We start from the raw sequence: 144,179 nt of genomic DNA on the forward strand, positions 1-144,179 counted from the left end.
GTTTACAGCAGCACTGTTTACAATAGCTAAGCTTTGGAAACAACCCAAATGCCCAAAAATAGATGACTGGATCAAGAAGATGTGGTACATATATACCATGGAATATTACTCAGCATTCAAAAAAGATAAACACATGATGATATACCCTTAATGAAAATCCTTTGCTTACCCTATACAAAATAGCTCATAAGAATTAGAATAAGTAGAAAAAAAAAACAAGTCTCAATCTCTATTTCTTCATCTGAATATCTTACTAGAATAACCCAAGTTTAAGATCTGAACTACCTTAATTCTTAGTTTGGGATATATTTAGTTTTTGAGGAGTAAGAGGCTGAGAAGATCTATAAGGGACATAACAATAACATGGAATGACACAAGGAAATACTTGAGTAAAATGTTATAGTCAGGATTGGATTTTTCAACATCAACATCAACACTATTGACATATTGAACCAAATAATTCTGTGTGTGTGTGTGGTGGGAGAGGGATAACCTATGCATTGTATGAGGTTTAGCAGCACTCTTGGCTTTACCCACTAAATGCCAGTAATACCAGCTTCCACAGTTTTCACAACCAAAAATGTCTTCACGCATAGCTAAATATGCACCAGTTGATAACCATTAATAGGTGTATTGTTTTACCAGAGCACAATGATCTGGAAAACCATACTAAAGAATTATCAACTAATGGGATTATTTTAAAATCCTTCAGTCCATATGCCTTACCTATTGTTATAATGGGAAAAATAATTGGAAAAAGTTGAATGGACATACAATTATTCTGATCACATACAAGATTATAATATGTTTTACTAAGGAGCCAGTATATCCCTATATATATTGAATATGAATCATAAAATCCCAATAAGAATATACAAGGACTATTAAATTGTTTCCATAAATTGACTGTTGTAAATAGTGCTGTAATGAACAAGTAGTACATATGTCCCTTCAAATTTGCTCACTTCAAAAATGTCAAGATCTCATTGTTTTATAGATGAATAGTATTCCATTGTGTTTATACCACATCTTAATCCACTCATGTCATTGGCAAGGGTGTGGTGAAAAAGGAACCCTCATACACTCTTGGTGGGAATATAGACTGATCCATCCCCTATGGAAAATAGTATGGAGGCTTCTCAAAATATCAGAAATAGATTTACCATACGACCCAGCAATTCCATTCTTAGGTATCTACTCAAAGAAAGCAAAAGCACTAATTTAAAGGGCTACATGTACATCTATGTTAATCACAGTACTATTTATAATAGCCAAGTTATGGACACAGTTTAATTATCTTAGTATATTTAAAAAATATTTTATTGAGGTAGCATTGGTTTACATTATTATACATGATTTAAAGGTATAATGTCATATTCTACAGGTGTAAGTTACCACATCACATCCACCACCTTGAAATCGAAAGTTCAGATTGTGTCACATTTATGTAAAATATAGAGGATCAAAACGAAAGTGTCACATAAAAACACACCAATACAGACTATAGAATTATGACTACAAAACTGAGGCTGCCAAAGGGGGAGGGGGACAGGGCAGAACACGTGTGAATGTACACATTGGGTTATGGTAGAAGACTTTCCTTGTATATTTTCAGTGAATTAATCAACATAAAATATTCAGAATTTTTCTGAGTTGAAGTCCTACAATTGTAAAATTAAAATATTTCAATGACTTCCCAGTGTATTCAGGGTATTACCCAAAATCCTTAATGGCCCTAGAAAACCCCATATGGTTTGGTCTGCCTCTTTGTGCACTGACTGTGGCCAGTGTTTCAGGATCATTGTACATACTGTACCCAAGTATGATACATTACTGAAATTGTTTTGCCCTCTCATTAGAAAATATTTCAATTTTAACAATAAGTACATAAAACAATAGTTGATAAGAATACTCACAAATTCTCCTGCACTGCTGGTGAGAGTGCAAACTGGTCCAACCACTATGGAAATCTGTGTGGATATTCTTCAACCTGCTAAAGATGGAGCTTCTATATGATCCAGCATTTCCACTCCTAGGTATTTAACCAGAGAACACAGAATCATTAATTCAAAAGGGCACCTGCATCCCTATGTTTATAGCAGCACTATTTACAATAGCTAAGCTATGGAAACAACCCAAATGGCCAAAAATAGATGAATGGATCAAGAAGATGTGGTACATATACACCATGGACTATTGCTCAGCAATCAAAAAAGATAAACTCATATAATTTGCAGCAACATGGATGGAGCTGGAAGGGAACATGCTCAGCGAAATAAGCCAGAAAGAAAAAGAAAAATACCGGATGGGCTCACTCATAGCAGGAATTTAGAAACCTAAATAAGAGACCAGGAAAAAGACTAATTATAAAAAAGTAAAAATCAAAATCAACAAGCAACTATAAACCAGAAACACACTACGGGGGAGGGGGAGGGGTGGAGGGTATAGGATCAAAACAAGGGGGGTGGGAATTGTATGGGGACTATAACCAAGATGGAAATGCATACATTGTGCAAAAATGAAAAATTATGTAAAAATATATAAAATTAAAAATAAAAACAATTAAAAAATAAAATAAAAAAATGTAGAGGAAAAGCAAATAGATGATGGATAATCAAAACACTAAATGTTGCCTATACATGTTTACCTACAGTAAAATGAAGCAACCTGTGGCTTCAATGTACAGCAGCTGGCCCCTAACCAACTGTAATTTCAATATCAAATTCCCGCTGTTTGGAAATCAGTGGAAGATCCAAGGGCTGTTCCAGGAACTGTGGCCAAATGTAGCTACTCCACAACTCCTCAAGAAAAGCATCCTAATACTGAGCCTCCCTGGTGGCACAAGGGGTTAAGCACAGCACTGTGAAACTTTCTACAGCCTTTGCAGCATGAGTTCAATCCCCAGGTAGCCAGGGACCTACCCACATGGTGTAGGAGACCTTTCCTGTCTCACCCGCTGCTCCCCTCTGCAGTGTATTTCAGTCAGTCTGCTTGTTCTGTTCCCCACTCTGTCTCTGATGAATCCTCTCACCTCCCACTGGCCCCCTGCACCTCTGGCTTGTATCCCACTTCATGTATGCATAAATAAATAAATCTTTTTTTAAAAAAGAATAAAAGAAAAAGAAAAGCATCCTGAAACTCCAGTATCTGTTGCCTCCGTGTACTCAGATATTCAACTATTAATGTAATTGTCAGAAAAATCCTGCTGTCAGCACAGAATTCTGAACTGATGACTACATTTGTCAGTAAACCAGCATTTGGTACTACCAAATTTATATGTTAATGTGTTTAATTTTTTATAACTAGTAAGACCCAGGAGTACCTACAATTATTACATGTGCATCTTGGTACTTTGAAACACAGATTAGAATAAACAGTGAAACAGATGTGGAGGGGGTACTTATTTTATTTTGATTTGAATTTTTGAACTAGCATTAGACTATGGGGAAGACTGACAATGTACTTTAAACTTCCTTTCCTGAGCCAAGAAAACTTAACCTTGGTACGTGAATTTTTTTTCTGAGCACCCACTCATATCTCAAAGTCAATGGCTCAAAAAGTGTTCAGAATAACTAGCCTAAGAGCACCATTTTGTCCGTCTCACCGGGAAGGTCACGGACATGATGCCGACATGCAAGAGCTATAGAGACAGCTCTGTTCTGTCCCCCATTTGTCTCATTGGACACTTAGGGATAAAATACTTCAAAGGATTGTATAAAGTATTAAGATAATTCATGTCAAATATTAAAATGAGTACCTGATATGTAGTGTTGATTATGTTATTAATGTTATGACTGTATATACTTGGTTTTCATGCTCTCTGAGTTATGAACTCTATAATATAATCCACAGCTCAATATGCAATATGCTAGTAACCCACCATGTATATTTACCTTGTGAGGACATATGTACCTCAAATTTGGGATTAAGAAATAAAAAGTAAAACAAAATCTTAATAAAAAGAATGCTCACAAATTATTATTTGAAAAATTATAGAATAATGCAATGAAGTCTAGATTTATCAAAACCAAATTGCATTTTATGAATCCCATGTCTTGATAAAATTACATATATTGTGCAAAACAATGAATAAATGTCATCTGTTTGTTTAAATCCTATTTCTGGCTACAAAAATTAGCTTTAAAGAGCGACACTGCACTCTGCTGGTTCTCTTCAGTCTTAAGAGACTAAAACCAAACAGGATATGTGGACCTTATTTGGATACTGATGAGAGAAAAAAATAAATGGCTGTAAAAAAACTTTAAGATGATGGGTAAAAATTAATACAGATTGAGCATTGTATGCTATTAAGGAATTACTGTTAATTTTGTTAAGCATGGTAGTTGTATGGTAAAATAAGTACTATCATTGAGAGGTGCATACTAAAGTATTTAGAGTGACCAGAAATGATGCCTGGAATAAGCTCTAAATTATTGCAGAAAAAAGTAAAGAATAAGGGCAGAGATTGTTATAATGTATACTTAACACCCAGAATAAATTCCAAATCAAAAAATAATTATAGACTTTTACTTTTTTTATTTATGCATACAAGAACTGGGGGGTTGAGAGGATTCACCAGAGACAAAGTATGGAGCAGAACAGGCGGATCAACTGAGATACACTGCTGAAGGGAGAAGCGGGCAAGGCAAGAGAGGTCAGCTGCACCATGTGGGTAGCTCCCTGGGCCGGGGATTGAACTCATGCTGCAGTGGCCGCAGATAGCTTGATAGTGCTGACTTTAACCCCTGTGCCACCAGGAAGGCCCCAAATGCTGTTTTTTTTTTTTTTATTTAAGAAGACACAAAAGAGGAAGAAAAAATGAGTCAATGCTTTTTCATAGTCAATAGGTAGGAAAGGCATTTTAAACTATAGCTCAAAGTTCAAGATCAGTTTTTTTAAAAGATTTATTTATTTATGCATACAAGAGCTGGGGTACAGGCCAGAGATGTGGGGGGTAAGAGCATTCACCAGAGATGGTGGGGAACAGAACAGACAGATTGACCGAAGCACACTGCTGAGGGGAACAGCGGGTGAGTCAGGAGAGGTCTGCTGTGCCATGTGGGTAGCTCCTTGGCTGGCGAGGGATCAAACTCATGCTGCAGAGGCTGCGGGTTGCTTCATAGTGTGGTGCTCAACCCCCTGCACCACCAGGAAGGCCCTCAAGACCAGTTGTTTTAAAGACTGATAATGTCAACTATTTAAAAATACATTTCTTTTTTTTTTTAAATAATAAATTTTATTTTTATATTCCCCCATACAATTGCAAACGCCCCATTCTGACCCCAATCCTTCCCCTCCCGCCCCCCACCCCCCAAAAAGTGTCTCTGGTTCATAGTTTTTTGTTGATTTTGATTTTCACTTTCTTATATTCATTTTCCTGGTCCCTTATTTAAGTTTTCTAGATTCCTGCTATGAGTGAGACCATCTAAAAATACATTTCTGAATGACAACGATTTAGAAAAATTTGAAAAAAATGAAAATTTAGAAAAATATTTGCAATTATATCACAGATGAGAACTAACCTTCCTGGTTTATGAAGAGGTGCTAGAAGTTGATATAACAAAGTCAAGCAATCAAATAGAAAAATGGGGAAAAGAAATGAATGCATAGTTAGAGAAAAAAGAGCGTAAGTTCCCTATACATATAAAAATGCTCTATTTGGGCCTCCAGACCTCTCCTGCCGCGCCTGCTGCTCCCCTCAGCAGTGTACTTCATCAGTCTGCCTGTTCTGCTCCCTGGTCTGGCTCTGGTGAATTATCTTACCCTCCCACACTTCTGACTGTACCCAATGCTTGTGTAAATAAATAAATAAATCTTTTTTAAAAATGCTCTATTTTAGGGCCTTCCCTGTTTGTGCTGCGGTTGAGCGCTTGGCTGCGAAACTGCCCCCAGCCTCTACAGCATCAATCAGTTCGATCCCTGGCTGCCAGGTGAGGGTCCCGCATGGCGTGCAGGCCTCTCCTGCTGCGCCAGCTGCTCCCCTCAGCAGTGTACTTCATCAGTCTGCCTGTTCTGCTCCCTGCTCTGGCTCTGGTGAATTCTCTCACCCTCCCACGCTTCTGACTGTACCCAGTGCTTGTATAAACAAACAAACAAACAAACAAACAAATAAATAAATAAACAAATAAATAAATCTTTTTAAAAAAGCTCTATTTTACTCATAATAAGAGAAATATGCATTAAACTACAATGAGAGAGAATTTCCACCAATCATCCCCCAGGAAATTTTCATATGTTTTGTAAGAACAATACCTATGAAGGATTATTTGTTAATATGCATCAAAAATACAAATTTATACTATGACTTAGCAATATTGGTAACAATTAATGTTTATAGATATACTTGCATATGTATCCAAAACCATTTATTGATATATTCTTTGTAATAATAAATGATTGGGAAAAAAACAAAAGTCCATCACTAGAGAACTTGCTAAATAAATTATGATACAGCCACATAATACAGTACTATCCATTTGTTTAAAAATCAGTGGAGGCCCTTTCCAAATATACTGATATGGGAAGATCTCCAGGATATGCAGTTAAATGAAAAGGAAAGCAAGAAATGGGAGCATATGTACAAAATATGCATAGGATATATGATAGTGACATATATCTTTATTTTCTTGTATTTACATAGAGATACACTGTAGGTATCCCCAAGAGTATTAAAAGAATAATAAAACCATTACCTGTAAGGTGTAGGGGAGTATGGTATAGATGAAGAGGTGTTATAAATGGAACTTCTCAATATAAAACTTTACTTACTGCTTTAGTTTTTCAACCACATGAGTATATTATATATTAAAAATAATACACATAAACAATAATTCATATAATAATATACATAAACAGCATGTTTACACCATCTCATCTGAAGAAGATTAACAGTTCAAAGAAAGCAAGAGTATATATATATTGGAGAAAGGAGAGTCTCTTCAACAAATGGTGTTGGGAAAACTGGACAACCACATGCAAATGAAGGAAACTAGATCCCAGTCTCACACCTTACACAAAAATTGACTCAAAATAGATTAGAGACATGAGTGTAAAGCCTGAAGCCATAAACTACATTGAAGAAAACTTAGGCAAAACTCTCCATGACATTAGCTTTAGTGATGTCTTTTGGACTTGTCTCCACAACAACAGAAAAAAAAGTAAATATAAACAAATGGGACTACATTGAACTAAAAAGCTTTTGCATAGCAAAAAAAAAAAAAAAGTTCAAACTGAAAGACAAAAGACATCCTACTGAATGGGAGAAGATAATTACATATAATACATCTGACAAGGGACTTATATCCAAAATATATAAAGAGCTCATACAGAGCCCACGAAAAAGAAAATGTAACCCAATCAAAAAAATGGGCAGTAAAGCTGAACAGACACTTCTCCAAAGATGATAAACTGATGGCCAAAGGGCACATGAAAAAATGTTCATCATTACTTATTATTAGGGATATGCAAATAAAAATCACAATGAGGGCCTACCCTGGTGGCTCAGGCGTTTGAGCCCCGCGCTGTGAAGCTGTCCGCAGCCTCTGCAGAGCCGGTTTGATCCTGGCCAGCCGGCGAGGGTCCCACATGGCGCCACAGACCTCTCCTGTCATGCCCACTGCTTCCCTCAGCAGTGTATTTCATCAGTCTGTCTGTTCTGTTCCCTGCTCTGTCTCTGGTGAATCATCTCAACCTCCCTCGCATCTGGCCTGTACCCCCGTCCTTGTATAAATAAATAAATCTTAAAAAAAAAATCACAATGATGCCCTTTGGAATGACTGTTTCTGAGTCATTTGGGTAAATACCTGGGAGTGGAATTGCTGGATCATATGGAAGCTCTATGTTTAACAGGTCAAGAAATCTCCACACGCACGCCTATGTTCATAGCAGCACTGTTCACAATAGCTAAGCTATGGAAACAACCCAAATGCTCAAAAATAGATGATTGGATCAAGAAGATATGGTACATATACACAATGGAATATTACTCAGCAATCAAAAAAGATAAACACATGCAGTTTGCAGCAACATGGATGGAGCTGGAAGGGAACATGCTCAGTGAAATAAGTCAGAATGAAAAAGAAAAATATCGGATGGTCTCACTCATAGCAGGAATTTAGAAAACCTAAATAAGAGACCAGGAAAAAGACTAATCAATACAAAGTAATAAATCAAAATCAACAAGCAGCTATAAACCAGAGACACACTACAAGGGGCGGGAGGAGGGTGGGGTTGGGAGCGGAAGAACTAGAGTCAAAATAAGGGGGGGTGCAATTGTATGGCAAATATAACCAAAATGATAATGCATACATTGTGCAAAGATGAAAAATGATGTAAAATTATATAAAATAAAATATTAAAAAAATAAATAAATCTCAAATCATCCTAAAGGAAAAACAAAAATCACAATGAGATACAACCTCACACCTGTGGGAATGGACCCTATCAAAAAGACCAGAAACAACAAGGATATGAAGTAAAAGCAACCCTAGTACATTGTTAGTGGGAATGTAGCCCAGTCCAGTTGCTATTGAAAACAGTATGTTGTTTCAAAATATTAAAAATAGATCTACCACATGATCTAGCAATTCCACTAATAGATGTCTGCCTGAAGAATACAAAATCACTAATTTGAAGAATTATATACACTCTTATGTACATTGCAACACTATTTTCAGTAGCCAACTTAAGGAAACAACCTGTGTGACCAAGGACAGTGGAGTGGATTAAAAATTGGTACTACGGTGGTGATATCTGAGGGGGAATCCTGTACCCACAAAATGCCAACAACAATGTAAGTCAAAATTATGTCAATGAAAATAATAAATTTTTAAAAAGACATGGTATACAATAGAATACAACTCAGCTATAAAAAAATATGAACTCTTTTGATTTGCAGCAACATGTATGAAACTGGATGGGTTAATCCTAAATCAGTAGGAGAAGAAAAAATGATTTCATTTACATGTGGAATAGAGAGAAACAAAACAAAGGGTCAGACAAAACCAAACCAATAACAAACCCTAGAAACTTGACTGTGGAATTGAGACTACAAGATGGGGATGATAAAGGGCAAAACTAAGTGCAGAGGGGATACAACGGACTATGGTAGGGGAGTCTGGACTTTTGGTGGTGGATGTGGTGTGGTGACATGTTATCTGACGTATGATCCTATGCCTCTGAATCATATACAATATTGTAAACCAATGCTACTACAGAAAAAAAAAAGGGAAGACTTAATCTTTCTATATACTGTGCTCCAACACAATTTTACATACAGTTTTTAATAATAATCCTCTATTAATACTATAATGTTTTGTTCTGCTAGTCATTACCACAAAGCTATAAACTTATTATGTGCAATAATCTTATGTAACTTAATTGTTGTCTCTTTTATAATGAGAACAGTGCTTGGAATTCCAGAGTCACCTAGTAAACTCTTGAATTAATCTATCCTTTTCTGGCTCACCTTGACTTATTGAATCATTTACTTAGCTTATTCCTTTATTTTTGTGTTGCATTTATCACTATTCATATTAAAATTATTTACTTGGATGTGTTTGTCTTTATGAGATTTGTTATTAAATTAGGATCTATTAAATCAGGGTGGTGAACTGTGAGCCCTGAAAAATTAGAAAAATTTTTCTATAATTTCTTGTAAGTTAACAAATTATGACAATATTTAGATGTAATAGTATCTAAGATGACCACTCTCTAGTAAAATAATGGAAAGAAAATAAGAAATAAACCTTAAAAAAAACTTTATTCATTACACTGATATATTTATCCATGGAGGCCTCACACATCCTACAATCCTTTTTTCAACAGTATGCAGAAGTCTGTTAAGCGGTTCTAAATATATTTTGATTTATTTATTAAATCCAGAATTTCAGGGATTAATTCAGAAAGGCATCAATATTATTTATATAGACTTCTACTGACTAGTAGGGGTGGAACAGCATTAATAAATAGGAATTTAACTTCCAAGACTGATATTTTCTTAGAGCATATAATTTTTAAATGGCTAAAGTTCCTTGATCTGGTTGAATTGTATTAATTTATGCAAATATTTTTTAAAGATTTTTCTGAATTTTTTTTAAGATTTATTTATTTATACAAGCACTGGGTACAGTCAGAAGCACGGGAGGGTGAGAGAATTCACCAGAGCCAGAGCGGGGAGCAGAGCAGGCAGAAGGACCGAAGTACACTGCTAAGGGGAGCAGCGGGCAGCAGGAGAGGTCTGCGCGCCATGTGGGACCCTCCTCCAGTGGCCTGGGAGCAGCTGGGGATCGAACCGGCGCTGCAGAGGCCGCGGGCAGTTTCTCAACCCAGCGCTCAACCGCTGCACCACCGGGGAGGCCCTGCAAATATTTTTTAAAGATTTATTTTTTATTTATACAATAGCTGGGGTTCAGGCCAGAGGCGCAGGAAGGTGAGAGGATTCACCAGAGACAGAGTGGGGAGAACAGGCAGACAGACCGAAAACACTGCTGAGGGGAGCAGCAGGTGAGACAGGAGAGATCTGCCACACCATGTGGGAATCTCCCTGGCCAGACAGGAATGGAACATCTCCCTGGCCAGCCCGGGAATCAAGTCCACTCTGGAGAGGCTGGCCGGGAATAGAAACTGCACTGCAGAGGCTGCAGACAGCTTCACAGGGAGTTGCTCAACCTGCTGCGCCACTGGGGAGGCCCCTATGCAAATATTTTTAAAACAACTACTCTGGTGAACAATTTGAAATATTAAGATATAAATAAAATATGGTCTTTGTCCTCAGGGAGGCAGTATAGCACAGTGGTTAAGAATCAAAAATAAACTCATACCATTTATAGCAACATGGATGAATTGGAGTGAAGACACATATTTAAGTTGACAGCAAACATTTCCATCATAAGTTAATTTTTAATTATTAAAAAACTTGAACCTCAAATGCACAAAATTGGCTTTCTTATAAATATTTTCTATGACATTTTGTCTTCATTGGTCTCATACATGGACTACTTTTAATTATTTATTTAATAAATCAATTTTTGTAGTGTAATAAACGTGTAAATCCAACACAAAAAATGAGAATTATGCCTTGAAAGTAATTTGACATTTAACCACTTATTTTCTTCCTGCTCTTCCTCTCTCTTGGATTAGATATCCTGAATCCCATGTTCATTGCTCCATGGTTTCTGTTTTATTACACTTTATTGTTTTTATTTTTTATATAAAATTTTTATCGAAGTACCAACAGTTTACATTGTTGTCACTATTTTGCAAGTAAAAAAATCTCTCCCTTCAGGTGTAGTCAAACCGGGTTAGTTAAATGCTGCATTTCTACTGTTATTAACATTAGGAAACAGAAGACTATTCCATCTAGTTCACACTGGAGGTTTAGTTACTGCAACACTGACTTCTGGTTGGCTGAGTGGATCCAATAAGATTCACCACCTTCCTCTGGCAGAATTTGCTCCTGGATTCTATGGTTCATTCTTTGGCAACTTTTTAGTTACTGCTATATTTCATTTACAATCATTAATGTTTTAGCTGGTGTCTCCATGAATAATAAACTGTTGTCATTTGCATAAGACTGTGGTTCTTGAAATTCGATAGCACTTTTATTTGCAGGGTCAGCCTTGTTTCCTGATAAAGATTTTACAATATTAGGACTTGTCCGCCTCTGAAGTTCTTTAACCCAGATTTTGGTTTTGGCAAAATACTCCTTATTTGTGATTTCTTTATGATGGCAAGCTTGAATTCTATAATGGCTGCTTGTGCTCTTCTGTAGCACATTAGTGTTAGATTATAAAATTTTCTTGACCAGCTATATATATCCCATATTACAAACTTTATTGTTGTGTTACCTAGACTCACAGTTTGGGTAAGAAAAGCAGCGTTTATGGTACTCATGAAATTGGCCTTTCACAAAACAAAGCACTAGGCTTGATTTTCTGACAGCAGACTCACCCAGAAGTGCTAGTTTGAACTGGTATGTTTTATATCTGGTATTTGGCCCATTGGGTCTTGTTATTTCTTGATTAGCTATGTCCACATTTGAAGGAAATCCCTAACTTTAGTTTCTTAAGTGAATCTCCACGATGTGAGGGGTCAATTTTTCTCTTTTTGAAGGTAAAGAGACTTGAGACCACAGCATGCAGAACGTGGGGCAACATGCTCCAGGACAAGGCTGTGGCTCTGGTGGCAGTGGTGTCTGCTCTTCATGCTGCTCCCCTCAAATTGGGTGGCGCTGGGCTAGTCCCATGAGGCCACCCCTGTCAGGCTTCAGCCTCCAATCCATTTATTTTTATTCATTTATTTTTTAGAGCTTTTTTTTTAAAGATTTATTTTTTTATTTATACAAAAGCTGGGGTACAGGCCAGATGCATGGGAGGGTGAGAGGATTCACCAGAGACAGAGCGGGGAACAGAACAGGCAGACTGATGAAACACACTGCTGAGGGGAGAAGCGGGCGAGACAGGAGAGGTCTGCCGTGCCCAATCCATTTATTTTTGAATGATTATTGATATGAGAAAGTCGTTGCTAACATTTTTGTCCTTCCCTTGTGTGGCTTGATCTATTTTCTTATTTGATTCTTTGTGTATGTTCTCTTCATTTTATTTTTTTTAAGATTTATTTATTTATGCATACAAGAGCTGGGGTACAGGCCAGAGATGCGGGGTCGGGGGTGAGAGGATTCACCAGAGACAGAGTGGGGAACAGAACAGGCAGACTGACTGAAATACACTGCTGAGGGGAGCAGCAGGCGAGTCAGGAGAGGTCTGCTGCACCATGTGGGTTGCTCCCTGGCAGGCCAGGGATTGAACTTTTGCTGCAGAGGCTGCGGATTGCTTCATGGTGTGGTTCTTAACCCCTTGCACCACCAGGGAGGCCCCTGTTCTCTTCGTTTTAGATGTGTAAGCTCTCTTTAGTAATTCTTGTAGGGGTGATCTAGTGTTTGCAAACTCTAAGTTTCTGTTTGTCTGAGAAGATCTTTATTATATCGTCCTCATATCTGAAAGCACAGTCTTGCAGCAAAAAGTATTCTTGGCTGATATTTCTCTATCTTTACTTATTTTGAACACATCATTCCATTCTCTTCTTGCCTGTAGTGTTTCTTCAGAAAACTCTGATGTTTAGCTGATTGGGGTGCTTTTATAGGTTATCTGCTTGTTCTTTCTTGTCAGTTCCAATATCCTTTCTTTGTCTTGAAATTTTGGGTTTGACTACTATATATCGTGGCATAGGCCTCATTTTGTTTATGTACCCTAGGCTTCTTTTTTGTTTTCTTGATTTGCTTTTGTATTCTCTTATCCAAGTTCAGGAAATTTCCTCCATTATTACTTTAAATATGTTTTATGTTCCTTTCTCCCTCTTGCTCCCTTCTCCCCCATGGGTATTGTGGTATTTCCTGTGGTATTTTTATGTTGCCTTTCTTCATGGAGTTGCATAATTTTTGGAGTGTTTCTTCATTATGATTTTACTTTATCTCTTTCTTCCCTTTTCTACCCTGACTCTTTGTTCATTCACATCTTCAATTACACTGATTCATTCTTTCATTTGGTCTATATACTTCCATAATTTTTTAGTGAATTTTTCATCTCCTCTATTTCTCTTTTTATATCCTGAATCTCCATTGTTTTCTTATTTCAAGCTTAGAATTTTCTATCTTCAGTTCATTGATTTTGTTTCTCAGGACCTCCATTTACTTTTCTGAATTTTCTTGTTTATCTTTGTTCCACTTTTCTGTGTCTTCTTCAAATTCCTTTAACATTACAAGTTTGAATGTCATATATGATAGGGGAAAAAATCTTCCATGTCTTTGTAATGATTGGGTTCTGGATATTTGTTTTCTTTCTGTAGTGTGGTATTTCCTTGAGGACTCATGTGGACATTTTTTTTTCATATCCCCATTGTTTATTTTCAGAGCCATACTGCTGTTGGTTGGGCATCCAGTGGGCACATTTCTATCCCTTGCATTGAGCCTGGGTCCTTACAGGTAGGACTGAGGGTTGCTTTTACTTGGCATAATCTTGGGGTCTTGCCTGGTGTCCTTAACAGTGAGGCTGAGGGACAATTATCCAGCAGGGACTTAAGGCCATAGCTGGGGTCTTATGTCAGCTCCCATATGCTGGCCCAGATTACTTTACACTTCATTGCTATTGAAAGTTCTCTGAAAAAAGATAAATGCATTGGTGGATGGATAGATAAAAACATGATAGATAGACAGATGTTAAATATAGGGTTTTTAACTGTTGGTTTTTAATTTTTAAAGTTTTTTTTTTAATTTGAGGTGTTTTAACTTTATAAAAAGACTTCATGCATTATATAGCCACTGGAACTTAATATTATCACTTGGTGTGGTAAGACTCATCCAAAATTATGTATGGATCTGTATTTTATCATTTAAAAAGAAGAAATTTTATTGAATTATATAGTATGTACTATATATATGTACCTAAAACATGTACTATGCATAGATAGAATTTGATTAATTGAAATAAACACACCTGTGTAACTAAAATTTACATCAAAAATAGATTTATATCTCCTAGAATTGCCCTCAATCCTGGTGCCAGGTACTAGCACCTCGCAAGTCAGTGTATGACCCAGTCCAAACTGTGAAAGGCCTCATCCAACATCAAAATCCCAGTCTGAGCCATTTCAGACCTTACCCAATATCTTCAAACCTCATGTACATCCAGAAATCAGTTCTGAAGCTGAGCCCACCCCTAGTGCTTCAGGAACCTGCACACATCCCACTTTGGGCTGCGTAGGGCCTCATCTGACAGTAGCAACCCTCAATTCTACTGTGAGAAGTGCCCCCAACTCCGGCCATACCCACCAACACCTTGGCAAGAGGGCCTTTCCCAATCCAGGCCATGCAGGGACACCCTCCCATCATCGATGATACTAACCCATCCTCCAGGCAATGACATAATTCAAGACCTACATACTAGCATCTTGGGAATCTGTGCAAGCCCCAGTCCAGGTTACACAGGGCCCTGATTGAGAACAGCACCCCCCCATTGACCCTCTGATGAGGGCTCCAGCCCCATTTGGGAGTTTAGGAAACATGCCCAGCAGAGACCAAACCCAGAGCAGTGAGGTCCTGAAAAAAGTGGTGAGATGGAATAACACAATGAATGACTGCAGACGTCTGAAAGGGAATATAACTCCACAGATGGAGAACATATATCTAGAAGCCAATCACAAAAATATGAAAGATCTGTTTAAAAAAATACAGAAAGATGCAGAAAAGCTGATTAAGACATGCAAGAAAATTCAGAAAAAAGAATGTTCTTAGAAAATTAATGAACAGAAGATTGAAAATGACACTCTAAAGAAGGAAAAAAAGGAGTTGTAAAATGAAAAATGATAGAGGAGATGAAAAATATTATAGAAAGCTATAGAAGTAAAATAAACCAAATGGAAGAGTAAATCAGTGAAACTGAAGGTACAAATTTATAAATAAGCAAGATGGAAGAAGAAAAAGAAGTAAAGTAATAAACAATTGAGGAAACACTTCATGAACCATGCCCCACTATGAGGAAAGGCAGTATAAAAATAATGGGTGACCCAGAAAGGGAACAGAGACAAAAAAGCTTCCTAAACCCGGAAAAGGAAATAAATACAGTAATCCAGGAGACAAAAGAACACCAGGGTACTTAAACAAAATGAGACCAACACCAAGACATACTGTGGTGAAATTTCCAAGGATTCAAGAATTGAAGTTGTGTATGGGGAAGAAACAAATGAACTACAAAGAAACCCAAATCAGGCTAACATTGGCCTTCTCAGAAGCAGCACTGCAGGCAAAGAGAGAATGGAATAATGTGATAAAAAAACTTAAAGAAAAACACCTGCCAACCAAGAATACTTTATCCTACAAAGCTTTCCTTTAGGTATAAGAGAGAATAAAAGGCTTTCTCAGATATAGGAAAACTGAAGGAGTTTTCTTTTTTTTTTAAGTTTTATTTATTTATTTAAACAAGCACTGGGTACAGTCAGAAGTGCAGGAGGGTTAAAGAATTCACCAGAGCCGGAGCGAGGAGCAGAACAGGCAGACTGACGAAGTACACTGCTGAGGGGAGCAGCAGGAACAGCAGGAGAGTTCTGCACGCCATGTGGGACCCTCACCAGCAGCTGGGGATTGAACCAGTGCTGCAGAGGCTGCAGGCAGCTTCGCAGCCCAGTGCTCAACCACTGTGCCACTGTGGAGGCCCTGAAGGAGTTTTCAAACACAAGACTCCCTTCACATAAATATTGAAAAAAATTTTAATATCTAAGCCAAGTAGAGGGACAAACAAAACTAACTGAAAAAAGAGTAGATACAACTACAAAACTAGAGACAAAATGGCAACAACAGGCTTTCAGATATCAACAATCACTCTAAATATTAGTGGACTAAACTCACCAATAAAAAGACACAGAATGTCTGGATGAATTAGGAAACATAGTCCAACCTTCTATCTCTAGGAGACACACCTGAGCTTCAAAGATAAACATAGGCTCAAGTGAAAGGTTGGAAAACAATCCTAGAAGTGAATAGGACACAAAAGAACTGCAAGGACAGCAACACTTATATCAGAAAAAACATATTTCCAGTTCAAAAAGTTAACAAGAGAGAGGAATGAACACTGCATACTGATTAAGGGGGCAATGCATCAGGTGAACGTAGCACTCATCAACATGTACTCACCAAATTAAGGAACAGCCAAATACATTATGTAAGTACTATCAACACAGAAAACAAATATTAGAAAACATACATTTTTGGTAGGATATTTCAACACCCCACTCTCACTAGTGGAGAAATCAATAAGACAAAATGAATAGGTATATAATAGTTTAAAACAATGGATTAGAACACATGGGCATAATGGATATTTTTAGAGTACTGCATCTTCCCAAGCCAGAATACACATTTTTTTCTCAAGTGCAAATGGTTCACTCTCCAGGATTGACCACATATTGGTCGACAAGACAAATAAAAAAAATTATGAAGGTTGAAATCATACCAAATAACTTCTCAGGACATAAAGATATCAAAATAGCAATCAATTACAAAAAGAAAGCAGAGAAAACCACTAGTATGAGGAGACGGAACAACACACTATTGAAAGACCACTGGATCAATGAGTAAATCAAAGAATAAATCAAAAAATACCTTGAAACAAATGACAATGAGGATACAAGCTTCCAGAATGTATAGCATAAAGCAAAAGCAGTACTAAGAGGGAAATATATAGTAATAGAGACCCACATCAAGACACAATAAAGAGCCCAAATAAACAACCTTGCCTCTCATCTTGAAAACTAGAAAAAGAACAAAGAAGAAAAAAAATCCAAAAGTGAGTAACAGGAAAAAAAAAATAATAAAAAAATTAGAGCATGAATAAATGAAGTAGAAATAAAAAAAAAATAGTCCAAAAGATAAATTAAAGCTTGGTCTTCAAAAAATAAACAAAGCAGACAAATTCTAGCTAAGCTCACTAAGAAAAAAATGGGAGAAAACTCACATAAATAGGATCAAAAACTAAAGAGAAGTTACAACAGACACTGTAGAAATTCAGAGGATAAGAGATTATTACGAACATTTATATGCAAATATATACAATAACATAGATAAGATGGACAAAGTCTTAGAATTTTACAATCATTCAAGACTGAATAGGGAAGAAATAGAAAACCCAAACAAACAAATCACAAGGAAGAAAATTGAAACAGTAATCAAAACTCTCTCAAGAAACTAAAGTCCAGAACCAGATGGTTTCATAAGCAAATTCTACCAAACTTTCAAAGACAAACTAATACACATCTTGAACAAATTCTTTCAAGAAATTGAGAAAGGAGTATTTCCAAATACATTTTATCAAGTCAATTCTATGCTAGTATCAATACCAAACACAGTATAAAAAAGAAATTTACAGACTAATCTATCTAATGAATACAAAGGCACAAACCTCAGTAAAATCTTAGCAAGTTGAATGCAAGAATACATTAAAAAGATTTTATATCATGACTCGGTGGGAATTTTACCAAGAACGCAAGGATAGTTCCACAACTGAAAATCAACCAATGTAATTCACCACATCAATAATCAGGAAAATAAAAACCATATAATCATATTAATAGATGCCAAGAAAGCATTTAATGAGATTCACCATGTATTTATGATGAAAACCATTGGAAAATGGGATAATACATGGGAAATATTTTATCATATTAAAAGCTACATATGACAAATGCACAAATAGTAACAATTCAAAGACAATACACACAAAAAATCTACAGACCAATTTCTCCAATGAACACAAATGCAAAATTCCTCAATAAAATCATAGCAAACCATATTCAACAATGCATTAAATTAATTATAAACTACATCTAAGTGGGATTTATTCCAGTATCACAAGGATGGTTCAATATCTGAAAATCAATGTGATTACCACATCAATTAAAAAAAAAACATTAGGGCGGAGCAACATGGCAGAGAGGAGACGCTGCGAGTAAGATCTCCCATTAAAAAAAGTTAATAGGGAGGAAAAGCGGCAGGTCCCAGTGAGAACTGGGACACGGAAGATAAACGGGTGACTCCAGCAAACTACCAGAAGAAGAAAGTTGCCATAAAAGAGGACTAGAAGGGAGGAAAGCGCAGAACCCTGCTCCCCTCCCCCACCCACAGAGTCAGCACTCTCCGACCAGCAGAGAGGAGGAAAAAAACAAATTAAAACGACCAACAAGAACAAACTACGCAGCAAGCGGGACCGTGAGTGGAAAGGAACTATTTCAGCCACCACACCCCGTGAATGGGAGCTGCGGAGACCCTGCAGGATTTGCCGCGGAGGTGAGCTCCGGGCGCCATTAAACAGAGACCCCGCCCTCCAGGAGGAGGCCAGGACCAGCACACAGCCCCGGGCCACGGGCCACACTGAAAAGCGGTGCCTGGAAAAGCAAATGCAGATCGGGATCGCACAGAAAAGCAGCGTGCTGGAAAAGCAAACGCGGATCGGGATCAGGATCGAGCGGAAAAGCAGCGCGGTTGAAAAGCAAACGCGGATTGGGATCGCGGCTGCCCAGGTCCCCGCGCCTGCGACCTAGGCTTGCAGGGAGACGCTCGCGAAGACCCTCACTGAGGTGAAAGTCCCTCACTGAGTATCCAGGAACCAGGCACCCAGGCACGGGAGCGGGGTGCAAAAGACGCCATTCTGTGGACACTAAACTGGGCTACAGCCCGCGTCCTGGACCTGAGGGCTTTGAAACTGAGATCCGGAGCACAAAATTCGGGGCGTGGGTTCTCCACGATAGTGGGGCACAAGGCAGACACAGCACCCCAAAGCCGTTGAGGCTTACCCTACCATTCCCGCTCTGTTTCCTGTCCCACGGGGTGAAAAAAAAAAAAAAAACAGCTCCCCAAGGGATCTAGGAGAGATCTCTAGCGCCACCTAGCGACTTGAAACCAGAAGAGGCTCCTGGAGAAGCCAGTGGCCAGCTGGGAAGTTAGCCCATGCCGGGCCCCTGCCGACCAGTAGTCTGAGCCCACAGGGGGAGCCAGTACCCAAGCCGGGGCAGACCAGGCGTGCAGAGGAGTGTGCCTGAGACTTGACATGCAGGGAGTGTGTCCCGCATCGCCATTTTAGAACAGGGACATTTCTTCAGTAAAGACTGCCTGCAGAAGGCTCCCTCAGGAGCCAGGGGTGAGCCGGGGAAGTTCGCACACACCAGAACAACTCTGGCCTGCATCCAACCCAGTGGGGGAGAGGGAACCCACCGCCGGGGCAGACCAGGAGCACAGGGGAGTGTGTCAGCACATCGGCATTTTAGAACAGGGACCTTTCTTCAGTAAAGACTGCTTGAAACTGAAAGATGGCTCCCGGAGGAGCCAGAGGGGAGCAGAGAAGCTCACCCAAGATGCCGGCCAGTCCCAGCAACACAGTGTCCCAATGCATACGGCAAATTAGAAAACAGACAGTAGGGAGTAGAAGAACCACACACAACATAGCAACTCCTCAGGGAAGAAGCACACCACAAAAAGAAAACCAGACCCCAGATTGCAACGACAGTAACTTGGAAGAACTTCTGAGCCTTCCAGAAATAGAATTTAAAATTGCCATGATTAAAAAAATGACAGAACTCATAAAGGAAAGCAATGATAAGGGAAAAATAATCAACGATCAGAAGAATGAAATTGAGTCCCTAAAGAGGGAAGTAAAAGAAATGCAGGAGATCAAAGAATTAATGGAAGGACTAAAGAATTCTGGAAAAAGCAATGAAAGCAGAATAGATAAAATGGAAGAACAAATAAGTTCTCTTGAAGACACAGAAATAAAAAGAACCAAAACAGAAAAGGAAAGAGAAGTACGAAGGAAAAAGAACGAAGAAAGACTTCGGGAACTATCGGACACCATGAGGAAAGGAAATATAAGAGTTATAGGAATACCAGAAGGAGAGGAGAGAGATGTAGGAACTGAGAAAATATTCCAGGAGATAATTGAAGAGAACTTCCCAAATGTGAAGAAGGAGCTGAAAATTGATATACAAGAAGCAAGAAGAACACCAAACTTCCACGACAAAAGGAAAAATACAGCAAGACACATAATAGTAAAGCTCCCAAGAATCCAGGACAAGGAAAAAATAATGAAGCTGACAAGAGGGAAGAAACAAATAACATTCAAAGGAAAACCAATCAGGCTGACATCAGACTTCTCTGAAGAAACACTACGGGCAAGGAGAGAGTGGAAGGACATAGTCAACAGACTCCAAGAAAACAGATGTCAACCAAGAATACTCTATCCCGCAAAGTTTTCCTTCCTCTATGAAGAAAGAATAAGGATCTTCCCAGACAAACAGAAACTATGGAACTTCATTACCAATAAACCGCCACTCCAAAAAATACTACAAGGAAACCTAAAGCCAGAACCTCAGAGGGACGAATAACAACGAAAGAAGGCAAGGAAAAAAAAAGATATTAAAAGAATAAATAAAATCGAAGGAAAGACAAACACAATGGCAAATACAGATGCTAACATATCAATATTAACCCTAAATGTAAATGGACTAAACTCTACAATAAAAAGACACAGAGTTGCAGCCTGGATTAAGAAACAAAACCCAACCTTTTGCTGTCTCCAGGAAACACATTTAGCTGGAAAAGATAAAAATAGACTCAAAGTTAAAGGATGGAAAACAATCCTACAAGCAAACGGACCAAAAGAGAAGGCAGGAACAGCTATACTTATATCAGATAAAACAGATTTCAAACTCAAAAAAATAAAAAGGGATCCCAACGGTCACTACATTATGATCAAAGGGACAATACTTCAAGAAGAAATAACACTCATTAACATATACTCACCAAAGGAAGGAGCACCAAAATATATCAGACAACTGTTGTCATCTCTGAAAACAGACATCAGAGAAAACACATACGTAGTGGGAGACTTCAACACACCACTATCAACAATGGATAGATCAACAAGACAAAAAATAAGTAAAGAAACTAAAGCTCTAAATAAGGACCTAGAGCATTTGTGCATAACAGACATCTATAGAACACTAAACCCCCCAAAAACGGAGTACACATTTTTCTCAAGCGCACACGGATCATTCTCCAGGATCGATCACATACTGGTGCACAAGACAAACATCAACAGATACACCAAGATTGAAATCATCTCAACCATCTTTTCTGACCATGAAGGCATCAAGCTAGAAATAAACCATAAAAAGAAGGCAAGGAACTTTCCTACCTCATGGAGACTAAAAACCACACTACTGGAAGACCACTGGACTAATGAGGAGATCAAAGAGGAAATTAAAAATTCTTTGAATTGAATGACAAGGAGGATACCAATATCCTAAATGTATGGGACGCAGCAAAAGCAGTAATAAGAGGAAAATATATAGCAATAGAAGCTCACATCAAGAAACAAGGAAGAACTCAAAGAAAAAACCTAATCTCGAAGCTCAAAGATCTAGAAAAAGAACAACAAAAAAACCCCAAAACCAGTAGAAGAAAAGAAATAATAAAAACCAAAGCAGAAATAAATGAAATTGAAACTAAAAAAACAATCCAAAAGATTAATGAAACCAAGAGCTGGTTCTTCGAAAAAATCAATAAAATAGACAAACCCCTAGCCAGGCTCACAAAGGAAAAAAGGGAGAAAGCACAAATAAACAGGATCATAAATGAAAGAGGAGAAATCACAACGGACACAGCAGAAATAAAAAGAATAATCAGTAACTACTATGAAGAGTTGTATGGAAACAAGTTCAACAATCTACAGGAGATGGACAAATTCCTACAACTCTACAATCACCCAAAGCTAGATAAAGAAGAAATAGAACACCTAAACAGACCTATTACAAGCAGCAAAATTGAAATGGTAATCAAAAACCTCCCATTAAACAAAAGCCCAGGACCTGATGGATTTACAAACGAATTCTACCAAACATTCAGAGATGAATTGGTGCCTATCCTTCACAAACTCTTCCAAAAAATTGAGAAGGAAGAGACAATACCAAACACGTTCTATGAAGCCAAAATCACACTAATACCAAAACCAAATAAGGACAACACAAAAAAGGAAAACTACAGGCCAATCTCCCTAATGAACACTGATGCAAAAATCCTCAACAAAATTTTAGCTATCAGAATCCAACAATGTATCCATAAGATAATTCACCACGACCAAGTAGGATTCATTCCAGGGACACAAGGATGGTTTAACATCCGAAAATCAATCAACGTTATCCAACACATCAACAAAAAGAAATATAAAAACCATATGATAATATCAATAGGTGCTGAGAAAGCTTTCGACAAAGTGCAACACCCATTCATGATAAAAGCCCTTGAAATTCTTGGGATACAAGGAACATAACTCAACATCATAAAGGCCATCTATGAGAAGCCAACAGCCAGTATCATTCTCAATGGTGAAAAGCTGAAAGCAATTCCATTAAGATCTGGAACAAGACAAGGATGCCCACTCTCACCACTGCTTTTAAATATAATACTGGAAGTCCTAGCCAGAGCAATAAGACAAGAGAAAGACATCCAAGGAATCCAAATAGGAAAAGAAGAAGTCAAACTATCACTATTTGCAGATGATATGATAATATACATAGAGAACCTCAAAAACTCCACAGAAAAACTAATTCAACTCATCAATCAGTTCAGTAAAGTGGCAGGATACAAAATCAACACACACAAGTCAGTAGCCTTCCTATACACAAACAATAAATCTGAAGAAGAAGAAATCAAAAAAACCATCCCTTTAATTATTGAAACAAAAAAAATCAAATATTTGGGAATAAATCTAACAAAAGAGGTAAAGGACCTATACAAATAAAACTATAAAACACTGTTAAAAGAAATAGAAGAAGACACAAAGAAATGGAAAGACATCCCCTGCTCATGGATTGGAAGAATAAACATTATTAAAATGGCCATCCTACCAAAAGCAATATACAGATTCAATGCTATTCCAATCAAAATTTCAATGTCATTCTTCAAAGAAATAGAACAATTATTGATGAAATTCATATGGAATCACAAAAAACCCCGAATTGCCAAAGCTCTCCTGAAAAAGAAAGAAGGGAATGGAGGCATCACACTCCCAGACTTCAAACAATACTACAAGCCATAATCATCAAAACTGCATGGTATTGGAACAAGAACAGACATACAGACCAATGGAATTGAATAGAAAATCCAGAAATAAACCCACAGATTTATGGTCAACTAATCTTTGACAAAGGAGCAAAGACTATGCATTGGAGCAAAGAAAGTTTGTTCAATAAATGGTGCTGGGAAATCTGGGTTGCTACATGCAAAAGAATGAAGCTTGACCACTACCTCACACCATACACAAAAATCAACTCAAAATGGATTAAAGAACTAGACATAAGACCTGAAACCTTAAAATATATAGAAGGAAATAAGGTGAAACACTACGTGATTTGCACATCAAAGACATCTTTACAGATACATCACCCAAAGCAGTGATAGTGAAGGCAAAGATAAACAGATAAACAGGCAAAGATAATTTGACTACATCAAATTAAAGAGCTTCTGCACAGCAAAAGAGACAATAACAAAAACAAAGAGAATCCCCACTGACTGGGAGAACATTTTTGCACCCAACACTAATGATAAAGGACTGATCACAAAAATCTGCAAAGAGCTGATGAGACTCAACAACAACAAAGAAAATAACCCAGTCAAAAAAATGGGCAGAAGAGCTAAAAAGAAACTTCTCTGAAGAGGAAATGCAAATGGCCAACAGGCATATGAAAAAATGTTCAACATCACTTGTCATCAGGGAAATGCAAATCAAAACTACCATAAGATACCATCTTACACCAGTGAGAATGGCACATATTAAAAAAACTAGCAACAAGAAATGTTGGCGAGGGTGTGGAGAAAAAGGAAGTCTCCTGCACTGTTGGTGGGAGTCCAAACTGGTCCAACCACTATGGAGAGCTGTGTGGAGATTTCTTGACCTACTAAACATAGAGCTTCCATATGATCCAGCAATTCCACTCCTAGGTATTTACCCAATGGACACAGAAACATCCATTCCAAGGAGCACCTGCACACCTATGTTTATAGCAGCACTGTTTACAATAGCTAAGCTTTGGAAACAGCCCAAATGCCCAAAAATAGATGACTGGATCAAGAAGATGTGGTACATATATACCATGGAATATTACTCAGCATTCAAAAAAGATAAACACATGCAATTTGCAGCAACATGGATGGCGCTGGAAGGGATCATGCTCAGTGAAATAAGCCAAAATGAAAAAGAAAAATACCGGATGGTCTCACTCATAGCAGGAATCTAGAAAACTTAAATAAGGGACCAGGAAAATGAATAACTATAGTGAAAATCAAAATCAACAAAAAACTATGAACCAGAGACACTTTTTGGGGGGTGGGGGGCGGGAGGGGAGGGATTGGTGTCAGAATGGGGGGGTTGCAATTGTATGGGGAATATAAAAATAAAATTTATTATAAAAAAAACATTACAATCATATCAATAGATTCTGAGAAAATATTTGATACGATATAATATCCATTTATGATGAAAGACCTTGAAAAACTTCGAGTAAAAAGAACGTATCTTAACATAATAAAAGCCATATATGAAAATCTCACAAAGAGCATCATTTCTAATGGTGAAAATCTGAAAGAAAGCATTTTCACTAAGATCCGGTATGAGAAATGGATGTCCACTCACACCACGGCTACTCAATATCATATTGGAAATTCTAGCTAGAGCAATTTGAAAACAGAAGGATATAAAAGGAATCCAAATTGGAAAAGAAGAAATATAATTATCATTCTTCATAGACAACATGATAATATACATAAAAAACCTTAAGGACTACGCTGAAAAAATTAATTGAAACAGCAAATCAGTATTGTAAAATGGCAGGTATAATATCAAAATGCACAAATCAATTTCATTAATGCAAACAAAAAGATTGAAGAGGAAGAAATTTAAAATATCATCCAGTCACAATTACACCCCTGAAAATTAAATACCTATGTGTAAACCTAACGAAAGAGGTGAAGAACATATACAAAGAAAACTATAAGACACTTTAAAAATAGAAGACAAAAAAATGGAAAATTATTTCCTGCTCATGGATTAGCAGCATCAACATTGTCAAAATGGTAGTCTTACCCAACACAATATACAGATTCAATGTAGTCCCTACCAAAATTCCAATGACACTCCTCAAAGAAATGGAACAAACACAACTAAAATTTGTATGGAACTACAAAAGATGCCAAATAGGGCCTCCCCTGGTGGCACAACGATTGAGCTTTGGGCTGCAAAGTTGCCGGTTTGATCACTGACCTCCCCGCCCCCGCCCCTCAAGGGTCCCATATGGCGCGACAGAACTCTCCTGCTGCTCCTGCTGCTCTCCTCAGCAGTGCATTTCATCACTATGCCTGTTCTGTTCCCCGCTCTGGCTCTGGTGAATTCTCTCACCCTCCTGCACTTCTGACTGTACCCAGTGCTTGTGTAAATAAATAAATAAATCTTTAAAAAAATGCCTAATAGCCAATGAAATCCTTACAAAATAGTGGGAGAACTGTGGAATCACAAATCCAGATCTCAAGCAAAATTATAAGGCCGTGATAATTAAAACAGCATTTACTGAGTGGCGGGGTAGGGTGGGGGGAATCACACACACAGTAGATGGAAAAGAATAGAGAACACATATATTAATCCACACCTATATGAACATTTAATCTACAACAAAACAGCCAACAGGAGCCAGAGGAGCCAACAGGAGCAAGGAAAACCTCTTCAATAAGTGGTGCTGGGAAAACTGGCCAGCCACATGCAAAAGAATGAAATTAGATCACTATCTCACCCCATAGAACAAAAATTAAATCAAAATTAAATCAAAATAGATAAAAGATTTGGACATAGAACTCGAAGCCATAAAATACAAGGAAGAAAATGTAAGTCTCAGGTCCTATGTTTCAGGAATATTGGTGCCGATTTGTCTCCTTCAGCAAAGATAACAAAGAAGAACATAAAAAAAAAAAAAGGACTATATCAAACTAAAAACTTCTGCATATCAAAGCAAGCTATATTCAGGACCAAAAGACACCCCACTTAATGGGGAAAGTATTTGCACACCATATATCTGGCAAGGGGCTCATATCACAGGTCTACAAGGAACTCATATAACTCAACCACGGGAAAATAAATAACAAAATAAAAGAGGGCAGAAGAGCTAAATAGCCCCTTGTCTACAGAAGACATAAATACGGCTAACAGCCACAAGAAAAAAACAAATGCTCATTATCATTTATCATCAGGAAAATGAAATCAAAACCGCAATGAGATTCTGTCTCATGCCTCTGGTTATAAAAAGAAGCAACAGTGTGATCAAGGGTGTGGAGAAAAGTAACCTTCATACATTGTTGCTGGGAATGTACACTGGTCAGCATGGAAGTTTCTCAGAATATTAAAAATGGGGGCCTCCCCGGTGGCGCAGCAGTTGAGCGCTGGGTTGCGAAGCTGCCTGCGGCCTCTGCAGCGCCGGTTCGATCCCCGGCTGCTCCCCGGCCTCCGGAGGAGGGTCCCACATGGCGCGCAGACCTCTCCTGCCGCCCGCTGCTCCCCTCAGCAGTGTACTTCGGTCCTTCTGCCTGCTCTGCTCCCTGCTCTGGCTCTGGTGAATTCTCTCACCCTCCCGCGCTTCTGACTGTACCCAGTGCTTGTATAAATAAATAAATAAATCTTAAAAAAAAAAGAATATTAAAAATGGATCTACCATATGTCTTAGCAATTCTACTCCCAGATATCTACTCAAAGAATACAAAAGCACTTATTCTAAGAATTATATGCATTCCTATATTCATTTCAGCACTATTTACTATAGCCATACTGTGGAAAAAACTTAAGTGCTCAAGGACAGATGAGTGGATTTAGAAGATATGGTGTGTATACATACACAATAGAATACTTCTTAGCTATAAAAAAAGATAATCTCTTGGCATTTCTGGCAACATGAATGGAGTTGGATGGGATTACGCTAAGTGAAATAAGTCATAAAGAGAAAGACAAATAATTAATTGTGTTACTTATGTGTGAAATATAGAGAAACAAACAAACCAACAATAAATCCTGGAAATCTGACTGCACAATGGGGGTTTCCAGAGAAGGAAGGGGAGAAAAAAATGGCAAGGGTACACGATGGATTATGGTGGAGTACTATATTTGTTTTGGTGTTATGTATGGTGTGGTAACAACTTGTGAACGGGGATCCTATAAGTCTAAATCATGTACAGCATTGAAAACCAATGCTACTTAAAAAAAAGATTTATCGTTTTATAGCAGAGTTGTATTCCATTGTGCATAGGCACTACTTCTTCCCAACCTACGCATTTGTCATTGGACACTAACATTGTTTATTTTTTTTTCTTTTCTAAGTTAAAAGAAAATATTTACAAAATATTATGTATCTTGTGATAAATTTGAAAGATAAATCTTACATATTTCTCTTTTTCTTTCAATTCCCCTCTGCCACTTCTCACAACCCTTCATACCTACCCTCACCTAGCCATCTCTGACTGAGCTTTGAAGGAAATAATTACATCTACACATTTAACAGTGGCTATTTTTAGATACTGGTTGTTTTGGTGATTTCATTTTCAATATTTGCTAAATTTCTATACATAGCATGCATTTAGTTTAAACTTTTTGAAAAATAATAACATTTGGTTAATAAATAGGTCTCCTACAGCAATAGGCCAAAAATACTGTTTCAAAACACACTGATTCATCTTACTCTAATCAGGCCTTAACTTACCCTTAACTTTTAGGCCATAACCTTTAGACCTTAACCTTTACAGTCAAACTGCATCAACAAATTGTTGTGGGGACAGCTCTATGAGGAATTAAAATGAAGGCAATCACTATTCTGGAATATGCATTCTGGGGATGGTTAAATGCAGTAAATAGCAAGTCTAATATAATATATAATGTCACTTTCTAGGATAAAAATAGTGGTACATTTCCTCTCCCACATGTGTCTCAAGAGCTGTTAATAAGACCCAATATATTTTGATTATATATCAATTTATTAGGGGAAATTTTCATCTATATTAATACTTAATCAACTTCACATAGTTAAAAGTTCCAGATAAAGCCCACCAGACTCATTGCTATTCCTACCATTTCTCTGGAGAATTTAGTTTTGTCATACAGGTACATAGAATGAATAGAAGTTTTTCTTTTTTTCCCTTTAATTCTTCATTTGTTTCAAAATAAAATATAGGTCCAAATAAAATACATGTTGCCAAGTCATAACCTGAAGGAAGATTTTCCTGTCCTGCTGGGAAGCACAGTATGAGGCCCTGATATTCACAATGATGAGGGCAGCCAGCCTTACTTTTGTTTGACCACTTTTTTTAAAAAGATTTATATATTTTTATTCAAGAGCTGGGGTACAGGCCAGAGGCACAGGAGGGTGAGAGGATTCACCAGAGACAGAGCGGGGAGCAGAACAGGCAGACTGACAGGGTACACTGCTGAGGGGAGCAGCCGGTGCAACAGGAGAAGTCTGCATCACCATGTGGGAATCTCCCTGGCCGTCTAGGATCGAACCCTTGTTGCAGAGGCTGCGGACAGCCTCACAGCGCTGCACTCAACCCGCTGCACCAGCAGGGAGGCCCTGTTTGATCACTTTTATAAATATTTTGAGTTGTGTTTAGGAACATTAAGAGTTGAACAGATGGATGAAGAAAAAAGGGTTATAAGGTTATGGGGAAAAGGTGAAAATACAAACAAACAGGAAGAGCAAAGACATGAAAATGGGAACAAGTATGGTGATTGCAGTGGGGAGTCAACAATAATTATGCAAGGGATGTTAGTTCCGGGGAGCAATAGGTAAGTCTATAAGGATAGTGTAGGGATGGATTATGATGGGAGCGCCTTAGAAACATAACTTTGATTTGGTTTGATAGTCAGTGCAGAGCCATCTTAAGTATTTCAACCTACATTGTCTTTAGTGACTTATGAAATGATGTTTTAGGAAGAAACAGAACAATTATTGTGTACATTCTTGGTTCCAGGCAGTATGTTACAAGGATAGTTAGATGGTAAGAAGTTGGTCTTCTGAAGTTTGTTGGATTTGAGGTCTAATTCTGACTCTGGGAAAATTGCTTATTTTTTGAGCCTGTTTGTCTTTATTTTTTTTAGTTAGGGACAATTTATATTTGAAAAAATATTCAAAAATTTACCACATAACTTCTGAATCAGGGACTGATAGCTGATATATTTGAATCATCTGCTTATACTGATATAGTGAATTGGATATTTGGCACATATCCACTCTATTTCTACTGTGCAGGACAAAGAATGAACTATCGCTTCATATAAACTCAGGGTGAGTGGATATGTAAACTACTCGACATATGTATGCAAATTGCATTAGTGAATGACAGCTGGAAAAAGGAAAATAAGCAGAACGATGATTTTGGAGCAACAACATTTTTCATGCCTTTGAGAACTATTCATTTGTGCCATTTTCAGAATTGTTAACATGGAATTCATATTTCTGGCTATTTTCCCTTCGTTAGAAAAGAACTTATAAAATCTTCTCACAGAGTCTCAGTTTCTTCATCTGTTAAGTTGATGTAGTAACACCCACTTCTTCAGGTTGTTGTATGGATCACATGTAATCTTGGAATTGATGTTTAGGATAGATTGGAGAAGAGAGAACTTGTGAACAGGGAATAGTGAGGAAGTTATGACAATTATTGGATCTCAACAAAGGTGATACCTCATTAGAATGGAAAGGGAAGACAAACTACAAAGGAAAAGTAAAGAAATAGCACAGGTGACTGATACATCTTGCAAGTTCCTTATTTCTGTTCTTTTGACATAACCAGGGGATTTAAAATTATACCCTGAAGTATATGGTCACTCTCTGGACATTAACAATTGTTTGCTCATTTCCCTAGAGTTGCAAATAACTATTTGTGCTCTCTGCTCACCATTTAAACATCTGCAACATAATTGCTCCACACTGCCTTTTCTCAAACAGTTTAAAAGCAAACAAAAGTCATTCAATTTCTTACACTATATTTAATTTTTTTTTATTTATTAGAACTTACTTTAAGTTATTTTGCAATTTCTTCCTCCATTCTTGAGTTTGCCAATCAGTCTTCCTGTGAAACAGCACAGGAGTAGGGTTCCGTATATTTACAAAAAGTAAAACTCAAAAAGAAAATCAATCTTGCCATTTTTGGCCTTAGAGAAACCTGAAACTTTTCTTAAACCTTCAGTGTCATTGTTCAAAAGCTCAGTTTCTCCTACCAGCTAACATCAGAACAATCACTACATAATAGGAGTCTTATTGTGCTCAAGGCTTTGAAGGCATAGATTTTCTTACTAATGTCTAAACTGAACATAGAGCTTCCTCCTTCAAAGAACTGCCTTCATATTTGCATGCACTTCTAAGCAGGAAGTTTTATGCACAACTTTTACTCTCCGCGGGGGAGGGGTGAATCTAATTCGAATCTAATTCAATACTTCTTCTTAATTTTTCTTTCTCCTCTCCCTCTTCTCGGGAGGGAATGGTCAAAAATAAATGTTTCAACAGATCTCGCGGTGCTATTCGAGATTCCCCATTTAAAAAAAAAAAATAGAAATGTTGCAAAGGAGTCTTAGCCTTCCGGGGTTTGGGGCTGGGACTGCAGCGCTGGGAGCCCAGAGAAAGCCGCCAAGCGAGGGGGCGGGGCTCTGGCGAGTTCCCCTTCCACCTTCCCCCACTCTTCTCTTCCAACCTCTGTTTGGCCCTAGTTGGATTCCAGCCTTCGCTGCAGCTGCTCCCCAGCGATTTGCAGGAACCAAACAACTGCAGCCGCTGTTCTCACGATGGTGATCCGTGTGTATATTGCATCTTCCTCTGGCTCAACGGCGGTAAGGAGGGTGGAGTGTCCACCTTTATTGTTTTCCTACACACCAGTCTCCTGCTGCCACAGAACCGTTAAATTGCAGAAGTTCGTCTAGCAGCTTCTCATTCGGAAGACACATGCATCTCACAGGCTCTCACTCTCCCCCATTTTCACTTTCTTTCTTTCTTTTGTTGCATCGATTTCATTTACCCATGGAGGTTAGCTTTGTTTGCCTTATAAGGTTAGGATATATTTCTTCTTTGAAGGAAAAAGAAAGCTACCGAGTTTTGGCACATGAGAGATAGTGGTATAGGGTCTTCAGCGTCTTCATCAGGTGAAGAAGTCAAGTGAAATTACACATGGGTGAGTTTCTAGAGTGAGGTATTTGGCATATGTGTCCTAGGTACCAAAGCAAGGGGCAGGAGTGCATATTCATAAAGGATGGAGGTACACATGCTCTAACTAATGACGACTGAGTGGCGATCTACTGAAACATTGTGATTATTTTCAGAGTGACCCCCTGCAATTCATTTTGAGAGTTTATATGAAAGGGTATTTAGCTTCAGCTTAAAGGTCTTTTAAAACTATACAGAACTGGAGGGGAAATGATACAAAGTTGTGTGTCTGTTACAATGGATCTGATTTTTTTTCCTCCTATATTTTCTCTCATTTTGACTTATTTTTCTTTTATTCTTTCAAAATATTTTACTTCTAAAAATTTGTAATTGTCTTAAGAAATGGAAAGGGAACTAAAAGTGGCTTCTGGGGTAGTGGCATACTCAAATTGCTCTGCTTCAAATTATAGGACATTTCACCTACTGGATTCACACTCTTTATTTAGAATAACAGTTTTTCCAGCAGCTGTGGAGATAAACTGGGGTGAAAACTGAGGGTATATCCATGATAAAAGTGAAAATATACTATTTTTCACAACTTAAGGGAAAAGCCACCAGTTGGCAACAGCAGATGTGTGAATTTGGAATGTAAGATTTAGTAACTCTGTCTTTTCTGAGCTTTAGAGCAGAATATTTTCTCTGGTTTTGTTTTGATTATTTACCTCTTAAGAGGGTTTGTTATAGGACTGAAGGTTATGTGAACTCACAAGAATCTTGAACCTTGAACTTTGCCTTCTATGGCCACCAAGTGTGTTTAGACGGTTTTGAAATAGAATACGTAAGCTTACATTTTTTTTTTTAGCAAGTTTAGGTTCAAAAAAAATTTTTTTAGGTTTCCTCTGAACCCCAATTTGTGAATTTCTTGCCTTATTATTTTCCAAGGATATTAATTCTGATATTTCAAAGTATTTGAGTTACTCAGAACCTCAAGTACAGTACAATAATTAAAAATTGTAAATTTTTAAAGACCAGCTCAAGACTTTTAGCTAAACTCCTAATTAGAGTGAACAGATCAGGAAGGTACTTTTACTTTTGTGATATGCAGTTTTAATACTGCTGTTTATTCTTTTCTTTCTTGCTCTCACCCCTTCCCAAATAGCAGATTCAAGTACAAAAGTCTTTCAGAATTTCTATTCATATAAGAGCAGCTGTACCTCTCTTTGTTAGTACTTAAATTTCTTTAAAATGACTGCTATCTTCTATTATTTCAATTGTTAGACACCATTCTTGAAGACTATGCAAATAGGAAATATTTATACTATGTGTGTTTTAATTTTTCTTATATGTGATAGGGTTTTTTTGTTGATGCAGTAATTATAGTTCTTATTAGCCTGTTATAAAAATCTACTCCATATTACCAAAATAAATCCTTGTTCTATTATAATTTACAGTACCTTTAAATAGTACTAAAATAGTACATAATGAGTGTACTTCAGATAGAGCTTGTTTATAACATAAATCAGGACTCTCCAATTTGCAATACCTTTATAATGCTACCAGGTTGTTTTTAACACACAATTCCAGAAATTTTGGGACAAAAATCCAGACAAAAACCCAGCAGCTACGTAAAGTGATATATTCTTATATGTGATTAAGTGTAGTTCTCTGAAGAACATTAAAAAAAAAAACTTTTGGTTTTGGATTAGAATTTCTGACTGTTCTCTGACTCTATTTGCCATATAAATAGCCAATATTAGCTATTTTATTGGAGAGGGGAATATCTATGATAATTTCAAGTCAATATTAATTTATTCTGTCCTTAATCCAAGATTCTCTTTCTCTCATAGCCTGATTAGAAAAAATTTTCAAACTTGTACTCAACTCTACCTCAATACAGAAGAGTAGCACTTGCTTTTTAGAAATGAAAGCAAGTATGTTGATTTTTGCAGTCGACTTTGATAGTAGCCATTATAATGATAGTTAATAGGAACACTTAAGTGTGTTAAGTACATCTCATTTTTTCATGAAAATGTCTAGTCCTGTGACTTAGGTTCTGTGATTATCTCTACTTTTTTTTTTAAGATTTATTTACTTATGCATACAAGAGCTGGGGTACAGGTCAGAGATGCAGGGGTTGAGAGGATCCACCAGAGACAGAGTGGAGACCAGAACAGGCAGACTGACTGAAATACACTGCTGAGGGTAGTAGCGGGCAAGACAGGAGAGGTCTGTCTTGCCATGTGGGTTTCTCCCTGGGCAGCCAGGGATCGAACCTGTGCTGCAGAGGCTGTGGATTGCTTCATAGTGCAGTGCTTAACCCCTTGTGCTACCAGGGAGTTCCGATTATCTCTACTTTTAAGGTAAGGAAATAGAGGTTCTGAGAGGTAAAACAACTTTCTCACAACTAGTACGCTTTCTCAAGGTCACACAACTAGTAAGCCACAGAATTTGAATCCAGTGCAAGATGTTTGAATCCAATAATGTATCTTTAATCACCAAGAAGACATTCTCCCAGTGAGACATGACAGCTAGGAGGCATGAGGAGATAAATGTGAACATGAGGAGAGAGGTACAGAAAGGAGTAAGTCCTATATGTGGAAGAATAGCCTGAGCATGTACATATATGGGAGTAGAAATAAGGCTGTGTGGAGGATGGCTAGAATGTCTAAAGGTGAATGTCAGTAAGTGGTAAATGACTATTCACTTAAGGTCAATGAGATAGAGGGGTGCACATTTGGAACTGGTCTCTTATAGGTCAAGGTATGAAAATTCAGGTCCTAATATTGTTTCTTTTTATGAAAACCATTTAGTAAGAATGCAACTTTCCAGTTGCCTATCTATGGGAAATGATTTCTCACTGTTCAGAACTGTTCATGCATGTCTTAACCTGCTGTAACACAGTATTCATTGTCATGTTTTTTTTTTTTTTCCCTGAAACTGTAATGCCCTGTACACTTACATTTAATTGGAAAGAAATCGTGGGCACATAGCCTATAAAACTTAATACATTTCATAAACTTTTAACAAAAATCAGTGTTGGCCTTTGATTGAATTACTGGAGTGATCATAGTTTGGAGAATTTTGCTGGTTTGGGAGTGTTCTCACCATTTTTCTTTCCATTAAATCCTTGATAGTATCCATTTCATGGCCTCTATACATTTTAGGTGTGTTAGATAGACAAGATTGTGGTTGATATATGGCTTCTGAGGGTTCTTTTTATGGAATAGCTCTGTAAAATGATTGTTTTTATGTTGAAACATAAATTAGTTGCTGCAGTTTCACTTTTTGTGATTTCAGTTACCTGGTCAATCACTGTCCAGAAATATTATGTACTAGAAGATATTAAGAGAGAGAGAGATATGCTACATTAAGATAACTTTTATTACAGTGTAATTGTTCAATTTTATAATTGTTTAATATTATACTTAATTTATAAATTAAACTCTATCATACATATGTATGCATAGCAACTATTTGGTTTGGTACTATTTGAGATTTCAAGTGTTCACTGAGAGTCTTGGAACATATCTCTCAAGGGTAAGAGGGAGGGAACTGTGTGTCTACATTATTTTCCTCTGTGGCACAAGTTATAAAAACAAGTGAAGAAAATGAACACTCATTGCCAAATCACAAGTTACTAGCCACAGTGTTTTCTTCATTTGGAGAATATGAATTAGAAAAACAAGCTACAGTACTTCATTTATATGATTCTCCAGTAGTTGCATTATAAGTGATAATATTTTGCTGCTTTGTATTTTTAAATTGAAAAATAATCTGATGAACGCTATGGTGTTTGTTACAGCTGCCAAGGTTTGTTTGAATACTATTTTAAGATTTTAAACTACTTAGCAGAGTAAATTAGAAACTATTCTTGAGGTGACAGGATGTGGTTTTTTTTTCATGTCAAGTATAGTGGAAAATGGCAGTTTTTACTTCAACTCGGAGTCCCGTATCTGATGGCTGATTTCCTAAATGTCACAGCAACAGTGGCAAAGCCAATGGAATAGTTTGGCCCAATTTAAAGAGGCTTGGGAAACACAGTTATAGATGTGATAATTCTTGGTCATTTAAAAAATATACTTAAATGGTTGTAGGAAAGAATATATTTGGGTGATTAGTAAAGTAATCAGAAACTGGTAATCGAGAAAGATAAAATGGATTTTCTGGCTACAGACTACTCATTTTAGGAAGGTTTTGGATACAATAAGGTCAGTCATCCTCCTGGGTTGGCATAAAAAAAATAAATTGAAGCACTGGATATAATCAGGTCAAATGTTTTAATGATATGTAGTTAATTTCTAAAATACATATTTTATAATCAAACATATATCTTTTAAAGGAGTATTTTCTTCTTTAATTGAATTTCAAGGGTGAAATGTTGTATTTCATTTCTTACTGATAAAATTAAACATATTGAAACAAACCGTAGAATTGAGGCTACCAGGGAGGGAGACTGGGGTGGTGGAGATCATTGGGAGGTGTGGTGTGAGGGGATGAGGGGGAAGCTTAATGAACTTTGGTGGGGGTTATGAGTACTTTGGTGATACACTTTAGTTAAGTGGTATGAACCTGTACTCCGAAAACATATACAGTGTTGTAAGCCACTGTTACCACCCCCCCCACACACACAAAAAATGATAGGAATACAAAAGAAATAAGCATTTTGGGATTCTGTTTGTAACTATCTGATTATCTTTGACTCCAGTTCTACTTTGCAGCCTATCAAGAGGGCTTTTAAACTCAGTACTTCTAATCCAGACCAAGGTTAAACAAAAGTACATTTAGAGAGAAGGGGCAGCTCATTTATGATTTGAGAGGCCAACCTGACTTTTTACTTTTGGTCAGTAGAGAAGAATTCTAAGAGAGGGATTATTTTCTGTCCCAGTTTCTCATATTTTGGCTTTATTAGTTTGAAGTGCCAGAGCATCAGGCAACTGAAATATAAGTTTAAAAACATTGTAATGAATTCAAAAAAATTATAATTAAAATTACTCAGAGTCAATGTCACTAGAAATTTTATTATTATTAATATGGTTAAGTGAGATTTGACTAGTAATAGTAAAAGTTAGCATTTATTTATGGATCAAATATATCAAAAACTATGTCTATCACTTTACACACATTATCTCAGTTTAATCCTTATAATTACACTGTGAGCTAAGTACTATTATTAGATGCATTTCATGTAGTTAGAGGAGGCATCTCTAGGAACTAGAAACATTAGGTATATTGAAAGAGCAACAAATGATTGAACTGAGTTTGTTCTTACTGCAGAAGCCACTTCCAAGCACTGTGTTATTTATACATTTTCTGTGTATAAATATTGAACAGAAATTTTGTTAATAGGACTTTAAAATTGTGTCATGTGATTAGGAATTTGTAATTGCTATTTAAGGTTGGATGATGCTTAAAAAGAAAGAAAGAGGCTGGATGATGTCTAACTAGGCATGTGTGTCTTTATCCATAATCTGCATGTGAGAATTAGGTGCGAGTGGGGGAGGTAGGGAGGTTAGTAGCCCTATTTTCACATTCAATTTAGTTCTTTTTTAAATAAAAAAAATGCGTGACCAAGTGCATATTTTAAAGTACTATTTGCCATTCTTTTATATATATATATATTTTATTTTTACATCATTGTTCATTTTTAAACAATATTTGCTTCCCTCCAACCCCTCAGGTGTAGTCCCCATAGAATTTCATTCAGAAATGAACCAGTGCACCATTACCACAGTCCCCTGTGCTCCACTCTCCCTACCTCTGAACCCTCTCCCTCTTCCTCCCCCGCAGTATGTCTCTGATCTGTAAAAACAAAGTAAATCTAGTAAAAAAATGGGCAGGCCTCCCCAGTGGCACAGGGGTTGAGCACAGCACTGTGAAGCTGTCCCAGCCTCTGCAGTGCAGATTCGATTCCCGGCTGGCCAGGGAGATACCCAGATGACACAGCAGACCTCTCCCGCCTCACCTGCTGCTACCCTCAGCAGTGTTTTCAGTCAGTCTGCCTGTTCTGCTCCCCACTCTGTCTTTGGTGAATCCTCTCACCCTCCCGCACCTCTGGCCTGTACCCCAGCTCTTGTATAAATAAATAAAAAAAAATCTTTTTAAAAAAAGAAATGGGCAGAAGATCTTAAAAGACATTTCTCTAAAAAGGAAATGCAAATGGCCAACAGGCATATGAAAAAATGGTCAATATCCCTTATAATCAGGGAAATGCAAATCAAAACCACACTGAGATACCACCTTACACCAGTAAGAATGGCACATATATAAAAAAAAAAATAGCAACCACAAATGTTGGCGAGGATGTGGCAAAAAAGGAACTCTCCTACATTGCTGGTGAGAGTGCAAACTGGTCCAACCACTGTGGAAAGCTGTGTGGAGGTTCCTCAGTCTACTAAAAATGGAGCTACCATATGACCCAGCAATTCCACTCCTAGGGATCTACCCAAAGGACACAAAAACATTGATTCAAAAGAACACCTGTACCCCTATATTTATTGCAGCACTATTAACAATAGCTAAAACCTGGAAACAACCCAAATGCCCAAAAATAGATGACTCAAGATGTGGTACACGTATACAATGGAATATTACTCAGCAATCAAAAAAGATAAACTCATTCTGTTTGCAGCAACGTGGAGGAGCTAGAAGGAATTATGTTTAGTGAAATAAGTCAGATGGAAAAAGAAAAATGTCAGATGGTTTCACTTACAGCAGGAATATAGGGGAACCAAATAAGACATCAGTGTAAAAAAAATAATAACAATACAAAACACAACAAAGAAAAAAAAATAGTATTTGTCATTATTAAGGTGAACATTTTTATATACATTTTTTGTTGTTTGTGTATGAGAAGCGTTGGATCACCCTCTTCAAGTGTTGTCACCACATGGCACCCACCACCAAGACATCCATAGTCCACCATGATAGTCCATTGTACTCTACCCCACCTTGTTCTCACCCCTTCCCTCCCCACTCTGGTCACCTCAGTTCTATAATCAACTTTTCCAGGTTTAGTTCTTAGTTTTGCTTTATCTGATCCTGTGTTTGGTTTCTCAATATTCCACATATAATTGACACCATCCAGCATTTTTCTTTTTTCTTCTGAGTTCATTTAACACAATCCCTTCAGCTCCATTCATATTGCCCAAAATGGCAAGAGTTTATGTTTTTTGATTTCTAACTAGTACTCCTTTTTGTATATATACCAAATCTTCCTGATCATTCATCTGTATTTGGGCACTTAGCTTGTTTCCAAACCTTGGCAATTGTAAATAGTGCTTAAGTGTACAGGAGAGTGCATGTTTCCCTTTGAATCAGTGTTTTTGTATTCTTTGGTTAGATACGTGGGAATGGAATTTCTGGGTCATATAGCAAATCCATTTTGTACTTTTATGATTTTGATTCTTTTCTCTGAAAAGAATCTTTGTAGGGCCTCCCCTGTGGCACAGCGGTTGAGCGCTGGGTTGCAAAGCTGCCCGCAGCCTCTGCAGCGCCGGTTCAATCCCCAGCTGCTCCCCGGCCACCTGAGGAGGGTCCCACATGGCACACAGACTGCTCCTGCCGCCCACTGCTCCTCTCAGCAGTGTGCTTCGGTCCTTCTGTCTGCTCTGCTCCCCGCTCTGGCTCTGGTGAATTCTCACACCCTCCCGTGCTTCTGACTGTATCCAGTGCTCGTATAAATAAATAAATAAATAAACAAATAAATAAATAAATAAATCTTTAAAAAAAAGAATCTTTGTATTGTTATAAAACAACAGAAGTAAAAGGTGACATTTTCTGATTCTGTGTATATTCTAATTTCATCAAGAAGGCAGTATTCCTATGATTTATAAAGTCTGGTTCTAGAATCTATCTTTGAGTTCTTCCTCTTTGACATAATCCTTTCTGGAAATTTGACCCTGTCATAGAGTCGGAGTGCAGCCAGACAACACTCTGCTTAGGGGATTTCTGATAATGAGTCAAATCAAATAGAACTTCATTTTCTAAACACCAAGGAATATTCCTCTTAGTTCACAGAACATGAGAAAAATTTGTAAGTTTCATCCTTTACCATCAATGTTTGATCATATGTGCTACATATTTTTCAACATTAAAATTATAATAGTAAATTGTTTTCCTATAGACAGATAAGGACAAGCATGCACATGTGTAACAGTAAAATTTTTTTAGTAGCTGTATGATATCAGAGGTCATTCTATACACTTTGTTATTTCAAAGGTGACCTAGAAGAAAGATGAGCATAGACAGATATTAATATGTTAAAAATTTGATAAATCATCTCACTGTAATTTCTCATGGAAGCAATTTGTCAGTTTTAGTTGATAATAATTAAAGCTGTCATTCATTGAACACTTAAAAGGTACAGGAACAGTAGTAATAACTTTACATGTATTATATCATTATATCTTGTGAAAACATAGTGAAGTCAGTTCTCTTATTGTGCCAATTTGTACTGAGAGGAAAAAGGCTCAGAAAGCTTGCTGGGACAGAGATCTAATAAAGTATATGTCAGGTTTGTCTGATTCTGGAGCCCAGGCTCTTAATCCCTATGCTATTGTACCTACTGATTGATATTTATTAATTGCCCACTGTGACTATGGCTCTGAAAGTAGTTTAAAAGTCATTAAAATTTTTCTTTTATGATCAACTAGGGAAACTGTGAAAAGTATTTCTTAATCTGTCTAGATCAATATGAAGAATAATTCTGGTGGCCTCTTATATCATACAGAGTTTAGAATTCCTCAGAAGATCAAAATCATAATAGCTCAGTATATACTATTAGTTATAATGCAGAACTTGTATCTTTATACCTATATAAGAAAATTACCTAGTGTAAGGCAATCTAGCCATGAATAGACAAGAAATATTTTTGGAAGGGATTTTTAGCTTTTAGCTATAGTGTACAACTTTAAAGGTAAGTATGCATTATTGACTGTTACCTGTATGATTTGAGTAGGTCAGTAACCTTTCTTTGCATCTAATCACCCTTACAAGCAGAATATGAATGATATAAAATCAAGAATATCATGGAAGAAAGCTTCTACAAATATCATTGGAAATGCATTACTGAAAATAAAGGAATTTGATTTCATACTTTCAGAAGTTTTAACATATTTGGTCTTGCACGTTAGCTAAAAATACTTTATAATTCCTAAAAGAGGAATTGGGTAGGGTGAAGCTTTTTCAGTGATTTTTTTTTTATTTCTCAGGATTTTTTTTTTTTTTATTGAGGACTATTAAGGTCATTCAGGAGTGTGTTCCCATTTGTTTTTATTCTTTTCATTGAGGAAACATTGGTTTATAATGTTGTATATGATTCAGAGATACAGGTTCACAACTTTTCAGATGTATGTTACTATACCACAACCACCACAAAAACACTTATACTCCTCCACAATAGTCTTTTGGGCCCCTACCTCTCTTTGTGCCTCACCTCCACTTTCCCTCTCTGGTAGACTTAATTCTACAATCAGATTTCTAGGGTTTGTTTCAGTGAATTTCTACCTTAAAAAATTAAGAAATAGGGCCTCCCCGGTGGCACAGCAGTTGAGCACTGGGCTGCTGCCCGCAGCCTCTGCAGCGCCGGTTCCATCCCCGGCTGGTGAGGGTCCCACATGGCATGCAGACCTCTCCTGCCATGCCCACTGCTCCCTTCAGCAGTGTATTTCGTCAGATTGCCTGTTCTGCAACCCGCTCTGGCTCTGGTGAATTCTCTCACCCACCTGCGCTTCTGACTGTACCCAGTGTTTTTATAAATAATTAATTAAATCGTTAAAAAAATAAGAAATAATGTGTTAAATTTAAATCTTCTAAGCAATGTTAAAGGTATAGTCAGGAGTAATATCTGAAATATTTAAGAGTTAATGACAGAGATTATGGAAATTATGGCAGAGGATAAATATTTATGATTAGAAAAGAATGAAACAAACATCTGTATATTATTAACATCTGAATATTATTTATACTTGAAATGTCTAATGAAAATTTTTCTCAAGACAAATCCAAACTACTTCAGGAAAAAAAGGAATTATGCTCAGTAAAATAAGCCAGAAGGAGAAAGAAAAATATTGGATGGTTTCACTTATAGCAGGACTATAGGGAAACCCATTAAGACATCAGTGTAAAAAAAAATAATAACAGCACAAAACACAACAAAAAACGGACAATTATAAATCAGAGGCCTACTGCAGGGGAGGAGGAGGGAGAGGGATCAGAGGGAGGGAGGGAGGAGCACAGGGGACTGTGGTGATGGTGCATGGGTGCATTGGTGAAGGAAACTCTATGGGGACTACTCCTGAGGGGGTGGGGGGAAGCAAGTATTGTTTAAAAATGAGCAATAATGTAAAAAATAAAAAAATAAAATAAAAGTACAAAAATCTTTGCTAATTTCATTTACCATATAAAGTCTGTATTGACCATGTAGCAAAATATCTTAATTTTAGTTTACATTATCCTTATAAAAGGATAATCAGGGAAATTGAAGTTCTTACAGAAATTATGAAGAATAGCTGAACAATTTCCATTACCCCTACTTAGCAAACTTCAGTAAAGACCAGTTTGATTTTATAGAGAATATTACTTTATATACTCTAACTTCTTGCCATGAGATGATTTGTTTTAGTCATTTAAGGTAAAACTTAAGTGCTCATTTTTTAAATTTAGTCTTTTACAGTTTTCCCCCAATTCTATTCTAGCTGCCAGGTAGCTAGTAGGAGTGTAATTTTGGAAGGTCAGTAGCTGATAAAACCCTTAAGATTTCTGAGATGGTATATGTACCACATTTTCTTGATCTAGTCATCTAATTTTGGGCATTTGGGTTGTTTCCAAAGCTTAGCTATTGTAAACAGTGCTGCTATAAACATAGGGATGCAGGTGCTCTTTGGAATTGATGTTTCTGTGTCCTTTGGGTAAATACCTAGGAGTGGAATTGCTGGATCATATGGAAGCTCTATGTTTAGTAGGTCAAGAAATCTCCACACAGCTCTCCATAGTGGTTGGACCAGTTTTCACTCCCACCAGCAATGCAGGAGAGTTCCTTTTGCTCCACAACCTCGCCAAAATTTGTTGTTGCTAGTTTTTTTTTTTTTTTTAAGATTTATCCACTTATTTATTTATACAAGCACTGGGTACAGTCAGAAGCGCGGGAGGGTGAGAGAATCCACCAGAGCCAGAGTGGGGAGCAGAGCAGGCAGAAGGACCAAAATACACTGCTGAGGGGAGCAGCGGGTGGCAGGAGAGGTCTGCACGCCATGTGGGACCCTCCTCTGGTGGCCGGGGAGCAGCCAGGGATTGAACCGGCGCTGCAGAGGCTGCGGGCAGCTTCACAACCCAGCGCTCAACCTCTGTGCCACCGGGGAGGCCCACTAGTTTTTTTTTAATATGTGCCACTCTCACTGGTGTAAGATGACTGGATCTAGAAGATGTGGTACATATACACAATGGAATATTACTCAGCACTCAAAAAAGATAAACACATGCAGTTTGCAGCAACATGGATGGAGCTAGAAGGGATCATGCTCAGTGAAATAAGTCAGAAAGAAAAAGAAAAATACTGGATGGTCTCACTCATAGCAGGAGTTTCGTAAACCTAAATAAGGGACCAGGAAAAAGACTAATACAAAGTAAAAATCAAAATCAACAAGCAACTATAAACCAGAGACACACTGGGCGGGGGGAGGGAAGGGGAGGGAAGGCCTAGTGTCAAAATAAGGGGTGTGCAATTGTATGGGGAATATAACCAAAATGATAATGCCTACATTGTGCAAAAATGAGAAATGATGTAAGAATTATATAAAATAAAATATTAAAAAATAATAATGTGCTCAATGCATTGGGGGAAAAAAAAAAGATTTCTGAGATGGGGCCTCCCCTGGTTGGCGCAGGTGGTTGAGCGCAGTGCTGTGAAGCTGTCTGCAGCCTCAGCAGTGCCGATTTGATCCCTGCCGGCGGGTAAGGGTCCCACAGGGCGACGTAGACCTCTCCTGTCTCGCCTTCTGCTCCCCTCAGCAGTGTGTTTCGTCAGTCTGCCTGATCTGTTCCCTGCTTTGTCTCTGGTGAATCCTCTCACCCTCCCACACTTCTGGCCTGTACCCTGGTTCTTGTATAAATAAATGAATAAATCTTTTTAAAAAATAAAGATTTCTGAGATGACTTGGAATTTGGTGACAGCAATTCAACAAAAAGGACAAAGAAAGATAAATGGAAAGGAACCTTGAAACTCCATATAAACGAAAATGTTAAATTCCACATCAGAGAGTTTATGGAGTTATTCTCAATATTTCTACATTGAACAAATTTAATAGTGTGTATACACACACATACCATGTAAACACTTGGCATAAATGCACAAGTGCACAATATTACATGGGGTGGAAAGTTTGAATAAATTACATGAACAGACCCTGCCAAGTCTGGATCTGCTAGGGGTTCTCCTTTCACCCCCCAAACCATTCTTTAATTCAGAAAATATTTATTGCTAGCCACTGGGATAGACTCTGATCCTCAAAAGCAATTGAATGAATCAATTAATGAATGAGTGTATGAATGAATAAATACTCCTTACCCTTTTCCCAGAATAAAGGAGGTAGTCTGGGGATGAGTCGGTAGTTTAGGGACTACTTGCCTTTAAGTTTGTATGCTGTCTCACAGGAATTGATACTGTCTTGCTCACCGACAAATGACCTAAATGACCTAAAGATCTTTGCTTACCCCTTTCAGTCACTCTGAGTATAATCTCCTCCTTGAATAACTATTCTGATAACAGTGATAGTTTATAAGTTCAATTTAATTTTTACTCAGATTTCTTACCATTTCATTAGAAATGGGCATGGGAAGTAGATCCTAAGCACAATGTTTACCTTCTTATTTGAACATTTTGCATAAGCATGATTATTACGCAGTTCTGTTTAAAGGCAAATGTAGTAGTGATGACAAATTAAGGATTTGTGCTTTCATTGCCTATTCCAGTTGTTTTGGGATTCTAGAACAAAGCTTGCTAAGCCCCTCTTTCATTGTCTGAAAAATGACTTTTAGACTTCTTTATAATCCTTTTATCTTGGGATCACTTTGGCCTTGGTATTTCATGTAAACAATTGTGCTTTACAAAAATATGAAGTGTATTTGTTAATTGCTTTATTGATAACGCCCCAACCGTCTTATGTTTGTCTTTCACTTCCTATTCTCCTTGTCTCTTTCCTTCTCTTTTCCCAAGGATTATAAGGCTCCCAACAGTATGGTTTAATGTTTGGTTCAGCCTTCTGTTTATCAGTGTTGTTTTTTTTTTTTATTACTTTGGGTTCAGTTCATGCCACTGCTATAATTACATTTGATAAGGATCATCTCTTGAACCAGTCTTTCTAGTGTGGTAGCTATTCAGTGTTTGCTTTTGGTCAAGCATATGGCAAAGAAACTAAATAAGTGATCTTTCTGCTTATGTTTCAAACAAATTACTAGATTAATAAAGACAATTTTAGTTTCTCTTTCACTATTCCTCTCCCCTCTAACCTAGTTCTCTCCTCACTGTAAATATTTGAACTCTTTCAAAAATGGTAGCCTTATTAGCAAGATTTGCTAAGCATCGAAACCAGTTGGGTCCCCCTGTTCTGGTGGATTAATTTTCTCTTAGTACCAAATTGTTCTACTTAAAATAACATGTCTTTCAAATTTTTATAATGGTGTTTAATGGGCTAAAACAACTATATCTGGGTAGAAAGGGCATGGAAAATTATCTTTTTTGTCATTAATTAATGTCACTTTTTATTATGAAACCTAGAGTATGAACTGAAAATCCCTCCTGTATTGTAAAAAAAAAAAAAAAATCTTGCATTTTCATTAGCTTCAAACGTACAGAAAATAAAATATTAGATGCTTCTGGATAAAAGGGATCATAAGAGGTTATCCAGTACATCTACATCAGGACTACCTGTGAACTGTTCCAGAAAGATTATAATCAAATTTTCTTTTATTAAACTCTCCGAAGAAGGAAGTACACAACCTCCCTTGATAATATGCTGCAGTACTACTTTCTCTTCCTTTTTATCTAGATTCTGGTGCTAAGAATTTAGAAGTCTGGGTGATCTATGAAAGATATTTATTTTTGCCCCTTTTTATGTGTTAAAGATGAGATTCCTGAAACTGTGAATGGAAAGGAAGTAAAGATATAGAGATCCACCAGTCATCAATTTAACATGTATTTCCCAAATACTTGCTGTTAAAATATTAAACTATCTGGTGGACAAAATCTTGTCCTGAAAGAGCTTATAACCTATTTTTTTGGAAGCTTAAAGGTGGTCTGAGAATCATTTCTCTTTTCTTCTGCCCCTCTTTTTAAGGAAGCATTCTGGGTCTTCTTCATTCCTATAGATCAGTACACGCTGAGGTCATGCCACAAGGGCAAAATAACCATTTCTTGGTTATTTTATGAAACATGATTTACTGAATTTAAACTAATATCAAAAATCAGTATTTTAAGCATTTTTAAAAATTTAGTTGCTCATTTATTATTGAACATCTAGTTTATTTTCTACCTTCTTATTGGTATCATAGCCACAAACTACAATAAATATTAATATCCTGGTACATATATAACTTTATGACATTAAGTAATCATTACATTTTCAAAACATTTTTAAATCAATAATTCTCTAAAGCCTGAGTCTTGGACCCTGTTCATTCATGATACTTGATGGTGTTATTAATGAAGAAAGTAATGTGACTTGACCAGTGTAACACTTTTTTTTTTTTAAAGATTTATATTTATTTATTTATTTATACAAGCACTGGGTACAGTCAGAAGCGCGGGAGGGTGAGAGAATTCACCAGAGCCAGAGCGGGGAGCAGAGCATGCAGAAGGACCGAAGTACACTGCTGAGGGGAGCAGCGGGCGTCAGGAGAGGTCTGCGCGCCATGTGGGACCCTCCTCCGGTGGCCGGGGAGCAGCCGGGGATCGAACTGGCACTGCAGAGGCTGCGGGCAGCTTCGCAACCCAGCGCTCAACCGCTGCGCCACCGGGGAGGCCCCAGTGTAACACTTTTAATGAAGTATCATATTTTTTTTAAAGATTTATTTATTTATTTATACAAGCACTGGGTACAGTCAGAAGTGTGGGAGGGTGCGAGAATTCATCAGAGCCAGAGCAGGGAACAGAACAGGCAGACTGACGAAATACACTGCTGAGGGGAGCAGTGGATGTGACAGGAGAGGTCTGCACACCATGTGGAACCCTCCCCAGCAGGCAGGGATCGAACTGGTGCTGCAGAGGCTGCAGGCAGCTTTCCAGCCCAGCGCTCAACCACTGCGCCAGCAGGGCAGGCCCGACTATCATTTTTTATGATGGAAATTCTCCCAGGACCATGCTTATTAAAATGTCTGACTAAGCCCATATATGATTAGTGATTTTTTTTCCAGAGAAGGCAACTATGATATAGTCTCTGAGCGTACTCAGACATGACTCAAATTCACATTTTCATTGTGTGTGAGTGTGTTTTTTTTTATTTTTATTATTATTTTTTTATTATTCCCCACCACCATACCTTGTGTCCCCTAGTCCTTTTCCCGCTCATTCCTCTTAAGCTTAAAGCCCTCAGAATGTTTACTGGTGTCCTCTAGACTTTCCTTCCTCCCTTCCTTCCTTCCTTCCTTCCTTCCTTCCTTCCTTCCTTCCTTCCTTCCTTCCTTCCTTCCTTCCTTCCTTCCTTCCTTCCTTCCTCCCTTCCTCCCTTCCTCCCTCCCTCCCTCCCTTCCTTCCTTCCCAGTCAGAAGCGCGGGAGGGTGAGAGAATTCACCAGAGCCAGAGCAGGAGCAGAGCAGGCAGAAAGACCGAAGTACACTGCTGAGGGGAGCAGCGGGTGGCGGGAGAGGTCTGCGCGCCATGTGGGACCCTCTCTGGTGGCCGGGGAGCAGCTGGGGATCGAACTGGTGCTGCAGAGGCTGCGGGCAGCTTCGCAACCCAGCGCTTAACCACTGCGTCACCGGGGAGGCCCAAGACTTTAAATGTCTTATGTTGACAGATTGTGTGTTATGTGAATATCTAATTTTGTTTTTATTGTTCTGACTTTTTAAAAAATATTTTTTATTTATACTTATTTATTTTTAATTTTCTATGATTTGTTTATATTTATTTTTAATTGAGGTAATACTTGGATACCCTCATCAGATTTTACCACTGTAAGTGCATCTACCACCAACTAACCCATAGTCCATCACTGTAGTTCATTGTGCTTCCTTTCCTCTTTGTTCCACTAACAGGCTGTTTTAATTACTGTGACTTTATAATATAGATTGAAGTATAGATATGTGATGCCTCCATTCTTAGTCTTTTTTTTTAATCAGGATTGTTTTGGCTATTTAGTGTCTTTTATGACTCTATATAAATTTCCATAGTGTTTTTTCCAATTCTTTGAAAAACACCATTAATATTTTTATGGAGATTATGTTGAATCTGTATATTCCTTTGGGTAGTATGCCCATTTTGACAATGGCCAATCCACAAGCAGGGAATGTCTTTTTTATTTCTTTGTGTCTTCTATTTATTTCAACAATGTATTGTAGTTCTTTGTATAGATATTTTACTGCCTTTGTTAGGTTTACTCCTAGATATTTAATTATTTTGGGTGTAATTATAAATGAGATCATTTTCTTAACTCTTTCCTCTTCCATCTTATTGTATATAGGAAAGAAACTGATTTATGTGTGCTAATTTCATGGCTGAACTGATTGTTTTGATTAGTTTTTCTGTGAACTTTTGAGGGTTCTCTTTGTATATATCATGTCACCTGCAAATAATGATAGCTTTACTTCTTCTTTCCCAACTTGGATTCATTTTATATCTTTCTCTTTTCTAATTGCTCTAACTAGAATTTCCAATATTATATTGAATAGTGGTGATGATAGTGTACTTCCTTGTCTTGTACCAGATCTTTGTGAAAAAGCTTTCAGTATTTTCATCATTGAGAATAATTTTAACTGTGCGTTTGTTGTAAATAGCTTTTATTATATTAATGTATGTTCCATTTACCCCCAGCTTTTTGAGGGTTTTCATCATAAATGGATATTGGATCTTATCATATTCTTCATCAGGATCTAGTGATATGATCATATGGATTTTATCTTTCTTTTTGTTGATGTGGTGAATTTTGTTTATTGATTTTTGGATGTTGAAGCATCCTTGTTTCCAGGAATGAGTCATATTTGGTCATGGTGTATGATTCTTTCAATACATTGTTAGATTTGGTTTGCTAAGATTTTATTCATGATTTTTGCATTTGTTTATTAGGGAGATTTGTCTGTAGTTTACTTTTTTGTGTGTTGTCTTTGTTTGGCTTAGATATTAGAGTAATGTTGGCCTCATAGAAAGTATTTGGAAGTGCTCCTTTTTAAATTTTGGAAAGAGTTTGAGTTAGATAAGCATTAGTTCATTTTTAAAAGTTTGATAGAATTCACTTGTAAAGGCTTCTGGTCCTGGAGTCTGTTTTTGGGGAGAATTTTGATTATTGTTCCAATTTCCTTGTTTGTGATTAGTGTGTCCAGGGTTTCTATTTCTTCCCTAATTCAGTCTTTTATTATTGTGTAATTCCAAGAATCTGTCTGTCTCTTCTAGGTTATTGAATTTTTTAGTGTACTGATCTTCATAGTAGTCTCTAATTATCCTTTGTATTTTTGCAACGTCTGTTATGATAGCTCCTTTTTTTGGATCCTATTTATTTGCCATTTCTCCTTTATTTACTTAGTGAGACTTGCTAGGGTTTTGTCATTTTTATTTTTTCAAAGAATCAGCTTTATGCTTTATTGATCTTTTGGGTTGTCTTTTAAATTTCTACTTCATTTACTTCTGCTTTGGTATTATTTCTGTTATTCTACTGGCTTTTGCATTTATTTGTTTTTATTTTTCTAATTCCTTAAGTTGAGAGAGAAGGTTATTTATTTGAGCTCTTTCTTATTTCTTGATGTGGGCCTGCAGTCTATATCTTCCCTCTTTTGCTTCCCCCTTTTGCTTCATCTCATAAGTTTTGGATAGTTATGTGCTCATTCTTTTTGTTTCAAGGTATTTGTTAACATCTTCTTTTATTTCCTCATTAACCCAGTGGTCTTTCAGAGTATGTTGTTCAGTCTCTATGTATTAATTGATTACCTTGATTTTTATTGATATTTGATTTCTAGTTTGATATCTTTATGGTGTGAGAAGATGGTGGATATGATTTTTATCTTCATGAATTTGTTGATATTTGCTTTGTTTCGTAGAATATGGTCTATTTTGGAGATTCTCCCATGTGCATTTGAGAAAAATATGTATTCAGGTTTTCTCTCAAAAGTCCATGAGGTCTAATTCACCATTTAAGGATAGTGTATCCCTATTTATTTTCTATCAAGTTGATATGTCCATTGGTGAGAGTGGGGTGATGAGGTCTCCTACCACAACTGTGTTTTTTCCAATGTTTGTGTGCAGAGTTGATAGTAGTTGCTTAATATATTTTTTAAATAATTTTTATTTTTATATTCCACATACAATAGCAATCCCCTTATTTTGACCCCAATTCCTCCCCTCCCCGCCCCCACCCCCCATAGAGTGTCTCTGGTTCATAGTAGCTTCTTGATTTTGATTTTCACTTTCTTATAGTTATTCATTTTCCTGGTCCCTTATTTAAGTTTTCTAGATTCCTGCTATGAGTGAGACCATACGGTATTTTTCTTTTTCTTTCTGGCTTATTTCGCTTTGCATGATCCCTTTCAGCACCATCCACATTGCTGCAAATTGCATATGTTTATCTTTTTTGAATGCTGAGTAATATTCCATGGTGTATAAGTACCACATCTTCTTGATCCAGTCATCTATTTTTGGGCAAATGGATTGTTTCCAAAGCTTAGCTATTGTAAACAGTGCTGCTATAAACACAGGGGTGCAGGTGCTCTTTGAAATTGATGTTTCTGTGTCATTTCGGTAAATACCTAGTAGTGGAATTGCTGGATCATATGGAAGCTCTATGTTTAGTAGGTCAGGAAATCTCCACACAGCTTTGCATAGTGGTTGGACCAGTTTGCACTCCCACCAGCAATACAGGAGAGTTCTTTTTTCTCCACAACCTCACCAACATTTGTTGCTGGTAGGTTTTTTTTTTTTTTAATATGTGCCATTCTCACTGGTGTAAGATGGTATCTCATGGTAATTTTGATTTGCATTTCCCTGATTACAAGTGATGTTGAACATTTCTTCATATGCCTGTTGGCCATTTGCATTTCCTCTTTGGAGAAGTTTCTTTTTATCTCTTCTGCCCATTTTTTCACTGGATTATTTTCTTTGTTGTTGTTGAGTCTCATCAGCTCTTTGCAGATTTTTGTGATCAGTCCTTTATCATTAGTGTTGTGTGCAAAAATGTTCTCCAAGTCGGTGGGGTTTCTCTTTGTTTTTGTTATTGTCTATTTTGCTGTGCAGAAGCTCTTTAATTTGATGTAGTCCCAGCTGTTTATCTTTGCCTTCATTATCACTCCTTTGGGTGATGTGTCTGTAAAGATGTCTTTGATGTGCACGTCACAAAGTGTTTCGCCTATATTTCCTTCTGTGTATTTTATGGTTTCAGGTCTTATGTCTAGTTTTTTAATCCATTTTGAGTTGATTTTTGTGTGTGGTGTGAGGTAGTGGTCAAGCTTCATTCTTTTGCATGTAGCGACCCAGTTTTCCCGGCACCATTTATTGAACAAACTTTCTTTGCTCCAATGCATAGTCTTTGCTCCTTTGTCAAAGATTAGTTGACCATAAACCTGTGGGTTTATTCCTGGATTTTCTAATCGATTCCATTGGTCTGTGTGTCTGTTCTTGTTTCAATACCATGCAGTTTTGATGATTATGGCTTTGTAGTATACTTTGAAGTCTGGGAGTGTGATGCCTCCATTCCCTTCTATTTTTTTTTTTTCAGGAAAGCTTTAGCTATTCGGGGTTTTTGGTGATTCTGTATGAATTTCATCAATAATTGTTCTATTTCTTTGAAGAATGACATTGAAATTTTGATTGGAATAGCATTGAATCTATATATTGCTTTTGGTAGGATGGCCATTTTAATAATGTTTATTTTTCCAATCCATGAGCAGGGGATATCTTTCCATTTCTTTGTGTCTTCTTCTATTTCTTTGAACAGTGTTTTATTGTTTTCTTTGTATAGGTTACCTCTTTTGTTAGATTTATTCCCAAGTATTTGATTTCTTTTGTTTCAATAATAAAAGGGATTTCTTTTTTTTATTTCTTCTTCTTCAGATTTATTGGAAGGCTACTGAGTTTTGCGTGTTGATTTTGTATCCTGCCACTTTACTGAACTGATTGATGAGTTGAATTAGTTTTTCTGTGGAGTTTTTGGGGTTCTCTATGTATATTATCATATTGTCTGTAAATAGTGATAGTTTGACTTCTTCTTTTCCTATTTGGATTCCTTGCATGTCTTTCTCTTGTCTTATTGCTCTGGCTAGGACTTCCAGTATTATATTGAAAAGCAGTGGTGAGAGTGGACATCCTTGCCTTGTTCCAGATCTTAACGGAATTGCTTTCAGCTTTTCACCACTGAGAATGATACTGGCTGTTGTTTTGTCATATATGGCCTTTATGATGTTGAGGTATGTTCCTTGTATCACAAGAATTTCAAGGGCTTTTATCATGAATGTGTGTTGCACTTTGTCAAAAGCTTTCTCAGCACCTATTGATATTATCATATGGTTTTTATATTTCTTTTTTTTATGTGTTGGATAACGTTGATTGATTTTCGGATGTTGAACCATCCTTGTGTCCCTGGAATGAATCCTACTTGGTCGTGGTGAATTATCTTATGGATACATTGTTGGATTCTGATAGCTAAAATTTTATTGAGGATTTTCGCATCAGTATTGATTAGGGGGATTGGCCTATAGTTTTCCTTTTTTGTGTTGTCCTTGTTTGGTTTTGTTATTAGTGTAATGTTGGTTTCATTGAACATGTTTGGTATTGTTCCTTCCTTCTCAGTTTTTTGGCAGAGTTTGTGAAGGATAGGCACCAATTCATCTCTGAATGTTTGGTAGAATTCTTTTGTAAATATATCAGGTCCTGGGCTTTTGTTTTTGGGGAGGTTTTTGATTACCATTTCAATTTCACTGCTTGTAATTGGTCTGTTTAGGTGTTCTATTTCTTCTTTATCTAAGAAGATAAAGGTGATTGTAGAGTTGTAGGATTTGTATAGTTGTAGGAATTTGTAGAGTTGTAGGAATTTTAGATTTGGGTGATTGTAGAGTTGTAGGAATTTGTCCATCTCCTCTAAATTGTTGAACTTGTTTCCATATAACTGTTCATAGTAGTTAGTGATTATTCTTTTGATTTCTGCTGTGTCCGTTGTGATTTATGATCCAGTTTATTTGTGCTTTCTCCCTTTTTTCCTCTGTGAGCCTGGCTAGGGGTTTTCCTATTTTATTGATTTTTTCGAAAAACCAGCTCTTGGTTTCAGTGATCTTTTGGATTTTTTTTTTGTTTGTTTGTTTCAATTTCATTTATTTCTGCTTTGGTTTTTATTATTTCTTTTCTTCTACTGGTTTTTGGGTTTTTTTTTTTGTTGTTGTTCTTTTTCTAGATCTTTGTGCTTCGATATTAGGTTGTCTCTTTGAGTTCTTTCTTGTTTCTTGATGTGAGCCTCTATTGCTATATATTTTCCTCTTATTACTGTTTTTACTGCATCCCATACATTTAGGAAATTGGTGTCCTCATTGTCATTCAATTCAAAGAATTTTTTAATTCTTTCTTTGATCTCCTCATTAGTCCAGTGGTCTTCCAGTAGTGTGGGTTTCAATCTCCATGAGGTTGGAGAGTTCCTTGCCTTCTTTTTATGGTTCATTTCTAGTTTGATGCCTTCATGGTCAGAGAAGATGGTTGGTATGATTTCAATCTTGGTGTATCTGTTGATGTTTGTCTTGTTTCCCAGTATGTGATCAATCCTGGAGAATGATCCGTGTGCACTTGAGAAAAATGTGTACTCCCTTTTTTTGGGTTTAGTGTTCTATAGAGGTCTGTTAAGCCCAAATGCTCTAGGTCCTTATTTAGATCTTTATTGCCTTTACTTATTTTTTGTCTCATTGATCTATCCATTGTTGATAGTGGTGTGTTGAAGTCTCCCACTACATATGTGTTTTCTCTGATGTCTGTTTTCAGAGATGACAACAGTTGTCTGATATATTTTGGTGCTCCTTCGTTTGGTGAGTATATGTTGATGAGTGTTATTTCTTCTTGAAGTATGTAGTGACCATTGGGGTGTCTTTTTATTTTTTTGATTTTGAAATCTGTTTTGTCTGATATAAGTATAGGTGTTCCTGCTTTATTTTTTGGTACATTTGCTTGTAGGATTGTTTTCCATCCTTTAACTTTGAGTCTATTTTTATCTTTTGTAGCTAAGTGTGTTTCCTGGAGACAGCAAAAAGTTGGGTTTTGTTTCTTAATCCAGGCTACGACTCTGTGTCTTTTTATTGAAGAGTTTAGTCCATTTACATTTAGAGTTAATATTGATATGTTAGCATCTGTATTTGTCATTGTGTTTGTCTTTCCTTTGATTTTATTTATTTATTCTTTTAATAACTTTTTTTTGGCCTTCTTTCATTGTTATTCGTCCCTCTGAAGTTCTGCCTTTAAGACTACTTGTAGTATTTTTTGGAGTGGGGGTTTAGTCGTAATGAAATTCCAGAGTTTTTTTTTTTTTTTTTTCCTGGGAAGGTCCTTATTGTTTCCTCAGAGAGGAGGAAAGTTTTGCTGGATAGTGTATTCTTGGTTGGCATCTGTTTTCTTGGAGTCTGTTGACTATGTCCCTCCACTCTTTCCTTGCCCGTAGTGTTTCTTTGGAGAAGTCTGATGTCAGCCTGATTGGTTTTCCTTTGAATGTTATCCGTTTCTTCCCTCTTGTCAGCTTCATTATTTTTTCCTTGTCCTGGATTCTTGGGAGCTTTACTTACGTGTCTTGCTGTATTTTTCCTTTCGACGTGGAAGTTTGGTGTTCTTCTTGCTTCTTGTATATCAATTTTCAGCTCTTTCTTCACGTTTGGTATGTTCTCTTCAATTATCTCTTTGAATATTTTCTGTGTTCCTACATCTCTCTCCTCTCCTTCTGGTATTCCTATAACTCTTATATTTCCTTTCCTCATGGAGTCAGATAGTTCCCGAAGTCTTTCTTCGGTCTTTTTCCTTCGTACTTCTCTCTCCTTTTCTGTTTTGGTTCTTTTTATTTCTGTGTCTTCAAGAGTGCTTTTTCAATCTTCCATTTCATCTATTCTGCTTTCATTGCTTTTCCCAGAGTTCTTTAGTGCCTCCATTAATTCTTTGATCTCCTGCATTTCTTTTACTTCCCTCTTTAGGGACTCAATTTCATTCTTCTGATTGTTGATTATTTTTCCATTATCATTGTTTTCCTTTATGAATTCTGTCATTTTTTTAATCATGGCAATTTTAAATTCTCTTTCTGGAAGGTTCAGAAGTTCTTCCAAGTTACTGTCATTGCACTCTGGGGTGTGGTTTTCTTTTTGTGGTGTACTTTTTTCCTGAGGAGTTGCTAGGTTGCGTGTGGTTCTTGTACTTCCTACTGTCTGTTTTCTAATTTGCCATATGCATTGGGAAACTGTGTTGCTGGGACTGGTCGTCATCTTGGGTGAACTTTTCCTCTCCCCTCTGGCTCCTCTGGGAGCCATCTGTTGGTTTCAAGCAGTCTTTCCTGAAGAAAGGTCCCTGTTCTAAAATGCTGATGTGGGGACACACTCCCCTGCGTGCCTGGTCTGTCCCGGTGGTGGGTTCCCGCTCCCCCTCTGGGCTCAGACTGCAGGCCAGAAGGGGCCCGGTGTGGGCGAAATTCCCAGCTCACCTCTAGCTCCTCCAGGAGCCTTCTGCTGGTTTCAGGCAATCTTTACTGAAGAAATGTCCCTGTTCTAAAATGGCGATTTGGGGCCTACTCCCTGCGCGCCCGGTCTCAGGCACATCTTCTGCACGCCCAGTCTGCCCTGGCTGTGGGTGCCCGCTCCTACTCTGGGCTTGGACTGCTGTTCAGAAGGAGCCTGGCTTGGGCGAACTTCCCAGCTCACCACTGGCTCCTCCGGGAGTCTTCTTCTGGTTTCAAGCAGTCTTTTCAGCTGGCCTGGGGCTGTTTGTAGGTCTTTGGGAGTCTTTGTTTTTCTCTAATGGTGCCTGGAGCACTTTGTTCACCTCCGTGGCGAATCTTGCAGGGTTCTCCACAGCTCCAGTTCACAGGCACCCCTCATTTTAGAGAAGAGGAAACTTAAATGGAAGGCAAGGTGGCCCAAGGGGATGCTGGGAAGTTGGGGACAGGGGAGCAAAGAAGTCCCCAGGCTGGTGTTGATCACCTTGTGCCCAGGTGTGTGTGCAGGTTGGTGGGGGTGCATGCTTCTCTTAATATATTTTTAATTTGGTGCTTTTTCATTATGTTAATGAGTGTTATGTGTTCTGGATGTATTGTTCCTTTTAATATTATTTAGTGTCCCTCCCTTTTCTTGTTACCCTTTTTAACTGGGAATCTAGTTTTTCTGATACATGTATATGTGTCTTTGCTTTCTTTTGAGTCCCAACTGTTTGTAGGACTCTTTTCTCAACCTTTACTTTTGAGCCTATATATGTCTTTGGAATTTAGGTGTGTCTCCAGGAGACAGCAGAAGATTGATTCTGTTTCCTGTCCAACAATAAGTATTCTGTGTCTCTTAATTTGTGGGTTTAGTCTGTTTTCGTTTAATGTGATTATGGATATCTGATAGTCTGTTACTGTAATTTATTCTTTTTTTTTAAAGATTTATTTATTTATTTATACAAGCGCTGGGTACAGTCAGAAGCACGGGAGGGTGAGAGAATTCACCAGAGCCATAGTGGTGAACAGAACAGGCAGACCGACGAAATACACTGCTGAGGGGAGCAGCGGGTGTGGCAGGAGAGGTACGCAGGCCATGTGGGACCCTCACCAGCAGCCGAGGATCGAACCAGCTTCGCAGCCCAGCGCTCAATCACTGCGCCACTGGGGAGGCCCCATATTGTGGTTCTTTTAGCTTCCTTTACATTTATTCTATCTTTAGGTTCAGGAAGTTTTCCTCCATTATTTCTTCTCCCTCTGATTTTCCATTATTCTTAGGTTGCTTTTTCTCATGGTGTCGGCAAATTCTAAGAGTAATTCTTCATTGCCTCTTTGTTTTACTATCTGGGTTTTTAATTTTTTTAAAAAGATTTATTTGTGCATACAAGAACTGGGGTACAGGCCAGAGGTTTGGGGGGTGAGAGGACTCACCAGAGACAGAGTGGGGAACAGAACAGGCTGACTGAACTGAAATACACTGCTGAGGGGAGCAGCGGGAGACACAGGAGAGGTCTGCTGTGCTGTGTGGGTAGCTCCCTGGCTAGCTGGGGATTGAACTCATGCTGCAGCTGCTGTGGACAGCTTCATAGTGTTGTGCTTAACCCCTTGTGCCATCAGGGAGGCCCATCTATCCGGATTTTTTGTATGTTTGCATCTTTAGTGATGCTGAGTTGTTCTTCCACTTGATCTGTTCTACTGCTGTGACTTTCTCCTGAAATTTTTCATCAACTGTATTTCTCTTTTTAAATCCTGAGACTCCATTTTTATCTCATTTAGAGCTTTACTTTCTGTCTTCAGTTCATTGATTTCATTTCTAAGGACATTAATTTGTTTTTCTGTTTTCCTTCATTTCCTTGAATTTATCATTGTATTTCTAATCTCTGTCTCTGATAGGGAGATCATAACTTCCATATCTATGAATTGAGGTTCTAGAGATTGTTTCTCTCTCTGTGGTGTACTTTCCCTTGAGGACTCCTGTTGATATTTGTTGGGCTTTTCTTTATCCTCAGCTTTGGAATCTAGCTGCTGTGTGTGGGGCTTCCACTGGGCATGACTCCTCCCTCCTCACTGGTTAGGGGTCTCACCTGTCTGGGCAAGCAGCTGGCAGGGTCTCATGGGAGGTTGTGAGTCTCTGTCCAGTCTGTGCAAGCACTGGAGGAGTCTCACAGGAGGTGAAGATGTTTCTGGATATTCTGGCTCCTTCCCCAGTGCAGGTCCAGGATATCACTGATAATGGATAGCTGCTGGTGATGTATTATTTGAGGTCATGAGGCCTCTGGCCATTCTGACACCATTTCTGGTACATATACAGGATTTCACCAGTCTTTGTGAGAGCTGGCAGTGTCTCATGGGTGGTTGTGAGGCCTCTCGCTACTCTGGCACCCTCCCCAACATGGGTCCAGTGTCTCACCTGTCTGGGTGGGCACTGGTGGGTTCCCACAGAAGGTCACAAGGTCTCTGCTTACAAGGACACACACTATTTGGGTCTTATATGAGTTTGTGAGGCCTCTGGTCACTCTGGCACCCACCTTGGTGTGGCTAAGGGTTCTTGCCAGTCTGCATAGGTGCCGGTGTCGTCCCGTGGGAGGTCATGAGTCCTCTGCTGGTCCTGACTGACTTTTGCTTATTCATTTCATTTTCTTTTAGTTTAAAGCATATAAGTGTTTATATTTTCCCCAACACCTTTTATATTCATTTAATTAATTTTTTAAATATCCTCTTATATTTTTCACAACATAAGAGTTCTCACCTCAGGCACGGTCACCATAGTTTCCCCACCATCAAAGTGTCCTAGTCCTCCAGCATACTCCAGCACATTCTACTATCCCCATTTCTATTTTCCCTCTTTCAATTTTTCTCCCCCTTCCCTCCTGAATGTCTCAGATCTATGATCTGCTTTTCAAGGGTCACTGACTAATTTTTAATTCAATGTCTTTATAAGGTTTGATTTCCAGAAAAAAATTTGCTGTAACATTATGAATTATACTGCTTGTAGTTGTACAGAAAACAGCTGTTTTAAATTCTAAACTGACGCTGTGCTTTTAAATGTTTATTAGCAATTTGGAATCCTTCCCATCATTACTGAACTAATCAACAAGGGAGGCTTGGATCAAGGAGTAAAAGCCTTAGGATAATGTGTTAATTTCTATGACTTTTCCTTGGATTGCTAATTAAGTTTTTTAAAAATGTGATTAATAATAAGTACTTTGAGCTCCTTTGAAAGAAAATAACTTTTCATTAGCAGCCTAAAATGATTTGTTAAAACTATGAAGGCACTCTTTGTGGGGGGGAAAGGAGGGGTTGGGGTCAAAATCGGGGTTGCAATTGTATGGGGATATAAAAAAAAAAGTCTGTGTGCCCTAAAAAAAAGAAAGAAAAAGGTATATTATATATTTATATATGTTTCAATAAATTTTATGATCTTCATAATTCTTGGTAAGAGACTATAAGATATATTCTCTTGACTTTCAAATAAAATTTCCAAAAGATAAAAAAAAAAAAAAAAACTATGACGGCAGAATGGCCTTTCTATTTTTCTTTCATAAGTAGGAATTTTGTATTTGTTTTTAGTGGTCCAAGATTGGGTTTCAAGAGAAAATATCAGCTCCTTATTTTGCTTTGAAATCCTAATATGGGCACAGAGAAGCTGTATCTTTTATCCCTTTTCCAATGAAAATGAAGTTTTCTGTTTTGGAGATATATTGTAGACCCTAATGTGTTCTCTCTGTTTCTCTCATTTGTCTCTCTCCTACATTCCTCATTTCTCCTTCCCACCTTTCCTCATCTTCCCATTCTTCCCTCCCTTTTACTATTTTGCATGTCCTTGTTAGAATACACAGTGATTTGAAGTTAGCCGAAGTTGATATTTAATGAGAAAGTTGTGTCTATTAGAAGTTATATTTTAAGCAAGGGAAAGGTACTAAAAAGGTTATGTAGGACCTCAGACCTAGAAAATAGATTAATAATGCAGCTTATGACATTCACTTTTCCAAATTAAAGTGTCATATATAAATACTTATATATATTTATTGTTACATTTGGGAAAGAAAAAAAACATATACTATTGAAATTGGTCCCTTTCTAATTTATTTATTTATTTATCTGTTTATTTATTTTATTGCAGTGTCATTGGTTTAAACATTGTATGTGATTTAGAATTATAGGATCACACTCTTCAGGTGTATGTTACTACAATACACCCACCAACAAGGCACCCATAGTACCCTACCAAAGTTCATTGTACCCTTTCCTTATTTTGCTCTCCTCCCTCTCATTCCTCTTTTGTTTTTCTCAAGTCTACAGATTTCTAGGATTTGCTATTGGTTTGGTTTTATTTGACCATTTGTTTTGTTTCTCTATATTTCACATATAAGTGAAAGTATCAGTCTTTGTTTTTCTACTTCTGACTTATTTCACTTATCATAATCCCCTCCAGTTCCATCCATGTCATCACAAATGACAATAGTTTATCTTTTTTTAATAGTTGAGTACTATTTCATTTGTACATATGCCATATCTTCCTAATCTGCTCAGCTGTTTTTTGGCATTTAGGTTGTTTCCATAACATGGCTATTGTAATTAGTGCTACAGTGAATATAGGAGTATATATATCCCTTCAGATTACTGTTTTTCATTTTTCAGAATGTTTTTTATTCTATATAGGAGTGGAATCATATCATATGGTAGATCTATTTTTAATATTTTGAGAAATCATCATACTCTTTTCCATAGGTTCTGGACTAGTCTGCATTCCCATCAACATTGTACAAGGGTTCCTTTTCCTCCACATCCTTGCTAACACTTGCTGTTTCTGGTGTTTTTGATATGGCCCATTCTCACAGATGTGATGTGGTATCTCCTTGTGGTTTTGATTTGTATTTTCCTAATGATAAGTGATGATGAACATTTTTGCATGTCTGTTGACCCATCTACGTGTCTTCTTTGGAGAAGTGCTATTTAGCTCTTCTGCACATTTTTCATTTTTTTGTTGTTGTTGAGTTGTATCAATTCTTTCTAGATATTGACCCCTTGACAGATAGATGATGTGTAAATATTTTCTTCCATTCAATAGGTTGTCTTTTTGTTTTAATGATGATCTCTTTCACTGTGCAGAAGCTTTTGAGTTTGACATTGTCCCAGTTGTTTGTTTTTTCCAACTGCTGTGCATGTGACTAAGTATATACTACTTTTAGTTATGGCCTGTAAATACCTCCCTCCCCCCCAAAACCCAAAATTTTGAATTCCATGATTTAAAGAGAATTTGCAAATAAAAAGGTTACTATTACTTAAAGCTTAAAGAGCAAATGGAGTCATTATTCCTTTTAGAGACTTATCAAGATAGCAAATAAAAACAACTCACTTCTAAGGCAAAAGTAAAAACATGAAAAAACTGGTTTCCTTTAGGCTAGCAAGTTTCCGATAGTTTATCCAAGAATTTTTGTGATTTCTTCAAATAGGCTTGAGCCCCAGGGGTTTTGCAAGCAATGAGACAGTCTCTTTCTGTTCTGAAATCGACCCAGCAGAGTAGGGAAATATAGTAGTGGGAGATGTACAGAAGACAACACTTTGATTTTTTTTAAGTAGAAAAATAAAATGATGTTGTTAAATGGGAATCTAATTGATTACTATAGCAATTGCTTTAGAAATATTCAATTTTAGGGCCTCCCAGGTGGCGCAGTAGTTGAGTGCTGGGTTGCGAAGCTGCCCGCGGCTGCGGCGCCGGTTCGATCCCCGGCTGCTCCCCGGCCACCAGAGGAGGGTCCCACATGCTGCGCAGACCTCTCCTGCCGCCCGCTGCTCCCCTCAGCAGTGTGCTTCGGTCCTTCTGCCTGCTCTGCTCCCCGCTCTGACTCTGGTAAATTCTCTCACCCTCCTGCACTTCTGACTGTACCCAGTGCATGTATAAACAAAACAAACAAACAAACAAACTAAATAAATAAATAAAACATGCCTCTATAAAAAAAAAGAAATATTCAATTTTATTTTATTTATTTTTAATTATTTATTTATTTTAGATTTATTTATTTATTTATACAAGCACTGGGTACAGTCAGACGTGTGGGAGGGTGAGAGAATTCACCAGAGCCAGAGCAGGAAGCAGAACAGGCAGAAGGACTGAAGTACACTGCTGAGGGGAGCAGTGGGTGGCAGGAGTGGTCTGCACGCCATGTGGGACCCTCACCTGGCAGCCGGGGATCTAACTGGCACTGCAGAGGCTGCGGGCAGCTTCGCAACCCAGCGTTCAACCGCTGTGCTACCAGGGAGGCCTTTCAGACAATTTTACATGTGACTTTTAAATCCATGAAACAACTGAAAATTTTGCACCAGGTTTCAAACTATTGTGGGATCTAACTACAAATTACTCAACATTTGAATTTTGGCACTCCATTTCTTAGCAATGATATTATTGTTGTGAAAAGCCCAAAACATTTATTTTAGGTACAATTTTCCAAATGTTCTTATTCAGGCTTGAAAGTTATATAATCCAGGCAATATTAAATACAACTTAAGAAAAACAAAAGCAGTGACAGAGTTAAGTGAATTGGCCAAGAATATATGACTTATTAATGGAATAGTCAGAAATTTTATTTGTTTCCTATTGTCATAATAACAAATTACTAAAATTTACTAGTTTTAAACAGAATGTCAAAAGAAAGTCCATACAGGGACTACACCTGAGGGGAGAATGAAAATATTGTTCAAAAATTGACAAATATATATAAATAAATTAATTAATATAAAAGACAGTCCAAAGATTAATGATTCCAAGAGCTGGTTCTTTGAAAAAAACAACAAAATAGACAAAAGTCTAACTTGATTCAGGAAAAGAGGGAGAAGATGCCTATTAATGAAATCATAAGCAAAAGAGAAGTCGCTACAGAGACAATAGGGATATAGAGGATCTTAAAAAACTTCTACAAATGTCTTTATGGCAACAAATTGGAAAATCTGAAAGAAGTGGACAAATTCTCAGAATTTGGCAATTTTCTACAACTGAATAGGAAAGAAATAGAAAATATGAACAGACCAATTATAAGTATGGAAATTGAAACAGTAATCAGAAACTCCCAAAGACCTAATGCCCTTGACCAGATGGTTTTAATATTGAGCTCTACCAAACCTTAAAAGAGGAAATGATAGCTATCCTACTCAAACTTACCCAAATACTGAGGAATAGGGAATGCTCCCAAACACATTTTATTTATTTATTTATTTATTTTTTAAAATCTCATTTCTAGTTTTTTTTAAGATTTATTTATTTATTTATACAAGCACTGGGTACAGTCAGAAGCACGGGAGGGCGAGAGAACTCACCAGAGCCAGAGCGGGGAGCAGAGCAGGCAGAAGGACCGAAGTACACTGCTGAGGGGAGCAGCGGGTGGCAGGAGGGGTCTGCGCGCCAGGTGGGACCCTCCTCTGGTGGCCGGGGAGCAGCGGGGGATCCAACAGGCGCTGCAGAGGCTGCGGGCAGCTTCGCAACCCAGCGCTCAACCGCTTCGCCACCGGGGAGGCCCCCAAACACATTTTATATGGCCAAAACTACTCTAATTCCAAAAGCAGAAAAAGCCACCACACACATGCATGTGCACATAAACACACATGCACACAGAGTACAGAATAATATCCCTGATTAACACAGATTCAAACATGTTAAAGAAAAGCTTAACAAATTAGATTTAATGGTGTATTAAAAATGTCATATAGCGAGCCTCCCGGTGGTGCAGTGGTTGAGCGCTGGGCTGCGAAGCTGCCCGCAGCCTCTGCAGTGCCAGTTTGATTCCCAGCCACAGCGAGGGTCCCACATGGTGTGACAGACCTCTCCTGCCACTCCCACTGCTCCCCTCAGCAGTGTATTTCATCGTTCTGCCTGTTCTGTTTCCCGCTCTGGCTCTGGTAAATTCTCTTACCCTTCCACGCTTCTGACTGTACCCAGTGCTTGTATAAATAAATAAATAAATCTTTAAAAAAGTCATATTTCATGACAAGTGTGACTTTTTCTCAGGGACTCAAGGATGGGTCAACATATGCAAATCAATCAATGAAATTCACTATGTTAACAAAAGGAAAGAAAAAATCATATGATAATATCAATGGACGCATACAAGGCATTTGACATGATTCAACACCTATTTATGATAAAAACTCTTAGTAAAATAGGGATAGGTGGAACATATATCACAACATAATAAAGATTATATATGCCAAATCCATAGCTAGCTAGCATCTGAGTTTTCTATCTAAGATCAGGAACATGGTAAGGATTTCCATTTTCACCACTACTGTTTATTGGAAGTCATAGCTAGAACAATTAAGCAGCAGAAAGAAAAAAAAAGGAATCAAAATTGGAAAAGAACTATCACTATCACTGTTTGCAGATGATATGGATACCTTAAGGACTCCACAAAACAGCTATCAGACACAATAAATTAGTAAAGTTAAGTGGCAGGCTTAAAATCAACATATGAACGTCTGTTGCATTCCTATAGGCAAATAATGACCTGGAAGAGAAAGAATTCAAGAAAACAATCCCATTTATAGTAGCATCAAAAAGTATTATCTGAGAATCAACCTAATAAAGGAGGTGAAAGACCTAGTCAGTGGATACTATAAAACATTGTTAGAAGAAATAAAGACACAAGGAAATGGAAAGATAATCCATATACATGGATTGGAAGAATTAACTGTTAAAATGTCCTTCTTACCAGAAGCAATGTATAGATTCAATGCAATCTCTATCAAAGTTTCCATGGAATTCTTGAAACAGAGTGAACATTATTGAAATTTATGTGGTACCATAAAGGCCCTGAATTGCCAGTGCAGTCTTGACAAAATGGTGGAGTATGGTGGTATCATGCTCTGATAAAACCTATACTATGAAGTTACAGTAATGAAAACAGTATGGTATTAGAATAAAAGACACATAGACCAATTAGCATTGAGAGCCCAGAAATAAGCCCACAATTATTAGGACAGTTAACCTAGGAGAAAGGAACCAAGACTATACAATGGGGAAAGGAAGGTCACTTCAACAAATGGTGCTGGGGAAACATACAAAAATTAATTCAAAAGGGAATAATGACTTGGATGTAAGACACAAACTGTAAAATACTCAAAAGAAAACATAGGCAAAAGGACCTCCCTGATGGCCTAGGGATTAAGTCTCTGCACTTCAAAATGGCCTGAGTTCAAACCCTGGCAAGGGAGCTAACCCACATATGGCACAGCAGACCTCTCCTGCCTCGCCCGCTGCTCCCCTCAACAGTGTATTTCAGTGGATCCATCTGTTCTGTTCCCCATTCTGTATCTGGTGAATCCTCTCACCCCCCACACCTCTGGCCTACACCCCAGTTCTATGCAAAAATAATTTTTTTTTAAAAAAAAAGAAAACATAGGCAAAATACTCTAAGACATTGGTTTCTGGGGTGTTTTTTGGGACTTGACTCCAAAGGAAAGGAAATAAAAGGCAAAAGTAAATGAATGGGTTTATATCAAGCTAAATAATTTCGGTTTATAGAAAGAGACTATCATTAGACTTCTGGTATTTGCTGCGGGAAGTCCCTAGATCCCCTCTGTGTCTGATAGGTGGTAGGATAGTACCAAGTAGTTATGAGGATGGCAGTCAAGTGTTTTACTGTAGCTGGAAGTTTATTCCCAGTGGCACAAGGGATGGGCAAGGCCAGTTCTTCTGTTTCCTCTGTGGTTTCCTGCTCCCCAGAACCACACAAATGTAAGCCTCCATTATTCTAGCCCTCCTGCCCTGTTCCTAGTGTTTGCTGGAGTGTCTCTTTGACCTTCTCTGTTATCCAGGAGCCCTGTCTGGTAAGGAGCTGGAGGGAGGAGGAGGCCTAGTGCATCAGTTATAGTAGGAACTCCCCAAGTTTGTGACTTGTAGCACCACAAGTGTGTGGAGAGAGGCTGGAAGTGAGAGTGCAGCACTAAGAAGGGAGGAGAGGTGGAAATTTATGCACCTTTGGGCTCAGGAACTTCTGGGGGACTTGGCGGTAGTGATTAGCTACCCCCCTCATGCACCCCCTTCACCTGCCTTGCAGTTGTGTCTGGCTGTAGGGAAATCTATGGACTGATGGGTTGTTGGTAAGATATTTATGGCTGCGTTTGTGGCAAGATGTGAAGAGCCAGGGCTTGGGGTGATAAGACCCTGTCATCAGGGTGCCTGAGAAGCAAGTATTCCTCATCCTCCCCCCACTGCTCATATATACTAACTGAATAGACACTAAAATGGCTGCCATTGCTATGGCACCAAAACCTGTGGAGACCCTTCAGGAAGGGCCTTCATGCACCTCATATTCAGTGGCTGTGGACAGTTCTGCCAGGTGTGTGTAACACAGTTGTGGGCAGGGCAGGATGAAGAGGACAGGGATGCATTAGACTGGGGTGGGGTGGGAGGACCAAAAGGAAGAAGTGAAAGCTGTTGGGGCAAGTGATGGGTGGGACACTCTCATGCAGTATGAAGACAATGAGGGTGACATGAAGGAGAAGTCCAGGAGAAAGAGGAGGGTGTGTTTTGCAGCAGTGGCATGGGTGGTCCAACTGGGACAATGTGGACTCCATGTATGAGTAAGAGGACATGAGGAAAATCTAGACTATTACTTGGGAGACATGGAGGAGGACCTGAGAGGGAAGGATGAGGAAGATGAGAAGGAAGTGTTGGAAGAGGATGAGGAAGAGGAGCTAGACCCTGTAAGCCCACTGTCTCTCCTTTCAGGCCCTTGGGGGTGCTTTAGCTGCCCTTAGTACTGAAAGAACCTTCCTACAATGGAGCTTACACCCCAAACTGCAGCTGACCAGCATGGTATAGGCGATTCAGTAGATGCAATCCTTAGTAGAGGGTCCATGGAAACCATCAGGGCATTCTTCCCACATACCAGGAAGCCCTGAGGTTCTTCTGCGAGGTGGGTGAAGAGGCCATCTGTGTCTTGTGCAGAGAATCTAGGAGCCACAAATAGCACATCATGGTGCCAATGGAGAATGTGGTGCAGGTTACAAAGCCAAACTACAGGGCTATGTGGAATCAGTGATGAAGCACCTAGAGGCTGTGCAGAAGATGAAGGCCAAGGAAGAGAGGTGGGTGACAGAACTGAAGAGCCAGATGAAGTCTGAGCTCGCAGCTGTGGCCTCAGAGTTTGGGCAGCTAGCAAGGTTTCTGGCTGACCCAGGGATGCATGAAGTCCAGCTGGGGCATGCACAGGAGTGCCAGCTAGCTACCTTGAGAGGCCGCTCAGCTGAGTTGCCTGCTGGAGCCGACCAAGGCCCAGGAGCAGAACCAGCACTGGCTGCCGGGGTGGGAGTGGGAACTGCGAGTGCTCCAGGACATCAAAGAGACTTTCAGTAGGTGTGTAGAGGTACAGCTGCAGCTCCCAGAGGTCTCATCCATGTAAACCTCATAGCCACGACTTCGTGACTGCTGCCATGGTGAGAAAAATGAGCAGGATGTTTTGTCAGGCAGCGTGAATAAACCTGACATTGGATCTGAACATGGCTCTCCAGCTTTAATGCTGTCCTCTGACCATGGCCACTGCAGGGGGTTGCTGACCATCCCAAGCACTTCTTGACTGACTGCTACATACTGGGGTCCAAGGCTTTTGCTCTGGCATACAGTACTGGGAGTAGGAGATGGGTGGGTGGCAAGACTGGGCAATGGTGCTATCTGTGAATCAACCATTATAAGGAGGAATTGGGCTCTGTGGGTTCTTCTGTGAGAAGTGGGAATGCCAGTGCCTCATGCCATTACCGTTGTCACCGTCAGCTGATTTGCCCCAGCAGCTTCTAGTTTAGAGGAAGTGTGGTATTTGGGCACTAATAGCAAAAGATATACCAGGCACAGAGCTCAATGGAGCAAACACTGCTGAGCCCAAATGAGAAACATGAGCGTTTTGGCATGTACCTGCACAATGAGGCTGGATGCCTGGGCTTCTGCAATGCAGAGGCTCTGGCACACTTGCACACTTTCTCAGCTGCCTTCCTGGGTGAGGGACCAAGCTTGTCTTCCCTTTCTTCTGGGTGCTTTTTAAGTTACGCACCTGCATTAAGCTGTGCCTTTGATCAGCTTGCCACCTGCAAGGGCCCATCTAATCAGTACTTAGGGGGTAGGGTGGCCCAAAAGTTTGGGGGTTCAAAAAGCTCCTCCCACCATTTGTTACTTCATTGCTTCCCTTTCCTCTTGAGACAGAGAACCCTCCTGACCTCCAGCTTGGTCTTTTACTTACGTTTGTACAACACAGCTGCATGGGTCTCTGTTGACAACAGCTGCCTGCTCTTCCCTCTGTCTATCCAGGGGTCTGAGTTTGAGTATAGGATAGAGGAGATTGTGATCTCATTACTTAACTAACTCTTTTCTCTACCCCCGCTCTTTCTGTAAGTTCTGAGTTGTAAGATTTGAGCAAAACTCATGACAGTCCCCATTCCAGTTCCATTTTTCTGATGCAAATTTTAACTAAGGGGTTTGGAAATGATTGAAAAGAGGCAAGAGGGTAAAGCTGGGTTATAAAGATATGTCTGCTCTCTTGGGGAAGTAGGAGGGGTTCTAAACTTTCCGTCCATCCCCAATTTCTACCTCTATAGACTGACCAGAATTTAGCTTCAGTGAGACATCTAGAATGGTTGACACAAATGAAATTACCTACCATTACATCACCTAATATATTTTTTCTTTTTTCTTAGCACTCTTTAGGAGCAAAGATCACCCCATCTTGTACCCCAGGTCTTTTCACTACCAAGCATCTTCACCCATGCCTCAGAGTTCCATTTGTCAGTTTCCAGCCTGTTTATTTGGTGTGCTCTGACTACGAATTTGGGTACAGGGGCTTGGATTCCTGGTAGGAAAGCTTCTAGTAACCCCTTGCCTTCTATAATTTATCAGCTTTTGCCCTCTGCTTTGATGGCCAAGGTTAATTTATATTCCCGTGGAAAAGGGAAGATGAGTCATGTTGAGGAAATAAAGTTTGTTTTTTTTTTTTAAAGAAATTATCATTAAAACAAGACACACTATGGAATGGGAGAAAATATTTGCACATTACATATCTGACAAAAGGCTAATGTCTAAGATCTACAAAGACTGCTTGTAACTCAACAACAAAAAGAACCCCGAAGAGATATACATACACACTCCTTTGCTCTTTGCAGCAATATTTACAAAAGCTAACATATGAAAACCTAAATGCCCATCAACAGAAGATGTGGTATATGTGCACAATGGAATACAACCCAGCTATAAAAATAGGTTAATTGTTGCAACAAGTGACAATATGGTTGGAACTGGAGGGAATTATGGAAAGTGAAGTAAGTCAGGAGAAAGACAAATACTTCCTTATTTCAATATTTCAATTATTTCATTCATGTGGAAGGGGGAAAAAGGAACTGACAAAACTAAGCCTAAACAATCCCCAGAAATATGGTTGCAGAATTGAGGCTGCTAGTGGGGAAGAAGGGTAGTGGTGGGAAAAATTGGGAGAGCAGAAGTTCAATGGCATAGGTTAAAAGCATTGTGTTTGCTTTGTAGGTGGTATGATAATATACATCTGAGTAGGTCTGAACCTATTCCCCTAAATCATATATAGTGTTGCAAACCAATGCTACCTCAATAAAGAATTAAAAAAAAAAGAGTATGTGATTTTGATTAGTCATTCCTAGGTCACAATTCTACTCCTGCAACCAAAGTTTGGGACATCTTCACCTCAACCAAATGCACCAATGGTGGGAAAGGTATGGACCCTCAACAAAAATAGAGTCAAAACTCAATAACCAGAACGAAAATGGGTAGAGGCACCTCGAACGTACTCAAAACATACATATATTCCAAGGGTGTTTAGAATTTACAATGGTTCCACAAGGCTAGAGTGAAGTTTGTAGGTCTAGTAGGGCAGATGTGGCTTAAAAGATGATGGCAGCAGAAGATGAAGAAAATTTTATGCTGCACTATATATGTCAGGATATAGAATATCAGAACTTCTCAGATTACTAATGAATGTATTAACAACACAGAACAATAAATATATTTCCCTAGGGGAAAAACAGAAGTTAACACATAATAAAATATGTAATTACTACTTGTGATATGTGTCATGAAGTAAAAGAATGGGGATTAGTGTGAACATAACAAGAGACTTAATTTAAGTAGTATGATTAAGGATGGTCCCACTATATAGGTAATAATTAAGCTTAGTCTTAAAGCTATAAAGGAAGAATGAGGTGACGACATGCAAGAAAAAGAACACAGGCAGAGGAATAGCAACTTCAAAGACCCAGAGGAGGAAATGAGCTTGGAATATTTGAGGGATATAGGTGCCTTGGTGTTGCAAATGACGAGTTCATCTTTTATATAGCAGAGACCATTTTTATCTTATTTCCTCAGGAGTGTTTTGGCTCTAAGGATCTTTTATAATAAGTGTCATGATTTTTTGTTACATTTCAATGAAAATGTCATTGGGATTTTAACAGGGATTGCAATGAATCCCTACAGTGCTTTAGGTAATACTACCATTTTAATGATGTTAATTCTTCCAGTCCATAAGCTGGGATACCTTTCCATCTCTTTGTGTCTTTTATTTCTTTCAATAAATTCTTACTGTTTTCAGAACACAGGTCTTTTACTTAATTGTTTAAAATTTTTCCAAGGTATTTAATTCATTTTGATGCAATTGTAAATGGGATTATTTGCCAAATTTCTCTTTCTACTAGTTTATTATTTTCATAGAGACATACAACAGGTTTTTGTATATTAATTGTGTAGTCAGTTACTTTACTGTATTCATTTACTATTTTTAGGAGTATTTTACCAGAATCTTTGGAATTTTCTATGTATATTAACATTTCATATGGAATACTAATAGTTTTAATTCTTCCTCTCTAATTTAGATACTTTTCTATTATTTCTTATAAAAATTGATTTTGCTAGGTCTTACACAACTATAATGTCTAGTAGTGATGACAGCCAACATCTGTGTCTTATTCCTGAATTTAGAGGAACATCTTTCAGTTTTTCCATTGCAGGTGGTGTTGGCTCTGGGTTTGTTGTGTATGGCTTGTATTATGTTGAGGTGTGTTTCCTTCATATCCATTTTGTTGAAAGTTTTATCCTAAAAGTTCGTTGAATCCTGTCAAATGATTTTTAAGTGTCTATTGAGAAGATCATGATCTTTGTCTTTCCTTTTGTTGATGTGATATATCATGTTTATTGATATGCATATGCTGAACCATCATTGCATCCCTGAAATACATCCTACTTGATAATGTTGTATAATTTTTTTAAATGGTACAATTGTTGACATAAACCTTCGAGGTGCATTTGGGGACTCAACTCTAATTGCAAGGGAAAGAAAAGCAAAAATAAGTGAATGGCATTACAACAAACTAAAGGCTTCTACATACTGAAAGAAACCTGTATCAAAACTAAAAGACATACTACTGGATGGAAGAATATAATTGCCTATCATGCATCTGACAAGGGACTAGTAGCTAAAGTATAAAAAAGATAAAAAACTAAACAAATAAACTGATTAAAAAATAGGCAGAAGAGGGCCTCCCTGGTGGCGCAGTGGTTGAGCGCTGGGTTGCGAAGCTGTCCGCGGCCTCTGCAGCGCAGGTTCTATCCCCGGCTGCTCCCTGGCCACTGGAGGAGGGTCCCACATGCCGCGCAGACCTCTCCTGCCGCCCGCTGCTCCCCTCAGCAGTGTACTTCGGTCCTTCTGCCTGCTCTGCTCCCTGCTCTGGCTCTGGTGAATTCTCTCACCCTCCCGCGCTTCTAACTGTACCCAGTGCATGTATAAACAAAACAAATAAACAAACAAACAAATAAATAAATAAATAAAACATGCCTCTATAAAAAAAAAAATAGGCAGAAGAACTGCATACTATCCAAAGGAGATATACAGATAGGCACTTGAAAGGATGTTTATCATCTCCTGTTATTTGGGAAATGCAAATCAAAGAAACAATGAAATATCATCTTATACCAGTGAGAATTGGCTCTTATTCAAAAACAAGAAGCAACAAGTGTTGGAGAAGGTAAGGATTGAAGGGAACCCTTAAAAACCATTGGTGGGATTGTAAATTGGCACAGCCGTTATGGAAAGCATTATGGAAGTTCCTCAAAATTTTAAAAATAGAAAGAAAACTTAAAAATAGAAATGTCATAGAATCTAGTTATTCCACTTCTAGGTATTTACCCCCCTAAATTAAAAACACTTGTGAATAAATATATGTACACCCATGCTTACTGCACTAATATTTCCCAAGAACTGGAAATGATCTAAGTGCTCATCAACTGACAAATGGATAAAGATGTGGTACATATACAAAATGAAATACTATACAGCTATAAAAGAGATGAAATACTATCATTTGCAACAACATGGATGAACTTAGTGGGACTTGTGCTTAGAAATAAGCCAGAGAAAAACAAATATCATATGGATTTCACCCATATGCTGTATATGGAGAAAACAAAGATGAAGTAAATAAGATAAAAACAGACTTTTAGAGTATACGACCAATTAGTGGTTTTAAGAAAGAAAAAGAGGAGGGGAAATTGGGAAAAAAGGAGACGGTTATATGGTGAATGATAGAATTGGACTTTTAGTGATGAATTTTTTTCATTTTTTTCATATATATATATTTTAAATCATTGTTGATTTTTATTTTTTATATTTTATTTTATATATTTTACATCATTTTTCATTTTTGCACAATGTATGATTTTTTCATCTTGGTTATAGTACACACCATTCCCACCACCCCCCTTATTTTGACCTTAATCCCTCCTACCACCCCCCAACCCCCATAGTGTGTCTCTGGCTTCTAGTTGTTTGTTGATTTTGATTTTTACTTTATTACAATTAGTCTTTTTCCTGGTTGCTTATTTAGGTTTTCTAAATTCCTGCTATGAGTGAGACCATCTGGTATTTTTCTTTTTCTTTCTGGCTTATTTCACTGAGCATAATCCCTTCCACCTCCATCCATGTTGCTGCAAATTGCATGAGTTTATCTTTTTTTTTAAGATTTATTTATTAATTTATACAAGCACTGGGGTACAGTCAGAAGCACGGGAGGGTGAGAGAATTCACCAGAGCCAGAGGGGAGAGCAAAGCAGGCAGACTGACGAGGTACACTACTGAGGGGAGCAGCGGGCGGCAGGAGAGGTCTGAGCGCCGTGTGGGACCCTCGCCCAGTGGCCCGGGATTGAACCGGCGCTGCAGAGGCTGCTGGCAGCTTCGCAACCCAGCGCTCAACTGCTGCGCCACCAGGGAGGCCCCCAAGTTTTTTTTTTTTTTTTGATTGATGAATAGTATTCCATTGTGTATATGTACTACATCTTCTTGATCCAGTCATCTATTTTTGGGCATTTGGGTTGTTTCCATAGCTTACCTACTGTAAATAGTGCTGCTATAAACATAGCGGTGCAGCTGCCCTTTTGAATTAATGATTCTGTGTCATTTGGGTAAATACCTAGGAGTGGAATTGCCAGGTCATATGGAAGCTCCATCTTTAGTAGGTCTGGAATCTCCACACAGCTTTACATAGTGGTTAGACCAGTTTGCACTCCCACCAGCAGTGCAGGAGAGTTCCTTTTTCTCCCAATCCTCACAAACATTTGTTGTCTCTACTTTTTTTTTAATGCGCCATTCTCACTGGTGTAAGATGGTATCTCATTGTAGTTTTGATTTGCATTTCCCTGATTGCAAGTGATCCTTTTTTGACTGGATTATTTACTTTGTTTTTGTTGAGACTCTTCAGCTCTTTGTAGATTTTTGTGATCAGTCCTTTATCATTAGAGTTTTGTGCGAAAATTTTCTCCCAGTCAGTGGTTTGTCTGTTTGTTTTGGTTACTGTCTCTTTTGCTGTACAGAACCTCTTTAATTTGATGTAGTCCCAGCTGTTTATCTTTGCCTTCACTATCATTGCTTTGGGTGATGAGACTTTAAAGATGTTACTGAGGTGTATGTCATGTAATGTTTCGCCTATATATCCTTCTATATATTTTATGGTTTTGGGTCTTATGTCTAGATCTTTAATCCATTTTGAGTTGGTTTTTGTGCATGGTGTGAGGTAGTAGTCAAGCTTCATTCTTTTGCATGTGGTGACCCAGTTTTCCCAGCACCATTTATTGAACAAACTTTCTTTGTTCCATTGCATATTCTTTGCTCCATTGTCAAAGATTAGTTGTCTATAAATCTGTGGGTTTATTTCTGGTTTTTCTGTTTGGTTCCGTTGATCTGTGTGTCTGTTCTTGTCCCAGTACCGTGCAGATTTTTATTATTATGGCTTTGTAGTATAGTTTGAAGTCTGGGAATGTGATGTCTCCATTTCCCCCCCCCTTTTTTTTTTCAGGAGAGCTCTGTCTATTAGGGGTTTTTGGTGGCACCATATGAATTTCATCAATACTTTTTCTATTTCTTTGAAGAATGTCATTGAAATTTTTATTGGAATAGCATTGAATCTGTAAATTGCTGTTGGTAGGATGGCCATTTTGATCATGTTAATTCTTCCAATCCATGAGCAGGGGATGTCTTTCCATTTCTTTGTGTTGTCTTCTATTTCTTTTAACAGTGTTTTATAGTTTTCTTTGTATATGTCCTTTACCTCTTTTGTTAGGTTTATTCCCAAGTATTTGATTTTTTAGTGTTGCAATAATAAAAGGGATGGTTATCTTGATTTCTTCTTCATATTTGTTATTTGTGTATAGGAAGGCTACTGATTTTTCAGTGTTGATTTTGTATCCTGCTACTTTACTAAACTGATTGATTAGTTTAATTAGTTTTTCTGTGGAGTTTTTGGGGTTCTCTCTGTATATTATCATATCATCTATGAATAGTGATAGTTTGACTTCTTCCTTGCCTATTTGGGTTCCTTGTATGTCTTTTCCTTGTTTTATTGCTCTGGCTAGGACGTCCAGTATTATGGTGAAAAACAGTGGTGAGAGTGGATATCCTTGTCTTGTTCCAGATCTTAATGGAAATGCTGCCAACTTTTCACCATTGAGAATGATATTGGCTATGTTCCTTCTGTCCTGAGAATTTCAAGGGCCTTTATTGTAAATGGGTGCTGTACTTTGTCAAAAGCTTTCTCAGCATCTATTGATATTATCATATGGTTTTTATATTTCTTTTTGTTGATATGTTGGATTGCATTGTTTGATTTTCGGCTGTTGAACCATCTTTGTGTCCCTGGAATAAATCCTACTTTGTCGTAGTGAATTATCTTATGGATACATTGTTGGTTTCTGATAGCTAAAATTTTATTTAGTATTTTTGCATCAGTGTTCATTAGAGAAATTGGCCTGTATTTTGTTTTTGTTTTTTTGTGTTGTCCTTGTTCGATTTTGGTATTAGTGTAATATTGGCTTCGTATTATGTGTTTGGTATTATCCCTTCCTTCTCAAATTTTTGGAAAAGTTTATGAAGGATAGGCACTAATTCATTTCTGAATGTTTGATAGAATTTATTTTTAAATCCTTCTGGTCCTGGGCTTTTGTTTTTGGTGAGGATTTTGATGACCATTTCAATTTCACTGCTTGTAATTGGTCTGTTAAGGTGTTCTATTTCTTCTTATCTAGCCTTGGGTGATTGTAAAGTTGTAGGAATTTGTCCATCTCCTCTAGATTGTTGAGCTTGTTTGCATATAACTGTTTACAGTAGTTTCTGATTATTCTCTTGATTTCTGCTGTGTCTGTTATGATTGCTCCTCTTTCATTTGTGATCCTGTTTATTCGTGTTTTCTCCCATTTTTCCTTTGCAAGCCTGGCTAGGGTTTTGACTATTTTCTTCATTTTTTTTCAAAGAACCAACTTTTGGTTTTGTTGATCTTTTAGATTTTTTTTTTTTTTTTAGTTTCTATTTCATTTATTGCTGCTTGATTTTTATTATTTCCTTCCTTCTACTGGTTTTAGGGTTTTTATGGTTGTTCCTTTTCTAGTTCTTTAAGATGTGAGATTAGGTTGTTTCTTTGAGTTCTTTCTTGTTTCTTGATGTGAGCCTGTATTGCTATGTGTTTTCCCCTTATTACTGAATTTGCTGCATCCCATACATTTAGGAAATTGGTGTCCTCCTTATCATTCAACTGAAAGTATGTTTTAATTAATTTCTTCTTTGATCTCCTCATTAGTCCAGTGGTCTTCAAGTAGTGTGGGTTTCAATCTTCATGAGGTGTGAGGGTTCCTTGTTCTTTTTATGATTTGTTTCTAGTTTGATGTCTTCATGGTCAGAGAAGATGGTTGGTATGATTTCAATCTTGGTGTATCTGTTGATGTTTGTCTTATGTTCCAGTATGTGATCGATCCTGGAGAATGATCTATGTTCACTTGAGAAAAATGTGTACTCAAATTTTTCTGGGTATAGTGATCTACAGATGTCTGTTAATCCCATGAGGTCTAGATCCTTATTTAGAGCTTTAATGTCCTTATTTATTTTTTTGTCTTGTTGATCTATCCATTGTTGATTGTTGTGTTTGAAGTCTCCTACTACATATGTGTTTTCTCTGATGTCTTTTCAGAGATGATAATAGTTTTCTGATATATTTTGGTGCTCCTTCATTTGGTGAGTATATGTTAATGAGTGTTATATCTTCTTGAAGTATTGTCCCCTTCATCATAATATAGTGACTGTCTGGGTCTCTTTTTACCTTTTTGAGTTTGAAATCTTTTTTATCTGATATAGGTATAGCTGTTCCTGCCTTGTTTTTTGGTCCATTTGCTTGTAGGATTGTTTTCCGTCCTTTAACTTTGAGTCTATTTTTATCTTTTGTAGTTTAGTGAGTTTCCTGGAGACAGCAAAAGGTTGGGTTTTGATTCTTAATCCAGCCTGGGACTCTGATAATATAATATTGATATGTTAGCCTCTGTATTTGCCCTTTTGTTTGTCTTTTCTCTGGTTTTATTTATTTATTTGTTTATTTATTTATATTTATATATATATATATTTGTTTCTTTGTTATTCATCCCTCTGTTGGTTCAGGCTTTCTGTCCGACTCCTTGTAGTGTTTTTTGGAGTGGGGGTTTAGTCATAATGAAATTCTGGAGTATCTGTTTGTCTGGGAAAGTCTTTATTCTTTCTTCATAGAGGAAGGAAAACTTTGGGGGATAGAGTTTTCTTGGTTGGCATTTTTGTCCTGGAGTCTGTTGACTATGTCCCTTCACTCTCTCCTTGCCTGTAGTGTTTCTTTGGAGAAGTCTGATGTCAGCCTGATTGGTTTTCTTTTGTATGTTATCTGTTTCTTCCTTCTTGTCAGCTTCATTATTTTTTTTCCTTGTCTTGAATTCCTGGGAGCTTTACTATTATGTGTCATGCTCTATTTTTACTTTCATCATGGAAGTTTGGTGTTCTTGCTTCTTGTGTGTCTATTTTCAGCTCCTTCTTCATGTTTGGGAAGTTCTCAATTATTTCCTTGAATAGTTTCTCTCTTCCTAGGTCTCTCTCCTCTCTTTCTGGGATTCCTATAACTCTTATATTTATTTTCCTCATGGAGTCAGATAGTTCCTGAAGTCTTTCTTCATTCTTTTTCATTTGTACTTCTCTTTCCTTTTCTGTTTGGTTCTTTTTATTTCTGCATCTCCTAGAGTACTTATTTGTTCTTCCATTTCATCTATTCTGCATTCACTGCTTTTTCCAGAGTTCTTTAGCTCCCCCATTAATCCTTCGATCTCCTGCATTTCTTTCACTTCCCTCTTTAGGGACTCAATTTCATTCTTCTGATCATTGATTATTTTTCCCTTGTCATTTTTTTTTTCGTTATGACTTCTGTCAGTTTTCTAATCAAGGGAATTTTAAATTCTCTTTCTGGAAGGCTCAGAAATTCTTCAAAGTCACTGTTGTTGCAATCTGGTGGGTGATTTTCTTTTTGTGGTGTGTCTTTTCCCTGAGAACTTGTTTGGTTGCTTGTTTGTTTGTTTGTTTTTCCTCCCTGCTGCTTGTTTTCTAACTTGTCCTATGCGTTGGGACACTGTGAGGCTGGTACTTGCTGGCATCTTTTTGGTGTGCTCTTTCTCGGTTTTGGAAACTAGTGATTCAGTCGAGTCAAATATTGTTATGCCAGAAGTCCAGTAGGGCAGTGTTGCTATGAATATGTTAATGGTCACTGTCACAGAATATCTCCTCCATCTTTATTTGCTAAATTCCAATGGTGTGTCTTAAGGTTCCACAGACTGACCTGAAGGTGGTGTGGCTGGATTGGTCACTGGGTTCCAAATTGCTGGATCCCCCTCTGGGCTCCAACTCCCTACCAGGTGGGGCCTGGCTTGTGGGGGGTCTTCAGCTCCCAGTTCCAAGCAGTCTTGTTTGACACGAAGAACCCATTCTAAAATGGCAAGTTGGAAGGGCACTTCTCTGTGTCCATGGTCTGCCCCCTGCGCTGGCCAGATACCCCTCTGGGATCCGACTGAAAGACAGACAGGGCCTAGAGCGTGGGGGCTTTTCAGCTCACTTCTGGCTGTGGGGGCAGCCCTTTCCCAGTTCCATGCAGTCTCAGTGAAAGCAAACATCCCTATTCTAAGATGGCGAGTCAGAAGGTCACTTTCCTGTGCCCGTGGTCTGCCCCAGTGGTGCTTTAGTGATTGATCTTTATATAGTATATATACATGTTTTCAATAATGTACACTTGAAACTTATATAGTTTTATAATGCAATGTTACCTTAATAAAAATATTTTCCATGTGTTACCTGAAGCAGATAACATAAATGTAGATGTTCCATTCTTGGCCCTTTCTAAGTACCTCAAATTGCATATGAAGATGTAGGGTCACATTACAAATAGATTGTACTAAAATAGAAATTACTCTCTCAGGCCTCCCCTGGTCGTGCAGCAGTTGGGCGCTGGGCTGCGAAGCTGCTCGCAGCCTCTGCAACGCTGGTTCGATCCCCAGTCACAGGCGAGGATCCCACATGGCACACAGACCTCTCCTGCCGCCTGCTGCTCCCCTCAGCAGTGTATTTTGTTGGTCTGCCTGTTCTGTTCCCCGCTCTGGCTCTGGTGAATTCTCTCACCCTCCTGCACTTCTGACTGTACCCAATGCTTGTATAAATAAATAAATCTTTTTAAAAAAGAAATTACTCTTTCCCTTGCTAACAATAATAGAGCTCTCATGATAAAATCAATTCTGCTTTGTGCATGAGGAAATTATTTTCCTCACTTTCTCTTCAGCTGACTTTAATGGATTTTGTAAAGTGCAATTAATGAATAGTTCAGTGCAGTGCAACTTTTTTGATTTTAATGATTTTTTCCCTATGTATTCCAGTTACTTTATATCCACATACAGTTAGTAGATGTGATTGCTTATTACTCTGTTTTATGATTTATGTGACTGCAACATCTTCTGAACTATTGAGTTTTTTGGAAAGCTTTCTTCTATTGTGAGAGGATATATTGATATATTTATATTTAACATAACAATAGACCTTATATAAGCTTCAAAGTTCTTAGATAATTTTTAACTGGGATTATTCATACTTTTCCCAATTCTGTCACTTTCTAGGATCATTAAACCTCACTGGATTTTGAGGCACATGAATACTTGATATGACTATTTGTGCTTGATAATAGAGGCTTATCAGGCATGTTCTTATATCACGAGGATTATTGTTATGGGTTTTGGATTATGCCCTTTGCCCTTGCCTTTTAATTTTTTTTGTGACAGTGCTGTCAACTTGTTAGTAGTTATTGCAGATATTTCTGAGCTGGCAAATTGTCATGAAACATCTTATTTTCCACAGGCCATAGAGTTGAACAATTAAAAGCACAGGTTGTGCACTCAGGTTACATGGGTTCAAGTCTCATGTAGTAGTTTCAACCACCATTTACTGATGGTTAAGCCGATTACTTAACTTTTCCTTCCAGTGATATCTATCTGTCGAACAAAGATGACTTTCAACCTTACAGATTTAAAGATTAAGAGAGAATGTGTCAATACCTAAGAGTGGAATTGCTGGATCATATGGAAGCTCTATTTTTAGCAGATTGAGGAAACTCCACACAGCTTTCCACAGTGGTTGCACCAGCTTTCACTCCCACCAGAAGTGTAGTAGAGTTCCTTTTTCTTCATATCCTCACCAACATTTGTTGTTGCTAGTTTTTTTAAATAGGTGCATACATTGTACAAAAATGAAAAATGATGTAAAAATATATAAAATAAAAAAGAGAGAATGTGATATGCTGTACACTATGGCAAGCACATAGGGTGCACTCAATAAATTAAGTTTACTTAATTAATTAATTAACTAACTTAAGTTAATTAATTAACTTAAGTTAATGATGTTTAACTTTGGCAAAAAAAAATGTATATATGAGTCTAAGGGTTTGGAATCTAGTATATCTAGCAGAGACTTCTACCAAACTGTCTCAAAGGTCATAGCTCTCATCTTTGGGGAGGTTTAAAGTAGTCTCCAATTTAAGAATCCAGAGCTTGGAAGCTTAAGAAAAAAAGAAGAGATCATAGAACTTGTATTTTTATAATGCCAGGCTTTCTAGGTAGTTGAGTATCCCTGGAGGGCTGGCATGAAAATAGGGAGGAGAGAAATAGTATCTCAAGTGAACAGCAAGAAGCAGTTGAGGGGTGGTATCCTGGAGGGGTGGTTTTAAAGTGTAGATTCCTTTGTCTAGTTATATTCCAAGTCACACTAAGGGTTGAAAATCCACTGGTATTGCAAAATCAGATTGATCTGGGTTCAAATCCCTACTTTACCACTTATTAACTATATCCAGGACTTCTCTTCATCTCATGTATCACTTCCAACACTCTCCTTTATTTTCTCCTTGTTGTATAACCTTCACAAACGTCACAAATTCACTTATTTAGTTGTGTAAGCAGCCATCTTTTTCTGAACCATTGATGTGTTATTGCTAGACTTTTTCTTATCAAACTTGTATAGTTTGTAAATGACAACTATATTTTATTTGTTTATTTCTGATTCTAAATCGTTGGTCCTAATATGGCTCTCAGTTCTTCTTTCCAGTTTCTGTGTGGTTTTAGTTATTATCCTGACCAATCAGATGCTAACTGTTATTCATATTTGTATTTGTTTACCCAATTTACAGCCTTTATAGCAAACTTAACTCAAGGACATAGACTCAAATACAAAATTTCAATTTTAAAAGCTAGAGATTCTGTGATCATCAAACATTTTCTTGTACTCCACTGCTGATATTGTCCACACATTACTTAATAGAAAAGAGCACATGTGCTGGGTATGGAGGAGATGAACCCAAAGGCTGTATTTGAATTAAATTTCAAAAAAATGAGTTTTAACCATCAGAGATGAAGGGAAAGAGTATCCATGAGAAATAGTTTTGATCTGGGTCATTTTGACAGGTGTGAGTTGTCTTCTTTGGAGAGGTGTGTGTTTAGTTCTTTGGCCCATTTTTGATTGGGTTGTTTCGTTTCTGTAGAGTTTTATGAGTTCCTTGTATATTTTTGATTTTAGTCCTTTGTTGGAAGCATGGTGTGGAAACACTTTCTCCCATTCGGTAGGGTGTCTTTTCATAGATTTCCCACAAAAGTGCTCTTAGTCTTCTGCCATAGTCCATTGTGCTTTTCCCCTCCCCATTCTCATCTTTACCCCTCTCCAACTCTCTCCTCCTCCCTTCTTGGATGCCTCAGATCTACTATCAGTTTCCAAGGATAGATTTTATAGTTTGTCTTTGTCAAACTAAACTGTGTTTGGTTTCTCTATATTCCCAGGTATTTTTTTTTGTTTGTTTGTTTGCTTGTTTTGGTGAGATTGTAAGTGGGATGGTTTTCTTAATTTATTTTTCTTTAAGCTCATTGTTTGCATATAGTTTTTCCTTGGAGTCTTTATGATTCTTTATGTATATTACATCATATGCAAATAATGATAACTGTACTTCTTCCCAAATTTTTCATGTTAGTGAGGGTCTGCTATGGTGGGCCCACCCTCAGACTGCTTCCTGGAGTTCACTGTGGCTACACATATGACTGTGTCTGTTTGAGCAAGTCTTCTCTAACACCCCTTTATGAAGATTGCCAAAGTTGTGCCAATGTTGCTGGGGCACTTGCTGTGTAGGTCTGCTTTCAAGCCCCTTTTAGGAGCTTTCCAGCTGCAATGATATTGGGGAGATGTCTGTTAGGAGTTCCACACTCATGCTTGTTCAGGGAGTCTGCTGAGGCTACCCTTATGTCTGTGGGGCATCCCCTAGGGATAGCTCAAACCTTGAACTCTTTCAGGGAACTTACATCAGTGGGGTATATGCTGGGGGTGGCTCCACCTCCACTTCATGCTCACTCATGGAGTTTATTAAAGCCATGTTGGTGTCTGCCAATTACTGCTTCTAGATCCCGTTGTGCAGCTCACCCTAGTGAAGGGTGCTGTGCCTGGCCTTTTCTAGTTCTATTCTGCTCCTTTACTGCTGATCACATTTGTCCCTCTCTTCTAGATGCTGTTCCTAGTGCTCGCTGTTGTCATCTGTCTTACTTTCATGTGCTTTTTGGCTTTGTTTTGTTGCAATCTAGCTGGGAGTATGCCTCTTATTTTTTTATTTAAAAGGTCAATTTTTATTTTCTGTTTTATATCATATTTCAGGTTATTTGTTTTTCTGAATTTTATTCTTTCTCTTGGATTAAATTTTTGAGTTCTCTTGTGTTATTTTAACTTTTTTTGGTGTTTTCTTCCAGTTCTGATTTTCTTTATTATGGCAATTTTGAGATCTTTATTTCATAGGCAGATAAAATCTTTCATGTCTTTGTGGTTAGATTCTAGAGAGTTCTCTCTTTGTCATATTCCTTTGTGGTTTCAGGTGCCATGTGTTGTATTTTTTTTTTAAATCTGCCCATTTTGCTGCTTTAGATGACATTATTTCTTTAATGTGAAGTGGTAAATTTAGATAGTTGAAATACTTATATTTTTTCCAGCACGTGTTGCCATGGTTTTATTTGCTTTTAGCTTTTTGACTTTTTTTTTGCTTCTGTAGGTTCTGAGACCTAATCCTGCAGTTGCTGAATCAGGGGGTGGGAGAGCACTTCGGAGGCATTCAGCCACTCAATTGAATGTTCTGTGAGGGAGAGGACTGATTTGTTTGTGACAGTGCCAATGTCCCTTCTCTCTGGGGTTCCAGATCTGGCATTCTGCAGTCTTTGTATGGTTAGTGTACTCCATGAGGCCAGTGCTAGTCTGAAAGGGTGTGCCAGAGCACTGTATTTGTCCTTCTTACTGTGAACCTGGCCTGGGTGGGTGGGGAGGGCACCACAGCTCCTCCACATGTTTCCTTCCAATCAGGTTTGTGTGCTTCCATGGCATTTAACTCTCCCCTTCACAAGGCTCCTTGCTGAGATGACAGACACATATGGATGTATTCTCCTACCCTGAACAAAGTTTCCAGTAGTTTCTTTCCACCTACTTCTTGTTCACTGAAGGTTGACTCTCTTCTCTGTTTTCTCTCTCTTTCCCAGCCTGTGTTGATTTCTGATATTCAAGGGTTTTGCCCTAAGTCATGGGACTCTCTGCGTGTAATATCCCTCTGATTAACTGTTAGATTGTCTTGATAACAAAGCAAGGAACCTCCTCTGTCACTCTCTCAGCCTAAGTTCATTTACAAATACTGTGTTTAGTTGAATCTGAAAAGTAAAGGCAACACAAGTTATTTGTTCAACAATATGTTGTCTTGTCCTTTGGGTCCCAGATTAAGAAGAAACAGCAAGATGTGCTTGGTTTCTTAGAAGCTAACAAAATAGGATTTGAAGAAAAAGATATTGCAGCCAATGAAGAGAATAGGAAGTGGATGAGAGAAAATGTGCCTGAAAACAGTCGTCCAGCCACTGGGTACCCACTGCCGCCTCAGATTTTCAATGAAAGCCAGTACCGTGGGGTAAGGAAATAACTTACATTCTTTTTTTGATGTAGATTACCCAAAATCCATCTTATCCAGATCCTCCCCCCTTTTATGCCCACCCCAAAGTCTGCATGCAGTTATTTCTCATGTTCATCTTCATTATCCATTCTGGGCAACCTGGGATATTTTGTCTGCTACTTGGAGGTAAATGGATGCATCTTTCACCAGAAATTTACTTTGGACATATACAGACCTCGGTCATGTAGTTGGTTTTACATTTCTTCACCTTAATTCCTGCCAGAGCAATTGTATTATTTTAGACTTTTTCATGAAGAATCCTCTGAATAAAATTCAGCCTCTTTGCTTATTTAGATTAAAATTGGGTTTAAAAAGAGGAAAATTTTATTTTTTGCATGAAACTAGTAATACTTATATTTTCATATCATACAATCTTCTTAAAATTTGAAGATAGTTAATTGCCCTTATATATGGAATGAGGGAAACGGAAACAGCTTTTGCTTTGTGATTGGTGGTTTCAATTATGACATCTTGCCTGGTCTTCATTTATACCATGCAGTAGTTTCCTTTGTTTTCCATTCACTATACATTTAAGTAACATCTGTAGCCTATGGCCATTCTAGGCATTATGGCCATACAAGATCAGTAAAACAGTCTTTTATCTTAAAGGAGCTGGGTAAGAGCAGGGGGTGGGAAAAATCATATACACCTGAAACAATCAAAGTGGTTATGACCACATCTATGTGATACACGTACGTAAGAGCTATCAGAATTTCCAATAAATAATTGTTTGCATTATTTTGGCACGAGAGTTAGCATGGCCGAGGAACAAATGATTTTAGAATGCACAATCCATATCTTCTAGCTCATAGTTTTCTATGGGAAGGATAAGGACACTCTTTGGTGTCCTTGTTTAGCAAGGTCACATGCTCCTCTCGCTATCTGTTAATTCCCTTAACTATCCATTACAGATTTTATTTTTTTAATATTTATTTGTTTATGCATACAAGAAATGGGTTGTAATCCAGAGGTGCGGGGATGGTGTGAGGATTCAGCGAAGAGAGGGGAGCAGAACAGGCACATCTACTGAAATATACTGCTGGGGAGAGCAGCGGGAGAGGCAGGAGAGGTATACTGCACCATGTGGGTCACCTCCCTGGCTAGCCAGGGAATTGAACTGGTGCTGCAATGGCTGGTGATAGCTTGATAGCTCGACAGCTCTGTTTTTAACCCCTGTGCCACCAGGGAGGCCCCTTGGTTTGTGTTTTCCTGATGATAAGTGGTGAACATTTTTTCATGTGCCTATTGGCCATCTGCATGTTTTCTTTGGAGAAGTGTCAATTTAGAACTTCTGTCCATTTTTTATTATGTTGTTTTCTTCATTCTTGTTGAGTTGTATGATGTCGTTGTAAATCTTTGATATGAGTACTATGTCAGATATAAGGTATGGAAATATTTTCTCCCGTTCGGTACATTGTCTCTTCATTTTAGTTATGGTTTCTTTCACTGTGCAGAGATTTTTAGTTTGATGTAGTTTCAGATGTTTGTTCTCTTTTGTTTTCCTTGCTGCTAGAGACAAATCTGCAAAAACATCACTGAAGCTTATGTAATGAAGTGTTTTGCCTTTGTTTTCTTTTCTGTATTTTATAGTTTCAGATCTTACATACAAGTCTTTTATCTGTTTTGAGTTAATTTTTACGTATTTTGTGAAATGGCCTAATTTCATTCTTTAGCATGTGGCTGTCCAGTTTTCCAAACAACATTTATTGAAGAGGCTTTCCTTGTTCCAGTATGTATTCTTATCTCTTTTCACCATAAATATGTGGTTTTACTTCTGGGATCTCAATTCTATTCCAATGGTCTGTGTGTTCTGTTTTGGTAGCATACTATTTTAATTATTATTGCTATATAATACAGTGTGAAGTCTGGAAGTGTGATACCACCATTCTTTTTTTGTTAAGATTGCTTTGGCTATTTGGGTATTTATGTGGTTTCATGTGAATTTCAGTAATATTAGTAAGAATTAAAGTTAGCCTTTATATTGCCTTGGGTAGTATGACAATGTTAATTGTTCCAATTCCAGAGCAGGGGCTATCTTACCTTTTCTTTGTGTCTTCTATTTAACAATGCTTAGTAGTTTTCTTTGCATCAGCCCTGGTTAGGTTTACTCCTAGGTTGGGTTTTTTGTTTTTGGTGTGATTGTAAATTGAATCATTTTCTTTATTTCTTCCTCTTGTAGCTCAGTTTTTTTTCTTAAAGGATGGCAATTGATTTTTCTGTATTGATTTTGTAACCTGACACTTTGCCAAGCTGGTTTATTGTTCAGTTAGTTTTTCTGTGAAGTCTTTAGGGTTCTCTATGCATGTTATGTCATCTCAAATAATGATAATTTTAGTTTTCTCCTTATTTGGATTCCCTTTTATCTTTCTCTTCCCTAATTGCTCTAGTTAGGACTTTCTTTACTATGTTAAATACAAGTGGTGAGAGTGGGCATCCTTGTTTTCTGGCCTGGGTGTGCCCCTGTGTTGATTCTGGATCTTTACCAGGGCTTCTAGGGATAACCACTACCAGGCAAAGCCTCGGTCGCCTGGCTGATGGCTTGCCACTGTTCACATGCTAGACTAGAGCTCCAGGATCTAGGGTCCTTTCCAGCAGGACTGGGGTTTGCTGTTACCTGCTGAGGCCTTAGGCCCTTGCCTGGGAGCTTGTACTGCCTACTGCATGCTTGTCCTGGGGTCCTCAGTCCAGGGTCTTTACTAGTGAGACTGAGGGTCACGGGCGCCTGGCAAGGGCTTGGGGCTTTGGCTGGGACTTTGCTATTCATCTTTCTATGTGTGGCTTTTGTGTGTGTGTGTGTGTGTGTGCGTGCTTGCGTGTCTGTATATGTGTGACATTTAAAAATATATAATTAATTTATTTTAACTGAGGTAATATTGGGATACCCCCATCAGGTATTACCACCATAGTGCACCCACAACCAACTCACCCATATTATACCAACATAGACCATTGTACTTCCTTCCACCTTTGTTCTCTCTCCTCGCTCCTACTCCCTTCCCCCACTTGGTGGTTCAATTCTATAGTCAGTTATCAAGGGTTAGTTTTTCAGCTTGCCTTTATCTGACTATTAATTTACTTTATATTCCACATATTGGTGACACCACCTGGTATTTATCTATCTCTTGCTGACTTATTTCGCTTAACATTATCCTTTCACGCTCCATCCATGTTGACATCATGACATGAGTTCATATTTTTTGATCATTGAGTACTATTCCATTGTGTATATAAACAAATATTCTTGATCCACTCATCTGTTCCGAGGCAATTAGGTTGTATCAATTCATTTAATGAAAGCATGAGTTCATGCAGTAGATAAACTATTTTTGTTGACCTTATTTTTTCTAAAGTTAACTTGTTTGTACATTTGCATCTTCAATTACAGAGTCATTGTTTCACTTGATCTATTTGATTTCCGTGATTTTCTCCTGAGTTTTTTATCTCCTGTATTTCTCTTTTGAAATCCCAAAGCTCCATTTTTCTTATTTAGAGCTTTATTTTCTGTCTTCAGTTTATTGATTTTATTTCTAAGGACAGTCATTTTCCCTAGTTTTCTTCTATTTATTTGAATTTCTATATAATTTTAATTCTAAAATCTGTATCTGATAGAACATAGCTTCCATGTCTATGACTTGAGGTTCTGGAGATTTGTTTCTGTGTTGCACTATTTGCTTGGGGACTCATTTTGCTATTTGTTGTTTTTGTTTGTTTGTTTGCTTTATTTCTGCTTTTTAGCTTTGGAACCCAGCTGCTGTATGTGGGTTTTCCTCTGAGCGTGGCTTCTCCCCTCACTGATCAGGGTTCTCATGTATCTGGGAAAACTGCTGGCAGGGCATCCTGGGAGGTTGTGAGGCTTCTGGCCACTCTGGTTCACTCCTTGATGTGGGTCCTGGGTCTCACCAGTCTGTACAGGTGCTGGTAGGGACTTTGTGTGACGTCACAAGGCCTTTGTAGGTCTGAGCAAATGCTGGTGCACTAGATACCTCTGGTTACTCTGGCACCCTCCCCAAAACATGTGGGAATCACACTGGTCCGTGTGGGCATATGTAGGGTCTTGCAGAAGTCATGAGACCTCTGCTAGTCTGAGCAGGGGCAGGCAGGGTTTAATGGAAGGTTGCAAAATCTCTGGCCACTCTGGATCCTTCCCAATGGAGGTTTGGAGGCTCACAAGTTTGGGCAGGGGCTGCTGGGTTCTCCCAGAGTGTCACAAGACCTCTTCTTTTTATATGTTTTATTTATTTTTTTTATATTATATAATTTTTACATCATTCTTAATATTTTTGTGTTTTAAATCAAGCAAAGAGAAGGTAGTTTTAGACAATGGTTATGTTTCTAAGTGTGTTTTCTCTTGATTATTTATATAGTCAAATTTAGGTCATTCTTTTTTTTTTTTTTTTTACAGTTAGAGAATTCTTGGTGCCTTAGAAGAAAACAGTGGGAATCCCAACCTAAGTCAGTCATGTGAGGCTTTTCTTTGATCCCAGGGTTGAAACTTCTTTATTTGCTCTTGTGGTCATATTCCATAAAAGTCCATTCCCTTCCTCCAAACACAACACAGATTAATTTCTTATACGATTTTAAGCATACATAACTGATATTTACTCTATTGTTGGTTCTGAAGATGCCTCTGCCTAAATAAATAAAGAAGAGAAAAAATGAGCTGGAGTAATCAATAGTGTCTTACCAGAAATAAGCAACTTCATACAGGCAATTAGTTGGCTACTTTGGGCTATGGAGAGAGCTGCTTGCCCTGAGGTAGATTTCAGTTCTATGTGATATGAAATAAGCCACTTTACAGTTTTTGCCCTATAGAAAAGTGTATAATCCACGTTAAATGAGATGCAATAAATCTTACCTCTTTAATACTCTTTCCAATATTTGAACATTATGGAATTTAGTTAGCCTGTTTGCCCTAAAACATTGACCTGTGAGATAATTCAATATAAATTTGCTCTTTTTTTACTTTTGTTGGTTGCATATATCTAATTTTTCTTGCCTTTTTTCCACCAAGGACTATGATGCTTTCTTTGAAGCCAGAGAAAATAATGCAGTGTACGCCTTCTTAGGCTTGGCAGCACCACCTGGTTCAAAGGTATGATTGCCTTTTACTTCTGCTTTATAGGCCATTTTATTACTTGTATATTTTTAATCTGTAAAATTTCCACCTTTATTAAATACTCATGTTAAGCCAGAGGATGAGGAACATAGCTAAAAGGAAATGTTCTTGCTCTTCATGTACTTAATCCTTGGTAGGGCAGATAGATATGTGCAAAATCAAATACATAAAATGTGACCAGGGAGTAGGTAAAGTTATTTCACCATCAAACTGCTCAAAGTAGAAAATTTATCATTGACCCATTTCAGTGGGTCAATTATTATTCCTGATGTCACGCACGGTTTCTATATCAACAGAAAACATCTTAATTAATAGGAATCTCTGGATAGCATCTATTGTTGAAATGCTAGAGCAAATACTAGAGTTATTCAAATTAACTAAGAACATTTGAGTTTTAAAACTGGTTATTGATTGCTGCTAAAATTTGGGAATTTTCCTCTACCAACAATAAATATTTTTTTTTCCAAATAGCAGCATTCACAAGGGAGACTACATTTAAAAAAAAAGAAAAAGTTAAATTGACCATTTAATGAAGTATCTCAAAGATAGGAATTTTAAATAAGATTTTGTGTTTTGTAGTAGGTCTTCTCCACAGAAGCTGGCTTAATTAGAGTGTGTGTCCCCTTCTCTATCATTTTACTTTTTGCTCTTAGCAACTGATTTTATCTTAACAATTCCTTTTCCAGTTTTGAGAATCTGTGTTATTGTTCCTATTTTCTCTAGAGACCATTTACTACTATTGTATGTGAGTCACTGTGAAATTGTGATTCTTTGACAAATATTCTTTTCCCATGGATAAAACATCTTATTTTAGGCTTTGTATAATTTAAATAGCAATAAATATTGATAAGCATGTTTGTTTATACAAGTTAGTAAAACCCAAGTTGTCATTGATTTCAGTGCAGATTAAGGAAGTGTAGTCTGTATTTTTGTGACTATGGCTCCCTATCTTTCAATTAAAAGTAGGAATCATTCATTCATTTATTCTTTCAGTGTATTTATTGTCAAATACTGACTTGACATTGATTATGGGAAAATGTAGAGAATATATCATAGTCTCTACCTTCAAAGTGTTTATAACCTAATGAGAGATATGTATACAAATAATTCCATGACAAATATGTGCACCAATAATTATAATTCAACAAATACTTTGATAAATTCTTTATGATTGGTGTGAATAAAGTGCTGAAGGCATTCAGAGGAAATAATAATAAATTACCATTAAAGAGCTTGGGGAAGGTTTTACAAAAGAAGTGGCATTTCAGCTGTTAGGGATTTCAAAGAACTAAAGTGACACTAAGATGTTTATCACAGAGGAGCAACAAGAACCACAACATGTAGCTCTATATGATATGTTCAAGATGCAGACTCTAGAATAGGGCATATTAAAGAGGAGGATGCTTTAGGAGTAAGAATGGCAAGGTAGGTTGGGGCCAGGTTATTAATGCTATATTGGGTAATTTCAGCTTTATCCTCTAGCCATCCAAAAACCATGGCTGAGAATGGGGGAAGAGAATGATATGATTATGTCTGTATTTTTTGTCTTAAGGAAGTATATTTGACAGTTGTATAGCTTGTGGAACATTGGAAAAATGATACATTAGAGATAGGCTGACTCATTAGAGGGTTACCTTAAGAGAACAGCTCAGAGTAGAAAATTTATCATAAATTTGCAGAAATTTATAAATTTATAAATTATCAGAAAACAAGTGGAGAGGCCTAAAGTATAAGAAGTTGCAGAAAGGAAAGGATGAATTTAGGTGACATAAAAAACAATATGTAATAGGATTTAGCAATTTATGAGATGCTGGTATATTTAAGTACTGGGAAGGATTAAAGCTATCTCTGGGAGTTCTAAACTGTATGATTGAAAAATGAAGCAAAAGTCATGGAGGAAATATAAAAGTGAGTGTTCCAGGAGGAAAGTTCATCTTGGAAATGAGAGGAAATGTGTACTCTGAGTCTGGAGACGAGGAGAGAAACACAAAAATAGAACTTTTTACATGTGGGGTAGTTAGGGAAGTTCTACATTATAAGATATTTTTATATTTAGTGTGAGATAAGAAAAAGTCTTTTGCTAGGAGTGATGGGAAATTTGGGACATGAGAACTTAGAGGAGAATTTAAAGGCTTCACTTGTTGAAAATAGGCTAAGGATCTCTAATTGAAGGACTCTGAGTACACAGCTGAATTTAGAGTTGATGAGCCCAGAGAGGAACAAGTCAATTTGGATATGTTTTCCGTCATTATTTAAACCTAGGATTAATAATAGAGTAAAAGAACTTCAGATGCTATCAAGGATTGAAAAATATGGAGATGATAGTTTAGGATAACAAGAGGGCTAGAATTGACAATGGAGTTGAGGGGGGTTGGTGATAGAGATATTTTTGAATGTATTTATTTTTTTAAGATAAAAAGTGATAAATTTGATAGTAGAATGATGATTTTTTAATCATTCAGCTCAGTTTTCAGTTTCCCCCCTTAAAAAAAAATGAGTCTTTCAGAATAAAAAGCTGAACAAAAGTATAAAAAATAAGAAATAAAACTATTTAATCCACATTGGAAAAGTACATTAAATATAAAAGAAATGTGACAAAGAAGGACATGATGTTCCATCTATGAAATTAGCAAAGATAAAACAAAGTGATAGTACTCAATGCTGAAACAAGTACATTGAAATGGATGCTCTCATATATTACTACTGATTGTACAGGTTGATACTGCCTTTTGAACACCAGAACAGAAAATATGTATCAGGGACCTCAAAAATGTTTATAGTTTTTCACTCCATCTTTTCACATTCAGTATCATAGCCCAATGGAATAATCTTATGTATGGAATAAGCTTTATGGGTAAAAACATAAATCAAATGTTATTTATAATCCTAAAACTCTGAAAATATTTTAAATATCTAAAAGTAGGCTGAAACAAATTAATTCAATACTGAATGAACTTTATGAATAAAAGTACCTGTCATTGTGATATATGTATTCCTGAAACTTTGAAAACAAGTGAAATGTCAAAAAATAAGATTAACAAAAATAGTTTATATACTGAATGAACTCATAATTTCATTAAAAAATGAGTTTATAAAACCTATGTGTCTGAGAACAGATGACGGGATCAAGAAGATATGGTATATATACATAATGGAATACTACTCAGTGATTAATAAAGATGAACTCATACCATTTATGTCAACATGGATGGTGCTTGAAAGGATGATGTTAAGCAAAATAAGTCAGAAAGAAAAAGATAAATACCAGGTGTCAATAATATGTAGAATGTAAAGTAACTAAAGCAATAGTCAGGTAAATACAAGGTGAAAAATTAATCCTTGATACTTGACTACAGAAGTGAAGCACGAAGTGGAGGAAGGGAGTCAGGGAGGGTACAGAACAAAGAGGGAAGGAAGTATGATGGTCTATGTTGGTATAATATGGGTAAGTTAGTTGTGGGTGCACTATGGTGGTAATACCTGATGGGGGAACCCTATATCACCTCAGTTAAAAATAAATAAATAAATAAATGAGTTTATAAAGTTACATTATAATGGCTGCAGAATTGTTTTTAATATGTAATTAATAGTGTAATTGCATTTGAAAGCTATGCATTGGACAAAAAAAAAAAAAGACTGAAAGGAACCTAACTAATATGTACACTCTCCTCCCTTTCTTTTGCATATAATTAGCACAGATTCTCTTTTCATTTAAAAATTATTGAAAACCATTGCACTGGAGAGCTTGAATTTCAAGAGTAACCTCTGGCCAATATTTCCATAAACAAGGACTCCTGTGGAAGACAAATGATTTTTATGTTCTTTTGCAAATTGGTTGCATTTAAAACCTATAAATATTTGTTATTTATTGCATTAATGCAAAAGATCATTTTTTATCACCAGCATTTCTTATTTCACAGTGGGAGTGATAGTTTTGGGATATTAAATAATATAATGGATTTATTTTTACTAAAAATTAAAACTTTGGTGATGTTCATGTTGAGAGGAAATCCATTCCCCTTAAAAGTGGTATTCAGTAATATGTCAAGGGAATAGAAGATGCTGGTTAGAGGAGTGCTCACATTAGCTTTGATTGAACATCCCTGCTTTAGGGAGGGACCATGGATTACAATGCCTTTGCTGTGAGACTTGAAGCAAATTTATTCCATTCGGCATATCCTATTTTACTGCACCTCAAAGAGAAACCATTTGCCAATAACATGTAACTGTGGAGCTGGTCTTAGTTACTAGGCAAAAAGTGAAGAGGAGAAAAGCAGGAAAGAAGGATGGATGCAGACAAAGGGCCAAACACTTCACATACCTTATTTTCTCTCTGTATGATCCTTATGAACTAGGTGTCATCAGTGTCATTTTACAGAGGAGGATAGTCAAATTTAAGTAATTTGTTTAAGGCTTCATAATAATTCAGTAGTTGAGCTGGAATTTGAATCTGTGTTTATCTCCATCAAAGCCAATACATCTGTGTATAAATATTGGGAGTAGCAAGGGCAAGCACCTTATATGTTTGTATCTAAACCTCTATATCTTATTAGATAACTCAGGAGTCTATAAATACTAGACACTCTTTTAGGTAAAGTAAATATTTAACACAATTTGCATATTTGATGAATAAAAAATTACAAAAAAGTAAATTTACCTTAAATATGATGTTTTATAAAAACATAAAGAATTTTGAATTTTGTTTTGGATGTCTACGCTGTAATTCCATTAAAAAGGGTAACAAAGCTAAATAATTTATGACAAATTACAGCAAATTGAAAAGATAGGACTTTAGGAGGCTTCTCTGGTGGTGCAAGGGATTAAGATGCAATCTGTGAAGCTATATGCAACCACTGCAACACAAGTTTGATCCCCAGGCAGGGAACTACCCACATGGTACAGCAGACCTGTCCTGACACGCTGCTGCTCCTCTCAGTAGTGTATTTCAGTAGATATGCCTGTACTGCTCCCCCCTCTGTCTCTGGTGAATTCTCTCAACCCCCACACCTCTGGCCTGTACCCCAGTTCTTGTATGCATAAATAAATATCTTTAAAAAAATGATACTTTAGGGAACTAGGATATTTTCCAAATACTAGTTACTCAGAGGCATTAAGTGTTCTTAATAAGAACTTCATATTAGAGGGCCTCCCGTGGTGGCGCAGGCGGTTAAGCGTCGCGCTGTGAAGCTATCCGCAGCCTCTGCAACGCCAGTTCGATCCCGGCCAGCTGGCGAGGGTCCCACATGGCGCAGCAGATCTCTCCTGCCTTGCCCACTACTCCCCTCAGCAGTGCATTTTGTCAGTCTGCCTGTTCTGTTCCCTGCTCTGTCTCTGGTGAATCCTCTCACCCTCCCACACATCTGGCCTGTACCCGGTTCTTATATAAAATAAATAAATAAATCTGAAATAAAAAAGAACTTCACATTAGAACATACTCAATTTTTACACTGCTTCCTCATCTATATATGGGGAAGGCTTCTATGCTGGGCTTTTGAGATGTCTTAGTATAAAATTCATTTTATTGTATGAAGATATTATTGGAAGCTTATTCTTTAAAATGATAGCCAAACACAATGTTAGAAGTTTCAAGACTTTAGGAACATATTTTTTTGTGTGTGGGACCCTCGCCGGTGGCTGGGGATCGAACTGGCACTGCACAGGCTGCTGGCAGCTTCGCAACCCAGCGCTCAACTGCTGTGCCTCCAGGGGAGGCCCTCAACATTGTTTTTTGACTAGCAGTTCTGGAAGGTGAGTCAGTAGTGTGTTGCATCTGTTTTGTTAAGGATGTATTAGGAATGAATAACAGTGTCTTCCTTGGTTTCCTTCTTTCCTTTATTTCTATCTTTTTCTTGGTTAAAAAAAAAGCATCATTTTTTGCTTTTTATGCTTCTTTTGGTTTTGATATCAGAGGCTCATTTTGGAAATTCAGCTATTCCCACTTTTCCTGAGACTTATTCAATTAGTGACAGGCATTTAGAATGATATTTTCTGACATTCATGATTTCTACAACTCAAGTTGGAAGTTTCTTTCACCAGTGACTCTATGCACTAATCTTTAGTTCCATGAACCAGAAGAGAAGAAAGAAAACCTGACTTCTTTTTGTGCCTACTGCCATGAAACTTCAAAGCAACATTTTAGCAAATAACACATTTTCTAAATGGTTTACACTTTAGACAAACTCAACAATCTGTAAACTTCAGGTAATATTCTTTTTCTTCTTTTTTTAAAAAAAATATTTATTTATTTTATGCATACAAGAACTGGGGTACAGGCCAGAGGTGTGGGGGGTGAGAGGATTCACCAGAGACAGACTGGGGAATAGAACAGACAGATTGACTGAAATACATTGGTGAGAGGAGCAGCGGGCGAGTCAGGAGAGGTCTGCTGTGCCATGTGGGTCACCTCCCTGGCTGGGGATTGAACTCATCCTGCAGTGGCTGTGGGTGGCTTCATAGTGCTGACACTCAACCTCTTGTACCACCAGGGAGGCCCTAGGTAGTGTTTTAGAATGTTTTTGTGAAAAATTGCACAGAGGAAATAAGCTGTTAAAATATCAACCATATTTGTAAATAACTTGCTTTTATGGAATTATTTCAAAAATGTAATAATGATTAAGCAGTCTTCTATTGCATCTGTTTCTAGGCAAGAGTTCTTACATTAAGAATTTTTAAGTAGTCTTTTGTGGGGACAATTTTATTGCTATAAAATATTTCTAGTAATTTGAGCTAATATGGTGTAACCAGGTATACATGGATGTTTGTTTTGTGATATTTAAACTATCTGTCTTGTTTGTTTTTCATTTCAGGAAGCAGAAGCCCAGGCAAAGCAGCAAGCATGAACCTTAAACATTCTGTCTTACGTATCCTAAAAAAGGAGTCTTCATTACTTTCATAAACAAAATTATCTTAGCTTCAAAAGATATAGGTCCAATGCTGAAATAGTAGATAAGTTGGCATTTTCACGTGCAATCATTCATAATGAATATACCATTAAAATGTTATTATGATGAGGACTGGTAGATGAACAAAATTTTTAAGTAAACATCATGAAATAATATTATCTGCAAAGGCATTTTGTGTATTTTAAAGAGCAAACACCTGTCCACTATTTTTTTTTTTTTGCATTATTATTGCAGCTTAGCTTTATCTGTAGCTATATGTTGAGGAATTTAAAAAGGGGAGAAAGAATTTGTCTCTTGTTGCCAAATTGTCCCCTTAATTTTAGTGAACAAGTTATGTACCTTTTAGATGTGGTATTATTCTGATTAAAAAGTAGTTGCAGGTAATGTTTATGACATGTCAAACATTGTCATTTCCCATTCTTTTGTAGTTGACATTTATATGTATTGAACCCCAGGTTTTCCAGGCTTCTAAGTGTATTGATAGCTTTTCATTGTACATTTCATTGATTGAAACAGAGGAACACAGACACTCACAGAAACAATAGATTCAGTCAGTTGACATGTTCTTTGCTTAACTACACATCTGTGATGGAATCACATTTCTAAGTTGCTTGCCCCACTGAAATATGTTTAAGTATGTTATAAAGATATAAAATGGCATCTTTTTGCAAAGACATGAAACTTAATTAACTATAATATGTTGGCATTAATTAATTAATTGTCCAAGATTGGTTTTCATAGGGTCTTATTTTTTTCTTTTTTGAGGTAACATTGGTTTACAATATTGTGCATAATTTAGGGTTATAAGTTCACACCTCTTTAGGTGTATGTTACCACACCATGCCCACCACCAAAGCATCAATAATCCTTTACCATAGGCCACTGGATCCTCTTCCCACTTATCTCCCTACCTCAACCTCTTGCTTTTAGTAGCCTCAATTCTGCAGTCATGTTACTAGAATTTTTTTTCATTTGCTTTTGTTTTTTTCTCTGTCTATTTCTCTATATTCCAAATACAAGTGAAATCACCTGGTATTTGTTTTTCACCTTCTGTCTTATTTTGTTTTGCATAATCCCCTCCAGTTCATCCATACTGTTACAAATGACAAGATTTCAGTTTTTGTTTTTTATAGCTGAGTGGTATTCTGTTGTATACTATATCTTCTTTATCCACTCATGTGTCATTTAACACTTTGCTTAAAACAGTCTTAGTGTTTCTCCCATTTTAAAACAACTTGTGATCACAAACGTCACTTTCTCTCAGATATTTGAACTTTTTGGTTAAGTCCAGCATATGTTGTCAGTCTACATTAAGATAAAATATTTTTCTATGCCTCTATTCCAGTGCACAAGTATCAGATAAAAGGGACCATTTTTAAAATGTTAATTTGATGTCATCTAAGAAGACAAGAAACATTATGAACTAAGTCACTTACCAATAAGATGCACATATTGTATGTTAGTTCCACATTACTTCATTACTAAGACTAAACACCTTTTACTTTAAATTGCTTTATTGTATCATTTGATGTATGCAAGTCTGTCCTCTGCCAAAATCAACATCTAGTGAAAACATGACTGTGTTTATTGAGAATCAAATTTGTGATGCTTTAAAATAAACTTTAAAATAAACGCTGCACTTTTATAAACATAGTTTATGTGTTCCTGGAGTTTGTAAATAATTGGAATTTTTAATACGTAACATTTTTTAGAGGGTGGGGAAACAGAAAATGATAGAAAACAACTTTAATATAGTTTATAAATTTCCTTTTTAGGGTCCTGCATTTTGCAATATATACTAGAGTCAACACAGAACTATTTTGTAGTTTTGAGTACAATGTATGATGTAGATAACTCTATAGATAACATTTTGCTTTAGTAATGAAAGGTTCGGTGCGGTAAAGAAAAGGAGAGCCAGGCTACATTTCTCAAAGGGAGGGAAAGTTTATTGCGCCCCGGGCGGACCTCACAGACCCAGGACCTCACAGACCCAAGGCGGGGGTCAGTGGAGTCGCGCACGTTGTTAGGGAAAAGCAGGGTTTTATAGGGCGAGGAGAGGTCAGGTGGGTAGTTGGGCTCATACAGCGGGAAAAGTTTGTAGGGCAGGTATAGGTTCTTTGTCTGAGAGGAGACTAGTAGGGGGAGGGGGGAGGCTCATTGCCTGAGTCCTCCAGGCAGGTATCCACATTCCTGCCCCCCAGGTGGGCTTCCTGGTTGGCTCCTGCATTCCGGCCTCCTGCATGGACCTTTCAAGTAATAAATTCTGGAAACTACAAAGTAAAATTTGGCCAATATTTCTTTAGAACTTATTAAATGCTAAGGGTTCTACTTGTAATATTCTTTGTGAACCTTGTTAGTTTTGTTTTATTATCAAATTAGTTAACACTTTAAAACAGATACTCTTCAAAAATAGATGACATTTTTCAGATGTTAATATCTATTATATCTTACAGTTAACATATATGTATATTTAAGGTAAAAGGTTAGATTGAGTCTTACAAAATTGAATCTTGTTTTCTTTCTTTTTGTTTAAAAGATTTATATATTTATACACGCACTGGGTACAGTCAGAAGCATGGGAGGGAGAGAGAATTCACCAGAGCCAGAGCAGGGAACCAAATAGTCAGACCAACGGAACACACTGCTGAGGGGAGCAGCCGGCGCGGCAAAGAGAGGTCTGCCGGCCATGGGGGACGCTCACCGGTGGCTGGGAATCAAACCGGCCCTGCAGAAGTTGAGGGCAGCTTTGCAGCCCAGCGCTCAAACACTGCACCACCAGGGGAAAACCCCTGAATCTTGCTTTCTAAGTTTTAGGAAGAGCTTCCGAATTTTGGTGAAAAGCAGCTGGCTATACGGCATCAGAAAAATTTTCTTGTTTTACTCCCAAGAGGATCCTCTGGTAGTTAATCAGGGGGACATTACACCCAGAGAATCCTGTGGCTTGAGGCAAAAGAATTAATTACTTATTGGACATCAGAGACCATCCCAGATTGCATAAGAGGACACAGAGGAAATTTGTGTTTCACTGAACATGAGGTGGGTGGAGAGAAATGCTTAGAAGATGTAGGCTGAGGCAGGAGACAAAGATATCAAGGCTGCCACTCAGCCAGGAGCCCTGGGGAGTAGACAGCTGCAGTGTACAGGCATGCAGCCTCCACTGAGAGAGATAAACACAGGGGAGCTGGGGTGTTTCCCCACAAGCCAGGGTACTCTTGTGAAAAAGAACAAAGTGCACTGGAATACACTCCCCCTCCCCCATGCATCGGAACTGGAACTGACCTCAAGAAGTTCATAGATTGTAGAGTTTTGTACCTGGGTCTCAGAGAAGAGGGATAACAGTGGTGCCATAAACATTATCCAGCAATCACCCCAAGCACATACTCACCAGCAGCTAGAAAAATTCATATCCCTCCCCATAATCTGTGATACAACCAAAACCAGGTTTTAGCCCCTACTTAAGTTATAGTCATGAACTATAGAAATGATCTCTGAAAGTATGCTCAGTGAAATAAATCAGAAGGAAAAAAAATCGGATGATATCACTTATAGGAGGAATGTAGGGAAAATGAACACAAAGATAAAAAAAAGACAAAAATTGTAGGCAACTATAGACATGAGTTTTAAAGCATGGGAGGGGAGGATAAGGGATCAAAATGGGGGTTGGAAGGGCACAAGGGACCATGGAGATGGTTCATAGGTGATATGGTGGTGGGATATTTATGGGGACTACTCTTGAGGGGAGAAATCAAATGCTGTACAAAAATGAACAGCAGTGTGAAAAAATTAAAAAAAAAAAAAGACCACTGGACTAATGAGGAGATCAAAGAAGAAATTAAAAAATATTTTGAGTTGAACAACAATAAGGACACCAATTTCCAGAATGTATGGGACACATCAAAAGCTGTAATAAGAGGAAAATATATAGCAATACAGGCTCACATCAAAAAACAAGAAAGAGGAGGAGGCTGATCAACATGGCGGCGAGGAGACGCTGCGAGTAAGATCTCCCATTAAAAAAAAAGTTAATAGGGAGGAAAAGCATGATGTCCCAGTGAGAATTGGGACACGGAAGATAAACGGACGACTCCAGCAAACTACCCGAGGAAGAAAGTTGCCATAAAAGAGGACTAGAAGGGAGGAAAGCTCAGAACCCTTCTACCCTCCCCCACCCACAAAGTCGGCACTCTCCGACCAACAGAAAGGAGGAAAAAAACAAACTAAAATGACAAACAAGAACAAACTACACATCAAGAGGGACTGTGAGTAGAAAGGAACTATTTCAGCCACCACACCCCGTGAACAGGAGCTGTGGAGAACACTGCAGGATTTGCCGCAGAGGTGAGCGAATGGATCCGGGCACCATTAGAGAACAACAGAGACCCCGGAGACCTGCACACAGCCCCGGGCAAGCCGGTAAGCTTGCATGGAAAAGCTGCACACTTGAAAAGCAAACGTGGATCGCAGCTGCCCAGGTCCCCGCACCTGCGCCCTAGGCTTGCGGGGAGACGCGCAGGGGCCCTCACTGAGGTGAAAGTCCCTCACTGAGTAATCAGGAAGGAGGAGCCCAGGCACAGGAGCTGGGTACTAAAGGCGCCATTTCTGCGGTCATTGAACTGGGCTACAGCCCACATCCTGGACCTGAGGGCTTTGGAACTGAGACCCGGGACACGAAATTTGGGGCATGGATTCTCCACGATGGTGGGGCACAAGGCAGACAGCACCCCAAAGCCATTGAGGTTTACATTACCATTCCCGCTCTGTTCCCTGTCCCACGGGATGAAAAAAACAGCTCCCCAAGGACATTAGGAGAGATCTCTGGCGCTACCTAGTGACCAGAAAAAAAGTCACTAACACCCCATAGAACAGGGACCTTTCTTCAGAAAAGACTGCTTGAAAAAGGCAGAAGGCTCCCGGAGGACCAAGTGGCCAGCTGGGAAGTTAGCCCAAGCCAGGCCCCTTCCGATCAGCAGTCTGAGCCTACAGGGGGAGCTGGCACCCACGGCCAGGGCAGACTGGATGCGCAGAGATTGTGCATGAGACCGGACACGCAGGGAGTGCATCCCGCATTGCCATTTTAGAACAGGGACATTTCTTCAGTAAATACTGCCTGCAACCAGCAAAAAGCTCCCTCAGGAGCCAGAGGTGAGCTGGGAAGTTCGCCCAAGCCAGGCTCCTTCTGGCCAGCAGTCCAAGCCCAGAGGGGGAGCGGGAACCCACTGCCAGGGCAGACCAGGTGCACAGGGGAGTGTGTCCCCACATCGGCATTTTAGAACAAGGACCTTTCTTCAGTAAAAACTGCTTGAAAGCAGCAGATGGCTCCCGGAGGAGCCAGAGGGGAGGGGAGACGTTCACACAAGATGCTGGCCAGTCCCAGCAACACAGTGTCCCAATGCATATGACAAATTAGAAAACAGACAGTAGGGAGTAGAAGAGCCACACGAAACCTAACAACTCCTCAGGAAAAAAGCACACCACAAAAAGAACCCCCCCCCCCCAGATTGCAACGACAGTAATTTGGAAGAACTTCTGAGCCTTCCAGAAAGAGAATTTAAAATTGCCATGATTAAAAAAGTGATAGAACTCAAAAAGGAAAACAATGATATGAGAAAAATAATCAACGATCAGAAGAATGAAATTGAGTCTCTAAAGAGGGAAGTAAAAGAAATGCAGATCAAAGAATTGATGGAGGCATTAAAGAAATCTGGGAAAAGCAATGAAAGCAGAATAGATGAAATAGAAGAATGAATAAGCACTCTTGAAGACACAGAAATAAAAAGAACCAAAACAGAAAAGGAAAGAGAAGTATGAAGGAAAAAGACCAAAGAAAGACTTGGGAAAGTATTTGACTCCATGAGGAAAGGAAATATAAGAGGTATAGGAATACCAGAAGGAGAGGAGAGAGATGTAGGAACAGAGAAAATATTCAAAGAGATAATTGAAGAGAACTTCCCAAATGTGAAGAAGGAGCTGAAAATTGATATACAAGAAGCAAGAAGAACACCAAACTTCCATGACGAAAGGAAACATACAGCAAGACACATAATAGTAAAGCTCCCAAGAATCCAGGACAAGGAAAAAATAATGAAGCTGACAAGAGGGAAGAAACAGATAACATTCAAAGGAAAACCAATCAGGCTGACATCAGACTTCTCTGAAGAAACACTACGGGCAAGGAGAGAGTGGAGGGACATAGTCAACAGACTACAAGAAAACAGATGCCAACCAAGAAAACTCTATCCCACAAACATTCTTTCCTCTATGAAGAAAGAATAAGGACCTTCCCAGACAAACAGAAACTCTGGAATTTCATTACGACTAAACCCCCACTGCAAAAAATACTATAAGGAATCCTAAAGCCAGAACCTCAGAGGGATGAATAACAACGAAAGAAGGCCAAAAAAAAGTTATTAAAAGAATCAATAAATAAAATCAAAGGAAAGACAAACACAAAGGCAAATATAGATGCTAACATATCAATATTAACTCTAAATGTAAATGGACTAAACTCTTCAATAAAAAGACACAGAGTCGCAGCCTGGATTAATAAACAAAACCCAACCTTTTGCTCTCTACAGGAAACACATTTAGCTACAAAAGATAAAAAATAGACTCAAACTTAAAGGATGGAAAACAATCCTACAAGCAAATGGACCAAAAAAGAAAGCATGAACAGATATAATTATATCAGATAAAACAGATTTCAAACTCAAAAAGATAAAAAGAGAACCCAATGGTCACTACATTATGATCAAGGGGACAATACTTCAAGAAGAAATGACAATCATTAACATATACTCACCAAACAAAGTAGCACCAAAATATATCAGACAACTGTTATCATCTCTGAAAACAGACATCAGAGAAAACACATACGTAGTGGGAGACTTCAACACTCCACTATCAACAATGGATAGATGAACAAGACCAAAAATAAGTAAAGAAAGTAAAGCTCTAATTAAGGACCTAGAGCATTTGGGCTTAACAGACATATATAGAGCACTAAACCCCCATAAATGGAGTACACATTTTTCTCAAGCGCACACGGATCATTCTCCAGGATCGATCACATACTAGGGCACAAGACAAACATCAACAGACACACCAAATTTGAAAACATACCAACCATATTGTCTGACCATGAAGGCATCAAACTAGAAATAAACCATTAAAAGAAGGCAAGGAACTCTCCTACCTCATGGAGATTAAAAACCACACTACTGGAAGACCACTGGACTAACGAGGAGATCAAAGAAGAAATTAAAAAATTCTTTGCATTGAATGACAAGGAGGACACCAATATCTTAAATGTATGGGATGCAGCAAAAGAAGTAATAAGAGGAAAATATATAGCAATAGAAGCTCACATCAAGAAACATGAAAGAACTCAAAGAAACAACCTAATCTCGAAGCTCAAACATCTAGAAAAAGAACAACATAAAAACCCCAAAACCAGTAGAAGAAAAGAAATAATAAAAACCAAAGCAGGATTAAATGAAATTGAAACTAAAAAAGCAATCCAAAAGATCAATGAAACCAAGGGCTGGTTCTTTGAAAAAATCAATAAAATAGACAAACGCCTAGCCAGGCTCACAATGGCAATAAGGGAGAAAGCACAAATAAACAAGATCATAAATGAAAGAGGAGAAATCACAACGGACACAGCAGAAATCAAAAGAATAATCAGTACCTACTATGAACAGTTATGGAAACAAGTTCAACAATCTAGAGGAGATGGACAAATTCCTACAACTCTACAATCACCCAAAGCTAGATAAAGAAGAAATAGAACACCTAAACAGACCATTTCCAAGCAGCGAAATTGAAATGGTAATCAAAAACCTCCCCAAAAACAAAAGCCCAGGACCTGATGGATTTACAAATGAATTCTACCAAACATTCAGAGATGAATTAGTGCCTATCCTTCACAAACTCTTCCAAAAAATTGAGAAGGAAGGGACAATACCAAACACGTTCTATGAAGCCAACATTACACTAATACCAAAACCGAACAAGGACAACACAAAAAAGGAAAACTACAGGCCAATCTCCCTAATGAACACTGATGCAAAAATCCTCAATAAAATTTTAGCTATCAGAATCCAACAAAGTATCCATAAGATAATTCACCACGACCAAGTAGGATTCATTCCAGGGACACAAGGATGGTTCAACATCCGAAAATCAATCAACATTAACCAACACATAAACAAAAAGAAATATAAAAACCATATGATAATATCAATAGATGCTGAGAAAGCTTTCGACAAAGTGCAACACGCATTCATGATTAAGCCCTTGAAATTCTTGGGATACAAGGAACATACCTCAACATCATAAAAGCCATCTATGACAAGCCAACAGCCAGTATCATTCTCAATTTTGAAAAGCTGAAAGCAATTCCATTAAGATCTGGAACAAGACAAGTATGTCCACTCTCACCACTGCTCTTCAATATAATACTGGAAGTCCTAGCCAGAGCAATAAGACAAGAGAAAGACATCCAAGGAATCCAAATAGGAAAAGAAGAAGTCAAACTATCACTATTTACAGATGATATGATAATATACGTAGAGAACCCCAAAAACTCCACAGAAAAACTAATTCAACTCATCAATCAGTTCAGTAAAGTGGCAGGATACAAAATCAACACGCAAAAGTCAGTAGCCTTCCTATACACAAACAATAAATCTGAAGAAGAAGAAATAAAAAAACCATCCCTTTTATTATTGAAACAAAAAAAAATCCAATATTTGGGAATAAATCTAACAAAAGAGGTAAAGGACCTATACAAAGAAAACTATAAAACACTGTTAAAAGAAATAGAAGAAGACACAAAGAAATGGAAAGACATCCCTTGCTCATGGATTGGAAGAATAAACATTATTAAAATGGCCATCCTACCAAAAGCAATATACAGATTCAATGCTATTCCAATCAAAATTTCAATGTCATTCTTCAAAGAAATAGAACAATTATTGATGAAATTCATATGGAATTACAAAAAACCCTGAATAGCTAAAGCTCTCCTGAAAAAAAAGAAGGGAATGGAGGCATCACACTCCCAGACTTCAACCTCTACTACAAAGCCATAATCATCAAAACTGCATGGTATTGGAACAAGAACAGACATACAGACCAATGGAATTGAATAGAAAATCCAGAAATAAACCCACAGATTTATGGTCAACTTATCTTTGACAAAGGAGCAAAGACTATGCATTGGAGCAAAGAAAGTTTGTTCAATAAATGGTGCTGGGATAACTGGGTCGCTACATGCAAAAGAATGAAGCTTGACCACTACCTCACACCATGCACAAAAATCAACTCAAAATGGATTAAAGAACTAGACATAAGACCTGAAAACATAAAATATATAGAAGGAAATATAGGCAAAACACTACGTGATTTGCACATCAAAGACATCTTTACAGACACATCACCCAAAGCAGTGATAGTGAAGGCAAAGATAAACAGCTGGGACTACATCAAATTAAAGAGCTTCTGCACAGCAAAAGAGACAATAACAAAAACAAAGAGAAACCCCACCAACTGGGAGAACATTTTTGCACACAACACTAATGATAAAGGGCAGATCACAAAAATCTGCAAAGAGCTGAGGAGACTCAACAACAACAAAGAAAATAATCCAGTCAAAGAATGGGCAGAAGAGCTAAAAAGAAACTTCTCTGAAGAGGAAATGCAAATGTCCGACAGGCATATGAAAAAATGTTCAACATCACTTGTAATCAGGGAAATGCAAATCAAAACTACCATGAGATACCATCTTACACCAGTGAGAATGGCATATATTAAAAAAACTAGCAACAACAAATGTTGGCAAGGGTGTGGATAAAAAGGAACTCTTCTGCACTGCTGGTGGGAGTGCAAACTGGTCCAACCACTATGGAGAGCTGTGTGGAGATTTCTGGACCTACTAAACTTAGAGCTTCCATATGACCCAGCAATTCCACTCCTAGGTCTTTACCCAAAGGACACAGAAACATCCATTCCAAAGAACACCTGCACCCCTATGTTTATAGCAGCACTATTTACAATAGCTAAGCTTTGGAAACAGTCCAAATGCCCAAAAATAGATGACTGGATCAAGAAGATGTGGTACATATATACCATGGAATATTACTCAGCATTCAAAAAAGATAAACACATGCAATTTGCAGCAACATGGATGGCGCTGGAAGGGATCATGCTCAGCGAAATAAGCCAAAAAGAAAAAGAAAAATACCGGATGGTCTCACTCATAGCAGGAATCTAGAAAACTTAAATAAGGGACCAGGAAAATGAATAACTATAAGAAAGTGAAAATCAAAATCAACAAAAAACTATGAACCAGAGACACTTTTTGGGGGGTGAGGGGCAGGAGGGGAGGGATTGGGGTCACAATGGGGGGGTTGGATATATGGGGAATATAAAAATAAAATTTATTATTTAAAAAAAAAGAATATAAACACAATGAAAAAAAAAAAAACACTCCCCCAAAACAAAAGCCCAGGCCCAGGTGGCTTCACAAATGAATTCTGCCCAACGTTCAGAAATGAATTAGTGCTTGTCCTACACAAACTTTTTCAAAAATTTGAAAAAGAAGGAATACTACCAAATATGTTCTACAAAGCCAGCATTTCACTAATACCAAAACCAAACAGGCAATACACAGAAAGAAAATTACAGGCCCATCTCCCTAATGAACACTGATGCAAAAATCCTCAACAAAATCCTTCCCAACAGAATCCAACAGTGCATCAAATGGATAATATACCGCTGTCAAGTGGGATTTATACCAGGGGCACAAGGATGGTTCAACATATGAAAATTAATTAATGTAATCCAACACATCAACAAAAATAAAAATAAAAACCATATGATCATGTCAATAGGTGCTGAGAAAGTATTCAACAAAGTCCAGCATCCATTTATGATGAAGGCCCTTGAAATTCTCGGGATAGAAGGAACATACCTCAACATCATAAAGGCCATATATGACAAGCCCATAGCCAGTATCATTCTCAATGGGGAAAAGCTGAAAGCATTTCCCATAAGATCTGGAACAAGACAAGGATGTCCACTCTCACCACTGCTTTTCAATATAATACTGGAAGTCCTAGCCATATATGACAAACCCACAGCCAATATTATTCTCAATGGCGAAAAACTGAAGTCCTTTTCTTTAAGATAAGGGGAAAAATAATAATTCAAAATACAACACAACACAACAAAAACAAACAATTATAAACCAGAGACATGCTGCAGGGGAGGAGGAGGGAGAGGGATCAGAGGGAGGGAGAGAGGAGCACAGGGAAGTGTGGTGATGGTACACAGGTGCATTGGTGAAAGAAATTCTGTGGGTACTACACCTGAAGGGGGGGGGCAAACATCATTTAAAAATGAACAATGATGTAAAAAATAAAAATAAAAAAATAAATAAATAGGAAAAAAACAAGCTAGTGAAAGTGAAAAAAAAAATCACATAAAACCACAGAGCCACCTGCTGGAAAACAGAGGTAGTTCACTTCTCTAAGTTACAGCTACTCATACTTTAAAACAAAACAAAAAACCCAAAGAAACTGACCAAACTGAACCAATAGAAACCCTAGAAAATGACGCCAGAATTGAGGTTCCTAGCTGGTGGTGGTGGGAAAAAAGGACCAAGGTGGCCCAATGATCTAGGGTAAAGGATTATGGTGCTTGGTTGGTGTGGGTGGAGTGGTGACATAACTGTTGCTGTGTGAACCAAATCATGTACAGTGTTGTAAACCTATGTTACCTCAATAATGAAAAAAAGAGAGAGAGAGAGAGAAAGGGAAATCTAAAGCAGCAAATGGGCAGACAAATAAAAGTGACACATAGTGTCTTGATACCTCAAAGGAGTATAACAAGGAGAAAACAGCTCTGCAGAATCTAACCATAGGGCCTTCCCTGTGGCACAGTGGCTTGAACACAGCACTATGAAGCTGTCTGCAGCCTCTGCAGCATGGGTTCGATTCCCGGCTGGCCAGGTAGAAACTACATGGTGCAGCAGACCTCTCCTGTCTTGCCCTCTGCTCCCCTCAACAGTGTGTTTTGGTCTGTCTGCCTGTTCTATTCCTCACTCTGTCTCTGGTGAATCCTCTCATCCTCGCGTGCCTCTGGCCTGTACCCCAGTTCTTATATAAAAATAAATAAATCTTTTTTTTTTTAAAAAAAGAATCTAACCACAAAGACAAAGAATATTTTATTTTCCTATCCCATAAATACTCCTAAGTTGTCATAGTGAATTATATTCAGAAAAGCAAGTCAGAGTGAGAAAAGAGAACTCATTAAAGGTAATCAAAGAGATAACGCATTTAAAAACAAAAGACCTGAGAAATTTAATGGACAGAAAATAGAAATTGAACCTTTAAGAAAATAGACAAATACAGAATGATTTCACTCATATGGAGTATATAGAGAAACAAAACAAAGAGACAGACAAAACTAAACCAACCTTCTCCAGAATTATGAATGCATACTTGAGGCTATTAAAGGGGGAAAGTTAGGGTGGGAACAATGCAGATGGGGCCCAACAGTCAATGGTGGAGGACTATGGGTACTTTGGTGGTGGGTGTGTTGTAGAAACATTGCTCTGAAGAATTATGAACCTATCTCCCTAAATCATATTTAGTATTGTAAGCCATTTATACCTCAATAAAAATAAATAATAAAATAATATAAGATCCAAGATGGTATCAGAGGAGCTCCCTTGCTTCATGCCACAGAGTATCATTTATGTTAAAACATAGAATACTTCACACAGAGAATCCCATGACTTGTGTGAAACTGGAACACCTCTTGTACATCAGATACCACGCAGAATGCACCAGAAGGCATGTGAAGGAGATTCATGTTTCATTGAACAAGAAGTGTATGGAGATTACCTTGAAGAGTCTGTGCTCTGAGGCAGGAGGCTACAGTACAAACTGCAGAACTTCCACTTGGCCAGCTTCTTGCCTGACAGCCCTGGAAAAGGAGAGCTGAAACATGCGGAGGCACATACACTTGACTGAGGGAAATCCAGGCAGAAGAGCACAGTAAGGACATTATGCTGGGGTATGATCCACCTCTCCCTATCTGGGACTGGTAATGACTCTGTTAGTCTCACTGACACCATACTTGTGTCTGGAATCCCAGAGAGGAGGACTACCGGCGAAGTCATCAACATAGTCTTGCCTCCACACAGAGCTTTCACACATTTGCTTGACTCCTCCAGGACCCTCCCCAACCCCCACTCATGCAACAGTGGCAAGATCAGATCTTCAGATCTATAGCAGTCCAGAAAGGCCAAACGTGTAAACATATAAAAACCACAGCACTACCTGCTGGAAAGGGAAAAGCATGGCAAAACTCTAAGCTACTACAACAGATTTTTGAAAGTAGGAAAATAGAAAATTGGGAAGAGGAAAAATGAAAATATGACAACTTGAGACCTCAAGGGAATATGACATCAAAGGGGAGAACAACTCTACAAAATTCAATTGTAAAGATAATGGAAAATATTATCTTTCTATCAGAAAGTTCAAAATTGCCATGATAAAATGTTCAAAGATATGAAAGATATGTAGAACAACAAGTCAAAGTGATATATACAACATAATTCAGAAAAAAATATTACTGCCAAGGGACAGGAAAAAGACTAATTAATACAATGTGAAAATCAAAATCAACAAGCAACTATAAACCAGAGACACACTACAGGGGGGGCGGGGAGAGGAAGGAATAGGGTCAAAATAAGGGGGGGGGTGCAATAGTATGGGGAATATAACCAAAATGAAAATGCATACATTGTGCAAAAATGAAAATGTTGTAAGAATTATATAAAATAAAATATTAAAAAAGAAATTAAAAAAATACTGTCATTGGAAATAAAATTGCTGAACAGAAAATAGCAAGTAAACATATAAATAACAAAATAAGGGAGTTATAGGTTTTTAAAAAAATTGATAAAGGAGACAAAAAACACTGGAGAAAGTTTTGGAAGTAGAGGTCATGAAAAGGAGGATCACATCCGTGACCCTGAGGATATTAAGACACATAGGACCCCTGCTATGAGTGAGACCATCTGGTATTTTTCTTTTTCTTTCTGGCTTATTTCACTGAGCATGATCCCTTCCAGCGCCATCCATGTTGCTGCAAATTGCATGTGTTTATCTTTTTTGAATGCTGAGTAGTATTCCATGGTGTATAAGTACCACATCTTCTTGATCCAGTCATCTATTTTTGAGCATTTGGGTTGTTTCCAAAGCTTAGCTATTGTAAATAGTGGTGCTATAAACATAGGGGTGCAGGTGCTCTTTGGAATTGATGTTTCTGTGTCCTTTGGGTAAATACCTAGGAGTGGAATTGCTGGATCATATGGAAGCTCTATGTTTAGTAGGTCCAGAAATCTCTACACAGCTCTCCATAGTGGTTGGGCCAGTTTGCACTCCCACCAACAGTGCAGAAGAATTCCTTTTAATTCACATCCTCGCCAACATTTGTTGTTGCTAGTTTTTTTTTTTTTTAATATGTGCCATTCTCACTGGTCTAAGATGGTATCTCATGGTAGTTTTGATTTGCATTTCCCTGATTACAAGTGATGTTGAACATTTTTTCATATGCCTGTTGGACATTTGCATTTCCTCTTCACAGAAGTTTCTTTTTAGCTCTTCTGCCCATTCTTTGACTGGATTATTTTCTTTGTTGTTGTTGAGTCTCCTCAGCTCTTTGCAGATTTTTGTGATCAGTCCTTTATCATTAGTGTTGTGTGCAAAAATGTTCTCTCAGTTGATGGGGTTTCTCTTTGTTTTTGTTATTGTCTCTTTTGTTGAGCAGAAGCTCTTTAATTTGATGTCGTCCCAGCTGTTTATCTTTGCCTTCACTATCACTGCTTTGGGTGATGTGTCTGTAAAGATGTCTTTGATGCGCATATCACGTAGTGTTTCGCCTATATTTCCTTCTATGTATTTTATGGTTTCAGGTCTTATGTCTAGTTCTTTAATCCATTTTGAGTTGATTTTTGTGTATGGTGTGAGGTAGTGGTCAAGCTTCATTCTTTTGCATGTAGCGACCCAGTTTTCCCAGCACCATTTATTGAACAAACATTCTTAGCTCCAATGCACAGTATTTGCTCCTTTGTCAAAGATTAGTTGACCATAAATCTGTGGGTTTATTTCTGGATTTTCTATTTGATTCCATTGGTCTGTGTGTGTGTTCTTGTTCCTATACCATGCAGTTTTGATGATTATGGATTTGTAGTATAGTTTGAAATCTGGGAGTGTGATGCCTCCATTCCCTTCTTTTTTTTCAGGAGAGCTTTGGCTATTCGTGGTTTTTGGTGATTCCATATGAATTTCATCAATAATTGTTCTATTTCTTTGAAGAATGACATTGAAATTTTTATTGAAATAGCATTGAATCTGTATATTGCTTTTGGTAGGATGGCCATTTTAATAATGTTTATTCTTCCAATCCATGAGCAGGGGATGTCTTTCCATTTCTTTGTGTCTTCTTCTATTTCTTTTAACAGTGTTTTATAGTTTTCTTTGTATAGGCCTTTACCTCTTTTGTTAGATTTATTCTCAAGTATTTGATGTTTTTTGTTTCGATAATAAAAGGGATGTTTTTTTTTTATTTCATCTTCTTCAGATTTATTGTTTGTGTATAGGAATGCTACTGACAATTGTGTGTTGATTATGTATCCGGCCACTTTATTGAACTGATTGATGAGTTGAATTAGTCTTTCTGTGGAGATTTGGGGTTATCTATGTATATTATCATATCATCTGCAAATAGTGATAGTTAGACTTCTTCTTTTTCTATTTGGATTCTTCTTTGCATGTGTTTCTCTTGTCTTATTGCTTTGGCTAGGACTTCCAGTATTTTATTGAAAAGCAGTGGTGAGAGTGGACGTCCTTGTCTTGTTCCAGGTCTTAATGGAATTGCTTTCAGCTTTTCACCATTGAGAATGATACTGGCTGTTGGCTTGTCATATATGGCCTTTATGATGTTGATGTATGTTCCTTGTATCCCAAGAATTTCAAGAGCTTTTATTATGAAAGGGTATTGCACTTTGTTGAAAGCTTTCTCAGCATCTATTGATATTATCATATGGTTTTTATATTTCTTTTTGTTGATGTGTTGGATAATGTTGATTGATTTTCGGATGTTGAACCATCCTTGTCCCTGGAATGAATCCTAATTGGTTGTGGTGAATTATCTTATGGATACATTGTTGGATTCTGATAGCTAAAATTTTATTGAGGATTTTTGCATAGTGTTCATTAGGGAGATTGGCCTGTAGTTTTCCTTTTTTGTGTTGTCCTTATTCGATTTTGATATTAGTGTAATGTTAGCTTCATAGAACGTGTTTGGTATTGTCCCTTCCTTCTCAATTTTTTGGAAGAGTTTGTGAAGGATAGGCACTAATTCGTCTCTGAATGTTTGGTAGAATTCATTTGTAAATCCATCAGGTCCTGGGCTTTTGTTTTTGGGGAGGTTTTTGATTACTATTTCAATTTCGCTGCTTGGAAATGGTCTGTTTAGGTGTTCTATTTCTTCTTTATCTAGCTTTGGGTGATTGTAGAGTTGTAGGAATTTGTCCATCTCCTCTAGATTGTTGAATTTGTTTCCATATAACTGTTCATAGTAGTTACTGATTATTCTTTTGATTTCTGCTGTGTCCGTTGTGATTTCTCCTCTTTCATTTATGATCCAGTTTATTTGTGCTTTCTCCCTTTTTTCCATTGTGAGCCTGGCTAGGCGTTTGTCTATTTTATTGATTTTTTCGAAGAACCGGCTCTTGGTTTCATTGATCTTTTGGATTGTTTTTTTTTAGTTTCAATTTCATTGATTTCTGCTTTGGTTTTTATTATTTCTTTTCTTCTACTGGTTTTGGGGTTTTTTTGTTGTTCATTTTCTAGATCTTTGGCTTCTAGATTAGGTTGTTTCTTTGAGTTCTTTCTTGTTTCTTGATGTAAGCATCTATTGCTATATATTTTTCTCTTATTACTGCTTTTGCTGCATCCCATACATTTAGGAAATTGGTGTCCTCATTGTCATTCACTTCAAAGAACTTTTTCATTTCCTCTTTGATCTCCTCATTAGTCCAGTGTTCTTCCAGTAGGGTGGTTTTCAATCTCCATGAGGTGGGATAGTTCGTTGCCTTCTTTTTATGGTTTATTTCTAGTTTGATGCCTTCATGGTCAGAAAAGATGTTTGGGATGATTTCAGTCTTGGTGTATCTGTTGATGTTTGTCTTGTGCCCCAGTATGTGATCGATCCTGGAGAATGATCCGTGTGCGCTTGAGAAAAATGTACTCCGTTTTTTTTGGGTTTAGTGTCCTATAGATGTCTGTTAAACCCAAGCACTCTAGGTCCTTATTTAGAGCTTTAGTGTCTTTACTTATTTTTTGTCTCATTGATCTATTCATTGTTGATAGTGATGTGTTGAAGTCTCCCACTACGTATGTGTTTTTTCTGATGTCTGTTTTCAGAGATGACAACAGTTGTCTGATATATTTTGGTGCTCCTTTTTTTGGTGAATATATTTAATGAGAGTTATTTCTTCTTGACATATTGTCCCCTTGATCATAATGTAGTGACCGTTGGGGTCTCTTTTTTTCTTTTTGAGTTTGAAATATCTTTTATCTGATATAAGTATAGCCGTTCTTGCTTTCTTTTTTGGTCCATTTGCTTGTAGGATTGTTTTCCAACCTTTAACTTTGAGTCTATTTTATCTACCTACATCTCTCTCCTCTCCTTCTGGTATTCCTATAACTCTTATATTTCCTTTCCTCATTGAGTCAGATAGTTCCCGAAGTCTTTCTTTGGTCTTTTTCCTTTTTACTGCTCTTTCCTTTTCTATTTTGGTTCTTTTTATGTCTGTGTCTTCAAGAGTACTTATTCGTTCTTCCATTTCATCTATTCTGCTTTCATTGCTTTTCCCAGAGTTCTTTAGTTCCTCCATTAGTTCTTTGATCTCCTGCATTTCTTTTGCTTCCCCTTTTAGGGACTCAATTTCATTCTTCTGATCGTTATTTTTGTCATATCATTGTTTTCCTTTATGAGTTCTGTCACTTTTTTAATCATGGCAATTTTTAAATTCTCTTTCTGGAAGGTTCAGAAGTTCTTCCAAGTTACTGTCATTGCAATCTGGGGGGTTGTCTTCTTTTTGTGGTGTGCTTTTTTCCTGAGGAGTTGCTAGGTTGTGTGTGGTTCTTCTACTCCCTACTGTCTGTTTTCTAATTTGTCGTATGCATTGGGACACTGTGTTGGTGGGACTGGCTGGCATCTTGGGTGAACTTCTCTGCTCCCCTCTGGCTCCTCTGGGAGCCATCTGTTGGTTTCAAGCAGTCTTTATTGAAGAAAAGTCCCTGTTCTAAAATGCCGATGCAGGGACTCATTCTCCTGCGTGCCCGGTCTGTCCTGGCAGTGGGTTCCCGCTCCCCCTCTGGGCTTGGACTGCAGGCCAGAAGGGGCCTGGCGTGGGCTAACTTCCCAGCTGGCCACTGGCTCCTCCGTGGGCCTTCTGCTGGTTTCAAGCAGTCTTTACTGAAGAAAGGTCCCTGTCTATGGGATGTTGGTGATTTTTTTTTTCTGGTTGCTAGGTGGTGCCAGAGATCTCTCCTAGTGTCCTTGGGGAGCTGTTTTTTCACCCTGTGGGATGGGGAACAGAGTGGGAATTGTGGGGGAAAACCTCAACGGCTTTGGGGTGCTGTGTCTGCCTTGTGCCCCACCGTCATGGGGAACCAACGTCCTGAATTTCGTGCCCCGGGTCTCAGTTCCAAAACACTCAGATCCAGGACACGGGCTGTAGCCCAGTTCAGTGTCCGCCGAAATGGCCCCTTTTGCACCCCGCTCCCGTGTCCGTGTGCCTGGTTTCTGATTACTCAGTGAGGGACATTCACCTCAGTGAGGGCTCCCGTGCGTCTCCCCGCAAGCCTAGGTCGCAGGCATGGGGACCTGGGCAGCCAAGATCTGTGTTTGCTTTTCAAGCATGCTGCTTTTCCAGGCAAGCTTACCGGCTGGCCTGGGGCTGTGTGTAAGTCTCCGGGAGTTTTTGTTTTTCTCTAATGGCACCTGGAGCCGTTCGCTCACCTCCACGGCGAATCCTGCAAGGTTCTCCACAGCTCCAGTTTATGGGGTGTGGTGGCTGAAATAGTTCCTTTCCACTCACAGTCCCGCTTGATGAGTAGTTTGTTCTTGTTGGTTATTTTAGTTTTTTTTTGTTGTTGTTGTTTTCCTCCTTTCTGTTGGTCTGGGAGTGCCGACTTTGTGGGTGGGGGAGGGTAGCAGGGTTCTGTGCTTCCTCCCTTCTAGTCCTCTTTTATGGCAATTTTCTTTTTCGGGTAGTTGGCTGGAGTCATCCGTTTACCTTCCGTGTCCCAGTTCTCACTGGGACCTGCCACTTTTCCTCCCTTTTAACGTTTTTTTAATGGGAGCTCTTACTCGCAGCATTTCCACGCAGCCGTGTTGATCCGCCCCTATCCCAGTATCATATGGTTTTGATTAGTTTTGCTGTGTAGTATAGTTTGAAGTAAAGAAGTGAGAAACCTCCATTTTTCTTGTTTTCTCTCAAGATTGTTTTAGCTATTTGCGACCTTTTGTGGTTCCATACAAATTTCATAATTGTTTGTTCTATTTCCTTAAAAATAGTCATTGGTATTTTGATAGGTATGGAATTAAATGTGTGAATTGCTTTGGGTAATATGGCCATTTTCGTTATACTAATTTTTACTACCCATAAGCACATAGGCTATCTTTCCATTTCTTTGTGTCTTCTTTCATTTCATTTAACAGAGTTCTATAATTTTCTATCTACAAAGCCTTCATTTCCTTCATTATGTTCATTCCCAGGTATGTCATTCTTTTTGGTGTGATATTAAATGGAATTGTATTTTTTTTAATATATATATATATATTTATGCATACTAGAGCTGGGGTACAAGCCAGAAGTGTGGGGGGTGAGAGGATTCACCACAGACAGAGTGGGGAACAGAATGGGCAGATTGACCAAAATGCACTGCTGAGGGGAGCATCAGACGAGAGAGGAGAGTACTGCTGTGCCAGGTGGGTTGCTCCCTGGCTGGCGAGGGGGATCGAATTCATGCTGCAGAGGCTGCGGACAGCTTCATAGGTTGTGTGTTAACCCCCTGCACCACCAGGGAGGCCCTGGAACTGTATTCTTTGTTTTCCTTTCTACTGATAGATTTTTTTGCCTATAGAAATTCCACTGACTTTTGTGTATTGATTTTGTATCCTGCCACTTTAATGTAGTCAGTGACTATTTGTAGAAGATTTTTGGTAGAATCTTTTCATTTTTCTAAGTTTATTAACATGTCATCTGTGAATAGTGACAGTTTCATATTTTTTTCCAATTTGTATCCCTTTCCTGTCTTTTTCTTGCTTAATTGCTTTATCTAGGACTTCTAAAACTATGTTGTAGTAATAGTAGACAACCCTGTCTTATTCTTGATCTTAGTGGGAATGCTTTCATCTTTCCACTATTGAGTATGATATTGTCTGTGTGTTTGTCATATACAGCTTTTATAATATTTAAATAGGTTCCATTTATGGGGCTTTCTTGGTGGTGCAAGGGGTTAAGTCTATAAGGGGTTGGTCTATAATTTTCTTTTTATGTACTACCTTTATTTGGGTTTTAGATCAGGGTTATCTGACCTCATAGGATATGTTGGGGTGTTCCCTCCCTCTTTGGTTTTTTAGAAGCATTTGAGTAGGATAGGTATAGATTTATTTAGCATATTTTGACCTTAAATAGTCACTGTTGTGGCCTCCCCGGTGGCACTGCGGTTGAGTGCTGGGTTGTGAAGCTGCCCGCGGCCTCTGCGGCACCGGTTCGATCCCCGGCTTCTGCCTGGCCACGGGAGGAGGGTCCCACATGGTGTGCAGACCTCTCCTGCTGCCCGCTGCTCCCCTCAGCAGTGTACTTTGGTCCTTCTGCCTGCTCTGCTCCCTGCTCTGGCTCTGGTGAATTCTCTCACCCTCCCGCGCTTCTGACTGTACCCATTGCATGTATAAACAAAACAGACAAACAAATAAATAATAAATAAATAACATGCCTCTATTAAAAAAAATAGTCACTGTCCATTTTGTGTTTCTTTCATCATGGGTTTTACTAATATGGCCATACTTTTCCCTTTTAAAATATGATTTAAAGTGTATGGGATGATTAATTTTTTCTGTCTCACTTTTTTACATGCTGAATGTATTAGTTTTGTACTTCTATTAAAATGGAGAATGGCAGTATTAAACAGTTGGGTAGGATATCAAACTGTGAAAAGATGGGGGCCAAATATCATAGTTGGTGGACTCTCACCTATGTACTCACAACTGCAAGACATGATTCAGACTAAGGTACAACAACAACAGGGTTCATTAACAAAGTGATAAGAGAGGTAAGGAAATTAGGATGAAGGAAACACTTTCTAAGGCTACATATGGTCAGTTGTCCTTTACCAGAAAGTGTCTGCAGTGTCTAGTAGTCCAAACCAAAGGTTGCTCATACAAGATGGCAGGCATTGTCCCTTTGACAAAAGCCTCAAATTGGTGGCACACCAGTAAGAAGTGACTAGGACCCAACTCATGGTGATGACTGGAGGTGATTATAGGTGGTGTGGCTGAGTCAGCACCATAGCAGCCAGAAACTCCTATCTGAAGGCTGTGTTGGGCAGGATTGGATGCTAGACTGGACAATACTCAAGGAAACAATGCTCAAGTGGTGGACAGGTCTTAGAAATGGCTAATCACAGGTCAGCAGTGCCAGTCAGCTCCAGTCAGCAGGTAATGCTGGAGGGAGGCAGGGCCAGAGGCAGGAGCAGCAGTCACACTTCAGTTTGAAGTGGAGATCAGATGCAGAGGTCCACTGAGGCCTATAGAAGTCTTCAAAGCTCTTGAAGTCTCCTGATGAGAGTGTCTGAAGCTGTATAATGAATTCCTGTCTGATGAATTAGCCCCCAATAGCTTCTTCTCTGGCTTATATCCCCTTCAGTGCCCTTGCCTTTCAAGTCTGACTGGTTGATTTAAAATTCCAACTATTTGATTGGTTCCAGTTGAGCTCAAATCTGATTGGTCCACTTATAATCTTGAATGGTCTCAAAAACCTTGAAAGTCATTGGTGGGAGTTCAAATATGATTGGTGCATTTTCAATTCCAGAGTGGTATTCAAAAGTAAAACTCTTGGGGGCCTCCCTCGTGGCAAAAGTGGTTAAGACACAACCTATGAGGAAATCCACAGCCACTGAAGCACGAGTTCGATCCCCAGGCAGGGAGGAGACACACATGGCACAGCAGACCTCTCATGACTCACCCACTGCTCCCCTCAGAAGTGTATTTCAGTCAGTCTTCCTGTTCTGTTCCCCAGTCTGTCTCTGGTGAATCCTCTCACCCCCACACCTCTGGCCTGTACCCCAGCTCTTGTATGAATAAATAAATAAATCTTAAAAAAAAAAGTAAAACTCTGACCTGTGTGTCCAAGCCCAACCTACGCTGACATCCATGGTCTCATTAGCAGTGAGCTCTGGATGCCTTCAGTAGGGTCAGGCATGGCAGTATGCTCATATGACCTATTGTGGAGCTGGACTTCTGTCTGAGCAGCTAGAGCACAGGCTACCATTTAGAGTCTGCCAGATTGGCAGGGTGCATTATGGGCCTCTCTGCCCACTGTTCATGCTGGGGTGGGGCATGTTTTGCTGCTGCCATAACTGAAATACTAGTCCTACAGGTTGCATGCTGAACCATTCACAACATGCCAAGGGTCTCTTTCCCTGTGGCTTGTGCTGGAGCCTGCTATTATACCCAGATGCTGAGGCAGGCATCAGGAAAGCTGATCATTTTCCATGGCTCTGCAGACTCCTGTTATAGGTACACATATTTCTGGACAGGGAAGAAGTTGAAGAGTTAAGAATGATGCCCAATACAGTGCTGCTTCCTACCTGTATAGGTTAGTTTAATTTATTTGTCATCTTTGGATTTCAGATCACTATTGTAGGGTCCAAAGTAGGTATGATCCAGTCTCAAAAATTTTTCAGTCAAGGGTATCCTAAAATTATTGAAACCAATTCAATGGATAGAGTCTACACTGAACTCCTGAAAATTTCAGGGTTGATGTATCTATCTCCTAGGTTAGTCCCCAGAGGAAGCCAGATTCCTTTAAGGTTCTCAAGAACAGAGTAAACACTGACCTGGTTCATTCCAGGTTTTAAGCAGATTTTCTTGCTCTTTCCAATCTTAACCTTGATATTTGGATCTTATTAAAATGGATTTTTAGAAGTAGAGAAACTAAATAGCTTTTTAGGAATTTTTTCACATGTTATTTCCCTTTTTATGGGTGTTTTGAGGGTAATAGTAGAGCTTAGCTTTATATATGTACACTTATATTTATCTCCAAATAAAATAAATTTTTAGGTAACTGGCTAATATAACTACATAATGTGTGTTTGTATGAAGGATGAAAAGGTAGCAGGATGAGCAATATTGTGAGCAATAAACTGTAATAAATGTATAGTTAAGTGGATGGTTGTTTTCCATCAATGCAGGAAAAAAGAAGTCATTGTCATTAGCAGCAGGTACCTATTTAGTCAAATTAAAATCATTTTAGTGTTTTCATGACTAGTCATTTGCATGGAAAATCAGCCAATCAATAATGTATGTTTGAAAACACAAAACTGGAAAGCTAAAAACAACAACAACAACAAAGGAACAATGGCAAAAAACAGCCTCATAGTGTTAAAATTAGCTTTCTTATTGAAAATGCTTATTGGAAATTTGAGACTTTTGATCCCAATCATGTTAATATGTTCTTTTACTCAAGGTCTGGTAGAAAAGTGTAAAAATGATCTTATTATTCTATGTTGGTTTCATATTTATTATAATGTAAAGATACAGCATCACTTGCTGTAATTTTATAAAGTGACCTTTATATAATTATATTTTAAGAACATATCTATAAAAATGATGAGAACTAAATTAAGATGTATTCACATTAATTAAAAATACTGTATCATTGCTATGGACAGATAATTATTTAAATTGTTCTCTATTTCTATTTAAAGATGGGAAATTTGTGGCTTACAGAATTGCAATGTAGTTCTGGTTTTTATTTCCCTAAATGGATAGAGGCAGTTTAACCCGAGAAACATAAATTGTCATAAGATCTTGATTATATCTGTGACTCAAATTCATAGGTAGGCTATTTCCTGCAATTTATTTCTCTCTTCAAGTGTAGACTTTGAACAGAATTGAAAATATTTATGTACAACTTAGGATCTCAGTTACTTGTGCAGTCTTGCAATTTTCTTTTAAGAATTCAGTAACATAAAATGCCGTATAATTGTAGCTCACACTTGTGTTCTCCTGATGCGAGGTTTAGGAATTGGTATCTAAGGGTGTAAATGATACAGAACAAGCTTGCACCTTCAGCAGACCCTCCATGCAAAGTTCAAGACTGGAATAAATTCTCAGAGCTTTCTGTTTTCCAGATACACCTATTCATGGGATACTAGTTGCCATTCAAATACATGTTTTCATTGATTATTAAAAAGGTTGAAGTATTTCTGTGCCAACTGGTATAAAGCTGCTATGCCCAATCCTCCAAATAGTCCCACCATGACTACCCTGACCACGCTGACCCTTCCCTTTGGACCCTTGTATCTCCTCATGATCCAGCAACTAAACAAACAAGGGGCCTTTAGTACCCAGTTTCAAAGCTACCTGTGGAACTTATTATTCATATGAGTTGTGAAATATTTTGACCCTCACTCTTGTTTGCATCTACATCAGTGCTGAGAATCCTGTTCCAAAATCCTGCTCAGTAAATACTATTATTCCTTGACTTGAACACTGCTAAATTTTTTTGAAACCCCAAATACACCATTGACTGGGTCTTCCCCACTATTATTTACTTTCTTTGATTCTCTTTTGCCTTGTTTTGGATTTTTATTTATTTTTATTTTTTATTTTATGTATATTTTACATCATTGTTCATTTTTGTACAATGTATGCTTTCTCCTCTCAGGTGTATTCCCATGAAATTCCCACCACCAATTGACCCGTGTACCATCACCATAGTCCCTTGTGTTCTTCCCATCCCTGTTTTTGCTTTGAATTTTTATTGCTGTATTCTTCTCCAAGGTCATTTGCTTCTTGCCATACTACTGAGATGCAGGGCAACTTATGGAATTATTGCTTCCCCACCTATTGACCAAACTGGGAGGCCAGAGATACTAAAGAGAAGACTACATCTTGTGTGTTGGCCATTGATTATTCTGAATATTGTACTTTACATAACTCCAGTGTTATACGTCACCTCAGACATAAAAACTACTGATATTGCATTGTGCTTCCTAATAATAGTTATTTCTATTTCAGACACTAAAGAGTTATACCTTAAATTTTAACTCTAAAAGGGGCCCATGCCCTGAGAAGACTGGCTGGCTATGTGAAGTTCCCTAAATTTCTGATATAGACCTTCATTCATGTAACCAAATGTTTTTATTATCTATTAAATGCCTGACAACCAAACAGATAATCCATTATTAGTCATTGTCACTCAGTAATATTAATAGCTATCATGAGTAGTATATATTATATGATGGGCACTTTACTAAAAGCTTTATTCACTTTATCTTACTTAATATTTTCAATAACTTTATTGGATAAGCAATATCATTCTTATTTTAGACAGGAGGAAATTAAAGTTTAAAGATATTAAAAAAACTGCCCAATATCAACTGTATGATACAATATCATACAGTTACTCAGAGTTGGTATCAAAATGAAGTAATTTTGACTACAGAACCTGTGCTGTTCACTTAAGATTGCCAGATTTAGCAAATAAAAACACACGATGTTCAGTTAAAATTTCAATTTAAGGAAAAATTATTTTTAGTATAAATCTGTTCCTGTGCCATACTTGGGACACACATACTAATAAAATATTTTTCTGAAACTCAAATTTAACTGAGTATCCTGTATTTTATATGACAGCCCTACTTCAAGTACTGCCTTTTTTTGGGATTGAATTTAGAAGTAGAGTGAATATTGCATGTGGAGAGAGAAAACAGTGGAGTAGAAAGTGACAGTAGCAGGTGGTAGTTAAGGGAGTCAACAAAGGAGGAAAAATTTAAGAATTCTAGAGGCTGCAAAATCTAAGATGCCATTTTATGGAGTCATTAACCTGAAGGAGATCTGGGGAGAAATATGTCTCCTGGGTACTTTAAAGAATAACAGAATTTTTTTCTTGTAGGTATTTTGACATTCTTGTTTCAGTTCTGTCAATGAATAAATCATTCAGTGAAACAGGTGTGAAAAGAGAAAGAGCAGGGGATTTGCAACAAGAAGTTTATGTTTTAGTAAATTTCCTACTAAGCCACTTACAATCTGCCTAAGAATTTATTGTGCTTCTCTGAGACTTAATGTCTTTATTCAGAAAACAAGGATAAGTAATATTTGCTCCAACTACATCAAAGGACTGTTATAAGGATTAAAGGGAGGCAAAAATATTTGGTAAGGGTTTCTACTAAAATAAAGTTTTTTTTATATAAAGAATCAGAACAATGCTAATAAACTAATCAATTATCATGCTCTTGGATGGAGTGGGAAAATATTTCTTTTTTGCCAGCATATTAATGCTTGTAATAAATCCCTTCTGATCACTTAACTTTTGAAGTAAAATGAGATGTGAATCTACACATGTTGTTAGTGTTGACTACCAGAAGGGATACTTATGTGTTCTCCAGCAATATATTATAGGAATGAAAAGATTTGCCTGGATTTTTCTATGTGCTTGAGGAATTTTATAGGACTATGATTTAAACTTTTATTTCTGATAAGGAAGTAAATTTTAGTAAGTGGTTCTCTAAAGGGAAATCATATTATAAACATTGCATGAAAGAAACAGAAACTTTAAAAGCTTAGTGTACAGTTTCTCCTATTACACTGAAGTGTATGAAAACTAATGGTAATATCTGTGAAAGTTTCATTGAAGGGGTGGTAGTTTTCAGCAGCAAATGTAGTGGCTGTAGTAGTTTGTTTTTCTGAGCAAATGAACTATTGAAATTGATTATACTACCAACTGAAAGAGAGGCTTTATCATTATATCTACTTTATAAGTTTGTTGTGAAGATGAAATGATATAGTGTAAGTTAAGTGTCTGGTATATTTGGTAGTTATTGAATACTCATTAAGTGGTAAATGTTATTGTTAATTTGATCATATTAATCATTATTACCAATTTATAAACGAGAAAAGTGAGATTTTTTTTCATCCTCTAATTTCAGGCACTGAGTTCTTTTTTTTTGCACCCTACAATCAAAAGCTCAGTCTTAGATAAGATTCATTTCTGAGTGTGAAAATGTCAGTGTTCCTTCTCCCATAAGGGTCTACATAAGTCTAACTTGTCAATATTTAACAACAGGTTATATTCTCTGGGAAAAGGTGTTAAGATTTCATACACATACATATGGAATGAGGATTGGACCCTCTTATCCTAGTTTCTCAAAATTTCACTACCTAGGAAGCCTCAGATCTCAAGGTACTACTGTCGGAGCAAACAATTCTATATAATAGGAGCTAGTGCTTCTTCCTTAGGCAATGCCTTATAACTTGAAGCTCAGGAAGATGGAGGTAGAGGGATTTTAGAAGTATATGACAATAATAACAAAAAATATGATAGAGACAAAGTAAGGGAGGATTGAACATGAGCTCTTGGAATATTATCTTTGCTTTCTAAGCTTAGGTATTGTAGGGTTCTAGGACACCATAGATATAAAATTCCATAGAGATAATCTAGATACATTTTCACCATTAAAAAATCCATTTTTTCTCTCCCCCCACCACACATAGTAGCATGATATGTAAAGCATATATGAAGAGTTGTTAATTGAAGATTCTGACCTTCCTTCCACATTAAGGCATCCCTTATGTGTGTTAGGGGGATCTTTATAGCAATAATTTGAAAATTATTCATCTAATTTATCACTTTTATTTTTAAACAAAAAAGTGGCACCCAAAGAGAATAAAAAAATAACCAAGTATTTACCGAATGACCAAACGGACACTCATATCCAGGTCTTCTGATTTCCAGTCAAGTTTGCTTTCCTCTTTATAAATAAACCAAAGTAACATGCTATTGTTAGAATCAGAATTACTCCTTCTCCTTCTCCCCCCTCCTACCCAGTTCTACTTCCCCTTCTTTCTTCTTCATCTCATCATTGCTATCAACCACCGCACCCATAAAAACATTTATCCCACATTATGTGTGCCAGAAGTGGCATGGGCGCCTTGATAATGGCTTGAGGTAGTATTACTTTATTACTGCTTCTAAACCCTCATAAATGAAAGCATAAACTTCTGCTTCTGACCTCCAACTTCCACAGGGCTCATATGTCACACAACTACTACCAGTCATTCATCATTTCTCACCTGTGATCCACATAGACACTAAGATTCATGGAAAGATGGAAAGTACCAGATATTGTTGAAGTGCAATGTGAGTCTGAAACACAGATGCAATTTATGTTTTTCTATTGTTTTTATCCCTTAGATATATTCAACTTAAGTTAATTGAAAAAAGGAGGCTAGAATTTTTTTTTCATTTTTTAAAAAGATTTATTTATACACGCATACAAGAACTGGGGTACAGGCCAGATTTGCGGGACAGTGAGAGGGATTCACCAGAGACAGAGCGGGGAACAGAACAGGCAGACTGACTGAAATACATTGCTGAGGGGAGCAGCGGGCGAGACAGGATAGGTTTTCCACGCCACGTGGGTATCTCCCCGGCCAGCCAGGATCAAACCCACACTGCAGAGGCTGCGGACAGCTTCACAGCACTGTGCTCAACCGCTTGTGCTACCAGGGAAACCCAAGGAGGCTAGAATTTTAAGGTCACCCAAGAGCTCCTGAATTTAGCCATATGTGTTGCTGCTGTATAGTTATTATTTTTTCAATTATGAATATTTCTTTCTGACAAGAAATGACAAGTAATGAGAATGTGGAGAAAAATGAACTCTTGTACATTGTTGATGGGAATGTAAACTGGTACATCCACTGGAAAATAGTATAGAGATTCTTTTTAAAAAGTTAAGAAGAGAAATACCATATAATTCAGCTATCTATTGCTGATTATTTCAAAATTGAATTTATAAGAAAACACTAATTTGAGAAGATATATGCACCCTTATGTTTATTGCAGCATTATTTACAATAGCGAGGATGTGGAAACTACAAAAAATGTTCATTGATGGATAAGTAGAAAAGAAGATGTGGTATATACACATAATGCAATAGTATTTAGCTATAGGAAACATGAAATATCTTGATTTGTGACATGACTATACCTAGAGGGTATTATATTAAGTGAAATATGTCAGATAGAAAAAGATAAGTACCATATGATTTCACTCATTTTGAAGATAAAGAAACAAAACAAATAAAACAAATGCAAACTCTTAGATTTAGAGAACATATTGGTGGTTACCAGAGAGGGGAAAGGTTTGAGGGTGTGTGTGAAATTCGTAAGGGAGTCAACTGTATGATGGTGGTTTAAAAGTACACTTTTGTGGTGATGATAATATAGTATATATAGAGGTCAAATATAATGATGTATACTCAAGGTTTATATAAAGTTTTAAATCAATATTCAACAATTTTTAATAACTTTAATTTTTAAAATTCTTTTTTTTTTTTAAGATTTATTTACTTATACAAGCACTGGGTACAGTGAGAAGCGCGGGAGGGTGAGAGAATTCACCAGAGCCAGAGCAGGGAGCAGACCAGGCAGAGGTCCAAAGTACACTGCTGAGGGGAGCAGCGGGCGGCAGGAGAGATCTGCATGCCATGTGGGACCCTCGCCCAGTGGCCGGGGATGGGACCAGCGCTGCAGAGGCTGCGGGCAGCTTCAAAACCCAGCGCTCAACCGCTGCACCACGGGGAAGGCCCAATTTTTAAAATTCTAATAACTTTAATATATTTTTTTAAATGTAGGCACACACAAATATTCCTGTGTATTAGAACCTTGAGACTACAGTGATGATACCAATGGAACATATTATATATAGGACATATATGTTATTTACCCTGGTTACATCATATAGTAATTACACCAAAAAATATGAAAGATGTTAGGAGGTCATACCTCCAAGAATGTGCTTTCAAGCTGCTGAAGGTCTAAATCATTCATCTATGATGATAGCTATTTTATTGTTTTTAAAATGCAAAGTTTCCACTGTGCATTGTGATATTTTATCAACCAATGAATGAAAAAATTATTTACAGACCAATTGCTTTTATAACTCTCCAACATGACAAGTATTCAAATGTTTCTCGAAAACTCTTTTATAAGTTTAGCCACAGCAAATAAACCATTTTGTAATTTAATATTTTCCATTAATTAGATGTGAAAATTATATAAAATTTCAGATGATTCAAGATCTGTTACATACTTAATACACTTAGAACATATAAGACAAATAATATGCCAAATTTAATGGCTTTGACCCTAATGGTATAAGACTTGGTGTGAAAGCAGCATACTACTGAATGTAGTATGTGCTAATTTTCTGAGAGTGAGGTTCTCTTCTCATAGATGTGTTTATTGTAGAAAAGAAAGAAAGGCATTTTGGATTTTCATGTCTGGAAAGAAAAATTGATCACATGAATAGTTTCTCAGCTTAACGTGATATTATAAACACAATTCTGAGGAACAGATACAGAAAAGAGTAGTTAAGCTGAGGATGTTTTCCCTAAGGAAGTTTTACAGTCATTAAGAAACTGATAAGGTTCTGAACAATGATTTTCACTTTAACTTAGAATGTATTGGAGCAATTCTCTTTTTAAGGTTTCTTTTCAGCTCTGTTATTAAGGGAAACCATGGTGAATACAGTATACAAGACTTGAGGTGTGATGATTCAGACTCACATTGTAACTTGCCACTTATTAGAGTTTTTCAAAGACACTTCTCCATTTGTACAACCAGATTTTTACTCATACTTTTTACAAATCACAGGAATTTATATCTCATATAGATAGAAAGAGAAAGAGAGAATGAGCATGAGAGTGAGCTCATGTGGGAGGTCTTAGTGAACTAAAGTCTAAACAAATGTTAATAAATTATCCATCAGTATTTCCAAGACTGCATTCATCCTTTCCCTCACCAAATTCCTAAGAACTTTATGGTTCTTATGACTCAATCCAGATATTGAAGTAAAGATAATAACAATAGTGATCTATTGAGTGCTTATTATATTCCAGGTAATGTCTTTAAGTGATTTAAATGAAATAACTCATTTTTTTCCTCACAACTATCTAAAAGGTAAAAAAAAAAATCGTATTTGAAGCTATGCTTTTCAATATAGATCAGAAAATAAGATTCTAGTGTTTGTTTTTGCAGCACATATACTAAAATTGGAGTGATACAGGGAATATTAGCATGACCCCTGTGCAAGGATGAAATGCAAGAAAAACTGCCAGCCAAAAATACTCTATCCTGAAATACCCTCCTTCAGATGAGGGAGGAATAAAGGACGTTTTAGACATAGAAAAGCTAAAGGAATTTGCAAACACTAAACCACCCCCCAAAAAATATTGAAAGGTGCTTACACATTGAAACCATAAAGAAGAATATACCAAAAGAACTAAGTAAGGAACTAGAATAACTCACAAAAATTAAGAATAAAATAGCAACAACAGACTATCACATATTAATAATCACTTTAAAAATAAATAGACTGCTACGAATGAGACCATCTGTTATTTTTCTTTTTCTTTCTGGCTTATTTCACTGAGCATGATCCCTTCCAGCTCCATCCATGTGGCTGCAAATTGCATGAGTTTATCTATTTTGATTGCTGAGTAATATTCCACTGTGTGTGTACCACATCTTCTTGATCCAGTCATCTATTTTGGGGCATTTGGGTTGTTTCCAAAGCTCATTCATAGCAGGAATTTAGAAAACCTAAATAAGGGACCAGGGAAAAGACTAATTATAAGGAAGTAAAAATCAAAATCAACAAGCAGCTATAAACCAGAGACACACTATGGGGCTGGGGGCAAGAAGGGTGTAGGATCAAAACAAGGGTGGTGGGAATTGCATGGGGACTATAACCAAGATGAAAATGCATACATTGTGCAAAAATGAAAAGTGCTGTAAAATATATAATATTAAAAAAATTTAAAAAAATAAATGGACTGAACTCACCAATTAAAGCACAGAATATCCACTTGGATCAGGAAACAGAATCCAACAATCTGTTGTCTCCAGGAGACACACCTAAACTCCAAAAACAAACCCTCTAAAGAAGGCAAGGGCAGATTTAATTATTTCAGACAAAATAGATTTGCAGTTCAAAAAGGTAACAAGAGACAGGGAGGGGCATTATATGGTGACAGAGAGAATGGTACATCAAAAAGACATAACACTCATCATCGTACATGCACCAGTGAAGGAGCACCAAAATACATTAGGTCACTACTATCAGCTTTGCAAACAAGCATTGGAAAAACCACATTTGTTGGAGTAAACTCCAATAACCCACTCTCATTTTCTAGACAGAAAACAAACAGGGATGCAATAGCCTTAAATAACGAAATAGATCTCTTGGACTTCACAGACCTATACAGGACATGGCAGCCCAAAAAGCAGAATACACATTTTTCTCAAGAGCACATGGACATTATCAAGAATAGACCTCATTCTGGGACACAAAACAAATATCAATAATTTCATGAATATTGAAATCATATGCAGAGTCTTCTTAGACCATAAAGGTATCAAATTAGAAAACAACTATCAAAAGAGAACAGGAAAATATTTTAATACACAGAGACTGAACAAGACACTACTGAGAGACCATTTTGTTAAAAAGGAAATCAAAGAAGAAATTAGAAAATACTTGAAGATGGTGAAAATGAACACACAACCATATAAAACTTATGGGATACAGCAAAAAATGTACAAAGAGAAAACTATATAGCAATACAGGCCCACATCAAGAAATAAGAAAGCTCTCAAATAAACTTCTCTCTCACGTACAGGAATTAGAAAAAGAACAAACAAATACAAAAGCCAGTAGAGGGACAGAAATGATAAAAACCAAAGCAGAAGTAAATGGATTAAAAATTAAAAAGGCAGTCCAAAAGATCAGTGACCTTGAAACCTGGTTCTTTGAAAACATAAACAAATAGACAAAACTCTAACAAGACTCACCAAAAAATTAGTGAGAAATCTCAAATAAATATTATAAAATTGAAAGAAGTTACAACACACACTGCAGAATATCAAATGCTAATATGAGAATACTATGAACATTTATATAAGAAATTCAGTAACAGACCACATGGACAAATTCTTAGAATTATATAAAATTATCAGAGACTGAATAGGGAAGAAATAGAAATTCTGAACAATTGACTTGCAAGGAAATTGAAACAGTAATCAAACTCTCCCAAAAACAAGAGTCCAGGACCAGATGGTTTCACAAGTGAATTCTACCTTACCTTCAAAAATGAAGTACTAGCTACTGTGCTCAAAATCTTCCAAAACATTGAAAAAGAAGGGAAACATCCAAATATTTTATTTTATTTTTTAAATATTTATTTTATTTATACAAGAACCAGGGTACAGGCCAGATGCGTGGGAGGGTGAGAGGATTCTCCAGAGACAGAGCGGGGAGCAGAACAGGCAGACTGACGAAATACACAGCTAAGGGGAGCAGCAGGTGAGACAGGAGATGTCTGCTCGCCATGTGGGTTGCTCTGAGGCCGGCAGGGATTGAACCGGCACTGCAGATGCTACGGACAGCTTCACAGAGCTGCGCTCAACAGCCTGAGCCACCAGGGAGGCCCCCAAATACTTTTTATAAGGCCAACATTACTTCAGTACCCAAACTTCAATACTTCAAAACCCAAAGAAAGACAGTATGCAAAAAAGAAAATTACAGACCAATCTCCCTATCAAAATAAGCCAGAAGGAGAAAGACAAACACTGGATAGTTTTGATACCATAATTTCAGGCCTTGTCTCCCAGCCAGGAACAGATCCCAGGAGGCAGGGGCAGTGCTGAGTCCCAGGCACTAGACCACCACGGGTTGATGTCTCATGAATCCACAGCAGGAACTTTGCTGATGCTCAGGCAAGCAAGCAAAAAGAGGCAAACTGGTTTAGAGAAATATATGTAAGAAAAAGTTTATTAAGGAGAAAAGGAATGGAAATAAAGTGGGACTCCCAGGCCCGTGGAGCCAGGCCAGGGAGGGGCAAGGAAACTGAAGTGGATTCATGCCTCAGAGATTATAGACCTTTTTGCCTAATTATCTTAAAGCCCCATCAGTCTCTTTGTGATCGGTTAGTTCTCAGTAGTCTCACTCACTGCCTAAATGTGTCTGTGACCAGAACTAAGTCTTGTATCCCAGCCCTTATCTTGGAGTCCTTTTTCTTTATCATCCTTGTTCCTGAATGTTCTCTTGCTCCTAGTCCTGGGGTGTTTGATTAGTCCCCTCTGGAATTTGTTGTCCTTATCTCTGGAGGCTTCCTTATTTCTCCTAGGCTTTTCCTATTCCATTCTGACCCTAGAAATTATCCACTTGCCCTATAACTCAGTTTCACTTATATGCGGGATATAAAGAAACCAAACAAACAGTCAAAGACAAACTGTAAAACAAACCCTTGATATCTGACCATAGATCTGAGGCATCCAGGAGAGAAGGGGGAGGAGGAGGGAGAGTGCTGAAAACAGGGGGTGGGAAGAGCTCAGTGGACAATAGTGGAGAACAATTGGTGAATTGGTGGTCAGAGAACTGTGGTGCCAATACCTGAGGGGAGAAATCCAATGCTGTGAAGAAACTAACAAGGACATAAAATTATAGTACTTCATTATACAAAAAAGCATAGACAAAAAAGAACTATAGCATACATAGCATTCATCTTTTAAAGTAATTGAAACTAAATATATGAATACAATACATAAATTAGAAAAAAAGAAAATTACAGTTACAAGAATTGTAATTCTAATTACTGTTGTTGATAAGTCTTATCTAAGAATAGTTCAGTTAAGGCCTATGAAATTTTATGGAACTGGCTTCCACAATAGCTTTGCCTATATTTGTAATTTATTAATGTAAAATAAAATTAAATAGTAGACAAAATTAAATTATTATTTTTAATAATTTATTTTATATAATTCTTACATCATTTTTCATTTTTGCACAATGTATGCATTTTTCATTTTGGTTATATTCCCCATACAATTGCACCCCCCTTTATTTTGACCCTAATCTTTCCTCTCCCTACCACCCCCCAGTCTGTCTCTGGTTTATAGTTGCTTATTGATTTTGATTTTCACTTTCTTATAGTTATTCATATTCCTGGTCCCTTATTTAAGTTTTCTAGATTCCTGCTATGAGTGAGACCATCCGGTATTTTTCTTTTTCTTTCTGACTTATTTCGCTGAGCATGATCCCTTCTAGCTCCATCCATGTTGCTGCAAATTGCATGTGAAAAATTAAATTATTTTAATGATTATAAAATATCAAGGCAGGGGCCTCCCCGGTGGCGCAGCGGGTTGAGCGCAGCGCTGTGAGGCTATCTGCAGCCTCTGCAGCGCAGGTTCGATTCCTGGCCCTTCAGGGAAATTCCCACAGGGCGTGGCAGACTGCTCCTGTGGCGCCCGCTGTTCCCCTCAGCAGTGTATTTCAGTCATCTGCCTGTTCTGCTCCCCGCTCTGTTTCTGGTGAATCCTCTCATCCTCCTGCGCCTCTGGCCTATACTGCAACTCCTGTGTAAAAATAAGTAAATCTAAAAAAAATAATAATAAAATATCAAGGCCTATTTTTAAATGCAACATAAAATAATATCTGAGAGAAATGTCTTCTTGGCTTTTAAAGTTTGACTCATTTTATATAGTAATCACTTTCATTATTTTTTCGAATCCTAGAAATATATGCACTTAAACCCGTAATTTCCACCCAATCACTTCCAATAACAATTGAATATTGTTTAAGTGAAAGTACATGAATATCAAATGTTACAAAAAATGCTTAAAAGATATCATAAAAATATAGATAGAAAAAAAGGATTGGTGTTAGTTACTGCTATTAAATTTTGGTCTTTTTCTGGCAGGCAAATGACAAAGGGAAGCATGTTGGATTATTAAATTTCTTTCATTTGTTTTTTTTTTTTTTTTCTGAATCATGTTTGAAACACATATTAAAGAAATTTTGTGATTAACAAATTTTGTTGCTGTATACTTAATTGAAAATCCCCAAATAAATAACCCAAATGTTTTTATTGTTATCTAAATCTATCGTAAGCTGGCTTTTTTTCTTTGATATCTCAAATTTTATAGATTAACTCTTTTGGTGGTAGGTATCTTTAAGTTATGCAATTCTCTCCTATTCTATTGTACCCACTAGTGCCATCTAGTGGAAAGGAGTGGAAATTGTGGGTTTATGCTTAAAAAGGTTTAGATGCTAGTAATATTTTTCCCAATAAATGTATGACCTATTTTATTTATTTATTTATTTATTTATTCATTCATTCATTCATTCATTCATTCATTCATTTATTTATTTATTTATTTATTTATTTATACATACAAGCACTGGGTACAGTCAGAAGCACGGGAGGGTGAGAGGATTCACCAGAGACAGAGCGGGGAACAGAACAGGCAGACTGATGAAATACACTGCTGCGGGGAGCAGCGGGCGTGGCAGGAGAGGTCTGGACGCCATGTGGAACCCTCCGCGGCTGCCGGTGATCGAACTGGAGCTGCATAAGCTGCGGGCAGCTTCGCAGCCCAGCGCTCAACCGATGCGCCACCGGGGGAGGCCCGTATGACCTATTATCACGAATTTTATTTCTATTAGGGTTTCCATCAACCATCATGTTAAAACTGAGTTTCATATGATTTATTGTATTCTCTTCATTTCCTAATGAAATTTATTTGAATCTATGACTAGAATTCACTTTACATTATAACATAATAAATACAATTTGTTGAGTGTTTGTAACACATCATTTCATTTAATCCTATAAAGTAATACTATAATCACCATTGTATGGATGAAACAAAGAGTCATAGATTTTTTTTTTTAGATTTTTTTTTATTTATACGAGAACTTGGGTACAGGCCAGAGGCACAGGAGTGATAGAAAATTCACCAGAGACAGAGGGGGAGCAGAACAGGCAGACGACCGAAAACATTGCTGAGGGGAGCAGCGGGCAAGGCAGGAGAGGTCTGTCACACCATTTGGGTATCTCCCTGGCTGCCCGGGATTTGAACCTGCACTGCAGAGGGTGCAGACAGTTTCACAGCACTGCACTCAAACTGATGCGCCACTGGGGAGGCCCAAGGGGGTCATAGATCTTAAGTGAATTTCCCAAAGTCTCTAAGATAGAAAGTTCAAACATTTGAAGTTCAATCTTCTTGTCTACAAAGCATATATTTAATCAATGGACTGTTCTCATGCCTGTGTGTGTGTGTAGCAGTAAGAGAGAGACATATGTCCTAAAGATAGTCACATGTTCTTAGTCTGTGCAATGATATAGCCACACATCCAAGTGTGCTCTTTAAACACGCAGTAGTTCTTACCTGAAAAAGGAATGGCCTTGTTTCATAAATCCTGGAATTTGTGTTAAAGCTCTTATTGTGACCTGAGAGTCCACTCTGCATCCCCATCCATTACAGATACCTCTAACACCATCAAATCTATTAGGTCATAAGACCTGAGGAACAGGTCAGCTTTCAACTGGATCTTTTTCAAAGTCCTCTGTGATGTAAGGCCTACAATTATTGTCCAATATTACATGCTACCAGAAGGGTCTCAAATCGCCTAGATGCAAAGTTCCCCTCACTATTCTAACTTTGTGGATAAGGTCTTCTAATCAGACCACACTTTTAATTAAATGCATCAAGCATAGTTCATGCATAATCCTAAGCAGTGGGTTTCAGCTACTTGAAAGTCTGAAATTATTAAATAAGCCAATTTTATTCTCTCACAAGATCCAGGGGGCACCTGATCTTCTTAATATTATAAAGTCTACCTCTCACAGTCTCTTCTTGATCACTCTATTCCACACAGCACCCTCTTTTGGCATTGTGTAGTATGTGGGTTTCTGCTTCCCAGAACTGTGGATATATGTGACTAATGAACTGATGTTGATCTTAAATATTGTGTCAGTTACTATGTGTTTAGTCATCACCATAACTCTAGAATATTTCCCATCAATGGGGTAACTGAAAGAGACTTGAAACACCCTCTCTTATTACTGAGCCCTATTAACAACAGTGCTTTTTTTTTTTAAAGGTTTATTTATTTTTATTTGTTTATACAAGCACTGGGTACAGTCAGAAGCACGGGAGGGTGAGAGAATTCACCAGAGCCAGAGCGGGGAACAGAACAGGCAGACCGACGAAGTACACTGCTGAGGGGAGCAGCAGGAGAGCTCTGCGCGCCATGGGGACCCTCTCCCAGAGGCCGGGGATTGAACCAGCACTGCAGAGGCTGCGGTCAGCTTTGCAACCCAGCGCTCAACCGCTGCACCACCAGGGAGGCCCAGTGACTTATTTTTTATTGAGGTAACATTGATTTACAGCACTGTATATGATTTAGTGGTAGAGGTTTACACCTCTAGAAATATATGTTATTACAGCACACCTACCACCAAAGCACATATAATCCTCTAACATAGTCCTTAACGCCCAACACTCAGGTGTAGTTCCTGCAGCGCTCCCACCACCATAGCACCTGTTATTTGTCACCATAGTCCCTTGTGTTCTTCCCTTCCTTGTTTTGGCCCCTCTTTGTTTGGCTTCTCTATTATCCACATAATAAGTGAAACCATGTGATATTTATCTTTTTCCTTCTGACTTATTTCACTAAGCTTAATCCTTGAGCTCCATCCATGTTGCTGCAAATAGCATGAGTTTACCTTTTTTTGATTGCTGAGTAATATTCCGTTGTGTATGTGTGTGTGTGTGTGTGTATCTCCCACTTTCTTGATCCACTCATCCGTTTTGGGGCACTTAGTTTTTTTCTATATCTTGGCTATTATAAATAATGTTGCAATAAACATAGGAGTGAAGGTTTCCTTTTGAATTAGTGTTTTTATGTTATTTGGGCGGATACTTAGTGTGGAATTTCCAGGTCATATGGAAGATCAGTTTTAATATTTTGAGGAAACTCCACAAAGATTTCCATAGGAGCTGGACCAATCTACATTCCCACTTATAATGTGGGAGGGTTCCTTTTCTTCACATTCTTGCCAGAAAATTATTTTTTTCCAATATGGGCATTTCTCACAAGTGTGAAGTGGTATTTCTTTGTGGCTTTGATCTGCATTTCCCTGATAATAAGCCATGGTGATCATTTTTTCATATGCCTGTTGACCATATGCATATTTTTTTTGTAGGTGTGCCTTTTTAGCTTCCCTGCCCCTTTTTTGATTGGTTTATTTGTTTTGTTGAATTGTATAAGCTTCTTATAGGTTTTTGACATCAGTTCCTTATCAGATGTATGATGAGCAAATGTATTTTCCCATTCAGTAGGGTGTCTCTTCATTTTTGGATACTGTCTTTTTCACTGTACAGCTTTTTAGTTTGATGTAGTCTGACTTATTTATATTCTTCTTTTGTTTTCTAGCTTGCTTGAGATGATTCCTAAAAGATGTTTCTGAAGTTTGTCATGGAATGTTTTTCCTAAGTTTTCTTCTAGGTATTTTATATTTTCAATTATTACATAAAATTCTTTTATTCATCTTGAGTTGATTTTCTGGTAGGTTGTTAGGTAGTGGTCTAATTTCATTGTTTTTCATGTTGCTGTCCATTTTCCCAACAGCATTTATTGTTTGTTTCAAACTTCTTTTCTTTTCCTTATTGAGTAATGGATGATTGTATAATTCATTGTTCCAAAGTATACACTTCACTCCTTTATCATAAATACATGATTTTATTACTGGGCTCCCAATTCTAATCCATTGGTCTGTATGTCTGTTTGTGTTCCAGAACAATGCTGTTTTATTTATTATGGCTTTGTAGTATGCTTTGAAATTGGGAAGTGTGATATCCCAATTCTTTCTCTCTCATTTTTTAAGATTTATTTATTTATTTATACAAGCACGGGTACAGTCAGAAGCACAGGAGGGGGAGAGAATTCACCAGAGCCAGAGCGGGGAACAGAACAGGCAGATGGACTGAAATACACTGCTGAGGGGAGCAGCGGGCAGCAGGAGAGGTCTGCACGCCATGTAGGACCCTCGCCGGGGGCCAGGGATAGAACTGGCACTGCAGAGGCTGCGGGCAGCTTCGCAGCCCAGCGCTCAACCGCTGAGCCACCAGGGGAGGCCCTCTTTCTCATTTTTTGATAGGAGAGCATTGGCTATTTGGGTTTTTTTGTGGTTCCATCTGAATTTCATTTCTTTGAAGAATGCCATAGAATTGGGATTTTAATTGGGATTCATTACATCTGTAAATTGCTTTGTGTAGTATTTCCATTTTAAAAATGTTGATTCTCCATATCCACCAGCAAGGAATATTTATCTATCTCTCTGTCTTCTGCTTCTTTTAACATGCTTCATATTTTTCTTTCTATAGGTCTTTTACCTCCTTTGATAAGGATATTCCTAGATATCTAATTTTTATATTTTGGTGAGATTGTAAATGGGATGGCTTTCTTAATTTTTTAAAAAGATTTATTTATGTATATATACAAGAGCTGGGGTCCAGGCCAGAGCTGTGGGTGTGTGTGATAGGATTCACCAGAGACAGAGTGGGGAACAGAGCAGGCAGATTGACTGAAGTACACTGCTGAGGGGAGCAGCAGGCAAGTCAGGAGAGGTCTGCTGCACCATGTGGGTTGCTCCCTGGCTGGCTTTGGGATCAAACTCATGTTGCAGAGGCTGCGGACAGCTTCAGAGGTTGTGTCTTACCCCTTGCGCCACCAGGGAGGCCCTAAGCTTTCTTAATTTCTTCTACTTCTAGGCCATTGTTTATATATAAGAAGGCAATTGATATTTGTTGACTTTGTATTTTCTGCCTCTTTGCTGAACTGGCTTATTGTTTTGAGTACTTATTCCATAGTATTTGGGGTTCTTTGTGTATATTTTGATATCATCTTCAAATAATGATAACTTTACTTCTTTCCCAATTTGGATTCCTTTACAGTTTTCTATTGCCAAATTGCTCTAGCTTGGACTTCTAATACTATGTTGAATAGTAGTGGTAAGAGTGTACATCCTTGTTGTGTACCAGGTCTTAATGGAAAGGCTTTCACTGTGAGTTTATCATATGTTGCCTTTATTATGTTAAGATATGTTGTATTTCTCCCAGTTTTTCAAGAGTTTTCATCATTGATGCATCTTGAATCTTATCATATGCATTCTATCTATGGATATGATCATATGGTTTTTACTTTCTTTTTTGTTTATGTGCTCAGGTACATTCATTCAATTTCAGATGTTGAACCATTCTTGTGTTCCTGCTTAAAAAACCTCTCCATTTCATTGTGATGTATAATCCTTTTAATTCATTGCTGGACTTGATTTGCTAAGATTTTATTGAGGACTTTTGCATCTGGTTTCATTGGGGAGATTGGTCTCTAGTTTTCTTTCTTTGTGTTGTTTTTATATTTAGTATTATCATAATGTTGGCCTCACAAAATGTAATTGAAAGTATTCTTATTCTCTCATTTTTTGAAAGAGTTTGAGCACTATAAAAATTAATTCATCTTTGTAAGTCTGGTAGAACTCACTCATGAAGCTTTCTGGTCCTGAACTTTTGTTTTCTTTTAGGAGAGTTGATTACTGATTCATCTTCCCAATTTGTGATATGTTTGTTTGCAATTTCTATTACTTCCTTATTCAGTCATGGATGATTGTATAATTTTAAGAACCTGTGTACCTTATCTAGGTTGTAGAGTTTGTTTTCATATATGTTCATAGTAAATCTGATTGACCTAAGAATTTCTGCAGTCTGTTGTAATTTCTCCTATTTTTGTTTCAATACTATTTAATTGAGTTTTCTCCATCTTTTTCTTTGTGGGCCTAGCTTGATGGTTATCTAATTGTTTATTTTTTCAAGGAAACATCTGTTGGTTTCATTGACCTTTTGAACTGTTTTTTTTATTTCTATTTCATTTATTTCTGCCCAGATTTTTAGTATTTCCTTCCTTCTAATGACTTCTGTATTTTTTCTTCTTTTTCATGTTCTTTGAAATAAGAGACAAGATTTTTAATTTGGGATCTTTCTTGTTTGTTTTTTATATGGGCCTTTATTGCTATGTGCTTCCTTCTTATTGTTGCTTTTGTTGTATCCCATACACTTTGGAAAGTAGTATTCCCATTATCATTTGTTTCTTGGTATTTTTTGACTTCTTTTATAATGTGTTGTTGAGTCTCCATGTATTGGAGGATTTATTTGCTTCCTTTTTATAGTTGATTTCTAGTTTGATATATTTATGGTCAGAGAAAATACTTAGATTGATTTCAATCTTTATAAACTTTTTATACTTGTGAAACAGTATAAGGTCAATCCTGGAAAATGAACCTTGTGAACTAGAGAAAAACATGTATTCAACTTTTGTGTGTGTGTGTGCTGTGCCCTATACATGTCTTCTAAACCTATGCAGTCTAGTTCTTTGTTTAGGGAAATTTTGTCCTTGCCTATTTTCTGTTTCATTGATCTGTCCATTAGTGCGAGTGGGTTGTTGAAGTCTCTCCATACATATGTATTTTCTCCAATGTGTGTTTTCAGATTAATTAGTAATTGTCTAATGTATTCTGGTGCTCCTTTGTTTGGCAAATATATGTTGATGGGTATTATTGTTTTATTTCTGTTTTATTGTTCCCTTAATTATGATATAGTGTCCATCTCTGCCTGTTGTTAACTTTTTAAGTTGGAAGTTTCATTTATCTTGTATAAGTAAGGTTACCACTGTCTTCCTTTGTTGCCATTTGCTTGTAGAATTGTTTTCCAACCTGTTATTTTCAATCTATGTTTGTCTTTGAAGCTTAGGTGTATGTCCTGGAGATATGTTTAATGATTTAAGTTGCCATATGAGAATATTATCTTCTGCAAAACTCCCTTAACATAAAAAAGAGAAATAAAAGTCTTACTCAACCTGCCTATAAGTTTTAAAAAAGGTTCTCCTATCTGTAATTCACAAAAATATGAACAAGGAATTAGATAGAACCAGAAAACTAAAGATAAAATGTCAATAACAAATTCTCATATATCAATAACCCTAATGGAAATGGACTCAATCCATCTATCTAAATGTATAGCGTGGCCATTTGGATTATAAAACAAAATATAACTTTCTTCTATTTCCAGGAGATTGATCAAAACTGAAAAGATAAACATAGACTCAAAGTAAACCATTGGAAAACAACCTTATAAGCAAATGGATAAAAAAAAAAGTCAAGGACAACAAGTGTTATATCATGAAAAGCAAAAGGTAACAAAAGACAGAGACTGATATTATATAATGATTAAGCAATCAATATATTAGGAAGACATAACAATCATAAATATGAAAGCATCAAATGAAGGATCAACAACAGCCAACTATTATCAAATTTGAAATCAGATATTGCTAGCAATGCCATTTTAGTAGAAGTCAACACTCCAGTTTCACTAATGTATGAATCAACCACACAGAAAATCAACAATCAAATAATAGCTTAAAACCCTAAAACAAATAATTAGATCACATGAGCAATAGATATTTAAAGGTCACTGAGTTGCCCCCCAAATTGAGTACACATTCTTCTCAAGCATACATGGAACATTCTCCAGGATAGACCATATGCTGGGTGCCAAAACAGGTGTCAAAATATTCATGAAGACTGAAATTTTATCAAGTATATTCTCTGATCATAATGGTATTAAAGTAGAGAACAACCAGGATAAGAAAGCAGGAAAAATCTTTATATATGGTGAATGAACAACACACTATGATTCAAACCTTAAATCAATTAGGAAATCAAAGAAGAAATTTAAAAAATACCTAAGATGAATGAGAATGAAGACAACCAATAAGAATCCATGCGATTTAGCAAAAAAATATTAAGAGTGGCATATATAGCAATATGGGCTCACATAAAGAAACAAGAAAGAACTAAAAAAAATGTTATGCTGTACTTCAACTCCACTCCTAGGTATTTACCCAAAGGACACAGAAACATTAATTCAAAATGGCACCTGCACCCCTATGTTTATAGTAGCACTATTTACAATAGCTAAGCTATGGAAATCACCCAAATGCCCAAAAATAGATGACTGGATCAAGAAGATGTGGTATATATACACAATGGAATATTATTCAGCAATCAAAAAAAGGTAAACTCATGCAATTTGCAGCAACATGGATGGAGCTGGAAGGGATCATGCTTAGCGAAGTAAGCCAGAAAGAAAAAGATAAATACCAGATGGTCTCACTCATAGCAGGAATTTAGAAAACCTAAATAAGGGACCAGGTAAAAGACTAATTGCAATAAAGTAAAAATCAAAATCAACAAGGAACTATTGACCAGAGACACACTACAGTGGGGGCGGGGGGGTAGAAGAGGGATTAGGGTCAGAATAAGGGGGGTTCGAATTGTATGCGGAATAGAACCAAAATGAAAATGCATATATTAGCAAAAATGGAAAATGATATAAGAATTATACAAAATAAAATAATTTATATATAAAAAGTTATGCTGTATTTTAAGGTACTAGAGAAAGAAAAACAATAAAACCAAAAAGCAATAAAAGGAAGGAAATGATACCAATTAAAGCAGAAATGAATAAATTAGATGTAAAAAGAAAATCCAAAGAATGAATGAAATAAAAAAAGTTATTTTAACAAATCAACAAAATAGACAAAACTTTAGCTAGACTCACTAAGAAAAGGAGAAACATCTAATAATTAGAATTAGGAATGAAAAAGAAGCTATAACAGACACTTCATAAATACAAAGGATTAAAAGAGTTTATTACAAGCATTGAATAACCTAAATGAAATTGACAAATCCTCAGAAAACCACAACTCTCCAAAACTGAGTCATTAAGAAATAGAAAACCTAAAAATACCAATCACAAGCAAGGAAATAGAAGTAGGGATAAAATATCTCAAAAAAAAAAAAAAGGAAGAAGAAGAAGAAGAAGAAGAGAAAGAAAGAAAAGCCCTGCACCACATGGTTTCTTCTTTTTAAGATTTATTTATACAAGAACTGGGGTACAGGCCAGAGGTGTAGCAGGGTGGAAATTCACCAGAGACAGAATGGGGGGCAGAACAGGCAGACAGACTGAAGACACTGCTGAGGGGAGCAGAGGGCGAGGCAGAAGAGGTCTGCTGTACCATGTGGGTTTCTCCCTGTCCAGCTGGGAATCGAACCTGTGCTGCAGAGGCTGCAGACAGCTTCACAGCGCTGCGCTCAGCCTGCTGCACCCATGGGGAGGCCCTGCAACACAAGGTTTCACTAGTGAGTTCCAACAAACCTTTAAAGAAAAACTAATATGTACCCTTTGCAAACTCTTCCAAAAAATAGATGGTGAATGCTTTCAAACACATTATTTGAGGACACAATCATTCTGATACCAAAATCTGACAATGAAATCACAAAAAAGAAAATTACAGAACAATTTCCTCAATGAACATAGATGCTAAAATTCTCAGCAAAATCTTAGCAAAAGTGAATTCAACAGCACATCAAAAGGATCATATTAAAACTTGTTCTACTTTTTAAAAATCATTTTCTCTCCACACTCATTCCAATCTTACCTAATAGTTTAGCAAAATGCTTTTGTAAATCAAATCTAATTCAAATCCAGTTTACATATTTTTGCATAGCATAATCTCACAGGGAAGAATAACCAATTACAATTTTGTTGGCTTTGTGTGAACCCTCCATAAGTATCTTAGAGTAAGCACCTAACATCTCATCTGTGCAGGCTTCAGGATGAAGGACACAGTCTTAACAGACTCCACTTGAGATTTCCTCTTATCAAGGTTCCCAGAGCTGTCTCTGCAGGGTTTTCCAGTCCTGCAAATGGAGGCAAGATTCCTCACTTTCATTAGAGTTCTCTGAAACCCTACAATCAAAGTAGCAGGCTCTATTCTCCTTGATTTAGTTCAAGTTTCAATCAAAGCCAGATAATGAAACATGTTTCCAATTCTCTAGTTTAAGGAGAGATAAATAAAATCCCTATTGATATTATGCAAGGATAGACACATTGCCATGAGTACTAAGAATACTTATTACTGTTTTTTCCATAGTAGGATGCTATCAAGGAAAGAAAGAAAATGCAAACCCAAATTAGTTCTACTCACTAATATGAAATTTAACATTGCCACAGATCCTTGAGTCAAAATAAAACAATAACGAACAGTATTATTTGAAACTAAAACTCATTAAAAAATTGTGTTCATTTCTAATAGTCTATTTAGTTCCATGCAGGAAATTCTTACTCTCAAGTTCCTTCAATTTATATGAGTTTAGGTCTTTCTTTCATTAATTTCTCCAGAAATTAATGCAGATATCAAAATTTGAAATAACCAACAATAATGCAGGGCAGCAAAAATCAAAACTTTGAAATAACTATTTATGTATCAGACAATTTATGTAGCAGACTTGTAAAAGGTTTCATATAAATTTTAGAACACTAATGTTAACATTTATGTATACACCAAAGTTAAACATTTCTCCCAAACAACAATGCTTCACCTTAAGTTACAATTTATCAGGTAAAATACCAAATAAGTGGAATTCATCTAATGTCTTTCCCATGAGGAAAGGGAGAAACTTTATGGAGTGTCTCAGGAGCTCTACTGAGGTTCCACAAAATTTCCTCTGATCAATCAAATAGAAGTCTACCACTTTTTTCCTTTCAGCTTATATTTCTGGTAAGTTTTGTCATAAATATTGGAATAAACCCACACTTTCTATGAAAGCTCCAGTTAGCTCAGTAGCACAATGTCAATAGTCAATCCATAACCTTTGGAAAGTTTTAACTTTCAAAGAACCTTAAACTTTCCAGCTTCCATTTTACCCGACGTTAAAAGACTTTATGCTGCCAACACTAACCCTGAGTCAACACAGACTTATAGGCATATGTGTTTTAAACCAGCCCATTAAGTTTCAAATTAGTTGCCATTAACCAAAAATTATCCCTGATCATGCTTCCTGGAAGTACTTATACCAGTTCCCATTATATTTCTGAAATGCAACATTTCTACTGTCTAAACCATCTAAACCAATTTTATATCTAATAAATGTCAATATAAGCTGACACAAAAAGGAATATATATAGGCATACAGCATATAGACACAGACAGTCCCCTTATTTTTCTCATGATCTATGTGGAATATCTTATACAACCACAGTTTTACTTACAGCAATAGAAAAAAAAGATTTTGAAAAATTCAAAATTTGAACAAAATTTTGAACAAAAGTTTTCGCCAAAATCAAGACCAAATCCTTTCCATTGAGTCAAATTCAAATTACTAAAAACTGTGGAGTGTTTCAAGCAGAATTCACATGGTTCTAGCTGTTATCCTACATACCAAAGACTTTGGAAGCAAGAAGAAATAGTCCAGTGAGAGCAATTACAAAGGAGGCCCATGGCCTTGTTCATCATTTCAGGGTTTTCAGTGTTCAAGCCTTCACATTAGAAGTCAATCCTGGGGTATCCTGTACAGAAACTGAAAGATCAAAAGCAAAAGCAAAGTATAAATCTAGTATCCTAAATTAGGGAGGAATGACAACACAGGTATCAAAACCTGGTATGCTTACAAATTTGGATGTTCTGGACTGCAATGGCATGTCTGGTGCCTCTAAAGGGCTTTTATCATAAGATAGAGTGCTTTCCAAAACCAGTCTTTACAAAACCCAATGCACTTGAAGAATCTATTAAGGATACCAAGGCTCAATCATAAGGCTACTTCTGTCTTAGCTCACAGTCATGTATTTACTGATTCAAACCATCACTGAATCTTTGTTGGCATGCAAAATGCCCTCACACAGAGATCAGGGAGTAGAGGCAAATAAATACCCAAAGTCACAGCAATTCATTCCTGGTTTCTCAAGAGCGAGCTAGGGTAAACATTTTAGAGCATTGTGCTGCATTTTTTTTAACATTTTATAACAGAATGTCCTCACTCCATGTTAGGATGTGTTGGTGATAGGAAGGGCATTTAGGATATCATTAATTATAGGAGCAACTGGTAAGAATACCTGAAAAGTGTCTGAGTTCCAACTGTACATGTGGGTTAAAACCTTCAGGTAAGATAAATCAATCATAAAATTACAAACATTAAGCTTATGGTAGGTTAAGGGTAGTTACTTTCAAATACTTGGTATTTAACTAGTGACCAACGGCTAATGATGGAACTGTGGACTAGGGGAGAGAAGACACATCTCAAAATAGAAATGGGTAATGATGTTCAGTGACTATGGATTTGAGAGATCCTTCATAGGTATGGGGTGGTACGATAAGAATAAATCCTATTGTCATTGAACTTTGGTGTTGATTTCTTTTGGGGTATTAGATATTTTGAGGTTGCAATTAGATATATAACAAAAGCTTATATATCTTGGAACTCAAATCAGAGACTGTTTATTTTTAAATTAATTTCCCAAGTGCTTTTTAATATCTGACATAATTTATTTACATTGTCTAATGCAAAAGAAAGGACTGTGAATAATGACTAGGAATTTAATGT

The 144,179-nt window shown here is 37.6% G+C and overlaps 1 protein-coding gene, 1 long non-coding RNA gene and 2 pseudogenes across 4 annotated transcripts; 2 read left to right on the top strand and 2 right to left on the bottom strand.

Annotated features, from left to right (window-relative positions):
* Positions 1–11,462: 11,462 nt before the first annotated feature.
* Positions 11,463–14,881, bottom strand: LOC311187581 (ras-related protein Rab-5A-like; annotated as a pseudogene). Its single transcript has 2 exons — positions 14,743–14,881; positions 11,463–12,024 (listed from the first exon to the last, which is right to left on the bottom strand). The product of its transcript is annotated as a ras-related protein Rab-5A-like (transcript).
* A 16,516-nt stretch (positions 14,882–31,397) lies between these two features.
* Positions 31,398–95,399, top strand: SH3BGRL (SH3 domain binding glutamate rich protein like; the record flags this gene model as incomplete). Its single annotated transcript, XM_084258237.1, has 4 exons — positions 31,398–31,442; positions 83,217–83,402; positions 88,456–88,536; positions 95,367–95,399. The coding sequence occupies 4 exons, from the start codon at positions 31,398–31,400 to the stop codon at positions 95,397–95,399; spliced, it is 345 nt and encodes a 114-aa protein (XP_084114363.1).
* On the top strand, positions 65,876–67,929 carry LOC311186944 (E3 ubiquitin-protein ligase TRIM41-like; annotated as a pseudogene). The gene is made up of 2 exons: positions 65,876–66,393; positions 66,428–67,929. The product of its transcript is annotated as an E3 ubiquitin-protein ligase TRIM41-like (transcript).
* Positions 95,400–140,831: 45,432 nt separating the features above from the next.
* On the bottom strand, positions 140,832–143,047 carry LOC311187223. The gene is made up of 3 exons (XR_014617107.1): positions 143,022–143,047; positions 141,389–141,500; positions 140,832–140,918 (listed from the first exon to the last, which is right to left on the bottom strand). It is a non-coding gene; the product is annotated as an uncharacterized lncRNA (long non-coding RNA).
* Between the last annotated feature and the right edge of the window lie 1,132 nt (positions 143,048–144,179).

This window comes from Talpa europaea, assembly GCF_964194135.1.
Source record: "Talpa europaea genome assembly, chromosome: X".
NCBI classification, from domain to species: Eukaryota; Metazoa; Chordata; class Mammalia; order Eulipotyphla; family Talpidae; genus Talpa; species Talpa europaea.